This window comes from Scleropages formosus, chromosome 15 (assembly GCF_900964775.1).
Source record: "Scleropages formosus chromosome 15, fSclFor1.1, whole genome shotgun sequence".
NCBI classification, from domain to species: domain Eukaryota; kingdom Metazoa; phylum Chordata; class Actinopteri; order Osteoglossiformes; family Osteoglossidae; genus Scleropages; species Scleropages formosus.
This window is the reverse complement of record NC_041820.1, coordinates 21,221,530-21,365,708: the sequence shown is the minus strand read 5'-3', so window position 1 is coordinate 21,365,708 and position 144,179 is coordinate 21,221,530. Positions and strand designations below refer to the sequence as shown.

General features: G+C 43.0%; 2 protein-coding genes across 4 annotated transcripts; one reads left to right on the top strand and one right to left on the bottom strand.

The window, feature by feature from the left end:
• Positions 1–43,711: 43,711 nt before the first annotated feature.
• thbs1b (thrombospondin 1b) lies at positions 43,712–57,677 on the top strand. The gene is made up of 23 exons (XM_018727674.2): positions 43,712–44,196; positions 44,357–44,449; positions 45,388–45,947; positions 46,066–46,141; positions 46,506–46,595; positions 46,711–46,820; positions 47,186–47,311; positions 49,023–49,119; positions 49,846–50,019; positions 50,119–50,295; positions 50,391–50,564; positions 50,660–50,787; positions 50,880–51,032; positions 51,142–51,360; positions 51,507–51,614; positions 53,740–53,899; positions 54,006–54,124; positions 54,751–54,985; positions 55,143–55,370; positions 55,492–55,763; positions 55,863–55,960; positions 56,069–56,208; positions 56,302–57,677. The coding sequence occupies exons 2-23, from the start codon at positions 44,386–44,388 to the stop codon at positions 56,307–56,309; spliced, it is 3,516 nt and encodes a 1,171-aa protein (XP_018583190.1). The 5' UTR covers positions 43,712–44,196; positions 44,357–44,385; the 3' UTR covers positions 56,310–57,677.
• Positions 57,678–61,105: 3,428 nt separating this feature from the next.
• On the bottom strand, positions 61,106–134,540 carry fsip1 (fibrous sheath interacting protein 1). 3 transcript variants are annotated; one of them, XM_018727491.1, is made up of 11 exons: positions 134,417–134,540; positions 134,122–134,311; positions 132,189–132,450; positions 131,863–132,041; positions 131,613–131,694; positions 129,291–129,386; positions 127,627–127,760; positions 126,776–126,889; positions 119,821–119,988; positions 88,547–88,699; positions 61,106–61,840 (listed from the first exon to the last, which is right to left on the bottom strand). In XM_018727491.1, exons 2-11 carry the CDS (start codon positions 134,284–134,286, stop codon positions 61,610–61,612), a joined length of 1,584 nt encoding a protein of 527 aa, XP_018583007.1. In that variant the 5' UTR covers positions 134,287–134,311; positions 134,417–134,540; the 3' UTR covers positions 61,106–61,609. The 3 variants fall into 3 exon arrangements, with proteins under 3 accessions (XP_018583007.1, XP_018583009.1, XP_018583008.1); XM_018727493.1 differs by having other exon boundaries at positions 131,863–132,032; XM_018727492.1 differs by having other exon boundaries at positions 134,122–134,317; positions 134,417–134,431.
• Positions 134,541–144,179: the final 9,639 nt, after the last annotated feature.

Here is a 144,179-nt window from a genome sequence, read left to right as displayed (position 1 = left end):
AAGAGGAATTTTGGGGAGGAAAAAAGGTTCAACAGAGCAGTACAGTTTATTTCACTCCTGTATTTAGACAGCAACAGGTTCTCTGTATTCACACTACTGCTCTGTCTAATGAAATACAAAATCAAATAAATTCATAGTTTCTTCATCAGCTTCAGTTTTCTGTGTTCATTCAAGTGCAATGCAAATCCCGAACTCAACCGTGCACATGGGGAATTGTTCATACTCCGCCCCATTTATAAATTAATAATGTTTCATTAAGCTGTTATGAAATAATTACTCTGATGTTTAACCAAATAGTTTAAAGCAGTGTCTGTGATAAAATGAAAGGAACAAAAGGGATAGGGCATCAATTCACTTCAACGGGGCATGACTGACACTGATGTTAATCGGTTAAATAAATATATACATACACCCACACACTGTCTGAACTGCTTGTCCCATACGGGGTCATGGGGAGCCGGAGCCTAAGCCGGCAACACAGGGCATGAGGCTGGAGGGGGAGGGGACACACCCAAGAGAGGACGCCAGTCCATCACAAGGCACCCCACGCAGGACTCAAAGCCCAGACCCACCAGAGAGCAGGACCCGGTCCAACCCACTGCGCCACTGTGCCACCGTGCCACTGTGCCCCCCTTAAATAAATATATATAATATTTATTTTATTATATAACATAATCCACACTGTTGCGCACACCCTGGGAAATGTGCAGTATGCCTGACACAACTTGAACCCTTGAGGGTTTCCACGTTTAGGCTTGTTGTATTGGCTGCAAAGTTAAATTTCAGTTTGATCTGTGCACAGCTGTTGGGTGAAATCCTTTTGCCCCACAGAGGTGGTTTTCTGTCGGATAGCGATGAGCCACCCTCAAGTCAAAGCAAACTCGCAACAGGTCCTTTACTGGGAACTGTTGCAGTTACTTATGATATGGACACTTTTGTAGTGAAGAGACATTTCCTTAGCAGAACATCAGGAAGCCTGATGGTCTCAGACAGAGAGTTGGTTCACCTGTTCATCATCATTATGTTTGCATGTTTCGGAATGTCCAGCTGGAAAGAAATGAAAGTTCATCCTTTTCCTGCCCCAGTGCCAGGACCACAGGGGCTTTAAGGGAGACCTAGACATGCAATCTGAATACAGTAAAAAATTTAAAATGCAAAGATTGGATAAAATATAAAAATATGGTATAATATATTAATATATTCCGTAAAAGGAAAAGACAGGTGTGGGTTTATTCAACAATGAGCAATCCAGCACTCCGATAACAGATGTAAACCTCACTGGTTAAAATAATTTATCTTCCAGTTTTTCTATTTAGTAAATTAGCTGCCTTTGGCTATTTGATCATTTTGCTCATATTATTTATAAGGATTGCATGGATTAATCAGCTCATTTGGAATTTGCTTGTTGGATGGAAGTCTCACTCAGCTGAAAAGAGAAAACAGACAAAATCTTGGGAGTTTGTAGGTTTCCCTCGAACCCTGGATGTTGCTATGAATTCACTGTGGATTTCTCTAAGGCTGGAGATTGTAGTAGTGTCATGGTTCCCTATCTCGATGGGCTTTACTGTTTTCTGCCAAAAGCTTTAGTAACAGGGTCATTCTATTCTTCCTGATCTTCTTTTGATGGTCCTCAGATACTGTTAGTGATCCTTGTTGTCCATCTGTTATCCTTAATTTTTGCTGCAGGACCTTTCCATTTGTTTTCACCATCATACCAGGTCTCCACAGTATCTCCAATTCCTGTTTTTCTCATTTCTGAGTGTCTGCTATGGTCAGTTCTCTTCTGTTATTCTCTGGGCAGTAATGACACTTCTTTCAGTATAAGTAGTGTTCCATATTTCACACCCTTATAGAGTGGGGAGGATGTGGTTCTGTTGTGTGTTGCATTGTTTTAATGTCTCATTTCTGGTCTGTTATGCTCTTAAGCCACTGAAGACATTCAAAGCAGGTGTTTTCTTCTTCCAGTTTCTTTAGTGATATAATTCATTTTAATTTATTGACTCAAGTATACAGTATATCATCATCCACTTTTTCCATGTGTTTGCTTAGGTGTTCAGTGTGGTCCTTACATGGTCCATTTCTCTTCTATTTCTATTTGAGGGTTTTTTCATTTCATGCACACACTGGCTGAAACCACTTCTCCCAAGCAGGGTCGCAGTGAGCCGAAGCCTAACCCAGCAACTCAGGGCACAAGGCTGAGGGGGGAGGGGGCACACCCAAGATGGGATGCCAGTCCGTCACAAGATGCCCCAAGCAGGACTCAAACCCCAGACCCACAAGGGGGCGGGACCAGGCCAAACCCACTGGGCCACAACAACCCCCTTATTTTCATTCCAGTCTTTTCAAAATTTTGGTTATTTTCTATTTAAATTTCTTTATAGGGTTAAAAATGAATGTTCTTTGACCAACAATGTGTCTCAGTTAGTGTGCTGTTCTGTGTAATATCTGTGAAAAAGAGAAAATGAGAACTCCTAAAACAAATATTACATGAAGCTCAATGATGACTCAAACACAATGGGCTAAGCAACCAGGGGTCAGGTGTTCTTTCATAGGAGCAGTTTTTCAAAGCAGAGGCGGGGTGGTGGTGCAGTGGGTTGGACTGGGTGGGACCAGGTTCTGCTCTCTGGTGGGTCTGGGGTTCAAGTCCTGCTTAGGGTGCCTTGCAATGGACTGGTGGGTGTGTGTGTGTGTGTGTGTGTGTGTGTGTGTGTGTGTGTGTGTGTGTGTCCTCCCCCTCCAGCCTTACACCCTGTGCTGCTGGGGTAGGCTCTGGTTCCCTGCAACCCCATATAGGACAAGCAGTTCAGGCAATGTGAGTTCTTCAAAGATGTTTAAGTGATCCAAACAAGAGGGCAAGGCTGTACAGGAAATCCATTTATTTTTCCTTCAAGCCATGTTGAAGAACCATTCCTGCCCCTTTCCTCCCTCACGCAGGATGTTTTGAACTTTTGCCCATTCTAGACATGGTCTTCACAGAGTGAAGATTTGCTCTATTGAGCTATAATTCCCCAATGAACTTTTACCGCGAAGTTTTACCATTCACTTTCTGGAGCAGCCTGTCAAAAAAGGCTTTATAGTGCATTGCTCAACTGAACAGAGAACAACTGAAAACACCATCTTTTTGGGGGGGAAAGGCAAATATGTCTTTGGGAAGCACGGAAATGAGTGTCTGGTGGATCCGTTGGAACTAAACATAACTCTTCCATTGGTTTAATGGACTTCTGTAAATTGTTCTGATTTGTCAGTGGTTTATAAAAGTTGGAACGTGTTTAAGGACTATCAAAATGCAAGGAGATGCAACCTGGACTGAGAACTGTACCAGGGTATTTAGATGACTACTCATTTTATTTGCATCGCACCAGAAACAGCTGTGAGTTCAACAGCTGTTTGAAACAATGTAAAAACATGATCTACACACACATTTTCAGAACCGCTTGTCCCAGACAGGGTCACAGGGAACCAGAGCCTACCCGGTAACATAGGGCATAAGGCCAGAGGGGGAAGGGGACACACCCAGGACAGGATGCCAGTCCACCACAAGGCACCCCAAGCAGGATTCGAACCCCAGACCCATTGGAGAGCAGGACTGTGGTCCAACCCACTGCACCACCACACCCCCACATGATCTACAACAAATGTTCAAATCACATAAATAGAGAACGGTGTTTGTTGTGAGCATGTGTAAACAGTATAGATGATTTTTACAAACAAAAGGGGTGCTTTTGTTTGAATTGACAGAATTACAGCGGCTACTCCAGCTGCTGCTTGCTATGTTAATAACTCTCACAGCAATTTATGATACAGAAAGAAAGATGTAGAAGTACCTTTGAACATCATCCATTCCGAAGCTTGTTCTCACGAATCTATTTGTCATAGGAAGACCCACCAACTCCCTAAGAGTCACAGCATTGTATGCTCATAACCACAGATGACATGTGCTTTCTTTGCAACAACTATGCTGCCTTGGAAAAGATAAGGTGAATAAACTCCACTGGCTTCACAAAGCAGCAATATGGATGGGTCAATGAAAAATAGACACTAAAAAATACGTAGATTTATTAGTACAAGGAGCCCTGTGATGGAGTGCCATCCTGTCTAGGATGTACCATACTTAGCTTTGCACCCTGTGTTTCCAGGATAGGCTCTGGAATGCCACACCCCCAACTTTGACAAGCGGTTAAGAAAAGGTAAGAGAGACAACAAGACAAGGAGTTGAAAATCACAGAGCTAGAGATGTGTGAAAATTCACTCACACAATGCAAACTTTCAGCAGTAAGTTTGTTTTGACCAGAGTGGTTGGTGGTCTATGGACAAGTGCATTCTTAGTTTATGATCTGTAATGCAGCCTTCCTGGGATGTGATTTGCAGGACAAAGACAGACATTCCATTGGACTGAGTTGATCAGGGTAAAGGGCAGCTTCCGTATTTTATAGCCCAGATGAAGAGATTTTATTTGGAGATGTTTAAGTTAAAGCCACAGAGTTTTAGAATGTTAAAACTTTGCTGATTAAATTTTTTTTCTTTGCAAAGCTGTTCAACTTCAAAAGGTGCAGTAGATAATGCACATTTTGCACACCACATGTATCCCTGTGTGTTTAAGATGAGCAGAAGTGTTTTTGTCCATCATTGCAATTTTTTTTCATTTAGAATCCAGGGGGTCATTTTAGCAGGTTTATTTCTTTACACAAATATCATTGGTTTTCTAGCCTTGTGGACCATTTTTTATGAAATTCTGGCCTGTAGTTTTTAGTGTGGTATCTCACCCCGTGTTTTGCCATGCCCACGTCATCAATACAACGAAGAACACCTGGGAGCACCACACGGGGGAGACGCATAAAAGGCTGCAGCAGAGCAGTAGCAACTGTGGAACCTTGTTCAGCCTCACTACTTGCTGCTGGGTACCTTGTATCTCCTACCTCCCTTGTTCTCCATTCCTTGCCCCTGTTCCTTTGCCTGACTCCTCTTACCCCTTCATTGCCTACTGTGTTTCGGCTCCTTGCTTGCTTCTCAACTACAATTTTGATAATCCCCCGAACTCCGTCCGCACATCGACGACCTTTGCCTGTCTTTAGCCCACACTTCTTGGATTCCCCTCAATAAAGCTCCAGTGTGCTTCGAATTGTGTCCGACCACCTCTTTCCGGCAAGGACCATGACAGGTTTTTTTACTGCACACATTAACTATACTGAATGCAAGGGTAGAAACTAGTTGTTGTGGTTCAATGATATCTTTTAAAGACAAATGAAAAAATTACCTTCTAGCCACTAGAAAACATCTTTGCATTTTAATTCATCCATTCATTCCTTTGACCTCAATGCCACAAAAACATAAGCCCTAAAATGTCTTTTTAATTACTGTTTGTGCACAAAGCCTCTACAAAGTCTCTAAAAAGAAATCAAGCTATCAAACAGCAACAATACTTATATTAGTTGTAAACTGACTTAGAAGTATTGTTTAATTTAGAATGCCCAGGAGGGGTGGGCAGCCACTGGCTTTTGGACCCCCAGAAGTTTTTTTTTCCTCCCTTGTCTTTCATTTGGGAGTTTTTGTTCCTTTCCTCCATGGCCAGTAGACATATTTATAGCTTTATAAAAGAACTGATAATGTAGTACGCTAGTCTGAAGACAGTCAACTGTCTTCTTTGATATATGTTTTGCCTTATACCTTTGTTCACGTGCTCTGTGTCACTATGTGAAAAGAGTGCTCTATAAATATAAATTGAATTGAATTGAATCGATGGTGCTCTTTATATCTGTTCCATACTGACTGTACTCAGCTGCAGGTGTTGGGTCATGGCACCCTCAAGGTATGACAAGGGAAATGGACTTGGTATAAGAGTCATTGTCACGTCCACACCCACAACAGAAACAACAACACCTGACTCTGCACTAGCTCCTGAGTAATCGCTTACCCTATAAAGACTGTCTTCAGCTCCCGTACCGTTGCGGAATCTCATTTGGGACAACCTCCCTTCCTTGCGTTACTTTGCACACACTCTTACTCTATTCTCTGTTCACAAGCTCCGGTTTTTGACTCCTTGCTTTGTTTTCTGACCACGTCCATGGATCCTCATTCCTGTCTTATTCGCCGATCGTCCGACCCTTCGCCTGTCCCTGGTACTGAGAACTTGCCTCTTCCGTCAACTTCAGACAAACAATGCTGCACTTGGGTTCAGCCGTCCCGGCTCCCTGTGTTCCGCGTGACAGTCATAACATTCTTGTTTTACATCTCCTTTTTTTCAGTCTTGACATATGGATATAATTAGAAAAAAAAAAAAAAGATTTTCAGGGCTATTCACAGATTTAATTGCTTCAAATGCAAATTAATTCAGTCAGTGACCTTAAGGTTGTTCCAAAATGGTAAATTGCCATTGTAGCAAAATACAGATTTAAAACCCAAATTTTCTCCTATGTTATAACATTTTGGGAATTTATCTAGTATTTAGCCTTTGTGTATAGAATTAAAAATACGTTCAAGACATTCATTGAATCTCATAGCATGCAAAATATTCAGGTCAGTGTTGTTCAGAAAGAGTAAATAGCAAGACATGATGAAATTTATGATGGAGAAGGCAGCTATATTTGTATTTTTTGAAAGTCACCATATTGCATGGCACATCACTTACATTGTTTCTACTACAATTCTGGAGTGTGAAAACTGATGGGAATTTAGCCTTGCTTCTAAGACTGATCACAAACTGGGCTCACTTTTGATTGAAACACACACACACACATCTTCTGAACCGCTTGTCCCATACGGGGTCACGGGGAGCCGGAGCCTACCCGGCAACACAGGGCGCAAGGGACACACCCAGGACGGGACGCCAGTCCATCGCAAGGCACCCCAAGCAGGACTTGAACCCAAGACCCACTGGAGAGCAGGACCCAGTCCAACCCACTGAGCCACCGCGCCCCCTTTGATTGAAACACAATGGTACAATTCAAGCGGAGTTTTGCTTTCACTGAGAATGTAGTCCCAACACAAACATGCTGATTAGCACATAGCATAGAGCAGCTGCAATTGGCCAGGAACAATTAAACCATACCTACTTCTGATCTTGGTCTAAAAAATCAAGGGGAGACAGCACCCTGCAGATTGTCTGGATTCATTTTGAGGTTTTGGTCCATTTTAGATTCTGGGGAGGGCCGATGAAGGTGAACTTATGCAGCTCAAATCACAGAACTTTCAAAATCACCACTTTTCTATTTTCTTATCTTGGGTTCTTTACTGACAAGGTGCACCATGTTTCTGACACATTGTACAGTTGCTTGTCAGCAGCCCAGTGGCGTGCTCCATATTTTCCCAGCATTACTGTATCACTGGCTTAGCCTCCTGTTCACCATGATCACATCAGTCACACTGTCCTGGGTTACAAGGGCTGGCATATAAAGCAAATTCCCAGCCACGGGTTGCCCTCAGTCTCCATTCCATCTTTTGTGGGAGGCTGCAGAGGTTTGTCCCTGGGCTCTCTGGGTAATGATGCCATTCTTTGGGTATTCAGTTCTTTCGACACAACAGGCGCCTCAATAAGACATTGCAAGCTGTCTCCATCTCCCTGCATGCAGAAGAAAGTGTTCATTTTTTTCTACCATCAAAAATATAAAATAAATAAGTGAATAATAAAGTTTTTCTTTTGTACTAGGTTTCAGAGGTCATCTTACATTCAAATACAAGATGAAACATTTTTTCTCATTACATAATCTCTACATAAGCTGGCTGTTTATTGAAAAAGAGCATTAATGAAGTTCAGTTAATGATTAATTTGAGCTATGGGCATGAATTGCATACTAATAGAGAGTCAAAACTTTGTGCCATCTGTAGAGAAACCATATTGATTTAGTCAGGTGTGACCAATAATATACCTTAAAGCAGAGATTTGTAAATGTTTTTATGCCATGGACCTCTTTAGGAATCTGATGTCCATGAATAAATTTTGGAGAAAAAAACAGAATTTATTTAATTACCTTCACTTAGATTTATATCATAGATAGTAATACTCACTCACTGCAGGGTCATAGTGATCCTGAACCTATCCTGAAAGCATTAGGCACAAGGCAGGGTACATCCTGGATGGTATGGCAGTCCATCCAAGAGCTGCTGCACACACAACAGACAATTTAGATCCACAAATCCACCCCAAGCAAATCCTTGGACTGTGGGAAAAAGAGCACCAGGAGGAACCCCACACAGAGTAAGCTGGATTTGAACCTCTCCTTGAAAACACAACCCAGGCAGTGTAAAGGCAGAAGCACCACCTGGTGCACTACCATATATAAAAACATCATGCTAGTTTAAATATTATCATATAACTGCATATTTTTATTTAAACTTTCTATTTAGGGAGACAGTGTTCAAGGCCCCTGATTTCCAGTAGTGAAATGAGGATCCCTGCAGTTGCTTGACTATTTCAGATTGTTGCATCTGAGTTTTCGATCTCCACCGTATTTGTATCTTGGGATTGACATATAGGAACTTCAATCTGAGAACACACTCACTTGGACTTATAGGTCACAGGTTCAAGTACCCTTGAGCAAGGTACTTAACTCAAATTGCTCCAGTGACCTATCTGTGTAACTGGGTAAACAAGTGTAAGTCACTTTGGAGGAAAATATCAGCTAAATGGAGAAATGTAAACTTGGCAGCTGGAAATGCTAGTTGAAGTGCCTTGAATCTGAAAGCTCAATGCAATAAGACAAACCAATCAATTTAATGGATTTACAGTAAATTGAAATGTAAGTCTCGGGTCACTATGGTAAGTAGACAGTATAGTAAAACTTCATCCCGGTTTTCCTAAATATCTATCACATAAATATTTCTGATTATGTTCTCATTCACTTCTACCTGATCCAATGCAGCCTCATGCTAGTCTGATACAAGAGAAACAAGGGCACGATGGTAAATCAGAACTCGTTTTGCAAGGTGTCCATCTGATAAGGTCAGGAATCAATTCAATTTATTTTTATAGAGCGCTCTTCTCACGCAGTGACACAGAGCATTTTAACACAGGCATAAGGCAAGAAAAACAGATACAAACAAAGAAGACAGTCGACTAACGGCTACCATACTAAAGTGCTTTTATAAAGCTATAAGTATGCCTACTGGCCACCGGGGAAAGGAACACACACACACACACACACACATTTTCAGAACCGCTTGTCCCTTATGGGGTCACGGAGCCAAACCTGGCAACACAGGGCGTAAGGCCGGAGGGGAAAGGGGACACACCCAGGACGGGACACCAGTCCGCCGCAAGGCACCCCAAGCGGGACTTGAACCCCAGACCCCCCGAAGAGCAGGACTGCGGTGCAACCCACTGCGCCACCGCACCCCCCTGTGTTCAGGAAAGGAACAAAAACTCCAAACTGAAGGTTAAGGGATAAAAAACCTCTGGGGGTCCATGGGCCAGTGGTTGCCCATCCCTTCTGGGCATTCTAAGTAACAGTTGTAAGCCAGTGTTTAACAAGTAATTATAATGTTGGTAAATGGCATCTTGGATCCCCAGCTCGGCATGGAACATGTCAATCATCATGGCAGATGGACATCATCCTCTGTCAGCATGGGATTCGTCTGTTACCACTGGCTGGCCTCCTCAGGTCTTATGTAGCGAGGTAGTGCTCAACAAGATCACTGACCCATCCAGAGACTAAGGTACCTGCTGTTAGTCTTATGAGCTCCCTGAATGCTCTAAGCCCTCAGAAAGCTGTCATCTGCCATGACTTCATTGCAGCTCATGAGTGACAACACTTATCTCTTAAGATTGTAGAGTCAAGGACCCAGCTCTGAAGGTCATAGATGTTGTTCATATGGCTCTCCATACATGTCTCAAAAGTGGAAGAGAAAAAACAGAATGAAAAATTTCCATATGGAACTGTTGTGTAGTCTGAGACCTTAAGCTAATCGTTCTGATATTCCATTCATTCTACAGCATCATAGTTAAACTCAGTATACTCATAAAGGGGACTTTCTGGATGATTCCCATTATGTGATGCAGAGAAAGTGCAAGACACATGTCACGGATGCACAGAAAAACAAATTAGGCAGGGTCACGAGTAATCAGAAGAATAACAGCTACTGCACTTTTAGGAGGCACACGCATGGACTTGCTGCCACGGCCACACTGACAGAAATTGACAGATCATTTAATTTCTATGAGTTTCAGATGAAAAAGTGTGATGAGCATGGGATGAAGTCAAAAGCATTCCAGGAATAAACATGAACCCTGCAGCATTTCATTCAAGAATGTTAACAAATTTTTCTTTTGAAGTAGAACAGAACTGATGACTCTGATTCACAGTGATGTGGAAATTGAAGGATGATACGACAAGTTGTTGCAGGGTAAGAAATGATCTGCTCTTGTGAAGCTGAGGTTGTTTACTAGAGAGGCCTGTTGTCAGTAAGAGTAAGAAAAAGGGGTTTCAGCTGGATGAATTTCTCTTTCTCCTGGGGGTTTGGCCGTTCTCAGTCCAGCACATCCGTATGTTTCTCTCCTCAGAGTGGATTTTGCATGTGCTTGCCTTCCCTATCCTCCCCTGACCAAATGAACCACAGGAGAGCTCACGTGGAAGCTTCTGCTCCACTGGAATAGTAGCCCCCAGTCCAGTGTATCTCCACATCCTGCTTAAGGCCAACCTCTTGTCAGGGTTGTGAAGTGCTAATGACACTGGGCACAAAGTCTGTGACTCTTCATTTGTTACAGTATTTATGCATAATCACTCCACCCAGGTAACCTGAGCCGCCTCAATTTTCACAACTCTACGTTCATCAAGTTCCAGTTGAGTCTAATTTGTCAGAGACAAAATCAGTGCCATCACCAGGTGAACCCTAGTGGCAGCCTACAAGACTTTTAGGAGAACAAATTCCCTTTCTCCCTTAGAACTGCCAAATCCAGTATTCAAATAGGACCTCAAAACTTATCTCTTTCCAACTTGTTTCTCTCTGTAGCTTCCTATACTTTCATAAGTTAGTACCTCAGTACTAATACTTTTAATCTATCTATTTAATTTATTTTCTCATTTTTACTCTTAGTGGGAGACCATCCTATGGGTCTATATTATTGTTATGAAATCCTACAGCATTTATCTGTCAGCAGGACCTCTGAGTCCCCTAGGCTGGATAACAGAGCAGTCTTTGACAAGGAAACCCCACAGAACCCTTTTCTCTATAAACAAACAGGTGGCAGCAAACGTTTTGAGAACTGGTAGTGATGTCAGCTTCACCTTTGAGTCCCTCAAGTTGTTCATTCACCCTCAAAGCCTCCTTTATTACATGAAGGCCTCCTGTGATTGCACATGTTCTTGAATAAGCTCAGCATTCTGTACTTTGACTGTGAAACTTTCCTTAACCTGGTGCAGCTTTGCACTGCAAAAAAAAAAACATAATCATAAGTACACCGTTCTAATGCTTCACGGGTGTGCTGGACGTAGTCAACAGCCAAATGAGCCATAGTGATGGTATGCCTTGATCAACAATTTCACTGATGCCACCACTTCAAAGTCTGAAAGTGACACATGTAACACACATCGGCTCAAGGGTCCAGAGGTGGTAAGAAAAGAATAAAGGTACAAAATAATGATGTAGCTGCTGTCAATAATTTGCCAGAAGGACAGCACTTGACAGTAACAGCCGTGTCAAGGGTCAGAGAAATGGCCCTCCATCACAAGGAGCTGCGAGATTACTTTTCCTGTGTAATAGGCATTCCTGACACCTCCTTGCACCCACCCCCAGCAGGAAACTTCCACCCCCTAGGTGAGCATGAGCCGCCGGTCAGTCACTTGAACAAAATTAGGGATGTCTTCTGCAGACTATCACGCCACATCAGAGAAGGCGTCTCCTGAGGTCTGTGCTCCACCTCTCATCCTTGGGTCAGTGCCCCTATCTACAGCCAACCTGGGATGTCTCATGTGTATATCAACTCACATGGACCTTTTAGCTTTAGCCAAGTACCTCCACAGTGGAGAAGTTCTTTGTAAAAAGTAAGAAGCATAAAAAAAGTGCTCCGGTGAGTGGACCTGTTCTTCTGGAATGACAGGTAAATATTTTTCATAGAACAGCATCATAAACACTTACCCTGTCTCATAAAATCATTTAACTTCTTTTTCAGAGAAAAGAATAAATCAAGCAATTATAAAAATATTATTTTCACTTGCTGTCAAACATTTCATGCAGCAAGAGTCCACGATGGGCCCTTGCTGGGGCTGGAGAGCTGGCTTTAACAAAGCTCCGCCTCAACTGCAAATTAAGTCTAATTTAATGAGGCATTTAAGTTAACAAGAAGTTTCCATCTCAGTGCATCTGATTAATTTCAAAGCCTTTGGTATACCCTTGATCTAAGTGAAAATGACAGAAGAAAAAGTAAAGATGATCAACGATTACACCACTCAGACAGGAAAAGAAAAGAAAATGGGAGGCATTAAAAATTATTTTTGTCTGTATCAGTGCCTTTAATGGATGCTTAAATTTGCCTCAGGGTACTTTATTGTTCACTTTTAAAAGAGTAAAGTGATCTTACTTTAATAATCTGTTGTACAGAAAATATTTTGTATATGCATCTTGTACAGTGAACTGCTGTAATACTTGTTGACACATTTGGGCACTTGCTTCAGATGATCACCGGATCACTGATCACTATCAACTGCATTTCAGATCAGATCAGCATTAGGCAATAACTGTCCTGTTGAAAATAGATACCTGCAGCAAATATAGCATACTTGCTGTTTAAATACGAGACTGGAATACAGGAAAACTGAATGTGCTGCACTCATGTTCTTTTCATTCCTGGGTCAATGGAAATGAACCACAGGAAGAAGGAAATAGCAAGAGAAAGAGAAAAATGTTTAAATGAAAATGTATAACTTTTGTATAAGGTTACTATAATTTGTTGCATAAGGTTCTCATCCATTCTGTTGACAGAACGAAAGTTGGGTTGTGATACACAACAGACCTGCTAAATGTGACATTTAAGTGAATGAAATTATGCATTTTGAAAGCCTCTCATTTTCTGGTGGTTGACTCAGAAGCAGCAGCTTACGTGGAGTTTACATAATGTTCCTCTGTGCATACTGTATGTTTTTTATAATTTTAGAGGATATGTACAACCAAACTGGCACTGATCCAAATATGTTCTGCATTTTTTGTCATTGTTTAACACACACACACACACACATTTTCAGAACTGCTTGTCCCATACGGGGTCACGGGGAACCGGAGCCTACCCGGTAACACAGGGCGTAAGGGGAGGGGATACACCCAGGACGGGACACCAGTCCATCGCAAGGCACCCCAAGCGGGACTTGAACCCCAGAACCACGGGAGAGCAGGACCATGGTCCAATCCACTGTGCCACCGCACCCCCGCACCCCCACACCCCTCCATTGTTTAACAACAAGCTCATATCCAGCATTCTTGCAAAAAAGCAAACGGAAAGATCCTTTACTGATATATGTGGATGCCAAGGCAAGAAGATATTTTGTGGGTGTCGTAACTTATGTTTTTCTTAGTGTTGCAGTGACCTTTTAGCCCGAAATGCAAAAAAGAAAAAATAAAGCAAAACAAGCCATTCTTCCTTCAGGCCATGCATATTTGCCCTGATGTGGCATTCCATGGTGTATTGGTTGGTCAATAACATCCAAAAAGCAATGTTTATTGCTTATTTATTGCTGTTGCCTAGAAGATAATTTCATCCCAACCAATTTACACCACTCCCAGTTTCACATTTTTTCTATTAATACAGCTGGATATGTACTGGAATGGGGGACCCACATCAAAGCTCAATGCTATAACAATAAACTGAAGCCAAGCTATATTTAGGTTAGGTACAATTAAGCAGCATAACTAAGGGTGAAATTAAAATGTGGTAAGAACACTCCCTCTGATACAATGATACAAAAAGATCTGCTTTGCAGATTAATCAGTCAGTTTGGCTGAAAGCAGAAGTTTGACATGTAACTTTGCTAAACTGTGTGTACTAGCAATAGTTGTTGAAAAGATTTCACTAACTTCTTGTCATGCTCAGGTTAGCTGGAGTCTAGAGCCTATCTTAGAAGCACTGGACACAAGGCTGGGGGGTCTACAGCCTGGATGAGATGTCAGTTCATTGCAGGTTGGTCACACAGACACCAGTTCACACAAACTGCAGGCAGATTAGCAATGCTATTTCACTTGAAATATATGGCTTTGCAAGAGGGTGTGGTGGCGCAATGGGTTGGCCTGGGTCCTGCTCTCTGGTGGGTCTGGGGTTCAAGTCCCGCTTGGGGTGCCTTGCGATGGACTGGTGTCCCGTCCTGGGTGTGTCCTCTTCCCCTCTGACCTTACGCCTCCAGTTCCCTAGGACAAGTGGTTCAGAAAGTGTGTGTGTCTGTGTATGGCTTTGCATTGTGGGAGGAAACCAGAGCACCCAAAGGAAACCCACACAGAAGAAGGGAGCACATGCAAACTCCACACAGAACATGCTGCATTAGAATCCATGACTAATAATCCCAGATGCCATAAGGGGACAGTGCTACTTGCTGCACTGCCCTGTAGCCTTTGGAGAGATTTTAACAATGACTGTTTAAAGCTATTACACTGTTGTAGCACGTTGTAAGGTCTGACTGAACCTGATACCCTTATCTTCAGCAACTGGACATGAACACTTGTTCAGCCAAAAATGCAGATGATTACACTGTGTATACCACAGCCCCTGAGGAACATCGGTCTCCCTGACCACACAGCTGAGACCCAGGGAACATCTTTTTATATGGAGCAAAAGCCCCAGCTGCAAGAATTTCTACAGGGTGCAGAACAAGTAGTCACTTGGCAAGACCAGTCAAGCCAAAGTTTAACTGACCCTTGAGCAATGGGATTATCTGAACTTGAGTTTACAGAGTACCCACATTATCTCATTCAATGGTATCACATACCAAAAATGGCTATGCTTGTTAGTCATTCACCACTGTACTCATAACATCTCACACCCAAGGGCGAGCATCTATCAGTTGTGGCTGTTCTTGCCTTTCTACTGTGCCAGAAATAATACCTGATTATCCGTCCCTTCCCTTTTAGTACAACTATTATAGGAAAAAGGGGTGCGGTGGCGCAGTGGGTTGGACCGCAGTCCTGCTCTTCGGTGGGTCTGGGGTTCAAGTCCTGCTTGGGGTGCCTTGCGGCAGACTGGTGTCCTGTCCTGGGTGTGTCCCCTCCCCCTCCGGCCTTACGCCCTGTGTTGCCGGGTAGGCTCCGTGACCCCGTAAGGGACAAGCGGTTCTGACAATGTGTGTGTGTGTGTATTATAGGAAAATGCTTTTCTTGGAGCCAGAATTCAGCATTACAGTTTTTAAACATTTGCCACACTGATAGAACTAAGTTAATTGTATCCCATTTTAGGGGGTGCGGTGGCGCAGTGGGTTGGACCGCAGTCCTGCTGTCCAGTGGGTCTGGGGTTCGAGTCCCACTTGGGGTGCCTTGCGACGGACTGGCGTCCCGTCCTGGGTGTGTCCCCTCCCCCTCCGGCCTTACGCCCTGTGTTGCTGGGTAGGCTCCGGTTCCCCGTGACCCCGTAAGGGACAAGCGGTTCTGAAAATGTGTGTGTGTGTGTGTGTGTGTGTGTGTGTGTGTGTGTGTGTGTGTGTGTGTGTGTGTGTGTGTATTGCATTTTAACAAAATGGTAGAAGAATAGAAGTTGACAAACTATTCATTGCATTGTAGTAGCAGAATTATTTCCAGTCATAGAGAGCAGCAATTTTTTTAGCAGAATTTAATTTAAAAAAAAACTTTACACTTGGAACTAATTAGCACATAAAAATAACAAAAAAGTGAAGTGGTGGCTCAAACCTCTCAGCTCTGTGTTTTGAAAAACATCCAGATAGCTATTTGTTTTCTCAACACATTTCTGCTTCATTCATGCCCACAGGTATCAAACACCACTTGGACCCCAATATACAAACAAACCTTCACAAGCAGAGATGAATAATGTCTGATGCATTTTGGCCACAAATAGCACAAACCACCAAAGGCTGCTGTCACAAAGAAGTCTTGCGTGCAGCAGTCTGATAGCTGAATGAGTTATGGCTGCCATCCTACACACATCATGAAGTGCCTGTCAGGTCGTTGCTATTGATTACCAGAACAGCCCAGGGAAGCATGCCAAAGCACTAAAGCTCCACCTCCAAATGGCTACATAACAGCAAGGCTGAGGCTTAGAAGCTTCCATACAAACTATCATAGAATCTTCCTCTCAGGCACCTATTTCTACGTCATGCCAGCAGGAAGTTGTTCTGAGAAAACTCCTGACTTCTCATAGAAACTGCCAGCTTTCTTTGATAAAAACACACACACACACTTTCAGAACCGCTTGTCCCAGACAGGGTCGCGGGGAACTGGAGCCTAACCCAGCAACACAGGGCATAAGGCTGGAGGGGGAGGGGACACACCCAGGACGGGACGCCAGTCCGTCACAAGGCACCCCAAGCAGGACTCGACCCCTAGACCCACCAGACAGCAGGACTGTGGTCCAACCCACTGCGCCACCGCACCCCCCTTGATAAAAACACAAATTTCCAAATTACAATTTATGGGACCCTAGAGGCTGTTAAATTTACTCAACATTACACTTGGTTGTATTCCTTTAGCGGATGCTTCCCTCCAAAGCAACTTCCAATGAACAATGTAGTAGTGACAGCTCACACCTTATTCACCCAAGGTGAGTTACAGTGCTATATACACTATTTACACTGAGTCACTCATTCATAGACCAGTGAAGCACTCCTTTTCTCTGTCACTCAAACACACACACACACACTATGGGTGATGCTTAGATTCACCAATCCACCTGAACAGCACATCTTTGGAGTGTGGAAGGAAACAGGAGCATCCTGTGGAAAACCATGCAGACACAGGGAGAACATGCAAACTCCACTCAGACTGAACAGGGATGGAACCCATATCTTCTCCCACCACGCAGGCACTGTGAGACAACCACGCTAGTCATTGTGCCTTGACTGTAAACTTTATCTATGGTGTAGTGAATTATTTTAGTATCAGTAGAAAAGAATTTTCCTCATAAAACTTGCTCTTCCCTAAGACTGTTTATGTTAGCTATCAGGTTCTAGAAATATCTGCAGAACGTACTGCTGAAGTCTTATATTCTGCACTGGAGAGCAGGAGTAGAAAAAACACACACTGTCATGGTCGGGTCTGAAGGAAGCGGCGGACCCAGGTGCAGAGCGGTAATCGTGGTGGTGTCTTTGGGGAAATCCAAGAGAGGAGGTCAGAGGACGGGCAAAGGGTCTTCGAGGTGCGAACGTCGTAACAGGGAGGATCCAAAAGGTGAGGTCAGTACACAGGCAAGAGGTCGATGATCAGAAAGAGGCAGTAGATCGGGGGAACAAGGGACGGGTTCAGGGAAGGCGTTCAGGAACAGGAAATGGCTAGAGAAGGTCGCTAACGAGGAGGCAGATCAAGGTTCCGCATCAGCTGGTGGTCTGACGTAGACTTTTATGCTGTAGTCTGTGTTGCATCCCAGGTGTTCCGTGTTGGCCCGGAGGTGTGGGCATGGCACACACGCACACACACACACACACACACACACACACACACACTTTCTGAACTGCTTGTCCCATACAGGGTCACAGGGAACCAGAGCCTAACCCAGCAACTCAGGGCATAAGGCTGGAGGGGACACATCCAGGACAGGACACCAGTCTGTCGCAAGGCACCCCAAGTGGGACGTGAACCCCAGACCCACCAGAGAGCAGGACCCAGTCCAACCCACTGTGCCACCGCACCCCCCCCCCCAAGTAGAGAACAGTGTGTAGGAATTTATAAATGACGGAGCCTCTTTAAGTATTGCACAAAACATAATAGGACAGTGGTGCAGCAGGTAAAGCTGGTCCTTCACAGCTGCTGAGCTGCTCACTCAGTTTGGAACGTAGTGCAGGATGTGTGGAGTCTGCATGATCTCCCAGCGTTTGCAACATGTGAGCAGAAGATGGCCGTGATAAACCACTTTCATACTTTTTCTTATCATGAACACCACCCAAGGGGTCACTAGAAGTTGGGTTTAATTCAACGGCACTTACGCTTGCCTAAGGAAATCCCCAGAAAACCCATGTTTTACTTTTTTAGAGCAGCAGACGTGGACATCCAAGTCAGGAGGATTTCCTCTAGGATCACCTCCCTCTCTGAAACACAGTGTTGACTTGTCTTACAGTTCTTACCGTAAAACCTGATATGGAACAAGAGCTAGTGCAGCACAGCTGGGGGTTATCCACTCTTTTTGTGGTCCCACAAGAACTTGGACCTGATTGTGGAGGGTGGAGAGAGGAATTCCCAGCAACCATAAAATGAGAGCATGAACTTCACCGGGCTGTCTGAGATAAATAAAACGCCTTCATCTAAGGAAAGGGAGCACAAAATGGAACATTCCTCAAATTCCTCTGTGTTCCAGTAAATGCTATTTCAGTGTTTAGCTTGTTTGCAGTTTCCGGTTTTATCCTCCAGGTCCGTTTTTAACAGCACACTTCTGTTTGTTTCAAGCACATAATTCAGCCAGCATGCCAGTTTGCAAATCCACAAAGCTGTTTTTTTTTGGAGGGGAGATATCCATGTGCAGAACACATGTTTCTCTTCTATTTCTTACTCTGAAATGTGATGATAATTAGCTCATAATCACTGCTAAGTATGGACTCATAATGAGCTGATCAAATATTTGTATGCCATAGAAAGATAGGGAAAGCTCTTACAAACAATTCTCTTAAGGAGTATTATAGTATTCTCACTAGACAACAGCAAAATTATAATGGGCAGTTTAGGAGACAACAGCAGAGACGTATCTACGCTGCAACATTAATAGCAAAACTATATCCAAAGAATTCTGCAGGTTCTCTGAGCATGTGATTATAGTTTGTTACCAGACACTTTGATCTCTTTGGTACGTTGGAGCCAGTATTACCCATTGACAGTCAAGCTACACAAAATATATAGGCCTCAACAGTTAATCCATGGACAGGCCTTGACAAAATAGCTAATATAGCTATTTTAAGTCCTCCTTAACTAAATTGGTTCCAGGTAATTGAAAAAACTCCCTCATCTTTTTTAAGGCAGTGAAAATGTTAATGAGAGTGTTTTCAGTTTTTTTTGGTTGATTGTGGTGTTTGGTTTCAGCTGCCATAGTAACAGCTATGTTGGGTTTTTTTTTATAAGTTCTTCGCTCCAGACTCCTGTTGCTACTTGTAAGACAGATGTTTGTGTGTGTGTGTGTGTGTGTGTGTGTGTGTGTGTGTGTGTGTGTGTGTGTGTGTGTGTGTGTGTGTGTGTGTGGAGTTAAGGAAGCAGCTGTGTGCACTACAGTTATTTATAAAATCCGCAGACCTGTGTGGCCTGCTTTTGTTGTTCTGAGCAGAAATTTGGGCAGTCATGGCAGAACATAGTGGACACTCATGTCACATGTGCTCAAAGCCAGTAATAAAATTTCTAATTTGATCAGGAATCATCTATTTTGAGTTTTATGCACCTACTCGTGCGATGAACATTAATGCATATAGTGGAGAGAAACAAACTAACTTAACTTAAGAATCACACGTCTGCAATTATGTCCTCCTTTCTCCTAATGTAATGCAAAAATTGTATTTTCTCTGAAATGTACATTGCTTTGGAGAAAAGCATCTGCTAAATGAATAATTGTAAATGTAATGTAAATGTAGTTTTTTTTGGTGTTTTGTATAGTTTTTCTGATTTCCTTTAAACAAGCACACATAAAGGTCTCCTCAATGTAAACTGAAGGCCAGTGGCGTATGAAGGAAAATATTTGGCTGACAGGAGACAATGAAATTCAAAACAAACCGATGAGCACACACAGATCCAGTTCGGTCTCTTATGCTGTTATGTCTGGGTTTGAATTGATTAATGACACATCTCTGAGTAAGAATTTCTAGAAAGTGTTACTAAACTCAGAAGATATCAATAGTACATGACTGGAATAAAACAATGAGGAGCACAAGTTGGAGTTTGTTAAAACAAAATTTCCATTAGAACTGGGCAAAATTGACACACACACAAACACAGCTTGTCCCAAGTAGGGTCGCAGTGAACTGGAGGCTAACTCGGCAACACATGGTGTGAGGCTGGAAGGGGAGGGGACACTCCCAGGACAGGACATCAGTCCATCACAAGGCACCCCAAGCAGGACTCAAACCCCAGACCCACCGGACAGCAGGACTCAGTCAAACTCGCTGTGCCACTGCACCCCCTGGGTGAAATTCAATTGAATTTAATTTTATTTATTTTATAGAGCGCTCTTCTCACACAGTGACATAGAGTGCTGAACAAAAGTATAAGAAAAATAGACAAGCCAAAGAGATAGTTGGCTATATATTAAATTACTACAGCATCCATGCAATTATTACAGCAATGAGTATGCCTGCTGACCATGGAGGAAAGAAACAAAAAACTTCCAACTGAAAAGCAAAGGAAAAAACTCTAGGGGTCCAAGCACCAGTGGCTGCCCACCCCTCCAGGGTATTCTAGATCAAAAAAGACTTTTAATTCATTTTACAACTAATAATAATACCTGAGCACACCCAGCTGTCAATCATGCACAACACATATAAACAAATGCCCACTGACCTCCACGCCCCATGTGTACTGGTTTCCACAAACTGCTACATCCTGCACCCATTGCCCCTACACTACTCTACTGGGAAGTCCTAACCACCTTTGCTATCATCTGCTCTACTTCGTGTGCTTATAAGCATGCCCTAACCTTTACTTTCCACAAAGAGCCAAACCTTGCTTCATTTATAGCTGCTTAGAGTCTTCCATGTTTTAGGGGGGGTTCTGCAACCTTGCTTGAAAGCACTGTGAGCCCTCCAGCAGGCTCTAAGACCATATGGAAAGTACACCAAGCATCCGCTCAGATCCACAACCAATCTTAAGCTGCTGAGATAGTCTTCACATTGGGTCAGTTGCAATCACTAAGAAGTGTCTTGATGTCAGTTTGACTTATTTATCATGTGTGCACAAGCTTTCCTTTTTTTTGTTCTAAACATTCTGTTAACCAAATAGTTTTCAACAAAGCCACAACTATGTGTTAGAATGGGCTAATCCAACATCCATGTACCCATATAAGCATTAACACTGAGAGCAATGGATTCAGTGACAGCTGGATGAGGCTGATGATGACATAGCTGACAGTAACAAATGCATTAGTAATGTATGTTACTAGTCTGTCAATAATATAAAAAATTGCCAAATTACAAAATAAGAGTTAAAGATTTTGTGTCTTTGTTGTCATCAGAATGCCTTTTTTTGAGTGGGAATGTTTTTGCAATGGGGGTGCGGTGGCGCAGTGGGTTGGACTGCAGTCCTGCTGTCCAGTGGGTCTGGTGTTCAAGTCCTGCTTGGGGTGCCCTGCGGCGGACTGGCGTCCCGTCCTGGGTGTGTCCCCTTCCCCCTCCGGCCTTACGCCCTGTGTTGCCGGGTAGGCTCCGGTTCCCCGTGACTCCGTAAGGGACAAGCGGTTCTGAAAATGTGTGTGTGTGTGTTTTTGCAACTTTATACAAAGTGTTAGTGTCTTTGTCTGTATTGAATATGATGAGATCTAAGGCCATGACATTTTCTTAACTGGCTCTTATGAGCTTAGTAGTGAATCCTTATAGCAGATTAAAAACATTCTGATGTTTCACATGCCATTATCTCTGAATGAAAAAGTCAGACAGTTATCAAATATCCCAGCCAGCAGAGGCTGGCACAGTCATCTGGGAGCTATTACTCAGTTCATTGTACGCGTGATAGGGTTTCCAGAATTTTGCTAAGTGACAGTGAGAAACACCCTAACATCCTGGAAAACATAAAGTTAATGACTTAATGAGGAACAGAGCAATCATTTCATGCAGACCCCCCACAAACCTTTTGTGTTTTCATAAGCTTCAGATCTCAGAAATTAAGACAACAAAGCTGTTGTGGTTGTCTTTTTCCAAAAGGTCAGCTGTCTCATTAATGTCTCCCCTTGAGTGACACGATAGTCTCAGACTGTGACATTCACAAGAAGATATTTACATCTGTTTAAAATAGAGTAAATTTAAACGGGTGATGTTTGTGTCATCGCCTGTTTATAATCACTTCTTGACCCTGAAGACATGCATTGGTCTGTGTCTCGCAAGTATGCTTTTGGCATTTCGTGTGTAGCGAGAACGTGCTCCGTTTCCAAACAGGAGGGAAACATGAAAACAAAGAAAAGCACTCGGGTCAACAGTCGAGCGTACAGCCTGTGTGGAGGAGTGCACATCACCATGAGAACTATTCTGAAGCACTGCGTGTCATTTGTCCCACCAACCAAATCTGTTTGCTATGGAGATGATGATAATAAACGCTATCGTCTACATTCATGCCAATTCAGGTCTGGAATGATGGCCAGCGGAGCTGTGGTCCTGCAGCTCATTCACAGCACCCAAAGCATCCACAAAGCACAGCTTGCCCACAAGCAAAATTTTTGTTAAACAATAAAAACGATTAAATAAATCACGGGACTGAAAAACAAAATGTTTAACTGGAATGCTACTCCACAAAAAGACCAAAAAAAGGCATTGCAAAAAGTTTTCATGTCAAAAACATTCCACTGCAGCAGGGGTGCCAACCAGAGCATGATACATAGACAAACTTAACAGAAATTAAAATTTTACTGGGTGTGCATTCCAGTCACTTTTCCCAACAGACTTCTAATAAAATAATCATCATCTTAAAAAAACATCTTACAAAAATATTTTAGTTGCATAATGACTCTTTTATAAGTATTGAATTCTGCACTCAAGTCAGGATGCCTTAACATAACTTTAACAGGGATGTTTTCTCTAATTGCTTCACCAGACTCCTGTTCTTCTCAAAATGTTGTCTTAATTCTGAGTGCTCTCTAATGGATTGTTTCTTCCCTGATTGAAGGGATTCTGCTAATGGATGGGCCAAAAGCAAAGTATGGAAAACTTCAGCCTTTCCCCCAAGTGCCTCTTTGGACCCCTCAACCAATATCCAGGGGAAACTGTCTGAAATACAAATCAGACTAAAACTACATGTGTTTAATTGATTTGCTGGCTGGTAGAGTTTCCAGCAGTGCTTCAATAAGCAACAGAGAGCTTCAGGACAACGAAAAAAGTTAGTCACAATTTTCGTGCTTCCCTCGTGTATCTGTATTGTTTGGAGTTTTGTAAAATTTAAATTTCAGGTGGGAACTCAGTCATTTACATAGTATATATAAATGCCCGATAAGCTCTTCACTCTCGCATTCAATGTTTTCTGCGAAACCACTGCCACCTTACCTTCATCTCTCTTTAGTCAAATTGCACGGAGGTTCTCATTTCTGGCTCCGTTGTGGTGGAACGACCTACCCCTCTCCCTCAGAACTGCTGAATCTCCGTCCACATTTGAAAAGGGTCTTAAAACTCATCTCTTCCGGACTTACTTCGCCCATGATCTCTTAAGCTCGTGTAAGGTATAAATATTCATACCCGTAAGGTATACACGTTCATGATGATGCTCAGATCAATTCTTTAGAGCCACTCCTGCAATGTAATGTAAATGTTTATATGTATCTCAAAAAAACCTACTAAGAAGGTGATTAGGAACCGGCAATATTCTGGTAAAGTTTTATGCAGCTACTGTGTGATGAACGTTGGTGCAAATGGTGAAGGAAACAAACTAACTGTACTTAAGGGTCACACATCTGCAGCTATCTCTTTCTCCAAATATAATGTACAAATTGTATTTTCTCTGAGATGTACGTTGCTTTAGAGAAAAGCGTCTGCTAAATGAATAAATGTAAATGTAAAAGGGGGTGCGGTGGCGCAGTGGGTTGGACCGCAGTCCTGCTGTCCGGTGGGTCTGGGGTTCAAGTCCCGCTTGGGGTGCCTTGCGACGAACTGGCGTCCCGTCCTGGGTGTGTTCCCTCCCCCTCTGGCCTTGCGCCCCTGTGTTCCCGGGTAGGCTCCGGTTCCCCGTGACCCCGTATGGGACAAGCGGTTCTGAAAATGTGTGTGTGTGTGTGTGTGTAAATGTAAATCATGTCCTATACTGTCTGAAACTGTAGGCCCAACAACCTTTCTCAGTGGCAGGTGTGAGCCTACTACCAGACATTAATTTCAAATGGGAAGTACACTAAGTGTTTCCTCAAACACATTTGCCACCCAGTACTTCCTGCTCATGATTTTTTCTTTCTTTTCTCTTTATTTATCTAAAATGTCAAAGTTTTTCAAAAGAACAAATATGCAATCCAAGAAGATAAAGTTCAAGGCAATAGTCCTAGCATTATTTGGCACTAGGTTTTATCATTGTGATTTGCATTCCCTGTACTGTTCAGTACATATGCAAGGCTATGTGCTTGTTTGCATGACTTTGGAGAGATTACAGTAAAAACCAAAGACTAACATCTTTTTATTTCTCCAGATAAACAAATAACAGTCTTAGCATTGTTTTGGTTGGCCAAATCTGTATTCTGTATTCTGACTGAACTATCAGAAATCCCATCATTTGAACACTTTTATTAAGAGAGTAATGGGATTTAAACAGATTTAAAAGCTAAATACTAAGTGTGCATTCTTGAGTAGGATTCTAGACGTCTTCTGTGCCCAGGGTCCACTTCACATCCTGAGCAACAGAAACACCTAACTGGGAAGGTAAACATGTCTGGACTTTGCAGCCATGAAGATTGCTCTTGGTCATGGATGTGCAGAAAGCCAGGAGAATACCAGCTGTTATTTTTATGAAAACTCTGTACCTTCCAAGCATTCCAAAGACCTGAGGCTCTCCATGATACTCTTGCTTCATCGGTTGGACATTTCCTACTGGTTTCCATTACTCGGGGTATGCAATGGTTTGTCACATTTTATTTTTCTTAATATTTTGGTTGAGCATTTCAATAAAATTTCTTGTGAGCAAAGTATATAATTTTATATGGTTTTATTAGTTTTATGTTTTATAAGTTTAAATCATATAAAACATTTGCTTGACTTGCTTCTATGGGCAGAAATAGAACATAGAGTATATAGGTTTAAAGTTTTTCTGAAACAATGTCACACACCAGAATTTCCAAAAAATAAAATGCATAAATGTAATTCGAAAAAATAAAATGCATATATGGAATTTGAACACAAGGCTGTACACATGATAGGATAGGACACGGTGGTACTTTATGAATCCCAGCTGAGAAATTTACAGATGCATTGGAAAACATTGGCACTTATTATACTACACACACACACACACACACACACACACACACACACACACACACACACACATTTTCAGAACCGCTTGTCCCATACGGGGTCACGGGGAACCGGAGCCTAACCCAGCAACACAGGGCGTAAGGCCTGAGGGGGAGGGGACACACCCAGGACGGGACACCAGTCTCTCGCAAGGCAATCCAAGCGGGAAGCGAACCCCAGACCCACTGGAGAGCAGGACCCGGTCCAACCCACTGCGCCACTGTACCACCGCACCCCCCCTCATTATACTACACACACACACACATTATCAGAACCGCTTGTCCCTTACAGGGTCACGGGGAACCGGAGCCTACCCGGCAACACAGGGCGTAAGGCCGGAGGGGGAAGGGGACACACCCAGGACGGGACGCCAGTCCGTCGCAAGGTACCCCAAGCGGGACTTGAACCCCAGACCCACTGGAGAGCAGGACTGCGGTCCAACCCACTGCGCCACTGTACCACCGCACCCCCCCTCATTATACTACACACACACACACATTATCAGAACCGCTTGTCCCTTACAGGGTCACGGGGAACCGGAGCCTACCCGGCAACACAGGGCGTAAGGCCGGAGGGGGAAGGGGACACACCCAGGACGGGACGCCAGTCCGTCGCAAGGTACCCCAAGCGGGACTTGAACCCCAGACCCACTGGACAGCAGGACTGCGGTCCAACCCACTGCGCCACCGCACCCCCCTCATTATACTAGAAAACTTTTAAATAAAAAACACACGATTTTACTTAAAACATGGCTCTTCCATGAATCTCTGTTAATGTGCAAGCCTCAAATGATGTACATGTGAGTGAATATGGGTTATTGTTTGGGTACTGTAGAAATATTACTAGTGGGTGGCACAATATAAAAATATAAAAACATTTTATATGTGGGTCTATGAAGAATGTATCAAGAGATTTTGCACTCTAGAATTTGAAGTGAAATGTTACCTTTGGTATTTGTGAGAGCACTAGACAGTAGCATATGTTAATTTTGATGCATTTTTCTCTCAGCAAAGCAGAACTCTGGTTGGTTCTTATACATGGATTGGTCAAAGATGGTTCTTCAGTACATCAAGTTTGGATGTACTGAAGAACTGTACAGTAGTTTGTTGCTCTCAAACAATACCATATGAAAATTGTAGTTTTGCAGAAACACATTTACTGATCACAACCAGTGTGCTCAAGCATAAAGAATTTGAAATACACTCAAATTTCTACAAGCTGTCTAAAAATTCTGGAAACAAAATTATTCAGAAGGATACTGGCTACAGTTTGTATTCAGGTGGCACAAAAATGTTTGCATTAATAACTATGACAGAAGTGCATATTCTCTGAATACCGCTTCTGAAAATTCTATTAGCTTAGGTATTCTCATTCACCACAAAGCTCGACTTCACTAAAACTAAGCTGAAGCATTCTCTGTCGCATTCTGCGGCTTGCACCACACTAAAGAAAAATAGAAATTGCAGCCAAGAACTTTAATATATTATCAAAACAGCAGAAGCATGAAAAGAAGTGAAGTCTACAACTCTGAAGTGTTTTCCAAGCTGTTGGATGGAACCCGAGTGCCTCTCTCCCTCAAGAAATCACTGGACCTCTCAAGAAAGAAAGCCAAGTTTGAGTCATGTGGTCACGTGGGCCTCAGTCTAGAACTATATAATTCTGAGCTGTAGATGCGTGTGATTTGCCATTTGGTCTTCTAGTGTCACAGAAAGCTACCATTTGCATAATAAATGAGCTGCGGTGCTCTTTAAAGACAGGAAATGCTTTAATAGAAATGACAAGCACTTCCTGTGAATATTACATCAGCAAAGCCTGGCAGGTGCAGATTATTTTGTTGCCACATGAACTACATGCAGAGCATTTTATGCGTATGCACTCTTCTTTCATTTGGGAAGTGAGTCAGGAAAACGACTGGAAGTGAGCAGACGCTACTGCCATAACAGATAGTTCTTTTGTTTTGACAGTGCACATTATTGCCAAGCCAAACTGAGTGCAGTAGCCACAACAAACATGCACTGTTTTGGGAACGATTACAACGTGACGGGGTTCTGTTCCTGCAGACACGTTCTTCCTCGATTTTGGTTTTGACAAACTACAGCAGTCCTCAATCCAGTATTAGGTGTTGCAATATTTAGTTTGTGGGAGACCCACGAGAAGTCAAGCAATACTAAGCCCTCTACCACCACCCTCCAGATAATCTAAAATGTTAAAAAGTGCAGCATTTGGAGGTTTAGATTTAGCTGCTTATTTTAATCCTGACTAAGCAAGCAGTCTGATGTAAGGCATTCTCCTACTGTAGCTTGACAGCAGGAAGAAGTTCTGCTCCAGTTAGCATGGTTTAGAGAGATCTAAGCAACATGCGCCTGTGAGAAGGGTCCGAGGAACCTGTGAAATCTCTGCTGCTTTGCTTGGAAGAATAAACATTACAGGAAGAGAATAAAGAAGGTAGTGTGTTTTTAAAAAAAACGATTACCGTCATGAAACTGCTGTTGTTAATTAGTACTTTTGCTAAGAGGTTGACAGATCCCATTTATTGGCCTCCAACAGTAGGCCTGAGAAGGGCCGGATCTGTCTGTCTAACAACCAACTGGCCACTATTTTAGACATGCCAGCTGGTTTGAAGCGATAGTAAATTTTTTCTTGGAGCATCCGTATGGAAACTCATTACATCTTCTGAAAATCAGACAGAAACAGGCTCAGTGGATGCAGAAACAGCTTCAGGAAAAGATATATTTTAAATACAATGAAATTTGTGCTGAGAAAATACCAAACATGATTTCTATTGTTTTGGACTCTCACACTTGACTTATAACTGGACCAATTAAAGAATCTGAATGCAGTTGTGAATCAAAGTGCGCAGTCGCTGAAAAAATACTTTATTATTTTGTCTCACTGCATAACCATATACTAAAAAGTATTATTATTCCAAAGAACAAACTGCTTTGTTTATACAATCATAAGAATTCTGTACAATTCCCCATTAATAGTCTAGCTTTTTTTCTGGTTTTGTCATTTTTTAAACACAAGTTAATAATGTGTTGAAATTTGAAAGCTGCTTCACTGGGAAATAAGTAACACCAAAGTTAAATATTCAAGTATAGTATTGCCAGTTAATCAAAATAAAATCCTTTAATTCTGAAGCCACATTTAAAACACTTTAGTATAAACTGTGGGTGACGTTTTGGTTCAGGGATCCTGTTCTGAAAATGTTCCTTGAAGTTAGGTCTGTCTCAGATCGTTAATGGTGAAGAATCTGGACCTTCCTGACCCCCTGCAGTGTGCACTCCATGCACTCGCTCATGTCAACTTATTGGTACTTTGACCTGTTTTTAATGGAATGTACTTCCCGCACATGGCACACAGAGTTCTGGTGCTGTGTCAGTAGTTGATTTGTGACCACACTTCCGTATTTCATGCCGTCCATGATGAAGGAAAATTACCTGTCAAGACACCTACTGGGTTTTTTCCTCATGCTGTATCATCTGACACCAGTCACAAGAAGCACATTAGAATAACAACTGTGGCAAAAGTCAAACTCAAGATATTCCAGTATCATCAATATGACAAAAAACTTGCATGATATCCCCCACATATTAGGGCAGGAACAACAGTTAGCAGTGGTCTGTGACACTGTGATCAAAGCTTTGGCCTGGGAAATTTAAGCGAACCTCAGGTTCAGCAGAAATGGCTTGCAGCAGGAAGGAAGAAGAGGTCAGAACTGCTGCTGTCTTCCAGTCAGCCTGTATCAAGCGAGGGGATTAAGGAAGGTACAATAAATAATCCATGCTGGCAAGTTTGTCTGCCAGGCTCTACTGGATGACTACCAACATAAAGAAAGACTTGGGAACTCCTGAGGCTTGTATGAATCAGAGCTCCTTGTTCACATGACTATGTGGTCAAATGAGTTTCTGATCGTATGTTGAGGTCTAAATAGCTGTGATCTGGTGTACATTTACCTACACACTCTTGGACTGTGAGTCACAAAAACATTTTTGTTCTGGTCCTGACCCAGTAGAATCTTTCATGACCAATCTTTGGAATTCATTAAGATTATTGCTTTGATTTGTATCCCTAGGCTAATGATTGGAATGCATCACATCAGCGGGCTTAAGAGCTTCCTGTATGGACTATTTCTATAAAGATTTAAATAAAAGTTGATAAGGAAGTATATAAATCTAAAGAAGAATCAGGGAATAAACTCCTTTAGCTCCAATTTCTACCTTCTTATTATGTGACAGAACTATGAATTCAGAATCAACCTTCCTTGTAATGAGAAATAAGGTATAAAGCAGGAGGCAGGCTACACCCTTAACAGTATATCAGTCCACCGCAGAGCAAGAAGACACACTTGTATTTTAGGTTTTCTTAAATTCCATATCATCAGGTCCGATGACATCATTAAAACGAGAACTCCATTAGTAATTAAGTGACAGTAGACTGTATGAATTTAGTTGTAAAGTGATGCATTGCACTGGCATCATTAATGCCATTTTGCAATAAATTACAAAACTATGTATTCATTTATTCCCTCTTGACAATGTAAATGCCCTGTGTTCATGCACAAGAGATGCTTTTCTCTTACCTGACAACAAACTTTATCTGACATTCTATTAGTGCACTTTAAGTGTCCTGTTTGCCTTCACAACTGTGAGTTGTCAAAACACTGCAAAAAGAGTTGTTTGACAAATCTAGTCCAAGTGTTGCTACTGTCTAAATAATATCCACATAATCAATCACAAACACCTGTCTTGTATACCAAGTATTTGTTTTGTAAAAGAAACATTGTAAAACTTGGAGAACGCTTTTAGCACAGACAACCTCTGCCCCTCAGAGTTGAATGGAGAAGTGAAAAGGAAGTCTTGACATTTCCATCTTAATCAGAAAACAACAGGACAGCTGGTAGTGTAGTGGTTAGAGCTATTGCCTTTGGCCCCCAAAGTCACAGATTTGATCCCTACCTCTGGCTGTAGTACCCTTGAGCAAGGTACACACCCTCAAGTGTCCCTGTTTAAAAAAAAAAGATTACCTGGCTGTATAAATGGGTAAATGATTGTAAGCATCTAATACTTGTGACCTTAACATTGTAAGTTGCTTTGGAGAAATGTGTCTGCTAAACAAATAAATGACTCTGCCTTGAGATGAAACATAACAATAAAGTGGCTTGTGTTAGAGACCTCAGCTCCATAGATCCAGGCTCCTCAGAAATGCCAGTCTGGGTCTGTGGACCTTCTCTGTCCAGTTTATTTATCCATTAGGTGTGTTTCAGGAAAAAAGTTACAGTATTCTGACTATTTATGTAAGAGTAATTCATTAATATATAAAATGCCCACCTTATATACTAGTAAAATCTATGAAAATATCCTGCTGCTCTGTATTTTCTCAAATTCTTCCCTGACAATGAAAATTTTCCTCTTATTATGTAGACTATATTAAAACATTGTACCAAGTACAGGTTTCCCTTGCATGACAATTAGTATAACTCCACCGTAAAGATCTGCTTAATGTAAATTCTCATAAAAAGAAGTCTTCATTACCTCCAAATCGAATGGGAGAAATAGATTACCCATTCTTGAGCCTCATAAAGTTCACTTCTAACTCATCCTGGGATGTGTGATGGCTCTGTACACATCATCCTATGATGTGTGACACATTCTGTCAAAGAAAGGAATTTGGGTGATGTTGTTTTTGGCTGTCCCAGTCCACACTGCCAAGGAATACTCGTACATGCTTATACACTAAGCATGCAGTTTTCCTACCTTTCACCTGAAGACAGAGAAAGTCTAATTCCAGACTATGTCCAGAATATCAGAATTTGTCTGGACATTTTTAAATCCAGGTTTAAGACATATAAGTTCAAAATCACTTACACATTTACATGTTCCTTTTTAATATCCCTGTTTCCTCCCATCATTCTTGCAGGGTTATAATAACCTTGATGGTGGAAGTACTTTTGAGTTAATGAAGTTAGAAGTAGGAGATGGCCATTCTTCCTTGTAGGAAGGCACAAAAGCCACAGTCAACTCATGCTGACCACTTGTGTGGTTTACTAGGCATGGAAGGGAAAGGAAGTGGTTTGCCATTGCCGTCTTTGGTGCACACTTGCGGGGTGTGAATACAGGGGACAACAGGCAAACTTAACACATCCTCAGCTGGATTCATACCCCAAACCTATTGTGTAACTCAAGAACTTTGAGGGACTAGCACTACCAACTATGTTACCATGTCCCTATTACAACTTTACTTTTTTACAACTTTACTATTGTTTACTATGTGCTTCAGGTGAACTGGTGGAGATGGGGGAGTATAGTGGTTTTGCTGGGGTGTGCCAAGTCATCAGTCCCTGTAGCCATTGGGGCGCAGATTCTTTAACTGTATTTTAGGCTTTAACCAGTGTTAAATTTGACACAAGCAGCTACAAGAAGCCAGTGCAGACAAGGAGTGGAGATATATGTTGAATCACAAACATTAAAAGCTTTAAAATTCCTTTGTTCCATTTGGTTAGGTTTAAATTATAGGTTATATGTGAAATATAGTATCTGATCTAGAACATAATAAGCACCAAGGAATGGAATAACTCCAAAATGTTAATCTTTGTTGTGGGGGGTGCGGTGGTGCAGTGGGTTGGACCAGGTCCTGCTCTCTGGCAGGTCTGGGGTTCAAGTCCTGCTTGGGGTGCCTTGCGACAGACTGGCGTCCCGTCCTGGGTGTGTCCTTACACCCTGTGTTGCCAGGTAGGCTCTGGTTCCCTGCAACCCCGTATGGGACAAGCGGTTCCAAAAATGCGTGTGTGTGTGTTAATCTTTGTCAGCTGGCCATCTTCATCAGTACATCCCTGGCCTTGGATGGCTCCTCATGTGTGAGGGATAGACACTTTATTTATTTTGTGTCACAGGGTGTGTAACCATTGTAACTATGGGTGATTTTGTCAACAATGCTGAAAGTGTCCTTGGAGGTTCAAAAAACAAATCAAGGCTCTGAACTAACAGTTGCCATTAAATATCAATATTCTAAAAAAAAGATTTATTTAGCTTCTTTACAATAGTAAGCTGATGTACACTGATGTATCCATTTATACAGCTGAGTAATTATTACTAGAACAGTTCAGCAAAGTGCTCACGGGTACAACAGCTGGAGGAGGGATTCAAATCTGTGTATTTCAAATACAAGACAGCAGCTCTAACCACTTTTCTAACTGTTGCCCCAAAGCAGAAAAAAAAAATAAAGTAATTTTTGTAAGTTCTTGCAGTTCTGTGGACCTTGATAAAATGTAATTTTCCAGGAAAAGGCATTGAGAGCATTAGACACTTTTCTCTCTCTATACTTTTTTTTTTTTTATCTCAATGTGGATGCAATACGAACCGTTTTTAGTTTCAGTAATCTAGGCTGAGGGATGTCTGGCCAAAGACCTTTCCTTCTTTCACACAACACAGCAGGTCCCACCGGGTTGGATGATACAGCGTATGTGAAACACTCCTTAGATCCTCCTTCCCTCCAATTGTGTGAGTATTAGGTCAGGTTCAATGAATGGCAAAATGGTATTTTTCTTCCTGTAAATGAAAGAGGGTCTTTGTGTATGGGACACACACACTCAGCTTTGCTCCAAAACAAGCCTAAAAAAGTCATCATGGGTGATGTGAGAAAGTGTAAGGGCTGTATAATATCCCTCATACAGGATAGCAGCACAGCTGCACAGCAGCCCAGTGGAAAACATCAGTCTATAATTTAAAGGAAAAATGCTCAAAAATGAAGGCTAAGGTACTGCATGTGCCTGTTATCCATGTGGACAGATGTTATTACTGAGCAAATGTCTCCAACACATATACGCAAGAGCTTCCTTTTTCTAGGACCAAAATTCCAGTGTGACGTCACAGGCTTTCCACAGTGTGTTGGGGCACTCTGTTGTTTCCCTTCTATAGTCCATAAATGGACATCTGAAAACCTTATCAGGCGCGAAAAGCACTGTGCAATGTGTCGCACTTTCCCTCTCCCAGAAGAGGTGGAACTGTGTTCGCAAAAATGTGGGATTTAGAAGGACTACAAAAAGGCCCACGCGTGCCTCTTGTTACATGCTTGTGGAGCGTGCTGCCTCGTGAATGGCCGTTCTGTTTAGCTGGGTAGCTCAGCCATCTGTGACATTTCTGCCTTTGTGACACAGCTAATATACAGTTTATGTGGAAAACCCGTTGTTTCTCTCACCGCAGTAATAACTCAAAGAATGGATGCAGGGAATGATCCCATTTTGTGAAGGAGATTACAGGAGGCCATGGGGTTGATGGGATGACAGATTGCCCCACTAAGGTCACACCGCACAGACCTGCTGACAGGGTACGGGCATCCAGCACAGACACGTAACACACAGAGCTTAATTAAAACAACCGGTGCGTGTGTGCTCTCTGTCCACCTGAGATCCTTGTTGCTCCACGATCACACAGATGAATGCATTCCTCCAGAAGGAAAGGATGTATTTATGACAGAAGCTATTAGACAGCTGCACTTAGGGCCGATGACAAAGATCAGATGCATGGATAGGTAAACAAGGTTCAACAGGCGTATGAACTTGCACGAAGGTGACGTCCGCATGACTTCTGTTTCCCGTTAGCCAGGCCTGTCAGCAAGCCACCTATATTTGGCCAGTGTGCAATGCTGCACAGGTCTGGGCCAGTCACGGTGCTCCGAGCAGGGTGGCACAACCTGGAAAAGGAATGAACCCAAGGGCAGTTTGAGAAGTGACGCTAGAATATCACCACTTGAACACAACCCAAAGCACACTCCCAGAACAAGGGAAGCATTATGGCATCCACAGCTCTGAGTGATTAAACAGGAATCAATGTACTTTCTGTCCATCGTCTTGCCACCTGCACAAGAATACACACAGAGACATCTCCTCAGATATTTCCCCATTACCTCAAACAATGTGGAGAATGTGAGCAAAAAGGCTGACCTTTCAATATACCCAAATAATAGCAGCTGATGGATCTTTGTGCTGATATTTGGACTCTTTTGCATGTTGGCACACACCAGAGGAAGGCAGCTGAATATATTATTAAACGAATTACATATATGCCTGGAAGTAACTTGAAAGGATGCTATTACATCTAAACTGTTAGAAGTAAATATGCACAGCACAGTCATGTGATTAATGGAAGCCCCCCAGAGTGGTTTACATGATTATCAGTGTACAGCAAGAGCATGAGATTAAACATATGTAATTTCCAGCAAATTATTCCTTTCTATTCTCGTGGACTCATAAGAATCCAAGCGACAGGGGGAGATAGTCACCACACGCCTGACTGGCTTCCTCGCTGCTGTGTCAGGGGACAAGCCACTCGTGTCCCTTTGCTGAAGGCAACATCTGCTTATCAGTGATGACACAGCAAGCATAAAGCTCCATTGTGTGAATTCACTGGGCTTCAGTACAGGCTCTTGGAGGTTAAGGCCATCGTGGTTGTGGCCCTCACGAGAAATGACAAGTAAATTTACCACATCATCTCTTAAATCATGGAGATGGCATTTAAACACAAGAGAGCACCAAGGTCGGTCTAGGAAGACTACGTCACTCTCCTACTGCCGTGTTTATGGTCTCCCTGGCAGCCATGGCAAGATCAGCATCTGTGATGTCGAAGAAAGCTGCTCCTCACTTCTGACAGCCCCTGTTATCCTGGCACATACATGACTGCAGCCTCTGTGCAGTAACGCTGCAAAACTGCTGAAATTGGAACAGTGCAAACATACACAAAAACAATCATAAACTGAGTCAGTCTATCATCTGCAGGTTAAAACTCTGTCTTTGTAGTTGCACTGTGGTGGTCAGGCTGGGTCATTTCAGTTCTTCATTAACATCCCCTCATTGCCATGATATTTGCAATTTACAACCCCTGAAACCTAGTATGCTTAGTCTTTTATTAGGGGAAAAAATAAAGATGATGAAAACCCACCATGATCATAGATCATAATCCTCACAAGACTTGTCAGATGGAAGTCCTGTGATGCTGAATTGTTTTAATGTGTGAAGAAACCTGAGGACGTCTTATCATTACTGCCTTGCTGCTGTTATGCTCAACACATGGTCATGACAATGGTGTGCTAATGATGTTCATTCAGTTCCTCCCATCTGGAACCTGTCATCTGTAGCTTCACCCCTCATTTAGGCTGTAAAACTCACACTGGATTTATCTGTGGCTGTCATCCAGGTACATTCTGCACTTATGCCTTCATAAAAAACACTGCAGATCACCTTTTTTTCAGCTTTCAACATAACCAAGGAAAGAAATAATAATAAACAACTTTATCTTTTTAGTTTAGTCAAATGTAATGCATGGCCAGGTTGTTGCTGATGGTGCAACAATTTGTTCTTTGTCTGTCATACTTGCAGAGAAAGTAAGAAAAGTGTAGGTGAAACTCGTAGTAAACATCGATCTCTTTTTGTGTTCACTCCCAATTTCTCATGTTTGTATTTTATATTATATTTTCTTACTGAACATTGTTCAGTATGTGACAGCAATAGTATTTGAAATAGCATGACAGCATAACAGTATCCCCTCTGCAAAGAAACCAAAGTCATCCCAACAGAAGAACACACAATTCAGTGGATATCAAAATTTATGCTGGCAGCACATAATGTAGGTTTCCTGGAACATCTGCATGATGCATGGTGACTAAACATCCTACAGCACAGCACAGTAATTACAGTGAAAATGTTGCCAATAGATTAATCAAAAGTTAAGTGACAGCATATTTGACTCTCTTTATATCTACCTTTTCCTGTAATTTCAAACAACAGAGATGCGTACATCAGTTTCCACAGAACAGACAACTAGTAAATATCGGGTGTAAACCGGATGACTGCAACAACATCCTGTTCAGAAAACACTGAAACAAGGCCATGCATGAATTTCTGCTCAGTGTTAACTGTAAGTCCCACAATCCCCTCTGGTCATCATCTTCATTGTACAGATCTGTACAGAAAGACTTGTGTAGTATGTTTTTTTATATTTGTTTTAACTCAAAGGGTGTGGTGGTGCAGTGGGTTGGACCACAGTCCTGCTCTCTGGTGGGTCTGGGGTTCGAGTCCCGCTTGGGGTGCCTTGTGACAGACTGGCGTCCCGTCCTGGGTGTGTCCCCTCCCCCTCTGGTCTTACGCCCTTTGTTAGTGGGTAGGCTCTGGTTCCCTGTGACCCCCTATGGGACAAGTGGTTCTGAAAGTGTATGTGTGTGTGTTTTTTTTTAACTCAGCCATTTGGACTGAGAAATGTAAATTGCCATTGTCCTGGTAGAAATATTAAAGGACCTAGCACTCCACACATCCAGAGAATTACAGAAAGGTTGAGAACACTCTGCTGAGCCATTAGGTACATGGAAATTATTTAATTTTGCCTGTATGGAAAGTTATGACTTTCCTTCTGAAAAAGCCCTTGCCCACATTCCTGGCTATGTGCAATGTCTGTCCCCAGTGAGCACTTTACAGCATTTTACTGAGAATCTAGAAGGCAGTGGGCAGCTCATTATCAGCCCAGGAGGTCAGTAAAAAATCCGACCCTGTGTCCGACATGCTTTATGGACGCAAAGGGAGAGTGTAAAACCTCTCATTGCACACCCGACAAAGAGTGCACTTTGAGGGGGTACACACAGACCTTGTGCTGGTTTGCATTGCACATCCGCAGGGTGATGTTTCCACCAGTAGCCCTGCACCTCCATTCTGTTTTTTCTTTTTTTTTTAACCAAGCTCTGTTGTTCCTCTGTGGGAACGCTCAGCCATGTGGGGGGTAACATACAGCCCCTGAGCACAACCACTGTTGTTCCAGGAGACTTCACAGTGCAGCTATTATCTCAGCGTAGTTTCTTGGGGCAAGACTCAGGTTCACACCATCTCCATGGTGTTCAGCTATGTCTCTCGCTGCTTTCTTGAACATGAAATAACCTTCAGGGCACCTGAAACGGAATATATCCTCTAAGGGTGCAATGACTTTATTCTGTTGGCCCACTCTACCAACCAGCAACTCCCTGTTGCAGGGTGAGCAATACAAAGCACCCCTCAACCAAAGCACCCGTGGACAGCTAAGAGGACTTTGACATGGGTCATTCTCTATGGGGTGGAGGGAGTTAAGGGACAACTTGGGGCAATGTGCACGCACACTTATGAGGCTGTGAAAATAGACATGGATGATTGCTTCCTGGTATTGCTACCCCACGTAGAGACAAGGCTTGTAGGAGGCAAATAATCCAACAGTAATCAGGCACACATCATTTTCCAGATCTAAAAAGTCCTGCTTCCTGTTAAACATTATCCCCAAAGGTCAGAGTTTGCAGAAAGCACAAAACTTCACAACCTGATCATGAAGTGCTGGATACTTCACAAGGAGGGTAATTCACATATTTTCTTCTGTTAATGCTCTCAAAGCAAGTTCCTTTCAAGATCAAGATTCCTATATTCCTGTTTTCCCATGTTCCAGTGTTCCAAAGTGCATATGTTCCTGTTTTTATGTTGCTATCTTCCTGTGTTCCAGTTTTCCTATGTTTATGGTCATATATTCCCATGTTTCAATGTTCCCATGTTCCTATACTCCAGCTTTCCTGTGCTCGTATGTGTCTGTTTCATATTCCACCTTTGTGTACAGAGGTATTAAGCTCTACCTTTTTGTTGGTTATCCTACTGACAATTCCCAGACACCCACTCTTGCCAGTTCACTGGGAAGTGGCAGTAATGAAGATTAACCACAGTTGGCCATTCAAAGCCATTCTGAGGTTCTTTTTGGGGCCATACTGTCTGTGACAAATCAAACAACAGTGCAGCGATTCCTCTGCATATCTCAAGTACAAACTGGGAATCGTCACGCCCATGCCCCCACCTCAACCACAAACACCTGGCCATAATCAACAGAGCATAAAGAGCACCACTTCACCACTTCCCAGCTGCAGAATCTCATTGAGACAACAGTCCCCTCTGCACTCCTGAAACTTGCACTTGCCTTACCTGACCTGCTCCTTGCGTCTCCTTTCCTCACTCCCCAGTTGGTCTCCTCGTTCCCAAATCCTGTTTCCCAAAGTGACAACCTTTGCCTTTTCCCTTCGACCACGTCTCCAGATCATGCCTGGTACAATGTTCACCCCTCGAGTTTGGACCTTCACTTGCCCCCGACCACGAGATTTGTTTCAGCCGCTCGAATCCTAAATCACCTAAATCTTGATGTGTTCCAACTCATTGGTATGACAGGTATATAACACAGATCATGGTGTGCTGTTGCCATACACCTTGCCCTGGACTGGACTGTGTGTAGTGACTTGTGGCAAACTGTCAGTAAGGAACAGCAAAAAAACCACATTTTTCACAATGCTGAGTGCAGCAGGCCAGGAGACCTGGACTTATCATCAGATAATTAACCAATAATCGCTGTAAAGGCCATACCTTCATGACAGCCTTCTGTCCATCAGCAGACAGTGTACTTTCAGTGCATTCCATGTGTAATTGCTTTAACTGGCAAAAAGACAGGCAAAGGTATTTCTGATCATGCATGCAGCAGCCAGATAGGGTTTATTTTACTCCACTTTTATTTAGGCTTTGCACTGTCTAATGTAAACAGGACATTTTTTCAAAGATGATTCCTTCAGTTATTCATTCCAGAGACTTGCTCCAGATGGGAGGACTGGCGACACGCAGCACCTCTGAAAAGCCATCCACTGACACTGCAAGGGAAATGAAACAACTGGTGGCCCGCTTGGCGTACACACATGTCAAACAAAGGAGCGCTCGACAAACATCACACAGGGCCGGAACGCACGTGAAAACAACAGCAGAGGGAGCAGAGCCTGTCTGCAACCTGCTGGGGGCTGTCACATGAAGTGGTGTTAGTAAGGCAACCAGGCTGCATTTTCACCTTGCACAAACCACAGGCCCCCAGCTGGCCCCACCACAAGCCTTACTCACAGCTCAGGCCTGCTCCCAGGAAAACAATGCACCCCCAGGCCAGAGCCTGCTGGCTGCAGTGGCTGAGGAGTCATGGCATACTCACCCAGACAAGACACCTGTCAAACGGCAAAGAAAATTATCCTGCTGCAGGCATTCTTTGTAAAGGGTGCACAAAATTCAAAATTAAAATCTAATTGGGGAGCCTTAAATTTAACTGAGAAACTGGTCACTGAGCTTCTCTTACTGCAGCAGGTGGCGAACCATCGCCTTGTACTAGAGTGACCCATGTTTGAATCATACCTCCTGTTGTACTACCCTTGAGCAAGGTACTTACCCTGAATTATTAAAAATTACTCAACTGTATAAATAGGTGAATAATTGTAGGTAGTTTAAGAGTGTAAATCGCTTTGAAGAAAAGTGTCAGTTCAGTGAAAACAGGATAAAAATATTAGCTGGTTCATGGGTAAATAGACAAGTTGCCTTGTATAAAAGCATCAGCTACCAAAAATCCATCATTATAAATAAGAAAATTTACAGAAGCATAGTGGATGTGCTGTAGGGAATGTAGTCTTTCCAACAGCTCCTGTTCTGTCTACTAAAAGAAGAGGTTTTCTGAAAACACCTGTTTTTAACGTTCATTAACACAAAAGGATTTATGTCATTACATAAACTGTGGTAGCAGGTGGTGCAGTGGTTATGGCCACAACTTTTAAATTCACAGGCTCCAGGTTTAAATCCCACCTCCTGCTGTAGTAATTTTCTGCATGGTCCTTACCCTGAGGTGATTCAGTAAAAATTACCCAACTGTTTAAATGGGTAAGTGTCAAGGCAAAAAACATGACACAGGGGAAGTTGGACCCAAGTGTAAGACCTTTCATTGAACTTTGGAGGGCTAGTCAGGTTTTCGTAGTCGGGGACAGGCGTATGGTCAGGCGATGGGTATATAGGGCTAAGGCAAAGGTTTGAAGATGAAGTCATGAGCTAGGTAGGCGGTTGTATCCAGGAGGCAACAAGGAGCAGGACAAGGGGAAGAGGAGGCAAATGGGTTTAGGAGCAGGGAGTAACAAAGACAGACTTGAGAACACAGTTGTCTCAGTGTGAGTGAGATTCTGCAACTAGAAGGTGGTGGTTCAGTGCCTTAAATCTTCCTGGTCTTGATTGGCCTCAGGTGTCCAAAGGGAGCAGTGGAGGGCATGACAGTACACACACACACACACACACACACACACACACACACACACACACACACACTGCCTGAAACCACTTATCCCAAGCAGGGTCACAGCAAGCTAGAGCCTAACCCAGCAACACAGGGTGAAAGGCTGGAGGGGGAGGGAACACACCCAGGACAGGATGCCAGTCCATTGCAAGGCACCCCAAGCAGGACTCAAACCCCAGATCCAGCAGAGAGCAGGCACCGGCCAAACTCGCTGTGCCACCACCCTGGCATGACAATAAGTAACTGTAAATAGTTTAACACTGTCAGTCACTCTAGAGAAAAACATTGGCTAAATAAATAGAAGCAAACGACTCTTCTTCATCCCCAGCTTCCTATTTCCCACACCCTCATTATCTTCTTCTCCTTTAAGGTCGTTGCAGGAGACCAACTGCTATATAACTTGATGTTTGACAGTGAAAGCATATGGGGTCTTAACGCAAGTGACAGTTCAGGAAAGGCCCTGTAGCTGCTTTTTGGCTGGGCTGCCATAAGACAGCAGCTTTGACAGCACAGGCCTGTTGTGACCTCAGAGGAAAACAAACTCTGCTCGGAGCTAGCGCCTGGTTTCTACATGGGGGAGAGACCGCTGTGCTGTTGTGGGTTTTTAGAAAAAAAAAACAGAATTAACAATGAAGAAGAGACACCTGATCCAAGCATGGAGCCCTGGGAACACGACCAGCACACTATCCGGGTGTCCTGCAAAAGCAATCACTGTTGCCTTACAGACCCAGAGAATGCAGAAGTGGATTCCAGACAAGGATGTAAAGCAGCTATTTTCAGAGTGTCCACTATATAAAGAAGCAGATGCAAGACCCCCCTCCATTTCCAGGATCCATCTCCACTCTCATGGTTATATTTGAGTTGGACAATGGCTAAAAGCAACACAGGAGGCCCAGTCTCAGAGCATCTTTCGACCTGAGCAGGAGTGAATGCAAGGTAAAATCCCACAGCAAGGGTCCCCAGGAAACCCCTCGTTCATCTTGGCCCCTCCACTTCTTTAGTTGGTTTCCAGGTTGCCAGCCTTGTACATGTAAAACCTGTGACTTATTTTTGTCAAGTTAATGATAAACTGATGTACATGTGACAGCACAGTTGGGACCTGTTGTTACATGATCAAAAAAACTATATACTGTAGTTGAGCTGCTTGAGGCTAAGAAAGAAACACGACAAAAAATCGAAATGGACAGATTTTGCCTAGAGTGGAAAAGATGACATCTGCCTTAAATTCTCAAAAAGTGAATCACACATTCAGTCCCATCCAGTGGTGACTCTACTGTGTTTAAACATTATGTATGGTTTGCTTCCGGGCAGGGCACCTGGCACACTCCCCGGTCCCTTGTTCACACCCACAGCAGTCCGCATGCATACACGCATACACACTGTGATGTCTCTGCTGTAGCACCCCAGACAAATGTGCTAACATCAGTTCTCCAAGATTTCACATGATTAAAGACAACTTATAGTCCGATAAACGTCATAGAGAAGAACTTACCGGAATTCTGATAATAAGTGGCTTTACATTAGGGTCATGCTGAGGCAAACTAACAAAGCAAAAAAAAAAAATATCCAGAAGACTATTATGTTTACACTGTTGTTCTGGTATGTACTGATAAGCAAAGTGTTTTCATACCTGGTTAAAAGAATCAATACAAAATGCACTTTTTAAATGCTTGGAACAGACATGGAACTGAATGGTGCAGAAGCAACCAAATGAAGACCAGTACTATGATCTGCTTATGTTTTCCGTTTCTACTGATTTTAATTATTAATTATCTATTATTCCTGGGGACTGTTTCTACACGCCTTAATAATTAACAAAATACTTTCTATTACAGTGGTGTCCAGCCAAGCATATGTGTGATTAATATTTTTGGCATGTACCTTTTTGCGATGCCAGATGACCTAATGGTATTTATAATTTTTTACCGTCTGTTGTAGTCAGAGAACATTTTCTTAAGGTAAGTCATAAGAAGGAGCAGACTTGAGCAGGCTTCTACATCCCACCCAGAAGGTCTGCACATCAGAGCTTTGTCACTCCCCTGCCATGATCTGAACTCTCTGACATGCTGATCCAAGAACTGAGATAAATTTCGGTGTTCTCCAGTAAACTGCTGCCTTTTGAGCCAATCTCCCAGTTTACTGCGGGAGCTGGACAACCTGCGGGGGGGTTCAACCTCTCAGGAAGGACTTGGACACCGTGGATGAGTTTCCTGTAGGGTGGGTACTTGAGTGACTCACACCTCTCACCTGCTTCGGCATTGTCACAACCTGTCAGCTACTGAGGAAGCAGGAAAATTACCCACAAATCTCAATGGATCCATACACAAATACTGGGGGGGGCACATTGAGGCTTAGCTGAATGTTATGAGATTATGCTCTTCCCCATGTTCTCATACTTTCCCAAAAGATACTCTGGCAGAACAAAAAAAAAAAAACAAAAAAAAAAATTAAATAACAGCAATAGAAAAGGCAGTAATTAAAATATTATTTGAAGAATGGTTTAGCAATTTAACTGTTACTGGAATGGTGCTAAAATGTTTTTACTGAAATTCCAAATGTTTGCAATTGAGTCTATGAAAGAGACCATTACACACACACAATGTCTACAACTGCTCGTCCCCAGGAGGGTCGCGGGCGAGCTGGAGCCTAACCCGGCAACACAGGGAGCAGGGCTGAAGGGGGAGAGGACACACCAAGGACGGGGACGTCAGTCCGTCGCAGAGCACCCCAAGCAGGACTCGACCCAGACCCAGAGACCAGACCCTAGCCAAACCCACTCCACCACTGCACCCCCTGAGACTGCTATAAGTAAAGATAAATACACATTATAACCTAAAGAGACGCTTTACGACATACACATATATCGTGAACATGGAAAGTAGTGTAGTTCTTTTAGCTTTTAACACAGATGTTCCTCGGAGCTGCCTTTGAGATCTTCGAGGCACTGGTACAACCGTCGGCTCAGTGACGCGACCTGAAACGCCCCATAGCGGTGAAAGTGTGAACAGCGCGTGAAGCGGGGCTCACATCAGGTCACCTTACCGCTCCTCTAGACTACGCGGCACAAGAGTGTGTCTCTCGTCGTCAGAAACGACTTTCACGCAGAGCAACGAGATTTCTGAAAGCGTATTTGTGCTTTATAACTGCGTTTTGTTTGTTGTGATTAACTTTCATGAACGCAAGTAGTTTCGGTATTCTGTGAGGAATAACACATTTTAAATTATGGGCAAAACTCACGTAATCGTAATCAGACACGTATGCCGATAGGGATATATTGTTTATATTTTCAATGATGTTGTCTTTAGAAACTCAATATTACAAAAAAAATTGACATATTAAATTAACTTTCCAAAGCTGACAAAAATGACTATGAAATGTTCGGGAAATTTCAGACAGATGATGTACTTTGAACAGGAAGTACTGGTTTGGCACGTATATTTCTATAAAAAATATTAATGTGGTTATGGAATTTCAGCTGCGGAATGCGTCCCTTTTCCTTTTTTTTTTTTTTGTTCTTTGTGTGTGTTTGTGCGTGTCCGTGAGGTAAGCGGAGGACCTCGCGCCGTGCCCCCGGCCGCCGCTGATTGGTGCGCGCGTCGCCCCAGGAATGTCTCCCAGCCGTTTAAATAGCCCTCAGTCCGCCGTGGGGACAGTTGAGGTTCGGCTCCGCACTCAGTATCGCGGGGGCAGAAAAGAACTTAATTATTTTTTATATATAGTGAAAAAGCGACAAGACGGCCAGTTGGACTTTTTGAAACCTAGAAATAAGAGGGCAAAGAAAACTTGAACTGTAAAGATTACGGATTTTCTTTTAATTCACGTTAATTTCGGATTTACTTTTCCTACAGGTACGTGGACCACTTTCTTTCACCTTGGAAATGTGAACACTGCTACATTAAAAAAAAAGACCTATCTAAATGATTTATAAAGCTATAACCTAGCGCAGTGTGTAATGAGAGTGTTTTTACCCTGTTTAGAAACGTGTCCTCTCCTTGCTTTGTTTTTCAGACCTTAGGTTCGAGAAGTTAAGTGTGAGAATGAAGATCCGAGTGGTTTTCCTTTTGTTGATGCTTTGGGGCTGTGAAGGGAGCAGAGTCGCAGGTGAGAACAACACACCTGGAAACCTTAACCATTGACTTTTATTTAGCTGACAGGCTTTTGTGCAGCAAGGTGTCGTACAGTGTAAGATAATGAGCTTCACAGTGATTTACCCATGATTTATACAGCAGGGCATTCTCACTGTATCAATTCAGGTTCAGCATCTTGATCAAGGGTACTAGATCAGTCGTGGGATTTGAAACCAACAACCCTCGGACTGTAAAACACCAGCTGTAACAGAAGACTTTCTGAAGTTTAAATTATGTAGTATTATATTTGGTATTTTCCTTGCTAAATTCTAAGGTCTCTTGAAATTTACGTGTTGTGTTTGTCTAATTGATGCTAAGATGTATCACTTATAGGTCCAAAAATGTGCGGCTTCCACCAAAAGACATCCTAGCAGGACTCTCCCATAATAATAATAATTATCCATCATAATAAATGATGCAAAACATTGTTCAGCTGCCATAGATACTACATTGTCTTGTGCGCAACTTTGTTTTGAGTTTGGTCATCAGAAACCCTAAATATTTTAAACTAAACATCAAAGTTGTTTTTAAACATTTCAGATTACTTTTGCAGTGGAAGGTGTTTTTTGCATGCTGTATGCACTTCTGGTTGTCTATCAAATGCAATGCCAGTCTTCTCACTTTAAATATAGGTATCCACCAGTGTACTATTTTTTTTCAAGGAAGCATTTCGTATTCATAAAAGATGTTTAAAATAACACATATCTTTGTTTTTCCATAACTTTTAATTTTGCATTAAAATGAGTGCTACTGCAAGACATTTTCCATCACTCTACAGGCATAGTAATTTGCCTAGTATTTCTCTGCTAAAGGCGTTTTATAGTGAAATGCGGTCCCCAATAACTAGAGTATGTATGACATGGGGCATAGAACGGATCCTCTAATCCTGTGTAATGTATGGCTCCTCCACAGAGGGCGGAGAGGATGACAGCGTGTTTGACCTGTTTGAGCTGCTCCGGGTCCACAGAAAGAACCATGGAGTGACCCTTGTCAAAGGATCAGATCCCTACAGCCCAGCTTACAGGATCTGGAACCCAGACCTGATCCCTCCACTGCCCGTCACATCCTTCAGGGACCTCATCGACTCTATCCATAAAGAGAGGGGCTTCCTCCTCTTGGTCAACTTCAAACAGGCCAAGAAGACAAGAGGAAGCCTCCTGACCGTGGAGAAGGTGGACGGCTCTGGACCTGTGTTTGAGATAATTTCCAATGGCAAGGCCAACACGCTGGATGTGGTCTACTCCACAGAGAAGAACCAGCAGGTCCTCTCTATTGAGGAGGCAGACCTGGCCACCGGACACTGGAGGAACATCACTCTGTTTGTGCAGGAGGACCGTGTCCAGCTCTTTGTGGGCTGTGAGGAGGTCAACACAGCAGAGATGGATGTGACCATCACGAACGTCCTCACACAGGAGGTGGCAGATATTGCTCGGCTGAGGGTTGGCAAGGGGGCCATCAGTGACTGGTTCACGGTAAACTGCCTTAATACATTACTGCTATTTGTATAAGTATGTCAGCCATGCAACGTGATACACACTTTTGGAAACATGTTTCAGATATTAACATAATATTTTATATTGTGTTTTGCAGGGTGCCCTTCAGAATGTGCGCTTTGTTTTTGGAACTACTTTGGACACAGTTTTGCGAAACAAAGGATGCCAAAGCTGTAAGTGTTCCTGCAGTGATGATCTGGATAGAAAAGTTGCTTACCACTGTACCTCTATACACTCTTGTAGTTGAGGGCTGTTGTCCTCTATCTGTGTTTCAGTTAACCCAGAACAATTATAGCAGTGATCAGTATTTGCCCAAGAAGCATCTTGGTTACACAGACAACTGGATTCTGAAATCTTGGCAAGGATATCGCATGGCTCAGAATTAATCATACATCCAAAATTACTAATAAAGTAAATGCACCTGGCACCTTGTAGGATTTTGAAAAATGCTGAGTGACAAGTTTTACTCCATGTCTCCAAGGGTGATTTAGGCTTTTTTTCTTGACGACTGCATGATGTTTGCTGTCCCCTCTCCAGCAACATTCACTGATACCATCACCCTGGACAATCCGGTAAATGGATCCAGCCCAGCCATTAGGACAGATTTCATTGGTCACAAAACAAAAGGTAGGTCTTCAAACCAAACCAAAGGAAGCAGCAAACACTGTCTACTCAGTACTGCTTTGTTGCATCTTCAGATCCATACTGAAGTAGGGCTCAAAGAACACTTTCACCTCCGCAGATCTGCAGGCTGTTTGTGGGTTTTCCTGCGAAGATATTGCTATCATGTTTAAGGAGCTCAAGGGACTTGGCGTGGTTGTGAAGCAGCTGTCAAACGAGCTCCGCAAAGTGGTAAGACAGTCATTACACATCTGCCAGCTGCTTGTCACGCTCCCACTCTCCCTTGCCCTAGTAACACTAGAAAGATTCATTCTGCAAGAATGTGAACAAGAACTCCCCTCAACTTGCTCCCTGTCCAGCCTTGTCTCCCCAGGCAGTTTCCCTTTAGTCAAATGCCAGATGAGTTGCCTGTTCATTTACAAATCCCATTTAGTCTATTTTTTTATTAGCCACTTCTTCAGTTTAATGCAGGCAGCTAATCCCATTGTTCAGTGATTTATAGCAACAGGAACTGTGACTTTTCTGAGCAAAAGGGTAGCGGTAACACCCTGCCCACAGTTCCCCCAGTAACAGCCACTGTTTCTGTCACCTTTCAGACCGAAGACAACAATCTGATCAAGACCCAAATCAATATCCAAAGCGGTGTGTGCATCCACAATGGCATCGTTCACAAGAACAGGGATGAATGGACCGTGGACTACTGCACTAAGTGCACTTGCCAGGTAAGGCTCTAATTGAGTGTGCATTGGCAGGTACTCATCGCGCTTTAAGAGTGCAGGCTTTGTAATCTACACGGTAATTGGTGTGACAGACAGATGGCCGAAATCTCACAATGGGGCGCTGTGATTAACTGTGCATGGCTGCCTTTATTTATGTAGATGTAGCCGGAGTACTTTGGTGACAAGGGATGCGTCTGCCCTCTCAGCAACACCTTTCCACTAATTAGGAATAGGAATTAAATTTCTTTAAGTAGCAGGGAGCAGTTTGGTTCCATTCAACGAAATAAAGAAGGAAAAAGAGGCCCCCTCCTAACTACAGTATCCAGTTTCTATGGTAGGTTATACCCCAGTACCATTTTTGTCCACAGTAAAAGTGGCAATGCTAAATGAACTCTGACTGGGTTTATTTTGTGCCTGTATTGCCACACAACCCTTCAACAAGAATTTCACTTCGTCAGAGCTGATTCAGCACTGCTCAAAACTCACTACTCACTATTCAAAAAATACACAACATAAAGGATTACTGTAACAGCAATCAATGTATTATAGTTGTGGATATATAATAATATAACATCCATAAGTTTTAAGTAATAATGTTCAAGTCCGCTACTTGTGTGTCATATAGACTAACGAGAAACCTATTTTTAAGAAGCACTCTTATCTGAATATGGTATTATACATAGTGATTGAATTTTAGTCAATTTAGGAGGAGCTCCACCACAAATTAAAGCAGTAGCACAGTAGCCATTTAAAATTACATTAAAAGTTTCCATGTTCTCCCCGTGTCTGCGTAGGTTTCCTCCGGGTTCTTCAGTTTCCTCCCACAGTCCAAACACATGCTGTTCAGGTTCACCCATAGTGTGTGAGTGACAGAGAGAGTGTGTTCCACTGATGTATGAATGAGTGACCCATTTTAAGTAGTGTATCTAGCAGTAGTAGTAGTGAATAAGGTGTGTGGGCTGATAACACTACACAGAGTTCATTGGAAGTCGCTTTGGAGAAGAGCATCTGCTAAGTAAATGTAATGATGATAATGATAAAAATCTAAATCAATTAGCCACTTAAAGTCAAATATTGTGATTTTCATGTAAATTTGTTTTTAATTTTGGCCAACTAAAAGCTCTTTGAAAGTCATTGTATGCTGGTAATTAATTCAATAAAACTGGATGAATAAACATAATGTATCAGAATGATTGGTCATTAACACTGCATGTCACAGCAGTGAAAGTCGCCAGCAAAAGTTTGGTGACCGCGCTCGGGGGATTTCCTTGTATATAGGTGTGCAAGTTAAAATTGGCATGGGGTAAAGAATTTGTTTGTTTTTATTGGGGGAGAATGCATAGGGCAATACATGGGCTTTCACTCTCCTTCAAGATCAGAGAGGCGTGGTGCTGCTGGCATGCCTTAAACTCCATGGTTTGCGGGGGATCTCGTCCGGTTGTGGATATGTGCTCCCCATTTCCTGCTGCCCATCAGTGCTTGGTCTCTCTTGTCCTAACCCTTGAGCAGGTGCACGGGCAGAGGCCACAGCTCAGCAGGAGCCTCTTGCACCAGCCAAAGATCACTCTTTTGTTCCCAAACACAACAATTAGTCCGGGCATTGTGAGGGCTTTGCGCTTAATAATAAGCCAGTGATCCAGATCTTCATTGCGTCAGCTTGTCTGCGAGGAAACCTCCCCCCCACCAAACTCATTTCTGCCATCCCTCCATGCAGAACTCCGCAACTGTGTGTCGTGAGATTTCCTGCCCACTTATGCCCTGTGCCAACGCTACCGTTCCTGATGGGGAGTGCTGCCCGCGGTGTGGTACCCGTAAGTTCTCCTGTCTCTTTTATGTTGTTTAACAAAGTCATATCTTTTTTTTTAATGTTTATGAATGAATGAATGAATGAATCACAGCAGCTGGTTGCAGCAGCATACAATAAGAGTTTTATTGGGCAAAAGAAAACAAGACATGATAAAATAAGTACACAGATAAACAAATAAGCAGATGTAAACGCATAAAAAAGACATAAATTAGACGCAACAAAGATGGTGGAGCAGTACAGATGTACAGACCAAGTCGAGTACCAGATGTTAACCACATATTATGGCAAGATTTTCATATTCATTGTAAAACAGCCAGTATAACTATATCTAGTTACCTCAGTCAGTTAAAAAGGGGTGTAAAATTTGTGTTAGAATATTTCCCTTAAAACATTTCCATTTATCTTGCTGGGGTTAAGTTTATAATGTAGTATGGAATTGTAGGCACAAATATTCAGTCCAGTTGGAGCTTTTGATCTGAACAGCATAGTCCTTCCACTGTTTGCAAATTAATTTTTACATGGAAAAAAATGAGAAGACGTCCCTGTGTGCCAAACCAGCCGCACTTGACTCCTCTCTGGCATCTCAGCATTTTGCATTCTGTAGAATGGTGTCTGGAGAGACTGTTCTCAAGTTGCCTTGGTTAAGAGCAGCCCATTAGGACCATGCTTTAAAAGCTTTTCTTCTGGGCTTTGGAAAGGAAAAATAGCTCTCCCATTGTCTTTCCCCTAGCGATGGACCATCCTGAGGATGGCTGGTCCCCCTGGTCTGAATGGACCCATTGTTCTGTGTCCTGTGGAAGAGGCATTCAGCAGCGTGGCCGCTCCTGTGATCGCATCAACAACAACTGTGAGGGCACCTCTGTGCAGACGCGGGACTGCTACCCACAGGAATGCGACAAGCGCTGTGAGTGATTCTCTCAACCTCATTATTCCTTGCTTGCCGCAGCCTTGGCTTCCTTTTGTTCACATTTGTGACAAGACTTTTCTGATTTCCTCGTTGCAGTCAAACAGGATGGTAGCTGGAGCCACTGGTCTCCTTGGTCCTCATGCTCGGTTACCTGCGGAGAAGGAGTGATCACCCGCATCCGACTGTGTAATTCTCCCACCCCCCAGATGGGTGGCAAGGAGTGTGTAGGGGAAGGCAGGCAGACAAAGGGCTGCGAGAAGTCACCATGCCCAAGTACGCTGCACACCAGCATGTTACGAGCATTTCCTGTTTAATCATTCTGATAGTTGAATGGCACGTGTGCTGATCTCTCTCTTATTTTTCTCCAGTCAATGGCAACTGGGGACCTTGGTCTCTCTGGAGCACTTGCAGTGTTACCTGTGGAGGAGGTGTGCAGAGTCATGAGCGTCTCTGTAATGACCCCGCACCCAAATACGGGGGCAAGGAATGCCAAGGTGATGCCAAAGCGACACAGATATGTAACAAGCAGGACTGCCCCATTGGTGAGTGACTTTTTGTTGCATATGAAATAGTGTACAGATCAATTATAATTGAACAGTGCATTAATCCATCCATTTAATTATGCATTCATCCACAGATGGGTGTCTGTCAAATCCCTGCTTTGCTGGGACCAAGTGCACCAGCTTTCCCGATGGCTCCTGGAAGTGTGGCAGGTGTCCTGCTGGTTACAGTGGTAATGGAATCAAATGCAAGGATATTGATGAGGTAATTCTCCAGGCAGTTTGATCATACTCATATACAATGGACATCCAGGAAGGATGGATCTCAAATTCAATATCTCGCTCCATCTCCTGCAGTGTAAGGAAGTTCCTGATGCTTGCTTTGTGTTCAACGGAGTCCACCGCTGTGAAAACACAGAGCCTGGGTATAACTGCCTCCCATGCCCTGCTCGATATGCAGGACCCCAGCCCTTTGGCAGGGGGGTGGAGGATGCCACAGCTAAAAAACAGGCAAGTAAAGAGTCTCCGTACATGGACTTGTACATAAGCATGTTGTTAGCAAGCATTATATGTTCATATCATTCTGGATACTGACAATAAGTTTGTGTCTCTCCTCCAGGTTTGCGAACCGCGAAATCCCTGCGTGGATGGAAGCCACGACTGCAACAAGAACGCTCGATGTATCTACCTGGGCCACTTCTCAGAAACCATGTTCCGTTGTGAGTGCAAGCCTGGCTACGCTGGGAATGGACACATTTGTGGAGAGGACACTGACCTGGACGGCTGGCCTAACAGTGACCTTGTGTGTGTTGAAAATGCCACTTATCACTGCAAGAAGGTACGGATTGCTGAGAAAAAGCAGTACTAGTTAGGCACTAACAACTCACCTGTCCATTAGACTATTCAAGTGCTTTTTTTATATGTTATATATATTTTATGTATATGCATAATTAGGTTTATGACCCCTGTCACTTTAATTTAAAGGACAACTGCCCTAATCTTCCAAACTCTGGACAAGAAGACTATGACAAGGATGGAATTGGTGATGCTTGTGATAATGATGATGACAATGATGGCATCCCTGATGACAGGGTAAGGCTGTTTCAATTCAATTGAATTTATTTTTATAGAGCGCTCTTCTCATGCAGTGACACAGAGTGCTTGAACAAAGGCATAAGGCAATAACCACATACAAGAAAGAAGACAGTTGACTACAGACCAGCGTAATACATTATCAGTGCGTTTATCAAAGTTATAAGTATGCCTACTGGCCACGGAGGAAAGGAACAGAAAACTCCCAACACAAAGTTAAGGGAGAAAAAAAACAACCTCTGGGGGGTCCAAGTGCCAGTGGTTGCCCACCCCTCTTGGGCATTCTAAATTAAACAAGACTTCTAAGTCAGTTTACAACTAATAATACCCCTGTTGCTGTTTGATAACTTGATTTCCTAGTTCACCAAGGTACGTCTCGACCATCATGGTGGTTGGTCATCAGCTTCAGTCAGCATGGGGTGCTTGTGTGACGGCCAGCCGGCCCCCTCAGGTCTTATTGTAGGAAAACAGTGCTCAACAAAAAGAAATTGTTAGTAATTTATAACTTAAATAAATTAGACAGTTTAATAGATTTTAATAGAGAGGTGGAAAAAACCCGAAACTCAGCCAAGTGGAATTACATTTCTTAGGGATATGCCCGAGCGAACATGTAGGTCTTTAGTCTCATTTAAAGACAAAGACAGGCGTGAAATTTCTGGCAGTAACTGGTAGACTATTCCACAGTTCAGGTGCTCTATAATTAAAGGCACATCCTCCTACTGAGGTCTTATTGATCATGAGTACTTTAAGGTAGGCCACATCCAATGAACAAAGATATCGCCTTGGAATGTAAGAACCAATATTCTCATAAAAGTAAGCCAGAGCAATGCCATGTGCTGCCTTATAGGTTAGGAGCAAGATTTTAAAATCAACTGTAAGTGTAACTGGGAGCCAATGCAGTGATTTCAGTACTGGTGTTATATGGGCATATTTCCTAGCTCTAGTGACAATTCTTGCAGCAGCATTTTGTACCAACTGTAGCCTGGATACAGTCTGGTATGGACAATAACAGATAATGAAGCTGATAATAAAGCATTAAAATAGTCTAGCTTACTTGAGACAAAAGCATGAACCAGTTTAGTTTAATTTAGCTATGTTTCTCAACTTCTCAAAAATTTTGGATAAAAACGGTACATTGGAGATCGGTCTATAATTACTTGGGTTATTACAATCCAGATCCGATTTCTTTAGTAGGAGTCTAAAAACGGCGACTTTAAAAGCATTCGGAACACAGTCATTAAGTAATGACGTGTTTAAAATATTAACAATAGGTTCCCCGAGCACGGAAACTGCAGTTTTGAGTAATTTAATGGGGACTGGATCTAAAGGACAGGTAGTACCTTTCACAGAGCAAATTAGCACAGTAATTTCCTCTACAGTTATTACATCGAAGCTACTGAAATGGTGCGGACAGCAACTAATATTACCATCATCAGAACTGCTAGAGTAGAGGGCATGATGGATGCCCAGATATTCTGCAATTAATTACTGAAAAATGATGGAAATTCATTATTATAAATGGAAGAACAAATGCATTGGATATCTTTGTCTTACTAGCGAGGGGGTGTGGTGGTGCAGTGGGTTGGACCACAGTCCTCCTCTCCGGTGGGTCTGGGGTTCGAGTCCCGCTTGGGGTGCCTTGCAACGGACTGGCGTCCCGTCCTGGGTGTGTCCCCTCCCCCTCCGGCCTTGCGCCCTGTGTTACCGGGTTGGCTCCGGTTCCCCGCGACCCCATATGGGACGAGCGGTTCTGAAAGTGTGTGTGTGTGTGTGTGTGTGTGTGTGTGTGTGTGTGTGTGTGTGTGTGTGTGTGTGTGTGTGTGTCTTACCAGTTAAGTAAACAATGGTATTAAACAAGAAACAAGGGTTTTTCCAATTTTCATCAATTAACTTTACATAGTAGTTGGATCTGGCATGAAAAAGGGCTTTTCTATTTTTTTTGGACAATTAGAACAGGTTACTTCATAAACATTCCATTTCAGTTGTGGACACCCAAAATTCATCAGTAGTTAAAAGTAAAAGTTCCGTTTTTATATCTATATCAGTGTTTTCAAATTACAACTTTGATGCTTATAGTGTAGAAATGGTCTTTGGAACTTTCTGAACTGTTCCGTCTTTCAAATAGGACAACTGCCAGTTCGTGTACAACCCCAGGCAGTATGACTATGACCGAGATGATGTCGGAGATCGCTGTGACAACTGCCCGTACAACAGCAACCCTGACCAGGTTGACACAGACAACAATGGGGAGGGCGACGCTTGCGCTATAGACATTGATGGAGATGGTAAAATACCAATAGATGTTTTGCTACACAGTTCAACATGAGTAATGTCTCTTTGTGATGATATGAGGATAGTAGGTTTGATGGAAAAATCCTTGTTATTCAATAGGCATTCTGAATGAGAAGGACAACTGCCCCTATGTGTACAATGTTGACCAGAGAGACACTGACCTGGATGGGGTTGGAGACCAGTGTGATAACTGCCCACTTGAACATAATCCAGACCAGGTAAGTCTCTTCATGCTGACGGTGAAAACAAGCATTTGTAAAAATGATACATGAGGGCAGATGCTCTGATGAACATTCAGATATACCCATATTGAATAACATGCCCTTTACTTTGGCGGGTATACAATGGATAATGTAGTGTTAGCAATATTAAGCAAAGAAGAAATCCAGTCTATTGCCTTTGTGCCTAAATAATTGAAGGTGTGAGACTTTTTGCAAAAATATTTACAGAAAAATTGTACATAATATTCAGAAACTGCCAATTAACAACATATACTGCTTACTTGTACAACTTTCCACACCCTTTTTCACTTGGTCTTGTGGATGACACCAGTGTGTAGCCTAATGAAAGGAAGGAATGTATCCCTAAAGAGTGCTGGAACCTGGTTCAAGAACAATTCATAAAATGCAACCTCATGTTTGAGCCAGTCAAGAACTACTGAAAGCACTGCAAACTGGCCTCAAAGGTTCCAGATCATCTGGAATCTATAGGACAAAAGACTCAAGAAGATGCCTTAGCCAGAAAACTGAATTACAAATACACTGATATGCTACGTCAACTGTTAACGATCAGTTCTACTCATTTTCACTAGAGTTAAATATGATTCATATCTGCCTTCCTACAGGTTGATTCAGACTCAGACCGTGTTGGAGATAAGTGCGACAGTAACCAGGACATCGATGAAGATGGTCATCAGAACAATTTGGACAACTGCCCATACATTCCCAATGCCAACCAGGCCGACCATGACAAGGATGGCAAGGGAGATGCTTGTGACCATGATGATGACAATGACGGCATTCCTGATGACAAAGACAACTGCAGGCTAGCATACAACCCTGATCAGCTGGACTCTGACGGTGAGTGAAACTGAAAAGCTTGGACTGAACACTTAATGAAAACTTGCTGATTTTTAAATCCGTTTATCATCCACCAGCAACCCATTGATTTAGTAATTACAGTATGTGTTTAAAACAACTTCTGTAATGAGCAAAACCCATTTTTTGTTTTGAACAGGTGACGGCCGTGGTGACATTTGCAAAGATGATTTTGACCAAGACAAGGTGCTTGACATCTACGATGTGTGCCCTGAAAATGTTGCCATCAGCGAAACTGACTTCCGTAGGTTTCAGATGGTGCCCCTGGACCCCAAGGGCACATCTCAAATTGATCCCAATTGGGTGGTGCGCCATCAAGGGAAAGAACTGGTGCAGACTGTCAACTGTGATCCTGGCATTGCTGTTGGTATGTTTTTAAAAAAGAGATCCTTTTATTGCTGACCAAAAGAGAATAAATGAAATTCTGTTGTTGTTGTTTTTGTTGTTATTCATGAGTCCTTAAGTATTTTCTTCTCTTCTGCTCAAAGGTTTTGATGAGTTCAACGCTGTGGACTTCAGTGGCACCTTTTTTATTAACACTGATCGAGATGATGACTATGCGGGATTTGTGTTCGGCTACCAGTCCAGCTCTCGCTTTTATGTAGTAATGTGGAAGCAGATCACACAGACCTACTGGTCCAGCATTCCCACCAAAGCTCAAGGATATTCAGGGCTGTCCATCAAGGTTGTTAACTCGACCACTGGCCCAGGCGAACACCTAAGGAATGCTCTTTGGCACACAGGGGACACCCCTGGACAGGTAACCACTGTTTAAAAACTAAAACCTTCAATTAATGTAGGCCGTAAATGAAATGAAAATGGCTTTGTTTACATTGCTCTATATCTTTTTTCTGACTAGGTGTATACCCTCTGGCATGACCCAAAGACTGTTGGCTGGAAAGATTTCACTGCCTACAGATGGCACCTGACCCACAGGCCAAGAACAGGACACATCAGGTAAGTACTAACAGTAAATCTAATCCAGGCCTGCTGATATTTCCTTTAATCTATGAGGCTGCATATTACAGTATCTTCCATCTCAACCCACGGCCTTTCCCATTTCAGAGTTGTCATGTATGAAGGCAAGAAGATCATGGCCGACTCTGGAAGCATCTACGACAAGACATATGCAGGAGGAAGACTAGGTCTCTTCGTTTTCTCTCAAGAGATGGTGTACTTCTCTGACCTCAAATATGAATGCAGGGGTAGGATAAATATTTTATTAATTTCTAAAAAAAATATTAGAAATGCACTGCTGTAAAATACAGCCCCACTTATTTTTTACTCCTTTCTTGCAGACACATAATTGCACCAACAAGAGGCTTTCTGAAGAATGTACCTTTCTACATGAATATAAGTTTTTATATTAAGTCCTGGGACCATATCCTTGATATTCTTTTTTTTCTGCAACATGCATATTGGTGGAATGAGAGCATGTTATCAGCTTCGAGGTAATTTGACGTTGGGACAGAAACCAGCTGACTGCCATTTGAAGATTAGACCCCTCCACCAAAGGCAGGTAGAGCAGAAACAGCATTGCTTCTTTCAGTGGGGAGAGCCCCCCCCCCCCCACCCTACTCTCTAGAGGCTTCTTCTCTTTGCTCTGCTTCAAGTGGGAGGGACTTCCCACAGATACTTATGCACTTCTGAATCTGCTTCTCTCCCCGGATGGAGGTCCCATGAAAAGACTTGAGTATTGATAACCTCAGATCTGCTGTGGACTAAATTCTGAAAAGGACAAACTTATTTTGAGGATGAAGAAATCTATAAGACTAATTTCATATTTTTCTGGAGACGGGTCAGAGACCCTTTGGAGATGATTGTTGAGGGACGAAACTTGGAATGACTGTTACATTGGGAAAGTGTTTTGAGCATGTGTGATGGTTGTGCATTTTCCAAGAAGAGCCAACTTACTTTATTTTCCAAAAATATTTCTTTACAAAACTTTAGCTGAAGAACGTGCTATCTTTTTTCACAAAGCTGTAATGTATCACCTTTCCTTTTACACATCCCCAGATTGATTCTATAGTGGATAAGTCCTTGTACAAAAAAAAAAGAAAAAAAAAACATAAAAAGCTCTTGGAAGATTGAGTCAAATGGATTTTGTTTATAAAAAACGGGCATTAGGAAGCCTAAACCTAGTTTCCTCAGGGTGTGATATGATTTCCTGAGTAGTGTGTCAAGACAGTGCAGCGATGATAATGGATGGACCCACAAAACAAAGTCATGGCTGGAAGAGCCACCTGAATAGCATATCCATCTCAGTCCTAGTGTTACTGTTGTTAATGAACACTAGACTGGGACCTATCCATCTAAGACTGCCTACCTCTGCAAAGGGTCCTAGTGGAGTGGCAGGAAAAACAGAACACGTAGTGAACACACTTAGAGAAGCCACAAGTGGAGGAAAATATTTATAAACAAATTAGATATTTATTGTTTTGTGTTGCTAAGAAACAGGCAGGGACAAAGGAACACATGGAGCAAACTATCACAGCAGGCCTCCTTCCAGTGTCAGACTATGGTTTTTTTTGGATTGTAAATACGTCCATATTTATTAAGTGTTTAGTCCATGTTTCCTTATAGGGTAGCACAATGTGGAACCGTGATGTTTCCAGTTGTCTTAGTCTGCTATTCAAGGTTTAAGAACAATGAGATTCCCCGACCCCCCCCCCCCCCCAAAGCAAAACTGGAAGCAGGGGTCTTCATTCAGGCATTCAGGCCAGTTTGCAGCTGACTGTATTGGTATTATGTATATTATTTTTCCACAGTCCAAAATGAAAGACAAACAGCAAGCACTGTTCTTCTGTGTTCTTCTGCGTAGTGTGTATGACCTGTGTGCCTGTACATTTCTTTACATTTTTGAGAGAACAGAAAGAGCAAAGGAAATGATGGATGTACAAATATTACCTCATTGTTGTTGTATAATTGAACCAGCAAAACATAAGAACTTTTTAGCAGCAAAAACAATTTGGTTAACTTCTTTTAGCGCTACTGTAGTATATATATATATACATATATATATAAAAAAATTCATGCTGTATATAGTAAAAAAAAATTGTAGAAGAATCCCTAAGCAGAAAAAGATATTGAATGGGAAATCGTTTTATAAATATGTTGTGCTTTATGTATGTCCAATGCCTTTTTAATGGATAAATTATTAAGTTTGTCTTTGCAATTTTAAGAGGTAATTTCATACATGTAGATATACGCTATTTAAATAATTTATCAGGAGATGCATCCAGAGGTGGAAGTGTTTCTGTTTGTATAAACTGTTTGCACACTTGACGTGAGGATGTTTTTTTCTTAGTTTTTTTTTTTTGTTAAAATTTCTTTTTATATAATTAGTGATGCTTGTCTGTAAACACTTTGTAGTTTTACAATACATAAAATGCTGTTTTTACTCAAACCAGTTATTTTGTAACATTCAACAGAACAATAAACAACAGTCCATGAAATGGAAAGCTTCCAAGTTTGTTTTTTTTTTTTTTTTTTTTGGCCTCTCCTTTTCTTGCAAATCCATTATAACAAGTAACCTGTGGTACAAAACTTTACACCAGACTTTAAATATGCAGACATCCTGTGACCACTGCAGAAAATTCCAGAGACTGACCTATACGTTTTTATCTCAGGGCGAATGAGATGGTGCAAAGGTTGGCGAGGTTAGATGTCAGGGCTCCTCCAACTGCAGTCTTGAACATGGATAGCGAGTGGGCACAACAAAAGGCCTGGCTACGCTGCGTAAAAAATGTGCTCAAGCTGCCTACACCTCTCACTTCAGGGACCCAAAAAGTCACTTGGGAACCATCCCCCAGAGACTCTACAAGGAATGTGCGGCTGACCACCAGCAGCCCTTTGAAACTGAGCCATAGAGTTTGATCCAAAAAGTTACATAAAATCACAGATACAAAAATATAACAAAAATATTGTCTGTGGTTTCAATTGTGTTGTATTTCACAGAAATTCTGTTTTAAATCCATATCAAACCATATGGCATGCAAACTTGATTCCTGTCCCATCCCAAAAACTGACCACAATTCTTGTTAGCTTATTTGCCCATTTTAAATGGAAATATCCATGAAAAGCCCAGCATTTCTTGGAGTTCTGTTTAACTGTCAGCATACAGTAAATTACATGAAGGATCTTGAGGACAAATTTTCAAACACCTTATAAGCTACATTCACACATTGTGCATCCTCACTTTTCATCACCCACTCAGAAATCTACCTATCACACACACCTTTCCTTGGAAGTCAAAGGCATCATCAAGCTAGTCTGTCAGGCAGCCTCTACAGACACACACACACACACACACACACACACACACACAGAGTGAGCAAACATTCTGTTCTGGGCTGCACTCAGGAGAGCCATCCTGTTAAATGCAACAAGATGTTAGGCAGCCTGGAGAGGGGACGGGTGAGGAAAACAAAAGTGGATTTTGTAAGACAGCCTCCAGGCACTGTTTTCTGCATACTGCCATAACAGCATAATTATTTTTTAAACTGAGGGTCAGAAACCCCCATGCGAAAGAGTTACTTCTCTCCAGGGGGATGTGTGGAAATTCGGTTCTCGGCACAATGGGAGAGAAGCTGCACGGCAGGGGAGCAGAACAGAAAAGCTGTGGATTTCGGATGGGAAAAAAGCCCGATCATCAGGGTATATACGTAGCAAAGCAAACAGCTATGAGTCTCATGTGTATGACTTCCACCTGGGACAGAACTGCCATTAATAAGAGCTTCTTAACAAGCAACCCCACAAACATAATTTGTATTCATTCATTCATTCATTCATTCATTCATCCATTCCCACACACATCATATTTTGGAAAATTAGACACCCTTTGTAATGTTGCACGTCTTGTTTACGCTTCAGTCAAACAGTACAGCAACTACCTTTTATGTTGATGAGGTTCATAATGAGTGTTAACCTTGATGGTAAACACAATCAGCAGCTATACAAATAATGAGCTTTCTACATGCCTTACAAGTGAAAACAGGTAATATTCAACACTGCAAATGGATGCAGTTACCAGAGTAAAATATGTATGTCTTCACGACTCCTGTCAAGTAATTATCACTTGGCACACCACCCAGGATCTGTTCTGTTTGCTTCACAGGGTTTCAGAAAAAGGCCCTCTGGCCACTGGTTCATCTGTTGTGTTTCTTTTTTTTCTTTTTTTTTTCGCTGTCTGGAATGTAAGACGACTGATCAAGTTCAGACTAAGACAATGCGAACATGAGCTCTAGGGAGAGCATACACTCAGGTGTATGCAAAAAAAAATCTCAGTTGAATACATCAACCAGGTGCTGATTCTAGAAAAGTTCTCTGGAACTTCTAAACATTTACCACGCAGGAAAATTGTTCTGAAGATTTTTCCTCCATCGTGGCCAACCTGCATTTTTTTTCAGTTTCAGTTTAATAAACATTCATAATTTAATTACACTGAAAGACAAAAACATTTCAGTTTAAAAAAAAATCACACATGCCAGGATGTTTCGTAAGCATATTTCTACTGTATTATATCATTAGCAAAGGAATACCACAGTTTAAAATAGAAAATTGGGCCTGACCCAATTTGAACGTTAACTACGAAGACTAGGAAAGGGGAACAAAAGGCATTTCATCCTAGAGTTCCTCCTTTGAAGACTGCCTCATCGGCACCAAGCTCACCTGTGGATGGTGGAATGCTGGGAATTTTTTCCCCACCACCTTCACTGCTGTAATAGGGAGGCTTGTCCCTGGAGCCGTGAACAGACCCTTTTGTCCCCTGTGCACTGCTGTGAATGGACCCTCATTAGTGCACATGGTGGCCACAGTAACCCCGTTGCTCTGGACCCAATTACCCTTCTCCCAGGAGCCCACCGTGATGTCGCTGTCCGTGGGTTCCGGACTGAAGTCTAATGAGTCTTCATAAAGTGAAAAATTCCCATTAAAATAATAACAGCAAATTCAGAGGATTTTCACATCTTTCAGTTCCTTTTTTGTTCCATTTTTCGACAAAGTTGAATTCACTTAGTTCATAAAAGGAAACACCTGTAGGATCATTTTAAATGGAAAATAGAGGCAGCTGCATAGTTTATTTTGACTGCAAGGTCTGCCCTGTGGAGAAAGAAAAGAGATTTTATTGAGAACAAATGCTATTCTATCACATTTGCAGGAAGGTCGCTGTTAATAAAATATTTGAAATTAAACATGGAAAAAGCAGCTAATGGTACTTCAGCAGAAATCTGGCCTGGGATCAGTTAGAAGTTACATATGATAATAAGATCAGTTTAAATGTGTCTTCAGTGAATCAAACCACTGCTATGAAAGGTATAAAAGTGGCGGCGGGCACAGCATATAGCATAGTGCTTAGAGCCATAGTCTTGCAACCAGACGGTCCTTGGTTTAAATCCCTGCTGCTGCTGTGGCACCCCAGAAAAAATGAGCCAGCTAAGCACATGGATAGATAATTTTAAGTAGCACAGTATTCATCTGGAACATTATAAGTCACTTTGGAGACAAAAACCAGCTTAAAAAATGAAAGTTTTCACTGACAGATATTTTGATCTTGAAAGCTGCACTGTCAACGAGCCGAGGGTCACCCGGAGCTTCCAGTGGTCATTCTCAGGAAGCGCCACCTCCTTGTATGGCATCCCCCATCAGTTCAGAGAGCAAAGTGGCAGAGAGCTGTAGCGTTCCTCCTGGGAGGAGATCAGGGCTGCCAGGGTCATCAGGGCCATCCTGAGAGAACATGACTCCTTCGACATCCCAATGGCCAGAGCGGTCACTCAGGGCCACCATGCAGTCCTCAAGCAACGCCCTCAGCTGTTCCCCTGACAGTGTGCACCTTCCGGCCTGAGAATCCGGGAGAAGAGAGAACACCCATTGTCACACTGAGTTTAGCTATGCCAGCATGGCGGTTTCCTGTCTGACATCATCCTCGGGGGCATGTGGTTAGATCAACCCCACTGCCGCCCACTGACTTCACATTTCTGACGGCAGAAGCAAAATAATTTAACCCTCATTCATACACACAAAACACAACAACATTTTCATTTGGTCCTCACGGTTCTTTTGCAGGCTAATTATCTTAAATCTGGTGACCTTGAGACGCATAAATCCATTCAGTCATCTTACACTCTGGAAAGGGCTGAAACTCATATTAAATACAGTCTGGTGCAGTTTTTCTGCCTAATGTAATCAGTATGGGAACCAGACGTCAGGTCCACATTCAGAAACATGCACTCCTGTGACAAAGGATCTCATTTTTATTTACCCAGTGAAGGCGAATGGTGATCTGGCCTCAACCTCCTTCCAGTGTCAAGTTCATTTCATCTGATAGATTAGGAAATGTTAAGAGTCATGGGAGGGCGTTTGCTCCCCTCATGCTAAAAATACTTATTTGGTTTATTAACAAATGTCCTAAGTGACTCTAACAACCTTATAAGTCTATTTATAGACACCCAGTATACTTATACACACACACACACACACACACACACACACACACATTTTCAGAACCGCTTGTCCCATACGGGGTCGCGGGGAACCGGAGCCTACCCGGTAACACAGGGCGTAAGGCCGGAGGGGGAGGGGACACACCCAGGACGGGACGCCAGTCCGTCGCAAGGCACCCCCAGCGGGACTCGAACCCCAGACCCACTGGGGAGCAGGACCCGGTCCAACCCACTGCACCACCGCACCCCCCTATACTTATACATTCAGGCCAAATCAGTGACTGATGTCTAGATGTTAGTGTGTCAAGATCAAAGTGGACTGGCCCTTCTGGGCCTGTTTACTGTTTAGTTCACTGGAACACACCCTGGTATTGCCAGACTATGAATCATCCTGTCTGATAGAGTCCTCCCTGAACCACAGAGAAGTGTCTCGTTCCGAGTAGATAGATAGATAGATAGATAGATGAGCTTCAGATCAGCATGCATTTACATTTTCCTATCATTTTTAGTATTTTTATTAATTTCTATAGAATTTGCAGGGGCGGCTGGGCCTCTCTGCTCTCCCTGCTGCCATCGCAACCCTTTTAGGACAAGTGGAACAGAAGATAGATGGATGGATAGATGAATTTTCCTGCTGTTTTGAAAAATGATTATATCATTACTTTAGAGCAAAAGACTGCCAAAAAAATATATTCTCAAAGCTGTTTTACTGCTTGTGCAGCTTAAGATGTAGCGCGTGCCTTCGAGCCTTGTGTACAGCTGGACAATCTCTTTCGATGTAGCGGAACTCTTGAAGAGCTGTGCGTGTCTTGTGGTGTTTGTACTGTGTGTCAGCAGGTTTCAGGTCCTAATCTGCTGCCGCTCTGCCAACAGTCACGACGAGCCCCTGCCTGATCTCTACATGTACAGCATCACTCACAGATCTGCACTGTCCTTCATCACTCCCTGGTGCCTGCAGAGTGAACACAACCACACCTCTGATCTACACGTGTCCATTGCCAGAATTAAGATTGACAGTTGAATCGTGTCCACTATCTAGAACAAGTTCTTTCCCGCTTTCATTGTGATTTGGACAGATACTTAAACTTAATGACAGGCCCTAGATAATAAAGAAGGTGGCAGGGCACTGTTAGTCATTTACGAGCCTGAACCCTGCAATTACCTCCACTACGGCCTGCTTCTGCCCAGCTGACACCGGCTGGTGTGGCGCGCCCTGCTGACACATTCCTGACCTCGACCCCAAACCTTCAGCACCCCCATATTCCTGTTAAGAGGAGCTGGCCCAGTTCAGAAGAGCAGTAGCTCATCTTGCTATGGACTTGACCTTTGATCCACCCCTTGCCCCCTCCCCGAACACTCTCAGAACAAATATGCCAAGATGTCGTTGAGGATAAAGTCCAGGTGCAGAGTCTTAAGGGTCAGCTTGATCTGCTCTTTATACATTTGGTTAGAAGCACCTACCATTTAATTCTAGGGTCATCTACCTAGCAAAGATCTTACTGCATATATCATTACAACAAGCACTTTGGCTACTAATTATAAAGAATAAATTTGCAGTTCACACTGTTTTTAATAACACTTTTTATTACACTTCCCAGAGCTTCACCTCAATTGAGCCATTTCAGAACCACCTTTGGAAGACAGCTGAACAAATAGACTTGTTACAGCAACCTGGAAAACCAATGGAGGCCTGTGTTCAGGATGAACACCATCACCATGGGTGAACATTTTAAATCTCCTATATTTGCATTTCAACAGGAATTAAAAATGTTTTTCAATGCCAGCTGCAGCACAAAACATAACAGTAATTGTATTCAGGCGTGTAGCTATGTGGTGGCCGTGAATGGCCAGTGCCACCCCTGACTGAAGCTCGGCCACTCATCCGGCCACCCCTATTGTGCAATGCACTCTGACCACACTGACAGGTGACTTTTCGCCGCTCAAACTTGTATGATGCACATAGTGTTCCGTGCGGCGTTATTAGGCTGAAGAGCTGCGAACTGCCCGCACGGCACAAACCTGTGTATAGGAGGGAGGAGGAGCGGGAAACTTTAATTTCGGTACCTTTACTGCAGCCAAGTCCAGAGAAAGTGAGCAACACAAGAGGATACAGTGATAAGGAGAGTAAAATAAGTGTTTTTTACCTACATTTTTCACTACCATTTCATGAAAGCTTGTTAAAGTTGAGGTACTACTGCGATGTTTCATCATGAGAAACAAATGTTAGCTTAATACGCATAACTTAGCTAATGTTAGCTAAAGTTACTGCAACTGCTAGCTAGCTAATGTTACCACATAAACGTTATCACATAATACGCGTACATTATGAGTCTGTCACTGTTTTTTGTAAGTAGCTATTCAATTTAATAATAATAAAAGTGTTTCTTGATAGGTGTGTTTGTCTAAATTGTAGAGCATGAGGAAAGCAGGAGAAGATACGAAGATATTTTCCTTTTTTACAAACTGAGGACTAGTAGCAGTAAAACTGAAAAAGAAAGAGGCAGGGAAATGAATGCTACAGAGAGGGAAGAAGCAGGGGAAACGTGTGCTGCTAAGAGAGACAAGGAGGAATCAGAGATACAGTCCGAGAGTGAGATTGTTGAGAAGCTCTACAGAGACAACACACATCAGACCAGAATCAGAGTTGAGCCAAAACACTCATGTAGTCAGTCGTTGCCCACCAGGTATGTAGGTTACATAAATTGCATCTGCAAACACACACACACACACACACACACACACACACATTTTCAGAACCGCTCGTCCCATACGGGGTCACGGGGAACCGGAGCCAACCCGGTAGCACAGGGCGTAAGGCCGGAGGGGGAGGGGACACACCCAGGACGGGACGCCAGTCTGTCGCAAGGCACCCCAAGCAGGACTCGAACCCCAGACCCACCGGAGAGCAGGACTGTGGTCCAACCCACTGCGCCACCGCACCCCCCCCATCTGCAAACATAAAGAAATAATTTCCAATACCCAATTTGCATCATTAGCATCTAAATATACAAATAATGTAGAATAAGGATTGTATTAAATTATATTTTTACAGACATTTCTAAGTACTGCCACTGTAATTTCTTGTGTACATTTGTAATAAATAAATTCAGTAGAATTTATAGAATTTCTGTCTGTAGACTTTTGATACAGCATGTCACAGTTAGTTGTGATTTTTTTTGGCCACCCCAATAAAATCACTGGGTCTTACCTGGCCACCCATGAAAAAAAGGTCTGGCTATACCCCTGATTGTATTATACATCTAGAGGTGCACCTGGAGACATTGTCAGTGACATAACTTATGGTCATTGGGTGCTGCAGGTCATTCAACATCTCACACCCATCCAAGGATGAGCAGACCTCAGCCTGTGTCCAAGTAGCACTATCTTAAACCCACTGCTCACTGATCTTGGTCCTCAGCCATCTAGAAGCCTTCTTCACAGCCTCAGTAACATTCATAGCTTTCCTCTTCCTCTTCATGTGATACCCAACATACTACCCTATATAAAGACTTCGCTCACCAGCCTTTGCAGCCTACGTAAGTTGACACACAACTTGTCTTGAGGTCTCTCAAATTACACTAACACATACACACTAGAATTACTAAATTATTTGTGGGTAAAACAGAGTTTTGTATATTTTGTTCAAATCAAAATTCATCCAAATTCATCCAAAAGAGATGCATAAAATTAGTAAATCTGCATTAAAGGGTGGTGCTGTAAAAACGTGTTACATGAATTATCTCTTAGAAAAGCAAGAGAAACCATTTCTCAATACTGACCCACTGGCATGAGAAGAGAGGGCCTATATGTTGTTCAAAGGAAACTGTTCTGTCTTTTAATTTCCTGGACTGAGAACGCCTACAAGCTCCTAGAGGAGATACTCGATGAAGCACTGCTTGTTATCCTCCCAGCTCTTCCACTGCCCAGTCGGGCGCTCCAGCATCCTGCACACATGGGCGGATCTGCAAAACCAGACCCAAAGGTGAAAAAAAAAACACTAACTGGATTTTAATCATTCACAAATCGCATCACAGCATACAGGCCCACTAAAGCCAAAGAGAGAGGTAGCTTGAAACCGTTAAAACCAAGGACAAAGTCCAAAGCACATGAGAAACTTTGGTCTACATGTGGCTATCACCAGGCCAAGCAATCACCACTGCTGCAGATATTATTTGCCAAATTAAACAAAGACATCCTTATGAAACATATTGTTTTCAGCCATTCAGAGCAAAGTCAACTACATTATAAAATAGTGCCAGTAATTGCTCAGCTTTTTTTTCCCCCCATCAAAAGAGTTGACTACCAGTGCAGAAACTGACAGAGTGAGAAATTGGAGTAATTAAGGAAATAGATGATGGGTTGGTGCTTTGCAAAGCCGATGACGTTAAAGTGATTCTTACTTAAAACAAAGAATAGTCTGTAACTACCAAGTTCTTGACTTTAACACTGTGCCTTCATTAGTCTACAAACAAAACGCTACATTAGAACTGAAGCAAAACTAATCAAAATGCTTGTTAAATTAGTTGGAAAACTGGAAAACTGAGACGCGCCAACCACTGAGAAATAAAAGTGCTTTGTTGAAAGAAAAAATGTTTCCCTGGGACAGTTAAAGGATTTTAAATGTGAAAAAAAAAAACATTTTGAGGGTATTAAAAGAAGGTAGCCTTAGTCCCATTGACAAAGTGAAGTTCTGCAAGTGGCAGTGTTTGGACACTGTCATAGAGATTATTATATTTTGCATTCTGACCGTATAAGAGATAAAGCCAGGTTGGGTTCCAGTGGCATCCATTGCTAAGAATATCCAATCTGCTGACATGGACAAAGCTCCACAAGCTCAGAAGCAGGTCATTATAATGATCCAGTGGTTCCCAAAGCCACAGTCATGATACAAACGAGGGTTGATAGGTTGTTCCTGAGGGTCACGGGACAATCTCAAAAAAATAAATATTACTGTATCATAAGGGGATTACTTCACTGGCACTATATGAAGGATTACTGAAAGAGTAATTAAAGCAAAAAAGTTATGGGTAATATAGTGTTCACATAAGCTGAATATAATAAAGTTTGAGTCCGTTCACCTTCAATATTCACGTATCAAAGAGATCAGCGAGGAGCCTGTGGTCACGTAGCACTTATATCTCAATGCGATATTATAGATGGTGCTGCAATTTTAATATACTAGAGGAGCTCAACTGCAAAATAAAGCAGTATCATGGTAGCCACCAACAAAATCTTTGTGCAATAGTCTCTTCATGTGAATTTGTTTTTCATTCCATCCTACTATAAACTGCTTGAAAATCATTATGTCTTAGAAACTCATTTAATAAAACTATATGAATAAAGACAATGTCTCAGAATGATTGGTCATTAACACTGCACAGGGTCACCAGAGCAGGAGACTGAATTCACAGTCACCAGCAGAAAAGTCTGTGATCCACTGCAACAAGCTGATGAATCTCAATGGGGGAAAATGACTAAAGATATGTGGTGGAGGATGAAAGAACAACTAGACAGGGTCAGGGCAGGCTGGTGATAAGTCTGTGAACCTCAGGGGCGTGAAAATGGTGGAAGTCCTAGGATGGGACAAGTTATGGATGGCCCTTGGCTCCCCCTTGTCTTGCCCAGCCTCGTCCTCTGCAGGGCCCTCAGATACTCATCATCAGCCATCCACTTCTGGCAATAGCTGCTGAGTTTTGAGAAACGCCCCGTACAGAAAGCACTGCACTGCCATGAGGACGAGAGATGAGAAATCTATCTCATTTTTGTATGATTTGGGAAAGCCCAGCTAAAATTTGCTGTCTCCTGCTGATAAACACTCATATGGTTGAAAACCAGAAAACTGGCCAAACCGGAAAACTTTTTCAGAGGAATTAAACTGATTTGTTTCAAGAAGAGGTGGCATGGTGTCAGTGTTTTTTAAGCCTGTGTGGACTTTGCATGTTCACCGTTTTTGCATCTCGTTTCCGCCCACAGTCCAAAGACGTGTTTCAGGTGAACTGGTGACTAAATTGCCTACAGTGTAAGTACAGGAATAAGTAAAGGAATATGTGTGATTGCCCTGTGCAGGGCTGGCACCTCAACCAGGGTATACCCTCCCTCACAAACTACGCTTCTGGGATAGGCTGTAGACCACAAGACCCTGCATTGGACAGCCAGTTATTGAAGTAGACAAGTTTCCAAAAGGAAGTTTGTTTTGTGCTTTTTAAATCTGAAACTATTGCACAGTGGGTGAGCAAGGCTCCCGGTCCCAGATGGATAGTGCTGCTGGAAAATGATGCTGTTATTGCAGTGTAGAGGAAAAGGATTGCTGCTGGGACAGCTTGTGGAGGGGGAGCCTGAAGAATGCAGCCCTTGTGCATGAGTACCCGTTTGGACATGCAGGCGGGAGGCTACAGAACGCGCCTCTTTAGAGCCTGCTCCCAGTCTGCAGCTGTAGCGGCTGGGCAAGTGCTCCCCGACAAGCACACTTCGTCCTCAGGGACGTACTAAATACTGGAGCACTGCGCGAAATTCCACAGATCCCACTGCCGGCCGCCTCCACCGGAATAACAAATGTAACACAGTTGGCTGCAAAACGAGATATTTCCTGCTTATCTGCAGCATCATCCGTCTCCTCCGCCGTACTCACAGCAAATCATTAGAAGGGCAGATAAACCCTGCCTGGATTGCAGTGGCCTTTTTTCGGCTTGCTGGTGTGTGAAAATCAAACAATTCCCTCCCTGCTACACTCCTCAGATAGAGTTGCTGAATGAAGTCTTTATCTGCATCATGAAGACCCAGGGCACCAAGCAACTGTAGTGTGATCTGATGCACATCTCATGAACGATAAGGCTGGGGAATGTCACCATGCCTGGGAGAACACTTGTCCTCTTGTAGGTGTCCATAAGAAACCCAAAAGAAACAAAAAAGGTACCCTGACTCTTCACCAAGTGTTGAGCGTGGTGTCAGGAGAAGCCACATCTACCTTAGGCATCACATTGCTACAGAGGTCTGTTCAGCATAACTTTAGGCTTTTCATCTGATGGCACCCTCCCACAAAATGCAATGCAGACATATCTCTACAGCACCAACCACTTCCTTAGGGAGGCAGGCTGTGTTCAATCACTAGCGAGACACTTCTTTCCCATTTCCTCACTGAGAGGGACGTACTGGAAGGTCATGGCGGATGCACCAAGCAGAAGAGAAGCGCCAGAGGGCTGACTCTCTCCCAGCTGGAGAGGTTTGTGGGGGTAAACATCCTTCTGATGCGCCCTTCCCAAAGAACCACATGTCTACAGTGTACGTAGAGCATCCCAATGAAGCGAGCAGCGCAGGACAGATACTTCCCATGATTTCCAACCACCATGCAATGTAATATATTCGCGTGTCCAAATGCTCAGAAGGGGACAATTCAGAGAAATCTTATAATACAATGCATTCTTACAGCCAGTCATTGTTGTAAATAGCATCATTACACTTTGCATGTTTTAAATTACGTCTGAATGTGGAACACTTGTCCTAATAGGAGCGCTGGAATGGCTAAAGCTGTTTGCAAAACAGTGTATAGGTCCTACGAGAAAAGGGATTAGAGGCAAGAGCAGAAGATTGACCCAAGAGAGCTGACTTGGGCTTCTCCTGGGTGACATAAGAAGCAGACCATCTGCGGTCTCTGCCACTGTTTGGCGAGCTGACAGCAACTAATCGTGGAGAGCTTCACAGCAGAAAGTTGTGTGTCAACAGCGACATGAGCGGCTCGGAGCGGCGACTCCATCACGCTTTCCATTTGCATCGCCCCAGCGACAGACGGCTTTCCCTCTTTCAAGAGTTTAATTTGACTGCAGCTCCACTACTCTGTCCCTGGCTTCAGAGAGTACACGTCTTCCTGAACATCTGGGACAACATAACACACACAGAGCCCAGAAGACAGACCTTTTCACAAAAGCATGTTGGAATGCCGTATGTATAATTCATAGCCAGCATCAGATGTTTAAGAACTGTTTAACTTTATTGCTCCCGACATATTATGTGCTGTCTCGGAACATACTTTTCAGTGTTTCTTGAGGACTGAGCGTCAAACTGAAACTCTAAGGACAGGACGTGAGCATTTGCTGGTTCCGAATGTGTGTGTCGAGCTCTGCCAGCGGCGCTTTCCCCGGGAATTTTTGTTCTTGGCAGTAAACTGATCGCTGCCGTCCCTCCGCACAGGTGGCCTGCTGGGGATTGTGTCCATCATCCCCCTCCCGAGTTGCTCTATGGGCTCTCTGTTTCCCTCCCAGAGGCACACAGTTCAGGACCATTTTAACAGAAATTGTGCTGCTCAGGTTACAAGCTTGCCGGCTTTACTTACATACCTTGCCTTTTCACCCTCATGCCCACGTAACCTGGGGCATATCGTTGCTAATAAAGGCAAAGGATTGTTTTGACATGCTTCGATTTGGCTGTGAATCTTGCATGAATTCCGAACTGTGAGGACCTGCCATGTTCCCCAGTGCATTATATGGCTGAGCAGTAAACGATTAACGTTTTTTCAATGAAAAGACTGGATGATTCAAAAAATTAACACCTTCAAAAACTTCCTTCTCAGTCACAACATACCATATGAACATGTAGTATGCACCAAATTTTAGCTACCCTTAATTTGTTTTGCAGATTGTGAGTTCCTTTACATGTTCATATGACACTCAGTTGCTGAGTAATACTTTTTTCGAAAATGTTTAATCCTTTTTGAACCACCTTTAATAGCCAGACCGATGGCAGCACGATCACCTTATTTTTACCATTACCTTTACCATTTTACCATAACAAAACTAATGGGAATGGTTTCTGCTTATGCTTGCAAAGTATTAAGGTCCAGTCTGTCTGGCTGAGCAACACAACAGCGGTGCCATCGCAGCGGGAGGAAAGACATACCAGCGCAGCAAGCCTATTGTGCGACACAAAGCACAGTAGGAAACACAATCCCACAAAGCACGGCACTCTAGCTGCAAGGCACAGGAACAGTTCCCCTCTACTGGTGGCCCTGCAAAGATCTGCGGCGCCCCCTGCCAGCAGACACAGAGCCCCCTTTGGGCCTCGTGTGGCACTTGATGCACTTGGGGTGGATTACTTCTCCAGATACAGGTACTCGGCAGGGAGTCAGAGGAAAGCTTAGCAGTCTGCTGCTTCCTCTCATGGCTGTTGGGCACAGCTGTGGTGGCACAGGTACCACATGGCATCTGGACTATGTGATTGGACATGGATTGGACCCACACTCAGGGTGTTAAGTCTGCATGTTCTCCCTGTGTTTGCACAGCTTCCTCCCAGTCTCAAGACATGTTTTTTCGGGTGAATTGATGACTGTAAAGTGCTCACAGTGTGTAGTGTGTGTTACATTCTGGCTTACAGATGGGTGAATTATTGTAAGTACAGGTGGTCCCCGATTTACAATGGTTCAATTTGCAATTTTTTCGACTTTACAATGGTGAGCCGGCGAAAGACATTCAGTAAAAACCGTACTTCGAATTTTGAATTTGATTTTTTCCTGGGTAAGCAATATGTGGAGCGATACTCTCTTGTGATGCTGGGCAGCAGCGATCCGTATCTCCCAATTTGTCACACAGAGGTGTGTATTAGGTGTATTAAATGTATTTTCGACTAACAATACACACACACACACACACATTTTCAGAACCGCTCATCCCATACAGGGTCACGGGGAACCGGAGCCTACCCGGTAACACAGGGCGTAAGGCCGGAAGGGGAGGGGACACACCCAGGGCGGGACGCCAGTCCGCCGCAAGGCACCCCAAGCGGGACCCGAACCCCAGACCCACCGGAGAGCAGGACCCGGTCCAACCCACTGCGCCACCGCGCCCCCCGACTAACAATATTTTTGAGTTATGATGGGTTTCATGGAACGTAACCCCATCGTAAATCGGGGACCACCTGTACTTTACTACAGTGTATCTAGCAAGTTACTGTGGATATAGGTGTCAGCTAGATGCTAGATAATAGCCACTGAATGTCACTTTGAAGAAAAGTGGACAAGTGAATACATGTAATAATGAATAACTGAAAAAAAATGCAACACACTGTTGAGGAGGACATACTTACATTTCCACAAGGCAAATAATCTCCATATGTCCAAATAGAAAAAGCCAATAGTGTGCTTTAGAGGTATAGTATCGATTACAAACTTAATATGGTTTACTTAAACTTTCAGTGAGGTTACTGACATTACGGCTACCACAGGAGCCCTAGATGTATACATTATGGACCTTTATGATGAAGGCGGTGGACTCCACAACACTGATGAACCCTGATCCTACTGTAAATAAACAGATCTACTGGCACATAACAAAACACATAAAAATAGACCAACTGGATTCTGACTTTATGAGGTAGCCAAAAATGAACATGTAGGCTATTTACTAGAATTTCAGTATTTTCTTGCACGTTCAGACTCGCTGCTATTCAAGTAGACTGTCTCTGGGGAAATGCCTGTGGGCAGCAGGACGTCTCTTCCACAACGATAATGTCTGTCCATGAGGTCTCCCCAATACCGACACATTTCAACAGCACCAGCAGGCTAAGTGGAACGATAACATCTATCATGAAATATCAGTTTTGTACATTCAAGTGCAGTTAAGATTCTTATCTGGTTTTCCTTTAGCCGAAAGCCCTTACCGGGGTACGCTGTCAGCTGGAGACAAATGGCAGCACACCTCCCTGAAGGTACATAGTTCTAGTTTAGCGGTGCAGATCCGCCGTGCCCTTCTCCACACCCACAGTGTAGGATTTAAGTATTTGATGGTGCCGAGTTTCAGCTGCAACGCATACCCTTTTAATGTGTCACAGTATTTCTGTCCTTAAAACTGAAAAAATAGTAAGAACTACCCTATCCACAACAGTACACAGTAGTAACAGCTATCCACGTATGAATTGTAATTGCAATTGTAACTATCAAAAATTATTTTTTTCATTGCAGTTTCATGTTTTTTATTCTAAGTACACTCAGGTGAGAACGATGGTGAGAGTATATACAACAGGAAGATGTGAAAGTGCACATTGGTTTTCAGATACAGAGAATAAAGGAAAAGCCTGTGGGGTTTCACAAAAGTAACTCTAACAACTGACATATGGATAGTCAGTCCACCCTCTCTCAGTATGTCCATCTGAAATTAATTTAAAAAAAACAGAACAAGTGCCCATGCAAAAAAAAAAAAAAAAAAAATGTGTCTTGTAAATCAACAAGGGTAGAAAAAACATTCAAATGAAAAGCAGGACTGTTGTGAGATATTACCATGATATCTGTCTACCAGTAGCCATTAATCTCCCTAGCAGGATGGTGTGTCATTCAGAACCTGGTAACACATGTGGCTGTTGACACCTGGACAGATAAAACCCGGGATGACCGGATCCAACTCTTCCTTCTAAGCTCTAGCATATCCTCCCACCTTTATCAGGGACATCTTGCCGACCCCATCACACCGGAATCTGAAAGGGAAAGGTGCTAAAGTGTTCCCTTTTTAATTTGGAAAAACTGATATGAAAATGGTGGTGCGGTGGCGCAGTGGGTTGGACCGCAGTCCTGCTCTTCGGTGGGTCTGGGGTTCAAGTCCCGCTTGGGGTGCCTTGCGGCAGACTGGCGTCCTGTCCTGGGTGTGTCCCCTTCCCCCTCCGGCCTTACGCCCTGTGTTGCTGGGTAGGCTCCGGTTCCCCGTGACCCCGTAAGGGACAAGCGGTTCTGAAAATGTGTGTGTGTGTGTGATATGAAAATGTGAACTCAAGAGGAACAATAAGGCCCATGTGCCTGAGCATTTGAATGTTAAAGATCACAAATGTATGAGATCACCATACTGTTCTGAACAAATGCTGGTGAGGTTGCAGAACTGTGCAACATGAAATGCATATTAGGCATCTAGGACTACAACCTGTTTGGTCTAAGCATGTGCACCTCATTGCTCCTCATCAGGGCTGCTCTCCTAATAAAAACTGCATACATTCCCAGGACTCAATTCAGTGAAATGCAGGTAAAGAGCTGTTATCTATGTTGACATGATACCAAGAACTCATGGTGCTTCATGGGATAGTCATATAACATCACATGCTTTTTTCTCACCTATTCCTGTGGGCAACTGTTATTCCATATTCAGCTCTCTCATGTTCTGTTTAAGGCACTCTTTGGGTTTTGAAAATAATCTGGACCTGCCTGGTGTCACCTGTAATGTGAATTCACAACCAGAGATCAGACTCTGGGCTCTTGGGTTATGAGTTACACAACAGGCAGTGAGGTTCCAGTAAGTAGAGCCAGAAACACACATCCAGCCTTATATCTTGACACTGGTCCTTATGTAATGCTGCAGGATTTGAACAGACCGCCGTGGTCAATCACAGAGGTGTGTTTCCCTGCCTTGTTTATCCAGAGATGGTGCCAAGAGCTGACCCGTCTCAAAGGGCGCAGTGTAACGGTCAGAATCTCAGCATCACCCCGGACAGCCGCAGCCGACAGAAGCAGGAGAATAGCAGCGTTATTCCCTCGAAACCCTCTTGTTTTTGTTAGCGCAGTGCCGGGGATGGAAGACTTCCACACAGCCAGTCAAGTGTGTTTCTGCACATTTCTTAAAGCCCACAATTTGAAAGTCAAAAGCTAATTATTTATTCCTCCAAAATCTTAAGAACTAATGCTAAGAAAACACAAACCCGAACAGCGGTCCGATTATTGAGTGCAGCACCTGCAATTACATGTGTCCTACATGTCTGGGAGTAGAATTAGCAGAAGAGTACTCTGGACATGCAGCTCATAACAGTGACCCTTCTCATATGGCAAAAATAATGAGTACACCTCTGCATCCTATCAAAGTTCTGCTATTCTGATGCCTTAACTTTAACACCTTGAAAAGACTCTGCTATAGTCAGAGATTTATTTGCATATATTAGATATTATGGATATATTAGATATATTCTGGAATGTCTACCAACAAATTGCAATCTATTTGGTTTCTAATTGGCGTGACTTGTACAATTACAGGTATAATTATCTGCAGAAACCAACTGTCGAGGACTGGAAATTATGCAGAAGAGGGACCATATTCCTTCAAACTTACAACTTAAAGCTTCTCACCATTGTTTGCTGTTTATTCAGCTAGGTAAATTTTTTGCATCAGTAAGTATTTTGATCAAGGGTACTACAGCAGGAGGTAGGATTGAACCTGGGACCTTAGAGTTCGAAGGGAGAAACTGTGGTCTCCCACTCCCTTCACAAAGAAAGGGTGGGTGCCAGAAAAGAGACATGAATAAGGGTCACTGATTTATAGTGTCAGGTTTTGAGATGTTGGCACTCGTGACAGGCTAACGTTGCACAAGTAATGACTGCTGGAAATTAATCATAAATATTGTGCAAAGCAAAATGGATCAATTAGAAATCTGGCAAGATGGAAGGTTTGGGAATTCCACCAAGGAATTAATCTCCTTCTAGAGATGTACAGCCATTCTGTCCCTGCCAACATGTTAACACATCACATTGTCACAATGTGGAGATAAATGTTTCACCGTCTGCTAAACGCAATCCCATGGGGAGCCAACATGCATTTAAGTACTATTTAGCATGGTCTGTCCTCAGATATGACACTGGCAGTGGCTCTTCCAATCCGATATGACCCAGACACAAGGGCACCAGCAGAATGAACACAGCCTGAAAAACCAGTTCTCCAGATTGGATGGTCTTGTGAGAACAGCTGGATCGCTAGAAGCAACAACGTGGAAGCTATCAGCCCTTCTACGCAACATTGACTGTGGATGCAAAGGTCTCACTTGACACTAACAATTGCCTAGACTTTAATAAAAATCTGGGACATTTAGAGAGTTCTGCTTCATAAAACACTGTACAATCTGGCCAATCTTTAGACACAGGACTATGAAATGTGGAATGTTGAAAAGTGGGGGCACTAGGCTGATAGAGGATAGTGTAGAAAATCCTAAACACATATGGTGAAACTGTCAGCTAGACTGTAGTCCCAACAGGGTTGGGTTCATTTACTTTAAGAATTTTGATCAATCTTAAAAAATAAAAATGTTAACCCTCAGAAAGTTGAAAAGGCTTAAATCTTCAGACACAATGCTGGAATCTCAGTTTTACATTTATTGAAGTTGATAACCACTTATTTGGCTTTCTGCTTTTGGTCCTGTTATTTCAGTTGTATTTAACTGTTATGGTATATAATGTCTAATGTGTTATGTGTTGTAATACTGTTGTGTTGTATGCAATGGTTTGTATTTTGTTTTATTTGTAACCTTCTGAACTCACTGTGTGTGTGTCTGTAATTCTTCTGCTTTAAAAGGATTACCGAGATATTACTATAATAGTGTAACTGTAATAATAATTGTAACCTTAACAGTCCAAGTTGCTTTGGAGAAAAGCATTGTCATGTGGAACACAGGGAGCCGGGACGGCTGAACCCTAGCGCAGTGTTGTTCATCTGACGTTGAGGGAAGAGGCAAGTTCTCAAAACCAGGGACAGGCGAAGGGTCGGTCAATCGGCAAACAGGACAGGAACAAGTATCCATGGACGTGGTCGGAAAACAAAGCAAGGAGTCAAAAAACCGGAGATCGTGGACAGAGAATACAGCAAGAGTGTGAGCGAAGTAACGCGAGGAAGGGCGGTTGTCCCAAACAAGATTCCACGATGGTACAGGAGCTGAAGAGGGTCTTTATAGGGTGAGCGATTACTCAGGAACTAGTGCAGAGTCAGGTGTAGTCGCTTGTGAGCGTGGACGTGACAAGCATCAGATAAATGAATAAATGTAAATGTAATAAAATTGGAGAAAGCATCATTGAAATATTTCAATAATACACAAGCTCACTTCACTTGGACAATTCTTCCAAAAATTCAATCACTGCTAAAGAAGGACCATGATTTGTGCAAAGTCCCTTTTTCATCCACATCAATCAGGTGACAGATTGTCTGGCAAAATAAAGCAGAAATTTGTCTGAAAAAAGCCTTTTGCCGCAATATCATTTTGTAGCAGCTGTCATGTAAGCAGCAGTTTCAGTGTTAGGGTTTCCATTCTATAACACTGTTAAGTCCTTTTAGACGTCAGTCATTCTACAGAGAACTGGTGTAGAGCAGACAGCATTGAAAAATCAATGTTCATCAAGAACATGCTTTTCAACAATGCAAATTCAGCAAGTGTTGGAGATGACAGCAGACCAGAAAAGACGGCTAAAAGCTGGCAAAGGAGTACGCCATGTGCCGGAAAACAGAAAGGAAAGCAAGATCACCCCAGTGTTCACCAGAGTGTGAGACTCATCCATCTTCGTGAGCTGGCGACAGCAACTTGGGGTTAGGGTTGCAACTGTATGGGACGAAAGTGTACATTTGAAAGCCCATAGGAGGTTCAGGAAAGCAGGTGACTCCATTGGAACACTCATATCAGACAATCTAACTCAATGAAGCACATTCACAGTCATTTTCATTCTTGTCCACCATGGAGTGAAAGGTTTCTTTCCACGATGGAATTTTGGCCTTCTTTTCCCTGCCTCGGAAGATGGCCACAGTTTGACAGTGGGAGCAATTACATCCCTGCTCTGCAAAAGCTTGGCTGTGGCACTGACTGCAGGCAGGAAGACCTTCTCACCGTGTGGGAAGACAAGGAGACTTGCAGCTACAGAGTTATAACACTGTCAAACAGGTGGGCATGGGGGATCACCGGCCTCTGCATCTGTGATCACATAATGCATTTAAAAATGTATTTGTTTGCTCAGATATGCTTTCATCCAACGGAACTCACAGAGCTGAAAAATTATCCATTTCAAATAATTACTGGACTTTTCACAGAAAGTATGGAGGTCTTGTCAACAGCAGTCTCCCTCTTGGACACCAGACTCACCTTAGAATTTCTCATTATACCCTACGCAAATTCTTTTTCATTCATAAAAAAACAATGAAGAGAGCCTACTCTACTTCTATAAGGAGTAATTCCACTTCCAACTTCAAACACTCATAATGACAGAAGGCATCTGGAGAAAATTACAGACCGGGCTAATTTAAGCACTTATGTTTGAAATGTTTTCAGGTGTATTTTAAAGTAGGACAGGAGGAGGGCAATATAGTCTTTGTCTTTCATCTCTCCACTAGTTCTGTCAATAGATACACAGGACTAACAACAGCATTCTCAATCTCATCTTCATTAGCTTGTTTTCAAAGTGCAAAATAATCTGCACTGCAATTTGACCCAAGCAGACCACTCAATTATTAAGAACGAACAGTTGGGATTTAATAAACTTGTCATTTGTTTCATCATTTAAAGAACTGGGGAGGGATGGATGAGTCACCAAAAATGGCTCAGAAAATACCTGCCTCGATCTTTCACACTGCATTATATTTGTGAAGATGGCCTGACAGACACATTCCACTGTGCTTACAGAGGAAAAGCTGGAAACCATCAGCCGGCTGTGACAGCCTATGACAAACAGACATTAAAGTTTCATGGTGTTCCCCTGGCGCGGATGTGTCGGACCCAAGTGCGGAACACAGGAAGTGAAGTCAAGGGGCAATCCAGTGGACATGGTCAGGGAAACAGGCAAAATGGTCACCGATCTGTGAACGGAATCGGAAGGTCAAATCCGAGAGTCATAGTCCCATAAACAGGCAAGAAGTCGAGGCAAACCAGGAAGTCGTAGACGAGGAGCAGGAGGTTTATGCAAGAGTGAGCAGTGTGAGTGAGTAGCGAGGCTGAACAAGGTTCCGCAACTTCCTGCAGTCCAGTCATGCTCATTACTGAGGTGGAGGGCACGACATAAAGGGCAGGGCCATTAAACTTTAAGAACCACACTCGGCCTTAACTGACAAAATGCCACTAAAAATATTGCTTAACTACTTCTATAAAAATAGTAGGAGAAAATTAGTATTTTGAACAACTGTGGGACCAGTAAGAACTTTTGTCAATATTTTAATTTAAAACAGCCATCAGCCCAGAAGACTGGCATTTTCTTGAGCTCATATTTAGAGTTACACAAAAGCATCTGTAAAACAACCCTGGGCAAGGGGTGCAAGTCTGGAGCTTCCCTTTGGACAGTGCACACTGTTTTTGTGTCGTATGACAGTTCTGATCAGAATGTGCGCCGAATACTGCCTTTGTACGCAGTGAAGCACGTTCACCCCATGTATGTAGGGCAGATGTGCACAGCAGACCAATGGGGACACACATCCTGGTAGCTGGAATGGTAGCCACTTCATAGGATTAGGGGCATTTCTGACACCTGAGCATACAGATGAGCCCCAGTAGGCCACGGGGAGGTCAAAATTGCCACTGGACCCCAAAGATGATGAAAGAGATAAAGCAATATCAAAGAAACCACAACCACCTTATAAGTGAGCTGTTTACCTTGCTGCAGGGTTCCACAAGCATACTTGTTCACTGCTGCTAATTACCCACAAGGCTTCCATGCTCAACAGTCCAGCTGCACCTGTGACAAAAGTACTTAAGATAAATCAATCCCAAGCTTTAGAAACTGGTAAAAAAAAAAAGCTGCTTTAGTCTGCCATGATTTCGTCCGGAAGTAGAAGGCGGACTCAATTGCGGAGTACACAGGAGTTTATTGAGGGACAGGACAGGAAACCGTGGTCGGGGACAGGCGTGGGTCTTCGTACTGCAAACGTCGTTTACCAGGAAATCCAGAATCGTGGTCGGTGAATACAGGCGATAGGTAAAACACGAAAACACGGATCATAACACAGGAAGGTAGAGGTCACGGGAGAAGGAGTCGGGCGAGTGGACTAGGAACAAGGATGAGAGCGAGGAGCAGGCTGACTCAAGCAAGTGAGCTGTGTCAGCGAACAAGGTTCCACGTCCTTCTCTGTTTGCTTTTGCCTTATATCCTGCCAGGTCCAGGTGTATCTGATTATGGTGATGGTATGGGTGTGGCATAGTCAAATACACTGAACACATTATGACATAAACCTGAAGAGAAGAAGAGAAATATGGATTAATTAATATGGATTAAAAATTGAAGGAAAGACTACCAGTAACCAGTAACCTTCAGTATACCAAGGATACAACTCTAATCCTACTAAAAAGTCAAAATGGAGACCAAAAAACTGGACTATGACTAAATCTGAACACTGGAAACACGACAACTGAAACACCACTGGACTTTAGTGTTCATGTGAAAGACATACAAGTTACTGAAAGCTTTTGTGTCTCGGGATCAACAATCAACAAGGGATCAAGCAGTCAAAAGACAATCTAAAGACTAGCATTTGGTAGAGCTGTGATGAAAGAGCTGGAAAGGATCATCAAATGTGCTGATGGGTCCACAAGAGCAAACATGAGATTTGCTCAGGCAATCTCTACGAAATAGAGTGGATATGAAAGTGGACATTAACAAAACAGGATACGAAAACTAATGACTCTTTCAAACTGTGATGCTGGAGTAGACACTTACATGGACCTAAGATCAAAGCAGACCAGAACTTTGACTGGAACGCTCACAAATGGTGAGGACTGAAGTTATCACACTTTGGAAACATTTTCTGAAGACTGGCTTATCCTGAAAAGACAGTAATGCTTGAAAAAGTTGGAGGAAAAGAAGGAAAGGTTACCAGTGGACACACCCCTTTCAATTCTATGGACACAAGTGTAGAAACAGAACATTATGGGACCCCTATATCTACACAACCATCACAAGTAACCATTAACTCGCATGGCACTTAACAGCAACAATCAAGACACTGACACCAATTAAGCAACAAGATAAAGGTGACAGTTATGATAAAACAAACTAATACTTTTACACTTATATATAGCAGACACCTCTCTAAAGCAATATAAAAGTCTATCGCTCTGTTTAATGTTTAGCTGTCACTATTTCATCAAAGGGGGTGTGGTGGCGCAGTGGGTTGGACCGTAGTCCTGCTCTCCGGTGGGTCTGGGGTTCAAGTCCCACTTGGGGTGCCTTGCGGCGGACTGGCGTCCCGTCCTGGGTGTGTCCCCTTCCCCCTCTGGCCTTACGCCCTGTGTTGCCGGGTAGGCTCCGGTTCCCCGTGACCCTGTAAGGGACAAGCGGTTCTGAAAATGTGTGTGTGTGTGTGTGTATTTCATCAAAGGGGACATAGAGTGCTAGGGACACTAGAGAACAGTACACTACATTACGTACCAGAATAGCAATGTAATAAAAAATATGTCATACTCTTTCTATATTCTCATTCTCTGCCGGTTTGTGCCTTTCTGCAAATTGATAGTCCAGATCAAAGATCAGCAACTGATACTCAGGCAAGCCGGTGATGTTATAAAGCCCTTGTTATCGGAACCTGCCCCCTCTGCCTCCTTCACTTCTCAGCCCAACAGTTATATGTTTATTTATTCATGTATGAAAAAGTGCAGACCCCACCCCCCTCTCTTGAGGCTGGGGCCAGGGTAAATTTAGATAATCTTGAGTAAATTAAATTCGTAAGAGAAGCTATAGTACCCCAAGGGCCCCAGAGCAGAATAGAGCTTGCTCTTCTCCTGGGGTTCTTAAGGGGAAACACTATGACCTTGTGCCCCAACTGCCACACTGTTCCAGGAGCAATCAAGCGGTAAATCTCAAATTACATTAGCGCTGCAAACCAAGATCTACCTTCAAAGTTTGAATGCATGAAACAAATTGGGCACAAATCATTCTTTCATTAAAAATCAAAGTCATAAAATGATTTTAGGGATTCAGAATCATTCTCTGAGTTTTCCAAAAGGTTCACATCCAAAAATGTACCATTTTTATCCTCATTAACCAACACTCATTCAGACTAAGAAATACCGATGCATACCAGCCGCAAGTTGGACCTGGAAACTGAGGATAATGGTTGAGGAATCATGCCCAGTTCACTGCCATTGTGTTCCACATGAGGAATCTAAATGAGGGTTTGTTTGCAGGAGGCCTTGCTGGAACTCATTCCGACGAATAAAGAGGACATTAGGCACACCGGTGGTGCTTTTCCACAATCTGACACGGCTTTTCTTCCTCTCAAGGTGAACCAAAGGCACGTTCAGCAGGCTGCAGGAGCTCATTACGCGAGTAAACAAAACCACATTTCTACTTGCAAATGACTACCAAGTGAGCAAAACTGGTAAATGTCAGCATAGTTCAGATTCATTAAGCTTTATTTTTTGTGCCAATTAGAATGTGCACAGAAGACCCCATTCAGAGCTCTGGGAGCTCATGAGACATTTCTGATCTCTGGAGTGGGGACGGTCTGGTGTAAGTAGACTGCATGGCCTTGTCCTGTACCGTTAATTAGCAGGGAACCCCCAAACTGGCTGCAGATGAAACCTTTGCTCCCCGTTGCCCTCAGCTGCACTGTCCCAAGAGAAGGACAAAGGCAGCAGACTGAAAAAGCCAAAGGCACCATGCAGAAAAACCTGTAGGATGTTTCACAGTCTTTTTTGTATACTTAGCTGAAACCACAAACAAGGAGCTCATACAAGCTGTGGGGGCAGTAGGAGCCTGCCATTGTTTCATCTGGAGAAGTGTCACTTTTACAGCGCTGCATTGGGGGAAGGGAAAGGAGGTGATGGAATCCCTCACAGGCCAGATTTAGCCGACCCCAAGCCCTGTCAGAGATATCCTTAGAGAGACGCGCTGACGGCGCCAGCACCGGGTGATTTTTTCCCCCCAGTCACAGCAATTAGCATGCAAATTGGTGTGAAAGGAGAAGCAGAATACAGCCGAGATCTGGCGTCCCCGTAACCAGGCTGCAGAAAGACTGGTGTTAAGCAGGCACAAGTCAGTCGGATTAAGAGAAGCTAGACACTGTCTGTTTGTGCTGTCCAGTGTCTGGACCCATTTAGAGTCAAATGAGGTGGTGGAGCAGGGCTATGTGAACCAGCCATCTTGACCTTAACTGGAGAGGGCACACTTGAGAGGGCAGAAGAGCAGGAATTGAAGCATGGTATAAGCACAGTACAAATGATTAGACTGGATTTTGCCAAGTGTCCATGCCATCCACATGACTTCTTGCCTGCCACCCTCAAACAACCTAACAATCGTGAGCAGATGTACGCCTTGGCAAAACCATAATACAATAAAAAAGCAAAGGGAAGAACATGTGTCCACTACATAGGCCAGACTCCCGTGCCTCTGTGCTCAGCTTTGTCATTAACATCTTTTCCCAATACCAAAGATGTCTGTTTGATGAACGAATACCTGGAAAGCGTCCTGTAGGAAGGAATGAGTACTCAAACCCAGATGCACACCAGGAATGAAAGCAGACTGTAGACCACACTCAGCCACTAGATGCCACCAAGGCTTACTGTCAGTATCCGATATATTAACCACAGCAATATGGGACAAAATAACACAAAGTGAAAGAAAACCTGTCACCGAGATTGTGGAGCAGATTCATCTAACAACAGTGTTCAATACTTTCAAGGGTAACACCTTCTTCTCTCTCATTACATAATGGAATTGCATCTGTGGCTGTTGTTACACTCTCAGCTCTGTCCTTTCATCGTAAAAACCTTGCATCAATTACTGACATAGCAAAATGTGCCATTCAGTAAAGAGCAGGATTACTCTTTTTTTTAGAGTTTATACCATTTTCCTCAATCACTTTTGTCCACATGTGGATTAAGCATAAATTTTCCTTTGGACAATGGATAATGGCAAACAAAAGAGCAGGTTCTAATAAAAACACGACTCCCTGTCTCGTGAGATTGGGCAATCAAGAACTACAAAGGGGAAATTTAATTATAATAAAATGGGAAAAACAATAAACCTGACAAATGGTTATGGCTCTGTAATGAATGTGCCGCTGCATTAATATGTAGTTCTTTAGAATTTTAAATCAAATGAAAGTGCAAGCTTTATATATACAACTAAATGGCTTAGTGTTTAAATCAGCACCCCAAAATAGCTTCTTTATACACCAATGAGGTACAGATTACTACCAGGGACTTGGTGCTTCAGTCAGCTTTTCCCCTTTTAACTGAAAGCTTGTTCAACTTTGTACATTGTGCTCACTTTTAACTTGTTTATGTAAGTCCCTTCCTTCACTAATGAAAATTTGTGATTCAGTATTACTGTCATGCTTGAATAAAGGGTAGTTTGCCTTTGTACAGCTACTGGTGCAGAAACCATAACATGAACCTTGTATAAACCAGAGCAAGTCTTATCGCAGAGCTGCAGGAGTGAGGGAACACTAGATGAAATACACAAATGAGAGTGAAAGCTGACAAACAGCCAATGGACAGTAGATTGCACATTAACATTATTATTTTTTTTACCCGTATTTAGCTGTCCACAGCAATCTGCAATGTTAGACACATTATACTGCTTACAGTTACCCACTCATCCACAGCTCAGAGCAATTTAACACACATTCGCATACCAAGGAGAGCTCAGAAGTACCATATCCACTGAAAAATATGTCTTCAGGAGAAAACCCACGAACATATAAATTCAGACTGAGCTGGAACTGAACACACATCCATACACACACCTTCAAGTGATGCACCAGTGCTACATGCTGTGCCACTATGCCACAAGTCAACTTTTTGGCCACCAAATTTCACATTTGCAAAGAAAATCCACTCTCTCAAAATGAATTTGAAAAACAGAGGGCATATTTTGGGGAGGTGAACACTTTTGCATAAGCACCACTTGAAGGTGAAGGTATCATAGTCCAGGGACGGTAATGAGACAGGTGGGTGTGTCCACCTTAGCTGGTCCCTACGGCTTGGTGATGGTGCCTGTGCATGATTAAGCCCAGCTTGGGACTGGGGAAACAAGGGTGAGGGGCTGCTGACAGGCTGCCCCTGCACTCGTGAAAAGATCCACACAGATACTGGTAAATATCATCATCACTCAAGGCTCAGGGCTTTGCATGTCAGGCAGTGAAAGGGGCACAATATGTGACTCATGTGTCACAGTGAGCCTCAACAACCCATGGGACAGCGTTTCCACATTTAAATCCTTGGGGAAACCAAAATTCCAGGTGGGTAATCAAAACACCTGATCTTATTACCACCAGTGTTTGTTCTCCATACACACACACGAGTAAAATCGAAGTGATGACTGTGACCTACTGGCAGCTTGCAGGAGAGCCCTGCATCAAAAGAGTATTCTGAAAAAGAGTCTGTTCCTTGGGGGTGGCTGGGCTGAGCAGCTGACCTAAGCATCTGGGGTCTGCCCTGGCTGGGTGTGGTGTCCAGATGTTCGGTGGAAGACATGAAAGCAGCTCATGGGAGGATACGCCACACCAAACTCCTCACCCCACGCTTATGACATCATAACCAGACCCTCAGGGACCTCCTGTTGAATCCCCCCTTCCTGTCATTCGAATCCACCTATTCCTGCCATCGGCTGCACCAATGGTCCTCCCCGCCAGTGAGAAGTATGAGCCAGGTGGCCACAATCCATGGACATCGTTCCACACTCAGTTCCATTTTAATGTAACACAATGATCAAATGCAGGAACACAGTTTACATACTGCAAACTTTTGTGGGTGCAATTTCGAATTTAACGCAGTCCCATGCCTAAAATTCATACTCACATCACAATTTTTTGCATTTAGTGTTTAGTTTACATCGACTGAATTACAGTTAAACATGGTCAGATACAGTGGTAGGAGTGTACGGAAGTATTATGGCAGTCAGAGGGCTGCTGGATATGAAAAGCTGGATGTTATAAAGCACTTGAGATGAAACTCAAGAACCATGTATCATAAACTGAATATTCATTCATTTTTTTTCATGCTTTTTCACTCATATGCACAAGTTTTTGTGTTTAGCAGGTTTTGCATCATCTCGCCATTTAATTTTGTGTGTGCAATGAGTTTTCAGTTGGTGATGAGGACCGTATTTTAAGTGGTCTGCCCCAACCCCGTTTTTCCAACTGAATATACTGATACATAATTACTTGTACAGTAGCATTTCTGTTCCCATAGCATAGTAAATTAACGTCTTAGAAAATTGCTGTTTTTTTCTATTTTATACATGAAAAATTGGCTGAATGAGTCATTACAATTAAGTGGAAAAAGCAGAACCAACACTGAGCGAAGCATTATAGTGTCATTCCATGAGAAACACTGCAGTGCGACCAGTATTTTGAAGAAACCCCCACAAACATGAGTTAGATCAAGGATCAAGTTAATCCAGTGAGAGGAGACCTCAAAGACAAAGACCTTTGAAGGTAAAGATTTTTTGTAAATGATAAAGTCAATTTAAAAGTTTTATGTGAGATATTGCCATGTTTTTGGGTAAAAAAGTATAAGAAATTAATTATGTATATCCCCTGTTGACCTCTTCTCATTCAGTACGAACCATCTGAATGGAATTCAGCATTATAACAATCAATGTATTCTAAAAAGAGTGCGCTTGGACAATGGTACAGCTGCAAGTTCACATAAAAACAAACAGAGAGGGGAAAGACAGCCTGTCTGCTTTTTATGGATGTGTTAGGCTGCTTACTCGGGAGTTCTCGGACGAAAAGAAGAGGCCATTGTGAAAACATGGATATAAGTAGGTGGCGATGAAGCAGGTATTTCTTTGGGCTCATTGTGCACGCTCCGTGAGGGAATGCCCTTTGAACAATGACATGGCAGAATCTCAGAATCCAGATCCTCCGCTTTCGTACGGCACGCTAAATTAAAGTCACAAATGTCAGTGGACGCGGAAAACAAATCCATCATCCTTTGTCCGTGCGCAACGTTCCTGCATGCAGCACTTAGCGACGGGGGCTTTGGGAAGAGCAGCGGCTGGGAGTTGCCATTGTCACAGGGGGCTCGCCGACCAGAAAGCGTTGAATGGTTGCCAGGGGACACCAGGGCGGAGGAATTTGAGGAGGAATCGGCCCCAGCTTTTAACTGCCATGGAAGATGACTGCACAAAACTAAAGGACTCACAAACCAAGTTGTGAGAGTCACTCTGCTGTATAACAGGTCTAATTTTTCCCATTCTGCCTCACTCAAAAACTGCCATGCAAAACAAAGTTGTTGATTTTTTTTTATACAGTGACAACATTATTCTGCTAAGAATGGTAAGAATGTAACACTGTGCTGCCTTTTTCAACATGCGAAAATGTGGACTAATCAATTTCTGTGCAGCCTCTTGCAGGCAAGGTGTCTGTGATACCCACTGCTGCATTGTTATTTTAACTACTGTTCAGTTGACACCTTTGTCCAAGGTGACTTACAGTGCTACATACACTGCAGTAAACTCCCCATAGTTGTTCACCCACCTGTGAAGGAGAACAATGAACACACACAAACACACACACACTGCAGGCACTCACCAATCACTAATCACCAATTCACAATTCACAGTCGCTGGACTGTGGGAGGCAACCAGAGCACCTGGAGGAAACTCATGAACACAGGGAGAAGCTAAAGATTGCACGCAGACAGATGTGGCCTCAATCCCACAGCCAACTGGATAGCCCAGGTGCCTCCAGCACTACCCAATGAGCCTCTGGGCTTTGAGACCTTCCCAAAAAAATACAAAATCTGACCCGGATCAAGTGCAGTGGTAGTCCTACCCAATGGGCAGGCGTCCTCTAAGAGAACCAGGATTGTATGAGGCGGAATAATTGGACGAGCGCTGGCCTTTTTACAGTACACTGCACACAACTGACCAATGGGCATACTTAGCTAGGCCCTCAGACAGGGGCATGTTTCACAGGTAAAAAATGCAGTTTACTGTGTTTCTCTGGACTACTCTGGGACTACAAGTGTGAGCAGCTGTTGTACTCTGTCTAATGTTTGGTCACCCCTTGAGTGTTCACGGTTCAAATTTATAAATTTCATACCATAATTGTGGGCAGAAATGTAGTAGGGGCCTGTGTGTTATGGGCATGTAATTCAAAGACACAAAGGCATCTGCACAAATGATGGCAGCCAATACAGCTATCTTTTTTTTGCCTTTTACAGTACAGCCATTCTTCTTTTAACAGGATTGAATCCTTTTGCACAACCTAGGAAAGACAAAAAAATCACCCAAACAAGAGCAAGAAAAGTTGAGAGAAACTCAGACTGATGTACATCTGTGGAAAGACGTAAACAAGGGACCCAAGAGGAGATGAATACACATGTAACATATGTGGTGAGCTGCTGCCAGCAGATCATTGAGAGGAAAAGATTCAACACTCGGCCTTCTGCAGTCACTCTGGCTCACCGCGCAGTCCAGGTTCTGGTCCCGACCCATGCGCTCCAGCTGGTCCTCGATCTCCCGCAGACGAGCTTGCTGCCCCCGCATCTCCCATGTGTCCTGGAGGACCTTCTCTCCTGGCAGCCATGTCCTTCCACTGCTCTGTCCAGCCTCCGGGCCCTGACACAAAGCAGACAGTATTGAGTCTCTACGGGCATCACACTACAGCCTGCATGCTGGCGTCAACTGATTTAATGAGCATTACTGGGCAAGAAGGAAGCCACTGACTGCTGTTCAACACTCAGGAAACACAAAAACTACTGGCAGAAATATACATCAATCTAGCATTACCTAGAATCTGGACAAGCGAGAAGTCTGGTACAAAGGGCAGCTGAAAAAAAAACATTTGACAACATACTTAATCTGGGAAAGTCAAACCAAAGAAAACACTTTTCTCCCTGAGCAAGATAACCCGTCTTCATTCCTCAGAGGAGTTCAAAATGAATCCAACGTGTATGGCATCCGTGCGTAACTGAGGAACGTGTTTAGGTTTCCAAAACAAATGCTGAAATTAGGTCAGTTAAAAAAAAAACTGATGCTTAGTGTCAGTTTTGCAGAGACATGGAAAGCTGGAGGAGGTATTAATTGAAGTATCATGAAAAATAATGCTGAAATAAAAGACAGAACAACCAGGCAGCTCCTCGCGTACAAGTATGAATCCAGGTTTCCGTCGTCACCATTTAACTCAAAATCCAAACATGCTCTCTGCCTGGGACATTTTTCACAGCAAAGTTTTGTAGGTCACAGAGTATAATGCTAACACGTTCTTCAACGCACAGCTCATGTCAGCAGCTACAGAGAAGGCGGAATGAATTACATGTTGCACCACTAGGAATCAAAACCACTCTGATTAAGCACATCTGTACTGAGACATTACAACTCCACTACACACCAGCAGTACAGGTGTAAGCTGAATCTACCATTTCAATGACAGAAGTACTTCAGCAAATTCAGACCACTCTGCTTGCATTTAAGCCACAGGAGCCCAATGGTCATGGGCTTGTAACCCAAAGGTGTTGCTGGTAAAAAGCCCTTGAACAAAGCACACTACATTTATATATATTCATTTAGCTGACACTTTTCTCTGAAGCCACTTACAATGTTAAGGTTACAATTACCCATTTATACAGCTGGGTAATTTTACTGGAGCAATTTAGGGTAAGTACATTGCTCAAGGGTACTACAGCTGGAGGTGGGGATCAAACCTGCAACATTTTGGAGCCATAGACAGTAGCTCTACACTACTAGCTGCGCATTAATCAAACTTAATCCAGTAAAAAGCATGTGGCAGTAGAAAAGGGCAAATCTAGGTGATTTGTGACAAACATGAGAGACTAACGAAGAAATAACACCAAGTCATATACCCAACTGCACTTTCAGAAGCCCCTGTCTAACAAAAACGAAGTGTGCAAAAAGGCAATAAAATACACACTTATCGCAAAAGACTGTGCTGCCCGTGAGATTCTGATATTTTCCTAGTTCTGTGGTTTAAACCAAAACCAGATGTTATATTACTTATATGAATGTCTTCATGTAGCAAAGAATATTTAGTTGGCCATGCAACACATGTTTACCGCGTTTCAATTAATGGCTGACCAGTGGTACAGGATGCAGCCACTGGCTCAAGAGCCTCTGCAAGGATTTCATATGTTCTCTGTCACAAATTATCTGGCAGGAAGAGAAAAAGCCATGTCTATTGTTACATGGTATTAAAAGTGGATTTCTACCAAAAAGACACGCTACAGAGATGGTTGCTCTATAAACTAGGGAGATACTTGCTAATGCATATCTGACCTGCGAACAGCAGTATTAGTGCTTCCCATTGCTGCCAACGTCAAGTTCAAAAGTGGTCATGGTTTACAAAACCATCAACAGATCTGCTCTCCAATATTTGCTGGAACTGATTGCTTGCCACAACCAACCAGACTGCTACGCTTCTCTACCTCTGGCTGCTTTGTGGTCCCACGCACGAAACGGCAAACTTCAAAAAGCACAGAGGTTTTCCGTTCTGCCTTTGATGTGGTGGAATTACCTCCCCTTGTCACTCAAAACCGCTGAATCGCTCTCAAAATTCAAGAAGGGCCTCAAAACACTTTCAGACTCAGTTCTCCCTTGATCTCCTGTGTGGAGGATATAAACATGATAAACATGTACTGTACATGTATCTGTTCAATAATGTAAAAACACTGTAAATTAAACTTACATATATGTGGTGGTATCAGACAAACTGAGTGTATTCAGGAGTGACCTCTCCAAATGTGTCTTTGCTGGTGAGATGCACCTTTGTTTACTCTCAGATGTACACTCATTTGGACAGAAGCATCTGCAAAATGAATAAATGTAAGTGTATGTAATGCAACAATATATTGCACTTCAGTTAAGAAAAAAAAAAAAAAAAAACATTCATGTAATGGTGCTACAAAAAGTTGTTTCTAGATCCCTTCACTGGCAGGCACCTGTAAAAACCCACATTTCAAGTACCATGCAGTCGACTTTCGAGGAGCAATGAATAAAGAAGGCGTTGGTACAAACACTGTCCAATTGACCATCTATACTGTTGCGTTCAAGCGGAGCACATGCTGAAATAACTCAGTACAACAAACCATAAACTTTGCTTTAGCACCGCTAAGTACAGAGTATGCAAAGAACATTTTGGATACAAAAAGTTTACTAATTTGATCTTTTTTTTTTTTTTTTGGATGAATTTTGCACAAGTGCTTTCAGCTGCTAACTTTCTCCCGAAAAAGAAAAACAACAGACATTAACACTACATGTCATTTTTGCAGGCAGTTTATTTTTAAAATAATTGAAGATTTCTTATTTTGTGTTTTCAACTTCCATCTGTGATTACTCAGGCCAGGGAGACCGACTTAGAGAGCATTTTTGACCCAAAATAGCCCCACCAAGCCAGGGGATATCCTGCAGTCACATTATTTCATGCAATTTTGCAGATCACTATTCTTATACTCTGCTATGAAGTTAAGGTAAACAGTTCATTTCTCAATGCAAAGTACACACTTATCTGACCACAATTACGGTCTAGGCCCAAAGTGTTCAAAATAGACATCCTTGTTTGGTGGGAGGCTCCATCAACATCCTACAGATCTGACAGGATACGACAACTTTCACTCACTTTTTCCCCCATTCTTACTTTTTCACAACTATTTAGTAAATTTAAACTCGTGCATTGCTTTTTCACTCTTGGCAACCTTGTGCTTGAATTCTGAGGGTTTTTCCAGAGGTACATCCTCCAGAGCCAACGAGATTATTTATACAATGCTATACTGTTTATTGCACAAATCTAAAAACCTTAACAGCACTTTCAGAGAGAAAACAGTGGTCTGCATGCTTTCGGCATTAGTACTTTTTAATCAGCTCATGAACGACTATGTCATAATTGATTTAGGATAGGCTGACCAAAACATGTCCCCCTAGATTAAACAGCATTATCCAACACACCGTTGTTTCACTAAAGAGTTTATTGTTTAAAGAGTTTACACAATCTGTGACATTGCACACATATCTGTCATCACCATCATCGCCAGTCCCCTATCAAGCGTGCATTAATCATTTGTTTAAGAGATAAAGAAATGCTATTCCATGACCTTAGTAAGCCCCAGCTATCTAAACTCACAGCTATGCGCGTGCTGGCTGGGCCTTCTAGTGCATATCTCATTGTGGTTATCTGGAACGTGCAGTAGGTGAAATTCAATATTAGGTCTGATGAATCGCTACCATCAGTGCACTGCGAGTCTGTTTAGGGTATCAGGAAATCTGCCATATCCAAGAAATGACCCTCTCTGTACACTTACTTAGCAGTACACTCATATCAAATGTCAAAAGCTGACATGTAGGCATATGGAGACCACAAGAGATGAGACACCGGGAGAAATCTCATCTATGTTTGCTTTATTAAATCTAACATCAAAACAAATTACAGCTCACACGTAAAGAAGGTTGAAGGGAAAAAAAGGTGACATACCTACGATGACATCTTTACAATCCCTCACCCTTTGCAAACTCAGGCCAGTTCTGATCAATTTTTGGAAATGCTCCAGCTTAGCAGACCTTTTACCAACTTTTATAATTATTGGAAATCCAGATATGAGAACATTAAAAGCAAACTGAGTGTTCACATGTTATTCTGGAATGGCTACAGCAGCTCCCACATTAAGAGCTTGTGGGTGGTATTTCTGGTGGGTTTTCGAAGCAGCTCACAAATGCTTTGAAATTGTTCAGCCTTTAAAGCACGTTCTGCTGATCATTGTTTTTGTTTATTTGTTCGAGATGTTTGAATGATTCAAGCAACAATTCCGCAGGATAAAGTCAGGCAATAGCCATAAAAATATGAATGATCGTGAGGGTTTTGTAATTGCTACAGTGTTCCCTGGAAGTAGATTTTTCCCCCCACATCCCAAAGGACACAACCCCTCCAGAATTATATTTCAGTATAAACATCTCAAGACATTCTGGCCATCCAGATACTAGTATTACTTCCACGTACTCAGGGGGCAGCAAACCCATATTCCGTTAGCCTGCAACTTCAGATAAATAGCTGCAGTCGTTCCAGGTACTCTTTGGAAACATCAGCCGAGCAGTATAACTCACACATAGTGGCAGAGGAAGTAGGCCAGAGACATAACACGCTAACCCAGATGGTAAATAAGAGGAGAAACCCAGCTGAACCAGGAGCTGAGTGGAACATTTCAAGCACTGCCATATCTCAGTGGGCCACAAAGGAAAGCAGATATCTGAAGGGCACTAGGTGTGGTTTCTCATGATGTGGGGTCCATCTGTCCTGCCCATTGCCAAATCTTGACATGTACCTGCTGACAGAACCACCAAGGCAAATACACATCTCATATAAAAATATCTATCATGCCGGTAATTAAGTCAAGTCCTAGCTAATGATTCAGAGGAGACAGCTTCATTTCAGGTGGAAACTACACTGTTCCTCTGAACAGAATGATGACTGACCAGAGTAACTGGCACATAGTTAGAGGTAATGTAAAAGTACTGATTCACATTCCGGTCATCTGTAGCCAAAGTAGTTGCTAGTTCATGCTAAACCACTTCTTAAACCTTGAAGGATTTAATTAATTGTGTGTTGTCAGAAGCACATCCCCTTGTTGGAGCTTAGAGTTACTTGGGATTAGTGGATGGAAGAGGCTAATGAAATGGTGAGGTACGAAGACCTGGTGGAGCAGAGCAGCTGAAAAGGCTGGAGGGCAAGGTGTGTGTCCACTGATGTAAGCTGCCAGGGCTTTGCAGGAAAATCTTTGTAGAGCCTACAGTATGTTTGCTATCACAGGCAGTCAGAGGAGGAAGACTATGAAAGGGGATCTAGAAGGCTGTGTATCAGGAGAGGTGAGCCATGGGTTCAAGACAGCATTACCTGGATCCAGGCTTTGGTCTGATCAAACCTGGTTGGATCACCTGAGGAGGGGTGTAAGATTACTCAGTAACCCCACCCAGTAACCCCAAGTTACATCACTAATTATGTATCCAAAGGCATCGCAAGATGTGTGTAATGAATAAATGCTGTTACTTATCATGTCAAAATTAATAGAATCCTGTTCAAATGAAAGCAAACTGCACTTTACATGTCCCAAAGTAAAGGAAAGAAGGTAGCATAAGAGGGAAAGGAATGAAAGGGAACGCTCCAGTACTGCAGACGGAATTTATTGCAAATGCAGTAAATGTTAATGTTGGATTCAAATGACAACATGCAGACATTTGGCCAGCAGACTCACACTTGCAGTGTTACTGGCCATGTGTACCTATAACCACTGGAATGCAGCTGAAGAGCCATAAACACCACACAAATTGCATAGTTATTGTCAAAATTTATAACCTGTAGGATAACCATCAGATGCTGATAAACTCTGCAGGCCAAATAACCTGGTAATCATACACTGCTTCCGCTACAGAAAAGTGCAGGAACCACATCTCACATTGTAGGTAGAGATATTAATGCAGTTTTACAAAGAACTTCCATAAATACTTTCAGCTGTGTATTAGAATACCGCAGTGAGCTCAGCTGATGTTCAACAATGGAGTCTAATTTCTCAGACAGTGCCAAACAGTTTCTAAATGCACTGGTGGGAGTAAACAGTATTAGAGGATTAGTAATATTTTGACTGAAATACCATAAACACACCTACCTCAAATGCAGAAAAAACCAATAACACTAATAAACATAAAAATATGTAAGTTTCTGAATACTAGCCCTTCACCTTGTGAATTTCATGAAAAGACTTTTTGTAACAATTTTTACTGCAGGGTACTGGAACATATTTTTAATGTTTCTCTGTCTTTATGGAACCACTGAGTTATTTTAGGCCTGTTCATATTTTTCCTAAAAATTACACTCATCATTTCAATTGCAACAAACAGTTTATATACACTGCAGCATTTAATAGAATTTTTTGCTGACATTTTTGCCCTCATTTTTTAAATTACATTCTTGTTAAATTCCACAAAATAAAGAGTCGTTTTTACTTGAATAGCCACCACTTTGAAATCCAGCATCTGCTAATAAGTCTTTTTCTCCATCATTACCTTTTCACAGCTCTTGACTTTCAAAACCTTCCAATGCAGGAACTTCAACAGTGTCCATGTCTGGATTTTTTGGCACAGCAGTTATTTCGTGCACCACCAAAAAAGGAATTCTGTATTGCATTTGCTTTTGGAAAACTGGCAAAAGCTATGACAACAAACTAATTTCTGTATTGCAGCACTGATTTCCTTAGGCTGGTTCTATCTTGCAGAGTCTAGTATGATGGAATAGAATCAGTAGTTGAAAAACGATACTTTCTCCCTGGTCAGTGCTGTAAACAATTCCATGCCCATCCTCTTTGAAGTGAGCAAGAGGAGATGAAAAACAATATTGCGGGGACATTTGATGTCCAGGCTATCTGTACCCTTTAATGTGGTACAGTGCTGTGCAATACCTGGAAGGGTTCTAAGCCATGGGAAAAGCCCAGTTTATTAGAAAACGCATGGTATTTCCTATGGTCTGCTCCCAGTGGGATGTAACACCAACAACACGGTACTATTCTGCAACATGAGCGCTCCAGCAGCAGAGGAGGGCATTAGACAGTGTTTTATTAATTTGCGATGGAAAGAAAGGGAAGCTACACACAGACAAACAAGCGTCGCTAGTGAACGAGAGACGTTCATGGGAACTGCTCACTGTAGACATCAGCCTCATTAAAAACGCAAGCAGTAATAGGAGGCTATTGTCGTTTTTTTGGGGTGTTAATTGAACGTAAACGGCTACTAGGGAAGAGGTATGCCAAAAATGTCCTAAACATGTACAGTATAAACAAACATGCTATAATGTGGCTGGTCTTACCCCACAGACACATGCACACACACACACACACACACACACACACACGCAGTCTGCTTGACAAAATCTACCTTATTTCAATTTGTCAAAACATGAATGATCTGTTCTACAGGTTTATAGATAATTAAACATATTTACATTTACATTTATTTATTTAGCAGACACTTTTCTCCACAGCGACTTCCAATGAACTCTATGTAGTGTTATGAGCCCACACACCTTATTCACCAAGGTGACTTACACTGCTAGATACACTACTTACAATGGGTCACTCATCCATACATCAGTGAAACACACTCTCTTTGTGTCACTCACACACTAGGGGTGAACCTGAACAGCATGTCTTTGGATTAAACATCACGTTTGCATACAGTCTGCGAGAATGAACTTTTTATTAATGCCTGAATTAGTTCAATACTTGCATAACCCCTTTAAATTGTTTTACCAAAAAAAGGTTAAAAAGTGTAGTGTGTAGTTAGAAAGTCAAACCAAAGATATTTTTTACAATAAATACTTTTTTATGTAAACAAATTATGAGATGACCTATTAAATATTTTCTCAGTGTATTTAAAATTATATTAGTGAAACGCCTCCCAGACTGAAAAAAAAGAGTAGAATGTATTGGAGCAAGGGGGGTGTGGTGGCGCAGTGGCGCAGTGGGTTGGACCACAGTCTTGCTCTCCGGTGGGTCTGGGGTTTGAGTCCCGCTTGGGGTGCCTTCCAACGGACTGGCGTCCCGTCCCGGGTGTGTCCCCTCCCCCTCCGGCCTTGTGCCCTGTGTTGCTGGGTAGGCTCCGGTTCCCCCGCAACCCCGTATGAGACAAGCGGTTCTGAAAGTGTGTGTGTGTGTGTGTGTGTGTGTGTGTGTGTGTTGGAGCAAACAGTTTTCCTACTCTTTTCAGTTGTTTTGCCCAGTGATGTTCCGGAAGTTTGACAATGTTCAGCACTTTGTTCTTGTGCACTTTGCGAGCCGACTTTTTCAGTGCCTGTGCACCGAGAAAAAAGATTTAATTTAAAAAAACTTTCAAAAATAAATTTATAAATTACTTTCATCCAAAAATAAAAGAAAAAAAATTAATCCACATTTTGAAAACAGGAAATACAGAAATTACACACTCATATTTAAAGCAAAATGTGAAACCACAGGTTGTTTAGGGTGCTCAGTTCCAGTGAACTGAAGCATATATGGTTTTCATTCTAACATATGTCTGATTTTTTAAGTATAGTCCTACTAGTTGATGTCATGATCTAACTTGTATTTAAATCTCCATTCAGCAACCAGAACCTATTATCTTTCCTCATCACTATTGTGACAAGGCTGCCCAACTGCATGTATTTACACCTTAGAAGTGGGTCAGTTCACTCATGACACCTCAATCAACGGAGAAGAAAAATATTTGTTTTTGCAGTGTTTCAGGAAATACAGGGAACAAAACAGGGCCATGTGCCTTTACAAAGACGGCAGGCTTGTTTTTGTACCTAAAATCAATTCTGCATCCTTCACTTATCTGGAAGAAAAAAGCCTCTATTGCTCATTAATAATACTTCAAATATATATCATATTCACATGATCTTTGTTTGAGAGACCATACGTGTCCAGTGTTTTTTTAACCCTACCATGAAATTACAGGGTTTGGTGACCAAAGTAAAACACATATGCTATATTTCCTTCCACACAATCTTGTACGCTTTCAAGCACTGAAATCCAACTCTGGAAGTTGGACAGAGAGTAAGGAAAAGGGGAGCAGAGGGGGTTGACTCACTGGTCTTATAAAAAACAGCATGAGATCCTGGAAAGCTCAAACGCAGCAGCTTTGTTGGGCTTTGCCACGTGGACCAAGGCTGCAGGCCAGAGAGCTTCATTGTGAGCAGCACCTGGGCCCTGCAGTGCCTTGGCTGGCTGAGCTCAACAGGGCACTGGTAGCGGGCGAGTCGTCCTGGAGCCCTAGCAAGGCTGGCCCATGATCCTGAGTGCACAACCACTCAAAGATGGTCAGTGATTCCAAAGTAAACCCCAGTACCATGCTTGTCAAGCTTAGAGCAAGCAGTTCTCTTCGGGGTGAGGAGGTGAGTCATGCTGCACATGTGCTCTGCTCAACCTGCATGTTGTGCACCACTTCGCACATCCAGCACGGCAACAAACACATAACAGGTAACAAGAAATCACCTCATGTAAGTCAGCAAACATACTCAGCTGAGCCATTAGGACTTCACTGTGTGTCCAGATTCAACAATGAATCACAGAATAAAACAAAGACACAGGGTTCAACCTTGTGCAGAGTCATGCTGTATCACTTATAGATGACATCATAATTTCCATACATTCCTAACAAATTAGAAGATAAACCTGAAGGTCATCTGGACTATATAATTTTGCCTTTGGCATTGATGAGGGCCTAAATTAATATTGTTTCTGCTGAGATTAAAACTTCAGAAAAATAAAATGTAAAAAGTGTTCTTTAAGTTTCATTATGCAAATCATATGTTCATTTGTGTTCGTTTCATCGAAATGAAGCCTCAGGAGAACAATTTCAAACCATCTATTTTGATCCAAATATCTGACGTGCTTATCATTGAGATACTGGAAAACCTCAGTTTTTTACTATATCCATTAAAAATCAGTTCAGCACATACTTGATACATATGGTTATGTGAGAGAGAAGTTTGGATATGCAAAGAACGTTCAGAAAACAGAGCCCAGGCTCCATTTGTGAACAGTATTTTTCGTCTCTAAGAACAGCAATAATCTCTGGTTCACAGCAGTTGTTTATGGAAATAAGTCCATTACACAACCAGGCAATTCCTTAACAATATCAGTGTTTATCTGGTCTCGTAATCCAAGATGAGTTCCAAAGCTACCCAGGGTAGGACATTGATAAAGCAGACAGAGCGGCGAGAGAGAATGGAATTTCTCCATGAGCCAAACCAGACCTCGGTCAGGCTCATCCACACTACGTTAACAGCCAAAAGCGTCCCCTCAGGTCAGGTCCCTGCAGCTCCTACTTTCAGATTCCCCTCTTTAAGGACCTAGCTGATTTCAACTGACTAGTGCTTTCTGCCAAGCCATGATACCAGAGAGTAACATAAACGAGAGCTGAGAAATACAAAGAGATTTGCTGTTTACCCAAAGCTGGGCCCTGCCATCTAATACATGGGAGTAACAGGAATGATATTAAACGCTCGATTTGACCTACATTTTCATCTGCTAACAATCTAACACAACGGCGTCGTAGTCTGTAATTGATTAGACCCAGCTTGTGAGGTAGGAATTGCACTGAGAAGCAATGAGCGGAGTGTGTGCATTGCTGGCCAAACTATACATCACATCATGCAAACATACTCAAGAGGGTGAAATCACTTCCACTGAAGCCATTAAACTGATGGCAAAAGTAACAATGTTGTGACCATGAGATGGTCTATCCGGCAGGCCAGGAGCATCCCAAAGCCAGCTCTGGAAAGAAAAGGTCTGGGCAAACATTCTCATTCATTTTGGTGAGAGGGACAAAGGCTGAAGTCATAGTTTGGCCGTTACTTTCATCAAAAATTACTGGCCAATGAAGCCATTCAAAAATGAAAACTAATTTACTTCACTATGATTAACAACAGCAATGTTTTTCAAACTGAAACACACTCAAGTTTAAATCAACATAATTTGGCACATTTTTATGCAGCTGATTCAAGAGACAATACACACAGTTACTTTAAAGCTAAGAGTATTTCAAATACTCTTCAAATAAACACTCGACACTTCCAAAAAATCTAAAGCCTAATGTCAGCCAGACTGGAAATTTTGGGTAACTTGCCTTTCAGAATACAGTCATTCCCATTTTACTTTATGGAATTTCAATAAACAGGTGATGGAAATAAACACAGGTATTTTAAAAAGAGTATAATTATTAAAGAAAAAAAGAAAAATCCCATAACCACAAACATCTTCTACATGCCCTTGCGGACCAAGATCAGTATTGTAATCAAGCCTGTAGCATGAGCACATCTATTTAAGAAATGCTATAAAGAGATTATTATTAATTCACAAAAACAACCATAAATGATACAGTGGAGAGACTGTGATTCTGGGGCAAACAAGACCAAAGAAGACACCAGCAATTACAGAGGGTGCCCACTGCATGGGTCATATTTTTAAACCCAATACCCACTGTCTGTCCTCTTTGAAACTGCTGTCCAGAGACTCCAGAATCCAGCCCTCATGAGAGCACAAATTATTGCTTGCAGCAAATTTAATGCACTCTTGGTCGCCAATATTTATAGCAGAGACACACTGCAATGATTATCACATTTTTTTGCATTCTGTGCAACAGGTTTAAAAAGAACTGGGGACAGGACTGCTTTTTGTACTCAATGATATCTAGTTATAATATAGTGGTGTCCTGCTAGAGGCGGGATGAGTCTGGAAAATTCCAAAACCTCTCATCTAGTATTAGTTGACATCATAACATTTACTGTTGCAAAAGTACAGTATGTCAAGCTAAAACTGGTTAAAGTCTCACTTTGTTAAAGCAGCTGTTTCTCAGAGCAGCTTGAGAAATGCAAAAAAACCAACCACACATCTGCTAAGCCACCTCTACAAATTTATTATGATCCCAAAATTACAGATCCATGGAGGGCAGGAAAAAAAGTGGATTTGACCGATAGATACGAAGTCAACCATTCCACAGCAAGCCAAAAACATTATGTTCTCATCAGTGTGTCTAGGGCTATCATGTAAACCTAGAACTACAAGCGCAATAAAAGTCGTTGGTTGAATCTGTTGCATGTTCCATGTAATCTGCGGCCATTTCACAGGCTTAGACTGTAATTCAGGTGATTAAAATTAATCCAATATAGCAATATGTAAGTGCACTTGTGGCAAAACCTTGTTTTATGATGCTTCTTTGGACATATTTCATTGTCCATGTAGCTGTACAACTGAAAAGCTGGGCCTTCAGTGGCCCAAACTAGGTGAACGTAGTAAGACTCCCTGCTGAACACAAAGCCCATGCATTTAATGGAAAGACCATGGCCGTGCAACTATCAGACATGCATACCTACCATCTTACAATCTGTTATATGCTCCAAAGTAATTCCATATGAAAGTAGCATTCTTGGGAATTTTCAACACAGACTTCCATCTGTGGGTCTCTCACGCCACATGTATGTACAAAGTGGAAAGTAAACCGAAGACATTCCCCTCTAGTTCAAAGACACACTGCAAACCCAGGAAGCTTTGGGGTCAACGCTTCTACCCATTTCCAACCAATGACTAGGTGCAGTATGTGAGCAAAGGGATGGGAAATATATGGAATGATGAGCAACATTTTGCTCCTCCTAAGCCTTTTTCATTGTGCGTGAGTTAACTTAGCACCCTCTGTGGTCCAAAAGAACCTACACCTAAACTCCAAAACCCCTCAAAGGACTGAACAGCTATTTCCATTACAAAAAAAAAACAAAAGGTCTCAGAATAACTGAACACTCCTCGGTCATTTCTTCTTGATATTTTTGTTGGATTTTAATGTGAATCAAAACTTCACATAAGGGATACCATGTTCTTATGAAGTGGGACAAATAACTGAAAAAACAAAAAGTTTATCGTATAATCTAATCAAAACCCAAATGGAATAACGAGAACCTTATGTTAAACATGGTGAAATTCTGACGGAGCCTGGCTGGAGATTAAAGCCAAGCTGCAGACAAAGGCATAATTTACAACTTTCAGAATCCTGCTGGTGTTCAAGCCACTAAGGATAAACAAAAGCTACAATCAGGGTTCATCTGCAGGCGGGGGGACACAAGCAACAATGCACTGTGTTCACCGAAACATTTGGACTGCATGTTTGTGAATGTCAAGTGTCAATGTAATCAACGATGACGGGAGCCATTCGTTAATACAAAGGACAGAGCAGCATCTCATGTGCTGGGTCACTTTTGCAAGAGGCCAGATTCCAGCAGCTGGAGGACACAACCATTTGTTGCCAACAAAACGGACACTGCACGGTTGGCTTACTATGATGTCTTACCAAGACACAAGTAAAATTTCCTCTCTTTGTAAATACCAAGCAGCCCCTAGTTTCACAGGGGCTATCAAAGAGCTGGCTGGTTAAGAAAAGTCTATGATTAGCAATGGTCTTTGATTTTTGAAGGACACGTGCAACCCTGAAACATGTGTCTGGTGTTTTTACTACATTATAGCAGAGCAATGCCCATACTGTATGACCATCTACAGCTGGATTTGAACCTCACTCCATGTGGGTCATCCAGTGGGTCGCCAGACAGATTACAAACTTTTGTGCTCAAAGTTGAAAGGCTTGGGTGTCTCACAAATTAAACAACAGACTAGTCATTTCAGCTTTACTGTAAAAAGCAAAAGCTAAAAGGAACCAACAGTAGAACTTCTGAGCACAACCGTGAAGAAAAATAAGTTAAAGACCAGTACTCTTTCTGGACAGTGAAGTGAATGGGCCAAGACCAAGGGACATAGCAAACACTTGTCCCTTCAGAAGAACACTCTGTACACTGGAGGCAGGGCCTGGCTTTTAGTGTGAAATAAACTTGGGCTAAGGGGAAATGAAGACTGAGTTTATTTTTTTCCAAACTTTTATGCCAAATGTTAAGTTTCTGAAACTTATTTTTGAGAGAATGGTTTGTATTACTGCATATTCATTTTAAACAGTATGGCTTCTGAAGCACTTGGCACAGCCAGCTATGAAGCAACATCTCTAATAAATTGAATAGCTTATCAAAAAAATTCTCTGAAACTCCCTGCCTGTTTTTGCTGTTGTTCTGGGGGCACTGTAACACAGCAGAAGCCTCTGAGATTTTGGCCTTGTGCTGGGAAAGGCAAAAGGAAATGCATCTTGAAACCAATGACATGAGAAAGCCAGTCCATTTTATGGCAGCAGATCACTGCCATTGCATAGGGAAGAAAAGTACAGGCAGTCCCCGAATTACGAACGAGTTCCGTTCCTAAGTCTGTCTTTAAGTCGGATTTGTATGTAACTCAGAACAGTTAAGTACGGTTCGTGCCTAACGTCAATTAGTCAAATGTTTGCATTACTGTACAGTATATCGTTTACCTTTCTATGCATAAAAACATTCAAGAAACACTTCAGGATACACTACGGGTTGTAAGTTGGACATTCGTAACCCGGAGACTGCCTGTAAAAGCATTGTATGAAACTGTTTTATCGAAACTACGTTAACAGTTGGCATTCAGGTTCATGATAGACAATATTAAAGACACGATATCTGCAATACATTGTGGAAAATTCTGCTAATGCTTCGTTTTTCACCAAGGCCTTTCTCACCATAGCACGTGATGGCACAGCAGATAAATAAAAAATTATAAAGCCATGTATTAAGCCATCTGACAGGAAGTATAAAGGAAATGAACTGAAAACATTATGTACAATATTACAGAAGGGCTAGAACAACTGCATTTGCTTTGTATCTACAGACAAATAATATTCATAAATAATACAATAATTGCTGACTCCTGAAGCTAAAGCTTTAACACCTCATGGTTTAGAACAAATTAAAAATCAAGTAACGTCAGCAGGGTTCTCCATACAGTGTGTGAGGAATTAACCTGTCATTTTAAATAAGTTTACCAAATAAAACTTGCAAATTTTGCTACAGGAGATGCATTAAACAGTTTTTGAAACAGAAATCATGACTGACTCGTGTCATAAAATTAAACTATGATTTTCTGAAAGAAGCCCTGACAAACTAAATGGAGTTTCACTCACTCACTTCCGCCACCAGCTTGTGTTTGTCAGGGTCCGAGAACCGCTGGGTGTAAGACTAGGAGGTGTACACCCCGTATAGAACGCCTTTAGGTAACACTGCATTGAAAACAGATACCAATGCACTGTCAACTTGAGACAAATGGAATCAGAAAAGCTGCATTTGACATACACTGCAAAAAGATGTAAAATATGAATTTTACATGAAGCTGAACACCTGGGAAAAATGTCAGCTGTGATCTACCTGAAAGTGAAATACTTTTTATGGTTACACACAATGCTAGATGGGCGCAGGAGATCCATTAGCTTTTGGTGAGCGAGCATCACTGAGGTTAATCTATGGAGAGATCATTTCCCTTTATAATAAAAACATTGTGATCCAACACTTCTGTTCAAAGAATGTCACATGAAACACAACTTTGTACCTCTGTAGAAGAAGAATTCTTACTGTCACACCATGTGACTTCACAGACTCGTTTACTGTTGTCGAACGAGAGCATAAACGCGTCCACCTGTCGGCCAGCCTTTACAGCCTGATGCACCACTGTCCAACAAATTTCAAAATGAAACGCACAATGAACAGTAACTTAACTAAGCGTATCTGGCGCAGGTGTCTGGCACTTAGTCCAGAACAGAATCCTGCGAAAGCTATTAAAGACACATACCATGAACCTTGAGGCAGTGCTGTTGTAATGTTTTTTGCATTTATTTTCCATGAGAATGTTTTTCCCCCAATTCTGAGCCAGTGCACTGAGGATTTATCTTTGTGGCTGGCTCAAGATTAGCTACACTGACATCATTACAACTGCAAAAAATTAAAGGAAACATATATGAGTTTACGTCTGACTGGTTCATGAAGTCAAAATATACAGATAGACATAGAATATACATCAGATGCTGAAAAGGATCTGAAGTAGTTCACCCTTCTTTTCCTGAATATCTTTTTTGATACAAGCACAAATGGCAAGTTTTTTTATTTGTAATAATTAGCTCAATAATGGAATAAAATAAAGTAAAATAAAGTTTTTGTTATCTGCCTGAAACAGGATCGATGACTGGTCGGCTATTCAAAAATGTTGGAGAATATGGAAATGTACGCAGGATAAAAGAAACACAGAAGTTTGATATGTTTTAAAACCTGTTTAATATTAAAACAGTAATCTATGTGTTTTTTGCCTAAATCACAAACTCTTAAACCAGTGTACTTTCAGCCCTCATATATTGTTAAGCACTCCCCTTTAAGTAAATGACATTGCATGGTACGCCGGGGATGTTGGTTAATCTGGAATGTGAAATAAATGAAGGTCGGGTAATGAAGACTTTGCTATATAATAAAAATAGTGTAGTACAATACGGCCTCTACATCTCTCTTTATAAATTAGCCATCAGAGGAGGTTTGGGCACCTAACCCTAAGGAATTTCCTTCTGGAATCCTGGAGGTTCTTGGAGGTCAGAGATTTTTGGAGAATGACAAACAATGCAAAGACCAAATGGTCAATTCATTCATACAACAAACTTTTTTGTAGAAAAGTGTCTCTTTTAAGGCCAGAAAACCATAGCTCCATAATAATAGTAAATCAGTGGGAAATTCTGAGGGATATAATTTAGTAGAGAAAAACCATGCTAGCCAGCAGCAGAGGACCTGCGTCTTCAGGGTAACCGCACCCACCTGGCAGCAGAGTGAAGGTTTACACTCGGCATGCTAAAACTAAATATAAACTTGCTGGGATTCCCAAACTCAACAAGTGTCTGAGTGGTAGCCCTGGTGCAGCAAGTGGCAGCAACGGCGTCTGAAGTTCCGAACTGTGACTCACCATCTCCAGCCAACATCGGGCTCCTTGCTATGTGCTGCAGCCCATAGTTTTCCACAGAACCAGCATGTTTTCACCGCAGCACTTCATAACCATTCCGTAAAAATAGCAAGGCAGAACACAAGGACAACAATAAAAATTGCCATAAACATGCTGCTGTGGAAACAAAGCGAAGCTAAGTCCTTTATTTCTAAAGCACAGACAGATTGGAAATACTTGTTTCAGATAGATAACTGTTGGTCTAAAATGAGACCATGACAAGGATTTACATAAACAGTTACATTATATTTATTTAGCACACACCTTTGCCCAAGCTGACTTACAAATTTTAAGTTTGTACACTAGGCCTCTTATACTCATTTACCCATTTACAAGACTTTGTCATTTAACTGGACCAATTCAGGATATGTTCTTTGGTCAAGGGAGCTACAGCAGGAAGGGGATTCAGACTCTGGACTTTTCAAGACAGCAACCCTAACCACTCCACCTGCTGTCCCTGTCTTTTACAGGAGCTGTTATTGTGATCATTATTAGTTTGCTGCCTGAATGTTGTTTTTACGTTCTGTTATAAAACTTGTTTATATCCAACTAGGAAGAACATTGTCCATGTAATGGGCAACATATCTATATATTTCATAAAAATATATTCCATAATGCGGGGGGGCGTGGTGGCACAGTGGGTTGGACCAGGTCCTGCTCTCCAGTGGGTCTGGGGTTTGAGTCCCGCTTGGGGTGCCTTGCAATGGACTGGCGTCCCGTCCTGGGTGCGTCCCCTCCCCCTTCAGCCTTACGCCGTGTGTTGCCGGGTTAGGCTCCGGTTCCCCGTGACCCCGTCTGGGACAAGCGGTTCAGAAAGTGTGTGTGTGTGTGTGTGTGTGTGTGTGTGTGTGTGTATATATTCCATAATACAGTCCATGTGAATAACATTGTCCATGTAATAGGCATTATATAATGGGTGACACGGTGGCACAGAGAGTAGCGCTGCTGTCTTACAGCTCCTGGGTGGTGTGGAAGGACATGAGATTGATCCTCAGTCTGTGTGAAGTTTGCACGTTCTCCCTGTGTCCGCATGGGTTTCTTCCCACAGTCCAAAAATATGCTGTTCAGGTTCACCCATAGTGTGTGAGTGACAGAGAGAGTGTGTTCCACTGATGTATGGCTCAGTGACCCATTATAAGTAGTGTATCTAACAGTGTAAGTCACATTGGTGAATAAGGTGTGTGGACTGATAACAATACAGTTCATTGGAAGTTGCTTTGGAGAAAAGCATCTGCTAAATAAATAAATGTAACACACCAGCTTTTGAGTACCCTCTAAGAGTTAACGCAGAGGGACTCATCATCCATCTGTCTCCCGTGCATTCTTGCTAAGCTTCTCCACGCTAACAGAAAAACTTGCACAAATAAAAATGTTTGTATCACACAAATATGTTAGCTCAGTGACTTGTGAAGCATGACTTTACAGGAGAGCCGCTACAGAGGCTCTGGCCACGGTGGATATTTTTTGCCTGCCAGCATACCACAGGCTCAGCATCAATCTATTACTGGCTCTGTTAAATCTGCACCACCCAGCACCAGATGTCGCACAAAGTGGACCTGATGACGGAATCTCACCATCCCCAGGTTTAACAATCGGGTGGTACACAAAGTGTCACAGTGTTCCCATATGTGTGGTTTACCATCAGAGCAGAGGTCCACTACATTTAGCTGGGATGAAACTTCTCGGTGTCAATATGCTAAAGACTTCACCTTCTCTTATCAACCCCAGGAACCACTCTAGATCACTGTAAACAGCAACAGTATTTTAAATGACACCATATGATTGCAAATCTTCTGCTGCAAAATGTTTCATTGTTTCTTTTCTATTTTACAGCTACTTTATATCCCATTGTTTGAGAACTGAAATTGTTTCATCGTAGCAAAGATTTGAATTATTATATTCTTGCTGTAGTAGCCTTCAGCAAGGCATTTACCCCAACTGATACAGTAAGAATATCACGATGTACAACGGGTAAATCATGGCAAGATTATAAGATAAATTTGTATCAGTGACATTACATGTGACATAGCCCATGTGTATTAGTGACATTATATACTAATAAAATACATTTTCATTTGTCTCATTATTTGTTAAAATTTAATAACAGAATACAACACTTCACTATAAGTTATTAAATTTGATCTATTGCAAATTTTCACCAACAGGTCTTTCAAGGATGAAAATTTTATGTATAGTCACTGTATTAAAATCACTTAAAGGTCTAGGCTGACAAAAGTTATTGCATAGTAATAACACAACATACAACTGAGGCAGATTAAACTTAAGAGGGGGCGAAAAAAGTAGTTTGTTAAATTTACATAAGTTTTAATTTTTTTATGACACTGGGACTTACAGTGTAGTATACAAAGAGCGGACAAATATCAGCACATGAATACGGACTCAAACTATGAAGTAATAAAAGGGAAATTGTACTCACTGACTCACTTTCAATAATCAGTTGTCCTGGTCACAGTCATGGCAAAACCACAACAGCGTTACAAAAAATTCAAAACAACTGGTTCAAGAGTGCTCAAACCCTGTCTCTACAAAAAGCTATACAATAAAGGGACTCTGGAACTGCCAGTCTGCTGTGAGAAAAGCTGACTTCATACCAGCCTATGCCTCCCATCTCTCACTGGACCTCCTGGCCCTAACTGAAACCTGGATCACCCCAGACAACTCAGCCACACCTGCAGCACTCTCTACTAACTACTCCTTCTCTCACACATCTCGTTCCTCTGGCAGAGGTGGAGGCACAGGCCTGCTCATCTCTCCCCGGTGGGAATCTTCTGTTCTCTTTCTTCACCTGCATGATCTGTCTTCCTTTGAATGCCATGCTGTCTCTGTCACTGCCTCAATCACTCTTGTTGTGGTTGTCCTTTATCGCTCTCCCGGCCCTCTTGGCCACTTCCTGGATGACCTTGACATCTTGTTGAGCTCTCTACCAGGGGACAACTCTCCGCTGATTCTCCTGGGTGACTTCAACCTGCATGTCGATGACATGCATGCAAGTGGCCTTCTGTTGCTCCTACAGTCCTTTGATCTCTCCCTGTCCCAATCCCCTGCTACTCAGAAAGCGGGCAACTGTCTTGACCTTGTATTTTCCCGCAACTGTGGCTGTCCTGTTCTCTCTGTCACTCCGCTGCATGATTCTGACCACTTCTTCATTTCCTTTCAACCCTCCCTCACCACTAACTCTTCGTCTCTTCCTGCACCCGTTGTCACCTTTCGCCGCAACTTAACATCTCTCTCACCTTCCTGCTTTGCCTCTGCTACTCTGGCCGCTCTCCCTTCTGCTCCACAATTCTCAGATCTATCGACAGATGATGCAACTAACACTTTCCTCTCTGCCCTATCTTCCTCCCTTGACTCTCTCTGTCCTCTGTTTTCTAGACCAGCATGCCCCATTGCTACCCCATGGCTGTCTGATACATTATGTGTTAACAGGACCAAACTGCGGGCTGCAGAGCGAAGATGGCGTAAATCCAAAACTCCATTGGACCTGGATGCTTATCAGTCACTCAGCTGCTTTTCAGTCTGCTGTCTCTTCAGCTAAAACCTCCTTCTTCCACAACAAAATACAGTCTGCATCCAAAAAACCACACAGACTCTTTGCCACCTTCTCATCCCTTCTGTGTCCCCCACCACCTCCTCCTCCCTCTTCTCTCTCACTGCTGAAGACTTTGCTTTGTTTTTCAGAGACAAAGTCAAAGCGATTACTGATAAATTCTCACCATCAACCTGCCTGGTTCGTGCTGGACCTCCCTGCAAAGCGATCCTCTCCGACTTCAAGCTGCTCTCTGAATCTGAAGTCGCTGACCTCCTGATATTGCACAGAGCCACCACCTGCTCACTTGATCCGATCCCATCATCACTCCTTCAGAACATTTCCCTGCAACTCTCCTCCTTCTTCTCTTCTATCATCAACTCCTCACTCTCCTCTGGCTGTTTCCCAGCTGCCTTCAAAACAGCTCTAATTTCACCTCTGTTAAAAAAAATCCTCCCTGGACCCCAATCTGGTTGAAAATTACAGACCGGTCTCTCTCTTCCCCTTCCTGTCCAAAACCCTTGAGCGGGCAGCCTGTGATCAACTGTCTGATTTCTTCACTTGGAACCATCTCCTTGATGGTTATAAGTCTGGTTTCAAAGTTGGTCACTCCACTGAGACTGCCCTTCTGGCAGTATCTGATGCTCTCCAAGCTGCTAGAGCTGCCTCCCTCTCTTCGGTCCTCATCCTCCTCAATCTATCTGCAGCATTCGACACTGTCAATCACCAGATTCTACTCTCCTCTCTTAACCAGCTTGGGATCAAAGGTGCAGCAGTAAGATGATTTGAGTCCTACATCTCTGACAGATCCTATCAAGTGGTCTGGCGGAGCTCTCGTTCTTCTCCTCTGCCTCTCTCAACCGGTGTTCCGCAGGGCTCGGTGTTGGGTCCTCTTCTTTTCTCCATCTACACCTCCTCCCTCAGTCTGGTCATAGCCTCCCATGGATTCAAATACCACTGCTATGCTGATGATACCAAGCTCTTCCTCTCCTTTCCACCTGCTGCATCAGACATCTCTGCACGCATTGCTGCCTGTCTGTCATATATCTCTTCATGGATGTATGATCACCACCTCCAACTCAACCTCTCCGAAACAGAGATTCTTTACCTCCCAGCTGGTCTGTCCTCCTGTCACGACCTCTCGATCAAACTGGACAACTCACTCATTTCACCTAGCTCCTTTGCTAAGAGTCTGGGAGTAACAACTGATGCGAGTCTGTCATTCTCTCAACATATCGAAGCCACAACCCGGTCCTGCAGATACATCCTGCATAATATTCGTAGGATCCATCCCTACCTCACTACTGACTCTGCCCAACTACTTGTCCAGGCCATGGTAACTTCCCGTCTGGACTACTGCAAGTCTCTTCTCTGTGGCCTTCCTGCTAATGCCATCAAACCACTGCAGCTTCTGCAGAATGCTGCTGCACGAGTTGTGTTTGATTTGCCAGAGCGCTCCCATGTATCTCCTCTACTCATCTCTCTGCACTGGCTTCCTATAGCTGCCCGAATCAAATTCAAAACCCTGGTTACTGTGTACAAATGCATCAACAGAACTGCTCCCGGCGATTTACAAGACTTGATCAACCAGTACACCCAAGCCAGGCCCCTTCGCTCATCTACTTCTGCTTGCTTGGTGGTCCCACGCACGAAAGGCAAAGCTCTGAGGTTCTCGGTTCTGCGTCCGTTGTGGTGGAATGACCTTCCCCTGTCACTCAGAACTGCGGAAACTCTGCCTGTTTTCAAGAAGAGTCTGAAAACCCACCTCTTCCAGATCCACTTCGCCCAAGATCTCTCCAGCTCATCTATGGTGTATGGTGTAACTGTTCACACATCGTAACTCCAGAAGCATCCCCAGATACAACCTTTATTTAGCCATTACTCTGGTATTGTACTGCTCATTTGTGCATCTTATAATAGTTAATAAAAATAAATAAATGGTGTGTGTATCGGGATTTGTCTATCCTGTGTCTTATGCACCTACTTGAACGATGAACATCGGTCCAGCAAGTGGTAGGGAACAAACTAGGTTTGCTTAAGACTTTCATGTCTGCAGCTATGTCTCAGTCTCTCAATGTAATGCATAAATTGTACTTTTGCTGAGATGTACGTCACTTTGGACAAAAGCGTCTGCTAAATGAATAAATGTAAATCAAGCACAGTGTCATAAAGCTGGTATCTTAGGTAAGGCTGCCAACTGGAAATGTCTTGAATGTATTAAAGGACAGTAGACAAAATGCCTAATCTGGACCAATGAGTGCTGTAAATTATTAAAATGCTGTGACAACTCAAGATTTACTTTTCTACTACTGTATATCCATATGGGTTTAAGCTTCAAGAAAGACAAAGGGTGCAGTCAACACACATCTGTATTAAGTACAGCAGGGAGCATTATATGGTAAGGGCATGCTGGAGCTGTCGGTAACAAGTTTGGCTGAGGAGTGTAAGTGTGCAGAAGTGGGTTTGGAGCTGACTCTAACAGACTCAAAAGATGGGGTTGTGAAAAAAGTGGCACCATCGGTGAGGACGGGTAGGGGCTGGAATCCCAGAGATGCAGTCCAGAGCACAAAAGGGGCACTGCAGCTGTTGGACGTGGTTGGACACGCGCAGAGAGGGAAGGCAGGGTTTGGCTCTGGCCGTGTGCAGCAGTTGTGGAGTGCTGCCCTGGAAGCAGACAGATGGCGGCTGGTTGTTGAACAGGTCCGGGAGCAGGAAGAGGAGGCAAGGCGTGCAAGGGCAATCAAATTAGTTAAGCAGGGTCAGTGGGTGAACTGGGAAGACGTGGAGAACAGGAAGCTCCACTGGCAAGATGTGTGGACTATGGAGGTGAGTTCCATTAAGTTCACTGTTGGATCGACTTATGACATGCTGCCAACACCACAGAATGTTAAGCAGTGGGCAGGTGGTGATGGTTGCTGTAAGTTGTGTAGGGGTGTGGTGACGCTGAGGCACATTTGTCAGGGTGTAAGGTTAGCTTGGCACAGGAGCGTTATACTTGGCGCCATAATCACATTCTTAGATGTTTAGCAGGCATGTTTGAAAGCAAGCGGTAAGTGGTGAATTCTTTGTTTGTTTGCAGTAGAGTTAAAACAAGTGGATTTGTGCAGGCAGGAGAGGGTAACACTATGCAAACGCGTATGTGTCTTGGTAGGCGGGGTAATGTATGGGACTGGAAGCTGCTGGCTGATGTGGGCAAACAGCTCCAGGTACCACGGGTCATTGCAGTTTCTTCATTGTGTCCAAACGTGGTATTGTATTCAGAGCATAAGTGGATCGTATACTTTGAAGAGTTAATAGTGCCGTTCGAGGGTGCTATTGGGGAGGCAGACGAGCATAAATTGTTGAAGTATGCGGATCTGGTAGCAGAGACAAGAGACCATGGGTGGCGGGCTCATGTGAGACTAGTAGAGGTAGGTGTTTGGGGGTTTGCGGCTAAATCAGCTATGTCATTGTTGGGGGGATTTGATATTAGAGGCCACTTGTTAAGGGTGGCGATGAAGGAGCTGTCCGATACTGCTGAAAAGGTGAGTCAATGGCTGTGGATGAGAAGAGAGCAGGGTAGTTGGGGTTACAGGTAGAAAGGAGGTGTGTGGTGGTGGTAAAATTAGTGGCAGGTGGCTAACAGTGGGAGGCAGCTGGTGGTAATTAAGGATGTGTGGCCTTGTTAACTGAGTTAGTTTAAAGTTTGTGGAGTGGTGCAGGTATGGAGGCAATCCATGATGGTTTGCAATTGTGAAGGTGGTGCGGTTACAGGTATGAATGGAGCAATGGTTTAATTGGGGTAGTTGACTGTGTGGAGTTGCGGTATTCATTGACGGTGAAAGGCATCTAATGTTTGTGGAGGAGGCTCAGTCTGGGATGCCAGACTGCGCTGTTTAGCCTTCCCGCGCTGTCGTGGGCTTAATTCAACGAAACACCAACAAAGGGAGATGTCCACTTGAAAACCTCTATCATATACTTGTGTTGGTACCCTGTGGTTGTGTTGGTTAGGGAAGGAAGTTAAGCTTTTTGGTGTCAAGTCATTGAGATGTACACTCACCGGCCACTTTATTAGGTACACCTGTTCAACTGCTCGTTAACACATATCTAATCAGCCAATCACATGGCAACATCTCAGTGCATTTAGGCATGTAGACATGGTCAAAACAACCTGCTGAAGTTCAAACTGAGCATCAGAATGGGGAAGAAAGGTGATTTAAGTGACTTTGAACGTGGCATGGTTGTTGGTGCCACACGGGCTCGTCTGAGTATTTCAGAAACTGCTGATCTACTGGGATTTTCATGCACAATGATCTCTAGGGTTTGCAGAGAATGGTCAGAAAAAGAGAAAATGTCCAGTGAGCGGCAGTTCTGTGGGCGAAAATGCCTTGTTGATGCCAGAGGTCAGAGGAGAATGGCCAGACTGGTTCGAGCTGATAGAAAGGCAACAGTAACTCAAATAACCACTCGTTACAACTGAGATATGCAGAAGAGCATCTCTGAACGCACAACACATCAAACCTTGAAGTAGATGGGTTACAGCAGCAGAAGACCACACCAGGTGCCACTCTTGTCAGCTAAGAACAGGAAACTGAGGCTACAATTCACACGGGCTCACCAAAACTGGACAATAGAAGATTGGAAAAACATTGCCTGATCTGATGAGTCTCGATTTCTGCTGTGACATTCAGATGGTAGGGTCAGAGTTTGGTGTAAACAACATGAATGCATGGATCCATCCTGCCTTGTATCAACGGTTCAGGCTGGTGGTGGTGGTGTAATGGTGTGGGGGCTTTTTTCTTGGCACACTTTGGGCCCCTTAGTACCACCTGAGCATTGTTTAAATGCCACAGCCTACCTGAGTATTGTTGCTGACGATGTCCATCCCTTTATGACCACAGTGTAGCCATCTTCTGATGGCTACTTCTAGCAGGATAACACACCATGTCACAAAGCTCAAATCATTTCAAACTAGTTTCTTGAACATGACAATGAGTTCACTATACTCAAATGGCCTCACAGTCACCATACCTCAATCCAATAGAGCACCTCTGGCATGTGGTGGAATGGGAGATGCATATCATAGATGTGCAGCCAACAAAAATCTGCAGCAACTGCGTGATGCTATTATGTCAATGTGGACCAAAATCTCTGAGGAATGTTTCCAGCACCTTGTTGAATCTATGCCATGAAGAATTAAGGCAGTTCTGAAGGCAAAAGGGGGTCAACTCGGTACTAGCAAGGTGTACCTAATAAAGTGGCCAGTGAGTGTATGTTGGCAATGTTGGATGTTGTTCTCTGCAGTTTCATGGTGAAGTTGGTTGGACTGGATCCTTGTGTACAGCCGCTGTAATGCGCATGGGGTGTAACATCTTGTCCTGTGTATCTTGAATGAATGTACGACCACAGTAAAGGACTTCAAGTAAAGAATGCATTAGTTGTTATTAGTTGTTATCTGCTGATCAAAGTTTTGGCCCTAGCCAAAGGCTGACAAATGTTCAGGAGAACACAAATTTTTTTCCAGATTTCCAACACAGATGTATTTCCAAGAAGTACTATGCTCCAAAAACATATTATGTAGTCCCATAATGTTCAATATACTGTGTCTATAAGATGGCAATTTTCTACGTATCTCGGAACAACTAGCCTGTTGGGTCAATGAGCTGCTTGATAACACAACCTGCAGGAGTACCACAATGAATAACTCATTTAATCATTGCCCCCAATTTAAGCTGCTATAAAGGTATAATAGAGAACTTTAAAGGCAAGAGACTGCTTGGCTATGGGTGGACGTGGGCTGCAGCTTTGGGTGAGGCCCTCCACCGGTCTTGTCAAAGGCATCCGTCTGACAAGCTACCAGGAAAATATGCAAGACCACCTCTAAGTATCTCAACAGCTTATGGCCTTGGAAAGAACTTGAAAGAATACCACAGATTTTTTTGAGGGGGGGTTACTGGCAGGACTTGCAAAATACAGGAAATGCCATCTAATTAATTACTTACTTCCATCAAAACAAGACTCACTACTGTGCTAACACATTTCAAGTTAACTCACAGAAAAGTTTGAACTGCAGCATTATATGAACTGCTGTAAGACTACAACAGTATATGGATTCTGCTTTGGTAGCCAAGTCAGAAAGCTGCTTTTTCATGAATGTTTTAAAAGCTTCATTGTGTGTCTTCAGAAATATACACTCACTATTTTCAATGGGGGGGGTGCGGTGGCGCAGTGGGTTGGACCGCAGTCCTACTCTCCGGTGGGTCTGGGGTTCGAGTCCCGCTTGGGGTGCCTTGTGACGGACTGGCGTCCCGTCCTGGGTGCATCCCCTTCCCCCTCCGGCCTTACGCCCTGTGTTGCCGGGTAGGCTCCGGTTCCCCGTGACCCCGTAAGGGACAAGCGGTTCTGAAAATGTGTGTGTGTGTGTATTTTCAATGGTACTATCATTTTTTTCTTTTTTTTGTGGCCAACATTCGCATCCATTTGTGACTACAGACGGTCTTGCACTTAAGACCAAGGTGTTATGACATAAAACATATACAGAGTTGAAGAAGCACTTGTTTCTGCATTTACATGAGAGTCTTCCCCACTCAGAAGGGTGTGAAACTCAGTTTGAGTCCATAGGAGCTACATCTTTGCACCAAATTACATGCCCATGAGCTACTCAATTTCTTATTAGGGAACACTTCATGACCTATTAGAGTTACTGTTGACCAATCTCCTTTCCTAGGTCTGGTAGCACTTCTTGTCCAGGACCAGGTGTCTCAGCAGAAATGCCCCCTGTTCAGGTCACTAGACAACCAACCACCATGTGTGCTCCTCCTTGTTTACTCTGAAGGAGCAAGCTGACACTTCAGGAGATGGCAGCCGTTTAAAGACAGAATATGTTCCATTTTGCTATAAACAGGGAAACCAGGAGAAATGTCAAAGAAAGGACACTCATTTTGCAGTAATCCAAATATAACATCCCAAAATACCCCTCTAAGAAGACATACAGCTGGGACATACGGAATGCCTTGTGAAGAGACATTTCACTCGCCACTTTCAGGTCTGACCACACATGTATCTAAAATGATCAGCACTGTCCAGCTTCAGACCTCACGTTTACACCAGAATCCCCTCAGTTTAACTGCTGGAAAAAGTGAGATGCACATTGCTGAGAACTGGCTAGATTGGGTTTGTTTCAAATGTGACACGTAGCATGAACTGAGGGTTGAAATCTGTGCATTAGAATAAGGTGAACTGAGTGGAGGTTACATACAATGGCCATTAAACATGGCATCAGTTGAATGTCTGGGATTAGACTAAAAAGCAAAGACAAGTAAAGAAACTCTGTCTGTGCAGCAGAAAGAGACAAGACACAATGACCTGTGTTTCACCGAGTGTGACGAAGAGAATGACAGCATTCAGTGATGCATGACCCCAGGCCCCAATGCCTTAATAGAGTTTTAAAGAACTTCTACTCTGCAATCTGGATATTTTCGGCATTGAGCCCAGAGGCTCTGGCCTGGCTGGCTTGAAGGTGGGAATCTTATGATTTGCCACAATAGTGCTGAAAAGTGGGGCAGGAATGCTTTTAAAATCCATTCTTGAGTAGTGGATTCTCCTTAAGCCAGTGAAGTAGCGGGTGACAGGTGAAAGGTCAGGGGGTTCCACCCAAGTTTGCTTCACTTATCATTTGCCTGGGATTTGAAGAAACTTGTACATGAAACCATTTGGAAGCAGGAGGAACTCAGATGTTCAATTAAAGTGTTTAATTGGTACAAGCTACTGCCAATAAAAAAGGTGATCACAAAGGTGGACACAAAACAAAAGCATACTGGGGTTTACGACCACTCTTGAATTCACCAGAGCTGAGCAACAGTGGAAGGCTCACCATGAAGCAGATTGACCTACAGTGTAGCTTACCTTTAATATGTTTACAGCTGGCACTATGGATGTTTCTGTTTAAACCTGGGGGATGGGAAAAGACTACAGACAAACCGCACTGTCTGTATGGCACAGAATTAATGTCTTCCAGAGACCTGCGTGACCTCAGAATGAAGACCAGGTGATCCCTTTTGGAGGCTTTCAAACAGTATCAAATCAAAGGTTCTTCTCAAAGTTTCAGGATAGTGTTATTAAGTTAGGTTGCTGCTGGAAGTTACAGCTGTTTCTGCATCTTAAGACAACTACTCTTCAGTATTTCTTGTCGGACTCAACAGAAGACACTATTGGGCTGTAACATCTGCCAGTCATTCAAGGACAAGCCCTGGGTTTCTTGGCCAATCCTTCGCTGTGGGAGAAGCAGTGCAAGTGCAAAAATATGGTCCTTGCAGTGCACTGGAGACAGTTTCATCACCCAGAAGACATTTTCAGGAATGTTTCTGCCCTGTCAACTCAGCATCTACAAACGGTACAAGCAACAATTTCCCCACTCTTCACATGCAGCACTGACTCAGGTCACCAGCATTAAATGGGTCCAGTATGTTGCACGGGCAGAAGCTGCTGCTCACCCCCATCAACCGTTTGAGCTCAACTTTTCCAGCAATGTATCATTTCCACTAATTTCCAAAATGGCCCTTGCCCATCCATGAAAGGGCCATTTCAAGCAGAGGAGGGTCCCCCTGCATCAGTGCAGGGCAGAGCCTTCACTTTTTAACATTTAGACTATTTTTTCTTTAATATGGACCTGCCAACTGGACGTTGGCTTTCACTGCCCCTACGAGGGCGACTGGACACCAAGCACCGAGTCAAGAATTTGACTAAAAGGCTGTTTATACTGGCACTTGTGCACTCTGCCTCACAACCTCCCCTTGTCTCGTTCCAAAAGCAGTATTCCTTCTCGAAACTTTAAACAAACAACAGCTGTTGGGCTTCCCTGCTCAGCTAGCTCAAAAAACACCAGTGACAATCAACCAGTATTGAAGGTAACCATTCCTTCACATGGTCTCAACAAGAACTTTTTAATACAAGTACCTAAACTCAGAATCCAGTCTCTATATTTACTTCCCTGTAGAGTTTTTTCTTTTATTTCTTTTACATTCATGCATTGAATTTCTTTGAATGTTGTGGGATACCAAATCTTACTGGAATGTCTGTGAAATTTAAAAACTTCTGCCAGATATGTTGGATTTTGGAGGATTTCCTGATGCTCCTACACTGATAAAAGAGATCGGAGATTACTTTAATCGGCTCTGAGGAATGCAGATCTGCTCGTTTCCAGAAATTTCACAGCATGGCCTGATGCCCTACGTTGTGGAGCCAGCATTACGTGAAAATTTGAAAGCACACCAGATCATGAATCTACTCTTCTTTTGGTGGCATGACAACCACCTTGATCCTGGCCTAAACAAGCATGTGGGGGACAGGAAAATACAAGCAGTAGCTTAGTACTGATAAAAGGTTATAAATGTCATACAAATGATACTAACCTGCACTACTGTATTCATTTTTAAGCACAAACATACTTTGTAACAAAAAAACTAAGCTGTGCTTCAATAAACACTTATAAATGCTACAATAAACAAGGAGTCATTAACAAAAAGGCTGACAATGGTAAACTCAGAGCAAGGATGGCGGTATCTCAAGTTCACCAACAAGCCTTCATTAAACCTTGGAAGGAAGCACTGAAAGCTTTTTCAGTTTAGGGAGCATGAGTGGGAAAAAAAATGGAAATTAATGTAGGTTATCATCAACAAGACATTCTGAAGATAATTGAGAATTTCATTTTAAAACTGATCAAAGTGCACTCCAGAAAAGAGTTCCAAATTTCACATAGGGTTTTAATGAACAGACAAATGATAGGACAGATACAGAACAATCTGTTCGAACGCTGCGGAGGTTGTGACATTAAACGGGCCAGCATGCAGCATTGTACGAAAAGCAAACGCCAAGCATTCATTGCCATTCAAAGTGACACTTTGGCTCTCTCGTCATAGCAGCTTCCTTCCAACACCCTTTAGTTTTGCTTGTCTCTGTAAATCAAGTATCGTTTCAGTACCAAATATCTGTTTTCTTCTTCAGAGGAATCGGCACAGCTAGGACCTGCATTAAGAGGGCAGGTTAGTATAAGCCAAGTCAACTCCAGCTCAGCAAGCCAACTCAGACTGGTGTGGATACAGATGCTGCTCAAAGATCCTGTTTTACGTTGTCTGTTTCCATAAATCCACCCTAACAGAAGCCTAACCCTAATCCCAACTCCCTAAAAACAGCCATGCCCAGCAGGCCACATCTACCAGCCCCAGAGGCACACTACAAGGCCTGAGACCACCTGGACCATGTGAACGAACAGTGTATGACACAAAAAAAAGCATGTTGGCAGGGCACTGTATATCGGGGTGAACCTGTTAAAGATCTGGTCCAGTGATTCGGCTAAGGATTAGGCCACTTCGCTACACTTCATGCACATCACAGTAAAGGAATTTTTACAGTAAAAGTGGCTTCATGAGCTTTACAGGGCCTTCATATAGTGAGGACCACTGCATGACAATGCTGCCTGGGAGATCGCAAGGGCAGGAACACTTAACATGATTTAATCGTGTTGTTACCATGAATGAAATGATGACAGAAACGCAGACAAAGCCAGCCACTCTGGACAGACAGTTGAGAAATCTGGTCTAACTTTCCTGCAGGAAACCAGGAAGACGGTTTACAAGATCTTAACGGCTGCCTACTGCCCCGTCCATCGCGACGATTCCTAACAATCCTTGACTTTCTGCGAAGGTGGGCAATTTGGGGCTTAGTGGGACTTTTATGATGCAAAGCACTCAACGCAAGGGCTGCAGAGCACATACCTGGACCAAGGTGTGGTTAAGGTTGGAGCTGCGCACAGACAGGAAGCTCTCCACAGGAAGGAGGAGCTGGAGTCTGGAGTCAATGTGACGAAGCCGCGTGAGTTCTGCCGGCTCAGGGGTGTAGCCGCCCCCTGCACACCTGTGCACGGCCAACACCAAAGACTCTTCCTGCACAAAAAAAAGGAAAGAAGAATGGAGTGAAGAAGCAACCATCCCTGTCCCTTGTCAAGCACCAATCAGGTCTATAGCCTTTTCATTAAATTAATCAGAATTAAGAGAATTACACTGATCAAAGGTTATTCCAAAATAAGAAAAAAAATAGTTCTAGTCAGTAATCCTTGGAAGAGGCTCCATGAAGCTTGATTCAGCCACATTTGTGCATAATGGTGTTTGAGCAGCACAGGCATGAACTTACTTTCCGCAAATAGGATTGCATTATTCTGCACAAAGAGCTTAACCTCTATTTGGATTACTGCAAAAGTAAGAACGCATTGAGATTTATACCTAAGTGTTGCCAGCACTTGTGTTATTAGTTTCCCAGGCCATGCTTTATTATTTCAGCTCTTTTCACAGATTATTTCTAAACAAGCTTTGACCAAATTTAAAGAAAAAAAATCAAGACTGATGTTATTGTTTTGGGGATTAACAGGGTTCACTGGCAAGAAAATCAAACGTTTGTCACGTCTCACGAAGGCTGCTTTGAGTGGCACTCAACAAAGCTTTTTTCTCGAACCCCGCAATTGTTTTAGAACCGAAGGAAACCTCGACAGCCTGGTAGTGCTGCTCTGGTTGAAGCTTCTGTAAAAATGGTAAAAAAAACCATAATAATGAGGCTTCCCGCGGCCAAGACTTTCATCGGTGCCTCCCAGTGAATAAATCACTCGTCGGGTTCGCACAATGTCCAGTAAAGCAGCGGGTGGCAGGTGAGGTCACCAGCCCCAAGCTCAGTGGTGAGGTGAGACTTGTCAGCTTGCCCATGGAGGGTCAAGAAGGCCAGTAGGCCCTCTGCTGCTGGTGCAGCTGCTGACCTCTGCAGGACAAAAACAGCACAGCCTGAATCACGCTCCTTCCAGTCGCGGTCTCACCACACATCTCCACTTGCACAAACATCTGCTTGTCTCGAACAGTAGGTGGCGTAGAGGTTAGAGCTACCACCTTTGGACTCTGAAATCATGAGTTTGAATTTGAACTCCTGCTTTAGTACCCTTGATCAAGGTGTTTACCCTGAACTGCTCCAAAGTTGAGTTGTAAAAATTAAAGACTTCAGCATTGTAAATCACTCTGGAGGCAAGCATCAGCAAAAGGAATAAAGGTTCAGTGACTAAACATATGGTTCAAGGTGACTTATGAAAACCAAAATTCCCTTTCCACACAGTTTCTTGAAGTTTGTATCACACTACTGATCTGCGATTGTTAATGAGAGCCCTGCTAAGTTTTTAAGTGTTTTTTAGGTGATTCATGAACCACCGACAAAATTGGGAGACAATGCAGAAGTTCACACAAACAGATGCACCGTGAGGTCATGTCATATGCTGTACACAAGGACATTAAACTCACAGGAATATGAGATGCACAACAATTTCAAAATTAAATTCTGGAATAGTTGTGTAGAATTATTTTATTCATTTAGTTTACGCTCTTCTCTAAAACCACTTATAGCGCCAACAATTTACACCTTTACTCATTCAGGCAGTTTTTGCTGGAATATTTCCACTGATGTATGGATGAGTGACTCATTATAAGTAGTGTATCTAGCAGTGTAAGTCACCTCAGTGAATAAGGTGTATAGGCTGATAACCCTACATAGAGTTCACTGGAAGTTGCTTTGGAGAAAACCGTCTGCTAAATAAATAAACGTAAATGTAAATATTTCAGTGTATTTAAGAGTATTTATCTTTCTTAAAGGAACTTCAGCAGCAGTGGGGATTTAGATCCGGTCCTTTGACTGCGAGGAAACAGCTCTAAGTACCACCCCACCTGCTGGAGACTATGGCCTGAGGAGGCAGCACAAAATGGGATCTGTAGTCCTCGAACTCCAACAGAGGTATGACTGCAAACCAACAGGAAAAGCAGTAACATCACCTGGATTCATCATTCTTTGGTCTTGTCTTAGGGTTTCAAGGTAGACACACACGTATGTGTGTGTGTGTGTGTATAAAACCCCTCCTCCCTCTCCAAGGGGTTTCTCATCCAACACCCATTTGGTTCTGCACAACATCAGAACGAAATATTTAAACTAATGCAAACAAGCCTTTCTGAAAACGAACATCATTAAATTTACTTAGCTAAGGCTTTTCCGCAAAGTGACTTACAGTGTTAAGATAGCTACAATTATTTACCCATTTATACAGCTTGTTCATTTTTACTGGAGCAATTTGATCCAGAGTACTATAGCTGGAGGTGGGATTTGAACCTGCAATCTTGGGTGCAAAAGCATCAGTGCTGACCACTATGCCACCAGCTGCTTCCTCCTGACTAACTATATGCATTACATGTACAAAATGTTTAATGAAACACTCCAGTTTGGTTCGAAAAGCCAACACTATATTAGGGAAGGCAAGAAACACTTTTTAAAACCATTTCAGTTAGAACTGATGTTGAAAGGCATGTGATGCACAAATGATTTTTTTTCAGTTTATATTTTATGACTGTATTTTTCCCTTCTGTCTTACAACTGTGTCCCCTGTGTCTTTTTCCAGTACCCTTTTAACATGTTCTTTTTGGTTTTTCATCGTGTTTTAACTAGTATGTTATATCCAATCCAACTTAAACCTTAAGATTATAAATGCTCAGCTGCCCCATATAAACTGTGTCCGTTATGGCCGAGCATAACTTACTACATTTACACTGCACGTATTCTTTAGCAGAGGCTTTTCTCCAAAGCAATGTGAAACTCAGAACAAACAAAGTCCTTTTCACAACAGGCAAAGACCTTTAGATGCAGATATGCAATTATCCTATAGAACTGAGAGGCAGGTAGGAAATAGAGAGGGGACTGTGACAGATGGTGTGACGCATAAAGGAGATCAGAATAGCAGCAGGTCTGAAACATGGGTTGAGACCCTTCTTCAATGTTTAGAATGATTCAGCAGCCATGAGAGACAGAGGGAGCCTATTCGACCACACCAGTTCCAAAACAGAGAATTTATGGACATTTGCTTTCTTTGTAATTTCTCCGTAATTAAATAACTGCACAATGAATACATCTTAAAATAATGACACAGGACTGTGGTAACATGATGCTTTGTATTACATTCTTTCATGATCGCCATGTTCAGGCTAAAACTACGCTTCTGTGAAACCTGAACAACAAGCACTTTGTATCGGGACACCCTGGACAACCACTCTGCGGGCGACAGATTTATGCCTCCTTGTCTGCACTGGAACTGAAAGGCTGTATATTCTCCTTTATTGCGCGAAACAAAAACAGCTTGAAGCCCCTGCGAACACACAGCGGTTGCTCAACAGCAGTTGTTTAGCACTGTGCTCAGCTCGCCAGCAGGCCTGTTTTTACACCTCCAATGAATCTATTCATCACTTTTCCCCACCTTTCTAGTCAGGAGCACCAGTGCAACCAAGATGGGCAAATGGATATATCTCTCCATGGCCCCAGGCATTCTCTGATCCTCCTGGCTCCACAAACAAAATTAATGTGGTATTTTAAGCTGAAGCATTAGTATTTAGAGGCTGGCACCTAAACAGAATGGAAACATGGTGGCTCTAGTAGCATTCATTTCTGCTCGTCCATGGTCCTTGGAAAGAGCTCTTGAGTGAACAGACATGATAGATAGCTGGCCAAGTGTAACATCTGCACAAAGACAAACAGGGAGTCCTCAATTTACGACCACCTGGACTTATGACCACCAGCCCATTAACCTCATGAAATTGTTTGGATATTTAAAATATCCATCCACCCATATTCATTAACCACTTGTCCTGATCAGGGAGGTCGGTATGGAGCCTACCCTGGAATCAGTGGGGGTAAGTCTGGGGGGGGGGCACACCCCAGACAGAATGCAAGTTGCAGGGAATATTTAAAATAATTAAATTCTAATCAACACACACACACTGAGTGAAACCGCTTGTCCCAAGGGGGGGATCGCGGAGAACTGAAGCCTAGTCTGGCAACACAGGGCGCAGGGTTGGAGGGAGTGGGGACACAGCCAGGACGAGACACCACTCCATCGCAAGGCACCCCAAGCAGGACTTGAACCCCAGACCCACCATAGAGCGGGACCCAGCCAAGACTGCTGCACCACCGCACCTTCTTTCTTATATTTAAATATAATTTATTAAATTGTAACATATTTTATTTTGTTATATTATTTTTAAGTCTCCTTGTCTAACGCTGATTGATCGCTCCATCCGCTGCCAAGATCCCACCAACTGGTCGCAATGCCACAGAGCAACATATTTCTGACTGATCCATAGTGAAGGCACCATATCGGTTCTGTGGGCGTCCAGCAGTGACTGCATTTTCTTTACCAAAACTTTTCTTTTGCAATTCCCTTCAAGTTACTTTTTATTTAAAACAGCTAGCAAGCAAAAAAAAAAAATGAGTGCTGTAGCAGTACCAACAAAAAAAAAACTGGTTTAGATTTATCAATTCAGCTGATTCTTTTCTATAAATTAATTTACAATTATTTACCCCTTTGAGTTTTCACTGGAGCAATTTAGGGTAAGTCCTTACTCAAGGACAATATAGCCAAAGGTGAGAACTGAACCTACAACCTTTGTAGTAAAGGACAGGCACTCTAACCGCTACACTACGAGCTGTTACAATTTCTCAATGAGAGTGAGTATAACAGTGTTATACAAAAATCTAATTACGCTACAATACCATATAATAATATTATTCTGTAGTTGTAGGGTGTGGTGGTGCAGTGGTGCAGACTGGGTCCTGCTATCTAGTGGGTCTGGGGTTCGAGTCCTGCTTGGGGTGCCTTGCGACAGACTGGCGTCCTGTCCTGGGTGTGTCCCCTCCCCCTCCGGCCTTACGCCCTGTGTTGCCGGGTTAGGCTCCGGTTCCCCGCGACCCCGTATGGGACAAGCGGTTCAGAAAATGTGTGTGTGTGTATTCTGTAGTTGCATTACTTTAACATGAATAAAGTGTGCAACTGGAAGAGAAAAAACATAACAAAGGCCTATCATATTATTTATTATACAACATCGCATTCACGTGTGTTAATTGTTTATATATCTTTACAGCTCCTATAATACAGCACAATGTGATTTTCACTCACCCACGACTGCGTTGCCAGAACAGAACCCTGCTGTAACTCGAAGACAAAGATGAAACTGTATTTAAAAAAGTTACTTAAATATAAAACACCATGAAAAGTTTGACCATCACTGACGTATGCCATCTCCACAGCCGGCGTGGGCTTCCTGGGTAGGATACAGCGACTATGTACCCAGAACTCTCCAGGGTGCTGAATGCTTTATTGATTTTATGAATTGGCACAGCACTAAATACCAAACCATGCAAGTCAAACTGGACTGGAAACACTGGAGGTGCTGGGTGAGAATGGCCGAACACTCTCCTGCGAAAGCTGCTGAAGAGATGCATAGGGAGGTACAGCCAAGGAGGACTGTAATGCACATCAGTAAGCTGGCCTCCAGTCTGACGCATTGGAGTTGTTGTAATTCTGTTACGGAAGGAAATATTTTGCAGGCATGTTTACAACAAATGGCTCCAGACCTGTGAGCTCTCCTGGGCCGAACGTTGAACAGGACCCTAATAAAAGGCAGGGAAATGAAATGAAGCACAGCCTGTATTTGATTACATGTCCCGTGTGGATGTCAAAGTCTGGTCACTCAGGTTAAAGCCCTCGCTGTCACTGAGTCACACTCGATCCAAGAGACATCAAAGGCACACCGGCTATCCCAACATCCATCCGTAACCACAGGCCTGACAATAACAGGAAGTCTCAGCCGGACTTTTAAAAGCCACAAAAATGTGTGCTCCTCTCAGTTTCAAGTCCATGGCACAATTATCCCCAAAAAGACAAAGGCACAGGAAATTCAGTAGTCAGGCTTCAAAATTATGGACACACCTTCAAGATAAGCATTGCATTAAATTGCATTGAATATCAGTTCAACTTCTGTCTCTTTTTCACACTGGTCCTTGGAGGCCATTTTCAAACCGGAATTAAATATTGAAGGAGGAACAGCATCTACACTGACACACACTTAACACCACCCTCACCACCCTCCAGTCCAAAAGCCATTCTTACAGCCACTGCCTACTTCACCATTAGGGGTGTACACACACACACACACACACACACACACACACACACACACACACACACACACACACACACACACACATTGACTGAAACTGCTTATCCAAGGGGGGGGGGTCGCAGCGAACCAGAGCCTAACCCGGCAGCACAGGGCATAGGGCTGGAGGGGGGAGGGGACACATCCAGGACGGGACGCCAGTCTGCCGCAAGGCACCCCAAGCAGGACTCAAACCTTTTTTTTTTAGTGCTCTCCAATTTGTTTTCACAGATGCCATTTAAAATGAGGCACAGGAATCTATAACCACAGAGCTATGAAGAATTTAGTATGGCTGTAAGTCACAACATGACAAAACTTCTGTCTTTTTCACGCTAGTCTTTAGCAACCCAAGGAATGAAAAAAACACAATGGAAAAGGACCAGTAAGACAAGGCCTTTACATCATTACAATAATTTAACTGTGATCCTGATTCACTGATTTTACCTAAGTTAATTCACCTAGAGAAAAGAGATAAGATTTGTACTATTGATTACATTTTTTACTAATGCTATAATTCCAGAGGACTGGATGTGGAAGAGTGCGTCAAATAAAGCACCAGCAGACCTATGCAGCACTTTATGAAATGCATGCTGGGGTTCTTTGAGATGCCTTTAGTGATGAAGGAAGGTTGGCACCCTGGATAGGTGTTCAGCCGCCGGTCAAGGTGTACCTCATCGCCTGTTGGGTCTGAATCGTCGTTGTCGTCCAGATCCTGCAGGAGTTCCGCCAACCGGAGCTTTTCCCCTTCTGTCATGAGCACCTGGCTCCCTGCCTCCCGTGCCAACTGTGGTATTTAAGAACACACTGTGGTCAAGCCCCAGGCACCAGGTGCATGCAAGTGCCGCTCATCCCAGTGTATTTACATTTATTTACATTTACTCATTTAGCAGAAGCTGTTCTCCAAATCGATGTATGTCTCAGAGAAAATAGAATTTGTGCATTACATTACGAGAAAGAGACACATAGCTGCAGACTTGTGATTCTTAAGTAAACTTAGTTTGTTCCTTTCCACTTTTTGCACCAATGTTCATCGCACAAGTAGGAGCAAACTCCACACATATTTATTTATTAGCTGACGCTTTTCTTCAAATAACATATAGTGCTGCTTGAAATTATGTGAACCTTGTTGTTCTTTTACAAAATATTACATTTATTTAGCAGACACTTTTTTTCAAAATACTTCCAATGAATTATATGTAGTTTTATCAGGGTACTCAAAAGCTGATGGTCTGTTACATTCATTTATTTAGCAGATGCTTTTCTTCAAAGCGACTTCAGGGAGAACATACAAACTCCACACAGACTGAACAGGGATCGAACCCATGTCCTCTCGCACCACCCAGGCGCTGTGAGACAGCAGTGCTACTCGCTGTGCCACCCCAACTTGCCTTACAGGGCACTATTTTCAATTCTACAATCACCACTTCCTAATGTTGAATTACTGAAAAGACACCAAAAAAATTCAGCAGAACCCAAGTTGGGCTGCACCATGCAGAAAGCTACTTCCAACCCGTAACCTACATCTATGTTCTTCCTCACAAAGTCTTGTTTTCTCTTGCTCCGGTCCAGTCCATGTCGGCCATTGGATGGACCCACTGTCGTCTCGTCTTGGATGAGTCTGTTAGAATCTGTCGAATTTCTCTGGCTTTTCTCACCTGGCAGCCAACAAAAATCACGTGAAGCAAACATGTGTGACTCCAGCTACCCAGCAACACCTTGCACACCCCTCAGGAAGAGGAGAAGCCCAAGTTCCTTTCAAAACATATTTAGATCTCTGCATTTTGACCGTTTCACTGAAGTAAACATACTGTATAATAACATTACAATAAATTTATATCAAAAAGTTCATCCTCTTATGCTAATTTGTTTCATGTGCACAACAGCCTATGAGTCAAATTAGTAACATTCACTTTTCATCATTCGTACATTCTTGCAGCTGCTTCTGCAACTTATTTTCATCCATCTGTACTATTACTATTGAAAGTTACAATGCTGCGTGAAATGTCTAAAAATGGAAAAATTCTGTGTGCTCCTTTCAACTGCTCTCACAGAAAACAATCACCGGAAACATTAAAGCTGAAAATGACAAAAAATTACACCAATTGCCAATATATGGCATTTTCTTACTATAATTACATAAAGTCAGTGAATACCGTGATTTGCACCAACTCGTGGCTGAAAAAAAAATCTAATTCACCAACAACAGTAATTTTCTCACCAAAAAAACAGTCAATTACGGAGTTTTGACAGCCTTGTTTACTGGCTTGAAAGACACGCCGTTTCCTGACACAACACCGCCATCTAGTGGAAGCAGCGAGAAACTATAGAACAGTGCTGCAGACACTGAGCTCACCGCACTAAAAATCGGTTCTACACATTTGCTTATTTAGCAGATGCTTTTCTCCAAAGCTACTTCCAGTGAACTCTATGTAGTGTTATCAGCCCACACACCTTATTCACCCCAGTGACTTACCCTGCTAGATACACTACTTACAATGGGTGACTCATCCATATATCAGTGGAAGGCACTCTCTCTGTCACTCACACACTATGGGTGAACCTGAACAGCATGTCTTTGGACTTTGGGAGGAAACCCACGCAGACACGGGGAAAACATGCAAACTCCACACACACTGAGCGGGGATCAAACCCAGATCTTCTTGCACCACCCAGGCGCTGTGAGACAGTTGTGCCACCATGCCTCCCGTAGACACAAACATAACCTAACTTTAACTTTGTATTCAAAAAGACATCTGTGCACTGTGGTATAACCACAATACACCTATTTTCAAACAAACTGCAGCTTTACTAATCCCAACAATCCATGTAACGTGTTCACGTAGAAAGCATTACCATGCAATACACTAAACTCCAATCTGTATAAACTCTGTGCTTTTAACAGACAAATCACAAGGTGTATATTTTGCAATTTGTTGCTTGACTGTTTTTATACAAAGCGACTTACAGTATCAGGGTGAGTACTTTGAACAAGAGTACTAGAGCAGGAGTGAAGTTATATGGGTGTTTAGCTGGCACGCCACCTGCTGTCACTTCAGCAGCTTAGGTGTCAATGAGACAGCAGCAAACTGAAGCACAGATAAGACTTGTGGAGGACAGAGAGACCTTATTCAAGCTAAATGTCCAATATTGTATTTGTTAAATTTTAAAAAAAAAAAACTACTTACCTTCATCCCAGTGTTTTACCTCTCTGTCAAACTGAATGTCTGGAACTTGAGTTCCAAAGACAGGAGCGAAAGCCTCATCCTCACTGGGTCGATGCGCTGGAGTGAGAAAAACCAGGCGGGACAAAGGGCTCAACCCAATTGTTAGTCTTTGGTCTCAAGAGGGCTAATGTCAAGACTTACTAAGAGAATTCTATCACCACCACCTTGGTCTCACTACCACACAGACAGGGGTCACAAGTGAGAAGAGGTTACACACCCTTCTGTCTCAAAAAATAGCAGTGGGGTACATGACACAGTGGAGGTGTGTGTGACTGTAGTCAACAGTTAACATTACTTTTATTTCCTAATTCACATGAAGGTGTCCCTTATCTACTTAAACAAAGGTACACTGATGAGCACAGAAAACAATGTAATGTACAGTAGATTCGGAAAAACAGAGGGCAGTTGTGCCGAGCGAGAATGTGTGTGTGAGTAAGCAACAACGGGTCTTCATGACTCCAATTAAATGTTAAATATATTCTGTTATAATACACTAGGACTGTGCACACGTGACTACTCTTGGGAATTTCACTGTGATGCTATGGAGCAGAGCTACACACTCTGTTTCCTGTGTTTTCACAATCTGTAGTTATTGTCGTCTAGCTGACACCTTTGTCCAAGGACATTTACAGTGTTAGACAATGACACACCCACAGCTGGGTATTCTTATTATATCAATTCAGGGTACACCCATACAATTTATGGATTCCTTTACAAATTTCAGAATAACGGTTATTGGCTTTTGATACCCAATTTTCAATTTCTGGAATGAAAAATACACACATACACACACACTTTCTGAACTGCTTGTCCCATACGGGGTCGCGGGGAACCGGAGCCTAACCCAGCAACTCAGGGCATACAGCTGGAGGGGGACAGACCCAGGACAGGACACCAGTCCATCACGAGGCACCCCAAGTGGGACTCAAACCCCAGACCTACCAGAGAGCAGGACCCAGGCCAACCCACTGCACCACCGCACCGCCCTGAATAAAAAATAGTATAACAAAATTTATCCAAAGCGTGTCAAAAACAATTTAAAATTGAATGTACACAAGTTAAGTGGAAGTGCAGTAATGTAGTGCAGTTGAAACTAGCGTACCATCAGCAGTTTCTTGTTGATTTCCTCTCTCATGTTTCCTTTGTTTCCACACATTGGTGCAGTGTTGGTGCATGAATGACTGCCAAGACTCCTCCCTGATCTACTCACAACTCACAATTTTTTTTTTTAAACTTGCGTATCCCCTCTCCCTCTGGCCTTGTGTCCTGTGTTGCCGGGTGGGCTCCGGTTCTCCGCGGCCCCTCTCGGGACGAATGACTTCAGCCACTGTGTGTGTGTGTGTGTGTGTGTGTGTGTGTGTGTGTGTGTGTGTGTGTGTGTGTGTGTGTGTGTGTGTGTTTTTTAAACTTCATTACTGAAGTTTACTGTCTACAGCATAAGCACATTCGTTTCTGAAAGATACTTCCCAGAAACATACTCATTAAGTGTTTGATAATCATGAAGTGATTCAAGTGTCTGCATCTAGACCTCTCAGCTGAATCAGCTAACTGAATCAATGTAGTGTTTTATATTGTGCTGAAAGCATGGTAAATCATGAAATCATTGATAATTTATATAGGTTCTTTACAGTGTTCTAGTGACATTTGGGGAAATGGGTTTGGGGTTATCAGATGGGCTAGGAGTGCTTTATCATTTTTTCCTTTTTCCTTTTAAAATAAGGAAAAATGGGCTTTTGTTATCCAAATTATTTTCAAGAATGGATTAATTTTGTCCAGGGGCGTGGTGGCGCAGTGGGTTGGACTGGGTCCAGCTCTCCAGTGGGTCTGGGGTTCGAGTCCCGCTTGGGGTGCCTTGCGACGGACTGGCGTCCCGTCCTGGGTGTGTCCCCTCCCCCTCTGGCCTTACGCCCTGTGTTGCCGGGTAGGCTCCGGTTCCCCGCGACCCCATCTGGGACAAGCGGTTCTGTGAGAGTGAGAGAGATTAATTTTGTAAAGGGAGAGACTGGACTGTTGTAATTACCTTCATAAAGGCTACAACAGCAGGAGTGCGATTTGAACGTAGGACCTTCAGATTGCAAGGTAGTACCTCTAAACACTATGCTAACTGCTGCCTCACATAGTCTTGTAAGTTAATTTTGTAGTCTCTCTATAGCTACCATTTCAGACAATTATGTAAAAAACATGTACTTCACAAGAAAACTGTGTGATGTAATTCTGTATACAAAAATAATTTTAGAACTTATACACCTGTCTAACGCCAAACCTGAATAGAGGCATACTAACAGCTGGCAGATTCCAGTGCCAAAAACAGTCTTGTATTTTCAGTCTCGTCGGCACGTGCTGCTGCCTGTTTTGTCTTCAGCTCCTAGAAATAAATAAATATATACATATTTTTTATTTAAAGAATGTATTCATTTTTCAACAATTAAATTAAAAAGGAATAAATTTTGAAATCAGGCAAATTATCTACTTGGGTAAAACATTCACGGGTTGTGATTCACCAGTTAAACTCTAGTACAGTCCAGCTTATTACCTGTAGCTCTTCCAGCAGTTTCTGGTGGAGCTTCTTTCCTTTCTTCTTCAGTTCTTTTTCCTTGGAGATTTTCAGCGCTAAGATTTCATCCAGCTCCCTCATCTTCTTAATGGCTTTCTGGAGTTCTGAATCTTCACTCTCCTCATCTGATCCATCAGCTTGAGAGACACCTGAATTTCCTTCCACAGGAGAGGCAGACAAAAAAAACAGATCAGGTCAATTTCTCTTAAGCTGTATGTTTTAGTTTTTTTACACATAAATGTACTGAAACCACTGCAGTTCCATACAGCTTTGGTTTGTTTTTTTCTTATTGTGGACCTGCTCACCCATGTCGCTGCCTTCCAAAAGGTCCTCCGAATCAGCAGGACTCCCTGATTTCTTTGGAACAGTAACATCTCCGCAGTCTCTCTCACTCAATGGCACTTTCCGTGTAAATGAAACAGGCTCAACCTGCACTGTCATCCCACCTATGGTCCCATCTGAATGCGAGACATGTCCTCCATCCTCTACTGAGCCTCTGCTCATCAGCTCACCAGCGCTGCCATCCATAGCTGAGCACAGCTCCTCTTCCAGGGTCCCCCTCTGCTCCTACAGAGTTATGGATTTTACTCATAAATTATAACATACAGTATGATAACAATAATTTCATAGCTTTATTTTGTATGGTAAAACAATAATAAATAACAATAAAAGTGACTCTGAAAGCATCTACAGGGAGGAGAAAAGAACATAGGATACAATTTAAAAGACAGGAACAAATTCATGGCAAAAAGTCAACAAAAAATTAGAATGAAACAGCAAAACAGAACAATAAACTAATACAGAATATAATAAAACATAGCAGTGAAACAAATTATGAAACAAAAGTGGAAAAGAAAGGAGACACATAAAGGCATCACTTGAAAGTGATCTGTAAGAATTTGGGTGACTGGATTTAAAGGTATTTAGAGAAGGAAGAAATGATGATGGAAGCCTTTTCTCCCACAGTGTGAAGCCGAGTCAAAAGAACAAATACTGTCAGGTGGGGATCAGTCAAACAGGTGAACAGACAGGTACTGAACCCTGTAAGTTTCATACGTAAACATGAGAATTTTGAAATCACAGGAAACCAGTGCAGGATTCTAACACATATGTGATGTGATCATTCACGTGGGACTTGGTCAGGATTCTTGCTGCTGAATTAATAACATACTGGACCTTGTTTAAGGTGTATTTCAAGGCTCCAGCAAGGAGAGCTTTACAGTGGTTAAATCCAAAGAAGAATGCATTAGCCAGCTTTTCACTGACAGAAAAGGTAACATGGGATGCAGTCTGGCAAGGCTTCTGAGGTTAAAAAAAAAAATTAGGGTTTCACAATGTTCTGAACATGTGTGTCAAATGTGAAGTCTGATAGTACACCAAGAATTTTTCATTTAGGCTGAAGCGTAAGTGCCATGCCATGGACGCAAACAAATTTATTGTATGCAGTTACTTTGTGTAGGTGATAGCAAGTGCCAGGACGCACTACCTCCGTCTTGTCACAGTTCAGTTGTAAAAAGTTTTGAGACATTCAGGATTTACTATTAAAAATACAAACCAATAGTGCTGAGAAATTTATATGAATGTCAAGCTTGCTGTGGATGAGTATTATCAGCACAGGAAAGTCCAAAGACATGCTGTTCAGGTTGCCCCATAGTGTGTGAGTGACACTACATAGGGTTCATTGGAAGTCACACACACACACACACACACACACACATTTTCAGAACCGCTTGTCCCTTACGGGGTCACGGGGAACCGGAGCCTACCCGGCAACACAGGGCGTAAGGCCGGAGGGGGAAGGGGACACACCCAGGACGGGACGCCAGTCCATCACAAAGCACCCCAAGCAGGACTCGAACCCCAGACCCACCGGAGAGCAGGACTGCGGTCCAACCCACTGCGCCACCGCACCCCCCTCATTGGAAGTCGCTTTGGAGAAAAGCATCTGCTAAATAAATGTAATGTAATGACATGACATGACAGATTGCTCAAGATGTGATATTTTAACATTTGGCCAAATTAATGAATGAATCAAGGTAAGTGGTAACACTACACAAAAATGGCAGAGGGCCAAGTATAGAGCCTTGCAGAACACCAGACTTAACGGCCTTCAGAAATTAAATTAAAAAATGCAATCAAAGAAAATTTGTTACATAATATGATTTGACACAAGATGTGATGACGTATGATACGATAGGGCACTCTGCAAATGTGATGTAATGGGATTCAGAAACTCACACGAGGCTCCGTTTCCGGACTCAGTACGATCAGTAACCCCAGACTGTCCTGTCCGCACCTCACGCGCTCCTGCGCCGACAAGCTCGAGACACGGCTACCGGCACGAGAGCGCTCGGAGGACGCCGGGCGCGAGATGTCGTCCAGGCTCCCCCTCGTGATGTCCATTCCGACCGTGGGACAGATTATGATACTGTAGCTCCACAGACAACAACCATGACTGTCAGCAGCTGTTATTGTAATTCAATTTGTACGTAAAGGAAAGGAAAAAATCCGCGGCACACAAACTAATGTTTACCTGTTTCGTTAAAATGTTTCAGTTCTGAGTTCAACAACACGCTGACGTTTCGACACTTCCTGCAGTAAACACATAATAGTCTAGGCTAACACATCGCGAGCCACTTCGCACCTCCAGGTTTGCGCTGCTTTGGAGACTTACTGGCAGCTGTTTGTCAATAACATTTTATTTGGCTTTCATAATAAACAGAAAATACTGGTAATAAAAACACGAAGTGAAAAAAACAGACCTTTTCCGGGTTGAGAAGTAGGTAACGGACTTAAGCTCGCCGCGTTCGTCAGTGATCGGTAACCAGGAACGCTGTGGTTGCCATGCAAACTCTGCCCAACTGTATTAACTAAAGTCTATGTGCGTTCACAGTTTTTAATATTTTATTCTATCTTATACAGGAATAGAATGTTATCATGATATATATATAGGCACATTTCAGGCAGCTGTCAGGAATGCGGTGACTGACGGTGTGTGTCCATCCGGTCCACTTCCAGTCTCTTCCATCATCAAAAAATACCCAGATTACATATTCCATTTCTCGGTCTGCTGCGTTCTCTTATAGATCTGTTATGTAGCTTTTCTTCTGATACCGCGTGAGTGTCTCCCATTGATCCCTGAACAGTATTTTAAATACTGCACTTACTCCAATATGTAACCTGACACTGCATTTGAAAGGACTGGTGCAATTTGTAATATGTTTGATATATTTGCTTAAGATGCAATAAGTGGTGTTGTTCCAAATGAACAACACATGTTGCTGTGTAATAAATCAGTGCTCTAATTACACAAAAATCGTCTAAAACTGAGTGTAATAAGCATAAAAAACGTAAATTTGATCACAATATACTGTACTGACATAAATGGCGGGTATTATACTTTGCAGTGATTACTCAGTGGGCTGAAGGGTAAATGAATGTTGTTGCCATGGTGATTTCCACTCTCAAGCTTGAGTTTGTCTGGCCCCCTTTCTCAACCACCCCCCCCCCCCCCCCAACTCCACCCTCTCTCTTTTTTCTGTCCAGGTCATTATGCTTTCGGCCTTTGTAGCTTAATATTATAATCAACAGAGGACTCTTGATAGTATTCTAATAGTCAACATTTTTCTAGAATTGCCTCTTGCTCTCAATGACAGTGTAATTACCATAATTATTCAGTTTTACTCCAGGCACTGTGCCTTGACACTGTGCTCAATTCAATTTTATATGGGCTGAGAACTGCAGAACTTGACTGAGGGTGAGTAAGTAAGGTCCAGTAAGGTTATGGCTGAGCATTACAACCACATATAATTGAAATATCCACAGCCTTGCGACAGTACAAGGGTCTCTACAGTAAATTGCAATAAACCATAATGAATTGTTGAATAAATTCAGAATTAAACACTTCAGACACTACTGTCCTGTGAATGCATAGATTTGAATGCACAACCATGTTCTCATTACATCTTGGTAAGCAGACTTCATTCATTTTTGTAGGGAACATTATTCACAATTTATTGCTCTGGCAAAGCTACAATGGTGGTGTAAGGAACACACACACATTTTCTGAACCCTTTGTCCCATACGGGGTCACGGGGAACTGGAGCCTACCCGGCAACACAGGGTGTAAGGCCAGAGGACACACCCAGGATGGGACACCAGTCTGTCGCAAGGCACCCCAAGCAGGACTCGAACCCCAGCCCCACTGGAGAGCAGGACCCGGTCCAACCCGGTCCAACCCACTGCACCACTGCACCACCGCGGCCCTTGTGTAAGGAACAAATAGGAGCAAATACTATAAAACCATATTGCTAAGAGTACACATCATCTGAACCGCTTGTCCCATACAGGCTCGTGGGGAGCCGGAGCCTAGCCTGATGACAGAGGGCGCAAGGTTGGAGGGGGAGGGGACACACCCAGGATGGGACGCTATTCCGTCGCAAGGCACCCCAAGTGGGACTTGAACCCCAGACCCACTACAGAGCAGGATGAGGTCCAACGCACCATAGCGCCCCCCTCTTGCTGAGAGTGTTGTACATGATATGTGAGACCATCTGTTAGATTTCCTTTGAGACTTGAGATTTATCCCATTTTTTGTTTTTTTGTTTCTCTCGCAGGAAATGTCTCAAAGAATCGTTTGATTTTTGGAAATATTTGAAAAGTTTGGTCATTTCAAGTTTTGTGTCACCTTTATGCAAAATCAGTATAAATTATATCATTTTAAGAGGGGGGGTGCAGTGGTGTAGACCAGGTCCTACTCTCCAGTGGGTCTGGGGTTCAAGTCCTGCGTGGGGTGCCCTGCGACGGACTTGTGTCCCCTCTCCTTCTAGTCCCATGCCCTGAGTTGCTGTGTTAGGCTCTGGTTCCCTGCGACCCTGTATGGGACAAGCAGTTCAGAAAGTGTGTGTGTGAGTGATGTCATCTTTGTGGGTCTTTTAAGTACACACACACACACACACACACATTTTCAGAACCGCTTGTCCCATACGGGGTCACGGGGAACCGGAGCCTACCCGGTAACACAGGGCGTACGGCCGGAGGGGGAGGGGAAACACCCAGGACGGGACGCCAGTCCATCACAAGGCACCCCAAGTGGGACTCGAACCCCAGACCCACCAGAGAGCAGGACTGCGGTCCAACCCACTGCGCCACCGCACCCCCCATGGTCTTTTAAGTATTTACAAGGAAATACCATGTTTTTTTTTTTTTTTTCTAAGATGTGTTGCTTATTGAGAATATAAGCTTCTGGAAATAAAGTTTGCAGGTGCAAAGGAAAGTTGTTTTTGCTTCTCATTCACAGATGGCTGTGACCAGTTGTAGCATCTCTGTATGCTCTTCTCCAGCTGCATGTTTTTAGGAAATAAACATTGTGGTTTATTTTCCTTTCAGTGACATGGCAACCTCAAGCAAAGCCTTCTTTCTGGGAATAAATTACACACACACACACACACACACACACACACACACACACACACACACATTTTCAGAACCGCTTGTCCCTCACGGGGTCACGGGAAACCGGAGCCTACCCGGCAACACAGGGCGTAAGGCCAGAGGGGGAAGGGGACACACCCAGGACGGGACGCCAGTCCATCGCAAGGCACCCCAAGCAGGACTCGAACCCCAGACCCACCGGAGAGCAGGACTGCGGTCCAACCCACTGCGCCACCGCGCCACCGCACCCCCTGGGGGGAATAAATTACTATTTCTTTTTTCTCCCTGTTCAGTCATTTAAGTCCCTTGTTTTCCCATCACCTTTCTTAAGTCTCTGTAAGTAATTTAATGTACCTGGAAAGTCAAACTTTTGGAAAAAAATACTTTGAATATGAATCATTTATTGATACACTTTACTTCATCCAAAAACTCCAATGCCATTTTTGTATTTGTCTAATAAGCTTTCTGATATGCAGATGTTAAACAAAATAAATTACAATAAGAATGATGAAAACTAAAATATAAGTGCTTTTATATAATACACAAAGTTTTTTTCGAGGATAAATGTGAAATGGTACCGGAATAAAATATAGCTAATTAAAATGAAAATTTCCCAAAGAGTTTTGTAAAAATAAATGTGTACATATAAATATAAATTTACATTTATTCACTTACCAGACGCTTTTCTCCAAAGCAACTTATGATGGACACTATGTAGTGTTGCCAGCCCACACACCTTATTCACCAATGTGACTTACGCTGCTAGATACACTACTTACAATGGGTCACTCATCCATACATCTGTGAAACACACTCTCTTTGTGTCACTCACCCACTGGGGGGTGAACCTGAACAGCATGTCTTTTGACTGTGGGAGGAAATCCACACAGATACGGGGAGAACATGCAAACTCCACACAGACTGAGCGGGGATTTACCCCATGTTCTCTCGTACCACTGAGGCACTGTGAAACAGCAGCGCTACTCACTGTGCCACCATGCCGCCCATATTAATCCTCACAAAGCTTTATTAAAAAAATTCTCCCTCTCACCCCTACATGGGATGGTGTGTATGTTTTCCTCAAGCTCGGGTCCTCTACCAGAGGCCTTGGAGTTTGAGGGTTCTGTGCAGTATCTTAGTTGTTCCTAGGAGTGCACTCTTCTGGACAGAGACTTCAGATGTTGTTCCTGGAATCTACTGGAGCCACTCTCCCAGTTTGGGGGTCACAGCCCTGAGTGCTCCTATTACCACTGGGACCACTCTGGACTTCACCTTCCACATCCATCACAATTCTTCTTCCACAATATCTCCTCTTCACCCTCTGTCATCTGCTGCCAGAGGTATTCACTTAGCAGTTTTTTTTCCTCGGGGGGCCATCTTCTTGATGTACTCTTGGATGCTCCTTGTTTCATCCTGGATAGTGGCTCTGACACTCACTAGCCCTCAGCCCCCCTCTTTTCGCTTTGTACAGTCACAGGGTGCTGGACTTCAGGTGGAACTCTCTGTGTGTTGTGAGGAGTTTTTGTGTCTTGACAACTGTGGCATCTATCTTCTCCTGTGACCAACTTATTATTTCAGCTGGGTATCTGATCACTCGTAGGGCATTCATGTTGTTGGCTTGGATCTTTTTTCTACCATTGAGCTGGCTTCTCAGGACCTGCCTTACTCTCTGGAGGTATTTGGTTGTGGCTGACCTCCTTGCTGCCTCATCATGGTTCCCATTGATCTGTGGGATACCCAGGTATTTGTAGTTGTCCTGTATGTCTGAAATTCTGCCTTCTGGTAACTCCACTCCTTCAGTCCTGATCACCTTCCCTCTTCTAGCTACCATTCAACCACACTTACCTAGTCCAAATGACATCCTGATGTCATCACTGTATACCCTAGTGAGGTGAATCAGTGAATTGATGTCTCATTCACTCCCGGCATACAGCTTGATATCATCCATGTAGAGGAGGTGGCTTATGGTTACTCCACTTGTGAACTTGTATCCATATCCACTCTTTACAATAATCTGACTGAGGGGGTTCAGGCCTATGCAGAACAGCAGCAGGAACAATGCATTACCTTAGTATATGCTGCAATTGATGATGACTTGTGCGATGACCTTGGAGTTGGCTTCTGGTGTTGTTTTCCAGAGCCGTATTAAGTTTATGAGGAAGGCTATCAGTGTCCTGTTGGCCTTGTATAGTGTCAAGCACTCCAGTATGCATGTGTGGGGTACTGAGTCGTATGTTTTCAAGTAATGAATTCAGGTGGTGCTCAGGTCTGTCTGTCCTTACAGTCTTGGATGATTGCTCTATTGACCAGTAGCTGGTGCTTTGACCCTCTGCTGTTGTTTCCAATGCCCTTCTGATCTTTGCTCATGTACTGACTAATGAGCTGCTAACATCAGGGGCTCACCCAGACTGGTTAACAGAAGGCAATCCTGATCATGAAGGATTGCCACAAGGGTAGAACACCTCCAAACTACCGGCCAATAACCTGGAGAGTGTATCAGTGAGCTGGTTGAGTCGGATCCAGGGGTTGACTGTATTCAGTCTGGCCACGATTCTCATGGTCAGCTCAGAGGATTCAGCTGATATGGCTGGTAGGAGGGGGGTGTGTTGGTGCGGCGGCATGGTGGCACAGCAGGTTCAGCCAGTGCCTGCTGTGTGGCAGGTCTGGGATTCGAGTCCTGCATGGGGAGCCTTGTGAGGGACTGGCGTCCCATCCTGGTTGTGTCCCCTCCACCTTCAGCCCTACATCCTGTGTTGCTGGGTAAGGCTCTGGCTCACCACCCCCCTGCTTGGGACTAGTGGTTATTGATGATGGATGGTTGGTAGGATTGTATCAGCTGGTTCTGTAACCCTGCTCTTCTCCATCAGGGTAGCCCTTCATTTCCATGCTGCTGAGTACCATGGCCATTCTGTTGGAACCTCTCAATCCGCCTGTAGCTTCCTTCTGTTGATGTCTGAGCATTGAGCTAGCAGGTGTTTCTTGGTTAATATGGATGTTGGTCTTCTGCTCATCCATAGTTCCCAAATATGATGCATGTAGCCCTTCTTCTTGGGTCTGCTGTTATAGTACCCCTACATCAATTCCATGTCCTCAGTCCATGTCCATGAGTGTCTTGTTGCGACAGCCCACTTATATGTGTATATGCATATATATATATATATATATATATATATATAAATACAACATACACTACAGTACCAGTCAAAAGTTTAAGTGCACCTGCTGAAACTTGTTAACCAAGCACCATATTCATTTATTGTTTTTTATTTAATTGGCTGCTGCTTTTCTCCAAAGAGCTGATTATAATGATTTACCCATTTATAAAGTGGGCTAATTTTTACTGTATCAGTTCAGAGTAAGTGCCTTGACCAAGAGTACTAGAAAGAGGCATTTACCTTTATACCTGGGTCCTTCAATTACACGGCAGCAGCTCAGACCACTAGTTGCTATTAAGAAGTCATTTAAGGAAATTGGTTGCTATTATGAAGAATACAATATTCAGAGAACTTTTTCCTTTTTTAATTTCCAGCCACTTCCAGAAACTTGTGCAACATAACATTTCAATAATTAAAAAATATCTTCCAGCAAAGTTTTGACTGGTACTGGATATGTAAAACTATCATGGACAGCAGAACTTTCAGTTTTGTTGTTTGATTTTAGTATTTTCTTGAAATGATATCTTGATTGTCATTTCAGTAGTAATGCAGTTGTCATGGTGCAGACCCAGAAGGAAGTGGTGGACCCAAGTGCAGAGCGGAATGAGGGCTTTATTATGGGAAATCCAGGAGAATTCATCAGAGGATAGGCGGGAAGGTCTTTGAGGTGCAGACGTCGGTAAAGGGGCAATCCAAAAGCAAGGTCGGTATACAGGCGAGAGGTTAATGATCAAAGGAGACACAGAGGTTCAAGGAGCAGGGTAACGGGACTGGAAGAGGACTAAGGGATCAGGAAAGGGATGAATGGTTGCTAGAAGATCACAGTAACAAGGCTGAACAAGGTTCCGCGTCAGCTCCTTGTCTGACGCTGCCTTTTATGCAGCCATCTGTGCCGTGTCCCAGATCCTCCGAGTTGACTCGGCGGCATGGGCGTGACAGCAATGAAATAAAGGACTGACAACAACAGGTTCTGTGGCTCCAGGAAAAAAAATCCATATGGTGGTGCTGTCACATTGTGTATAGAGAAAACAGGCTTCCAAACAATCCTCATCTGTCATCAGACTTGTCACATTTCACAAAACAAGGAAATGAACATGTTAGCTTCCATATGTTTATATTTATTTGTGTGAACTGGAGGCTAGGAACTTCCTATTATTTCCTTTGCTCTAACATGGACTATGGACTCAAGACTTGTGTTCACAAGAGATAAAAGAGATACAGAAAGAACAGTTTACAGTTTCAGAGATTTATGGATTTATGTGAGAAGTTATTAAAGGAAGTCTATGCTGAGAAGCAGATTTTGTAGATTATTGAAGAATAGTGATATAATCCAGTAACTACTTTGTAAGTGGAATAGGTTATAGTTGGAATATAACACAGCATGGTGGCAAATCATATGATGACAGTTTATTGTGCATTATTCCTTACATAACCATTATGAGAATTTAAAAATTACAAAAATGAACACCTTTAAAAGGTAAAGGTAGAAAGTCAAGAAGACTGGAGTATCATTCCCCTCAAAATAATTGTCAGCTTTGGCTTTTTTTCTGCCTTCCTATTTTCATAAACTGACATTTAAGGTCCAGATGGCCTTCATAGTTCAGTGGTGGCATGGTAGAAATGTGACCCTTCTGCAGTGGGACTGCAGGGACCTGGCTGTGTCAGAGCTGCGAGGCTGGAATGGCAAAAGCCTGTTACTGTTCTCTGATCATCCCGTCTCAGGGGAGGCCCAGCACAGCAGCAAAGACAGGGCAACCGAGGATGAGCGCTTTCTTCAGCACTGCCTCACCACATTTTCCCATCCATCAGCCTAACAATATCCCTTCTACAGGGACGCAGCTGGGAGAGGAACTTCACAGTGAACCTCTAGGCCCAGGAGCTGAGTGATCTGACTGGTAGCTGTCAGATGAAAATCACTGATCTAGCTGTGCTGAAATACGCTATTCGCAGTCTTGAAGAAACAGTACACAAATATTTTATTATTAGAGAATGCTATAAACATGCTTTAGCAGGGCCCTCTAAAGACCTAAAGATCTCAGCTTGAGGGGTGAAAAAGCGAGAAGTCTGCTGTTGTCTTTCTTCTCATTCTGTTCTAGCTGCATCAAAATCAGATATCATTCAAGGCAGTCATGATCTTTTCCAATTAATCTTGGTTAGATATATGACATATTAGAAGGATTCATTTCCTGATCAGCAATGTGGACTATTGAATACTGGTTTCATAGTGGTCAATAAGTGATTCTGCCATAGAGCGCTTGTGCTTTTGAGCATTAACATATTGTACAAGGGAAATTGCAGTTTGTCTGACTGTATCAGTGTCACTTTGCTTTGCACATCTTGTACAACTATGAGACACTGTGAAGCATCTTTCTTTGGCCTATGGCTCAGCCATTGGGATGGTGGAACCCACCTGGAGTTCCATCAGAGGCACTCTTTAGTGGCTTCAGCACAGCAGATTTTTACATAGCAGAGGCTCACGAAAGCTCCATGGAAGGATCTAAACCATCCTGAGACTTTTCAAGCCATAGATCCACACATTTATTCATCTACACACACACACACACACACACACACACACACACACACACACACACACACACACACACACACACACACATTGACTGAAACTGCCTATCCCGAGCGGGGTCACAGCAAGCTGCAACCTAACCTGGCAACACAGGGCGCAAGGCTTGGGGGGAACACACCCAGGACGGGACTCGAACCCCAGACCCATCGGAGAGCTGGCACAGGACAAACCTGCTGCACCACCGCTTCCCCCCCTTCTATTCATCTATTTTTTTATAAATTTTTTTCCTCATTTAATTATTTTATTCTCATTTTTGTTTTGCCTTCGTTACTTTTTGTTAATTTGTTTATTTGGGGGTGAGGTCTGGGCCAGATCTCCCACTCACCTAGGGAAAGTGTACGTGCAATACATTGCCTCTCCTTCCCGGTGTAGTGATCACTGCATGGCCACTGTCTGGCTCGCCACTGCAAATGGCCTCTCCTACATTACTGCGTCCATCGGAACACCTTCTTGTAGGTCCTCCCCGTTTCCACAGAGCTGGCTACGTCATGGTGAGACCTAGTGTTCGGTGGTATAACTGGATGGGTAGGCTGGACTCGTTAGCCTTGGTTGGCAGAGAGAAGGACTTGGTTGGCTAAGAGAAGAACAACTCTGACTCCAAACTCAGGCAGATGAGGCTCGTTAGCCCTGTCAGGCCATCCATCTAGGAGAAGGATACACTGACATAACACCTATGATACGGTGACCTCGTTGTCACTGTCCCAGCTTGTTTGGTCATGATAGATGAACCCCAGGTGTAAAGGGTGGGGCCAGTACTGCACACACTACACTCCACCTAAAAACTCTGCTGCGCAAGCTTGAACAGCACACCCACGTCTACAACCACTATTATCATCAAGCATTGCAGTGATGGGAAAGGGGCGAAACGGCAGGTGGAAGATGACACTGGAAGCTGCAGTTCCGATCTTGTATACGAGTGGTCCAGGTGTAAGGGTCGCCTGATGTTAACCCCAGAGAAAACAACATCATTCGTCAGCACCCTGAAAGACCAAGCAGCCTTCTCTAGGGACAGCACTGCTTGGTCTACATAGAGAGGGGCCTAGAAAAGATGACTGTAGCATGCCAGGGCGGGCTAAGGGCCAGGCGGAGCGGGGGGCGGAGCAACGACACTGGAATCTAAG

Coding starts and splice junctions, on each gene's coding strand:
- fsip1 (XM_018727491.1), bottom strand. CDS start 134,286: ATGGACATCACGAGGGGGAGCCTGGACGACATCTCGCGCCCGGCGTCC. Junction 129,387..131,612: donor GGCACTGGAATCTGCCAGCT/GTTAGTATGCCT, acceptor TTCTCACTCCAG/CGCATCGACCCAGTGAGGAT. Junction 88,700..119,820: donor TTAACCACACCTTGGTCCAG/GTATGTGCTCTG, acceptor GCTTTGTGTCAG/GGCCCGGAGGCTGGACAGAG.
- thbs1b (XM_018727674.2), top strand. CDS start 44,386: ATGAAGATCCGAGTGGTTTTCCTTTTGTTGATGCTTTGGGGCTGTGAA. Junction 51,615..53,739: donor ATGGCATCCCTGATGACAGG/GTAAGGCTGTTT, acceptor TCTTTCAAATAG/GACAACTGCCAGTTCGTGTA. Junction 54,986..55,142: donor TGATCAGCTGGACTCTGACG/GTGAGTGAAACT, acceptor TGTTTTGAACAG/GTGACGGCCGTGGTGACATT.